We start from the raw sequence: 134,664 nt of genomic DNA, 5'->3' as shown, positions 1-134,664 counted from the left end.
GTAGTTCCCAGCATCCTCCTCCTTCCCTTTTTTAAAGATGGGCACTACATTAACCTTTTTCCAGTCGTCCGGGACTTCCCCCGATTGCTATGAGTTTTCAAAGATAATGGCCAATGGCTCTGCAATCACATCCGCCAACTCCTTTAGCACTCTCAGATGCAACGCATCTGGCCCCATGGACTTGTGCACATGCAGCTTTTCTAAATAGACTTGAACCACTTCTTTCTCCACAGGGGGCTGGTCACCTCCTCCCCATGCTGTGCTGCCCAGTGTAGTAGTCTGGGAGCTGACCTTGTTCGTGAAGACAGAGGCAAAAAAAGCACTGAGTATATTAGCTTTTTCTACATCCTCTGTCACTAGGTTGCTTCCCTCATTCACTTTCCTTGACTTTCTTCTTGTTGCTAACATACCTGAAGAGATCCTTCTTGTTACTTTTAACATCTCTTGCTAGCTGCAACTCCAGGTGTGATTTGGCCTTCCTGATTTCACTCCTGAATGCTCGAGCAATATTTTTATACTCTTCCCTGGTCATTTGTCCAATCTTCCACTTCTTGTAAGCTTCTTTTTTGTATTTAGGATCAGCAAGGATTTCACTGTTAAGCCAAGCTGGTCGCCTGCCATATTTACTATCCTTTCTACACATTGGGATGGTTTGTCCCTGTAACCTCAATAAGGATTCTGTAAAATACAGCCAGCTCTCCTGGACTCCTTTCCCCCTCATGTTATTCTCCCAGGGGATCTTGCCCATCAGTTCCCTGAGGGAGTCAAAGTCTGCTTTTCTGAAGTCCAGGGTCCGTATTCTGCTGCTTTCCTTTCTTCCTTGTGTCAGGATCCTGAACTCAACCATCTCATGGTCACTCCCAGGTTCTCCTCCACTTTTGCTTCCCCTCCTAGTTCTTCCCGGTTCGTGAGCAGCAGGTCAAGAAGAGCTCTGCCCCTAGTTGGGTCCTCCAGCACTTGCACCAGGAAATTTTCCAAAAACTTCCTGGATTGTCTGTGCACTGCTGTATTGCTCTCCCAGCAGATATCAGGGTGATTGAAGTCTCCCATAAGAACCAGGGTCTGCGATCTAGTAACTTCTGCGAGTTGCTGGAAGAAAGCCTCGTCCACCTCATCCCCCTGATCCGGTGGTCTATAGTAGACTCCCATCCTTGTTGCTCACACTTCTAAACTTAATCTCAGGTTTTTCTGCAGTTTCATACTTGAGCTCTGAGCAGTCATACTGCTCTCTTACATACAGTGCAACTCCCCCACCTTTTCTGCCCTGCCTGTCCTTCCTGAACAGCTTATATCCATCCATGACAGTACTCCAGTCATAGAATCATAGAATCATAGAATATCAGGGTTGGAAGGGACCCCAGAAGGTCATCTAGTCCAACCCCCTGCTCGAAGCAGGACCAATTCCCAGTTAAATCATCCCAACCAGGGCTTTGTCAAGCCTGACCTTAAAAACCTCTAAGGAAGGAGATTCTACCACCTCCCTAGGTAACGCATTCCAGTGTTTCACCACCCTCTTAGTGAAAAAGTTTTTCCTAATATCCAATCTAAACCTCCCCCACTGCAACTTGAGACCATTACTCCTCGTTCTGTCATCTGCTACCATTGAGAACAGTCTAGAGCCATCCTCTTTGGAACCCCCTTTCAGGTAGTTGAAAGCAGCTATCAAATCCCCCCTCATTCTTCTCTTCTGCAGGCTAAACAATCCCAGCTCCCTCAGCCTCTCCTCATAACTCATGTGTTCCAGACCCCTAATCATTTTTGTTGCCCTTCGCTGGACTATCTCCAATTTATCCACATCCTTCTTGAAGTGTGGGGCCCAAAACTGCACACAGTACTCCAGATGAGGCCTCACCAATGTCGAATAGAGGGGAACGATCACGTCCCTCGATCTGCTCGCTATGCCCCTACTTATACATCCCAAAATGCCATTGGCCTTCTTGGCAACAAGGGCACACTGCTGACTCATATCCAGCTTCTCGTCCACTGTCACCCCTAGGTCCTTTTCTGCAGAACTGCTGCCTAGCCATTCGGTCCCTAGTCTGTAGCTGTGCATTGGGTTCTTCCGTCCTAAGTGCAGGACCCTGCACTTATCCTTATTGAACCTCATCAGATTCCTTTTGGCCCAATCTTCCAATTGGTCTAGGTCCTTCTGTATCCTATCCCTCCCCTCCAGCGTATCTACCACTCCTCCCAGTTTAGTATCATCCGCAAATTTGCTGAGAGTGCAATCCACACCATCCTCCAGATCATTTATGAAGATATTGAATAAAACCGGCCCCAGGACCGACCCTTGGGGCACTCCACTTGATACCGGCTGCCAACTAGACATGGAGCCATTGATCACTACCCGTTGAGCCCGACAATTTAGCCAGCTTTCTACCCATGTGAATTGGCAGTCATGTGAGTTATCCCACCAAGTCTCTGTTATTCCAATCACATCATAATTCCTTGACTGTGCCAGGACTTCCAGTTCCCTGCTTGTTTCCCAGGCTTCATGCATTTGTGTATAGGCACTTGAGATAACCCGCTGATCGCCCCTCTTTCTCAGTATGAGGCAGGAGCCCTCCCCTCTCACGCGCTCCTGCTCGTGCTTCCTCCTGGTATCCCACTTCCCCACTTACCTGAGGGCTTTGGTCTCCTTCCCCTGGTGAACCTAGTTTAAAGCCCTCCTCACTAGGTTAGCCAGCCTGCTTGCGAAGATGCTCTTCCCTCTCTTCTTTAGGTGGAGCCCGTCTCTGCCTAGCACTCCTCCTTCCTGGAACACCATCCCATGGTCAAAGAATCCAAAGCCATTCGTTGACTTCCACGATTCGACGGTCCCTGTCCCGGCCTTTTCCTTCCACGGGGTGGATAGACGAGAACACCACTTGAGTCTCAAACTCCTTTATTCTTCTTCCTAGAGCCACGTAGTCTGCAGTGATCTGCTCAAGGTCATTCTTGGCAGTATCATTGGTGCCCACGTGGAGAAGCAGGAAGGGGTAGCAATCCGAGGGCTTGATGAGTCTCGGCAGTCTCTCCATCACATTGCGAATCTTAGCTCCTGGCAAGCAGCAGACTTCTTGGTTTTCCCGGTCGGGGCGGCAGATATATGACTCAGTTCCCCTGAGGAGAGAGTCCCCAAGCACCACCACCCGCCTCCTTCTCTTGGGAGCGGTGGTCGTGGAACCCCCAACCCTAGGACAGCGCATCTCATGCTTTCCAATTGGCAGAGTCTCCTTCTGCTCCCTTCCCTCAGACGTATCATCTGGTCCACTCTCCGCATTAGTACCTGTGGCGAGAACCTGAAGACGGTTACTTACCTATATCGGCGTTGCTGGTACATGGACGTTCCCCTTTTTTCTTCTGGAGGTCACATGATGCCAAATTTCTTCACCGTCCTCCTGTCCCCGATGTGTAGCCTGCTCTGAATCTTCAGAACCTTGTGCCTGTAGAAGCATATCCTGACGTCTGTCCAGGAAATCTTCAGTTTCTCTTATGCAACGCAGGGACGATACCTGTAGCTCCAGACCTTGAACCTTCTCTTCCAATATGGAGACCAGCTTGCACTTTGCACAGACAAAGTCGCTTCTGTCCTGTGGAAGAAAGACAAACATAGCACATCCAGTGCAGGTCACAACAGCTGAACACCCCCCATCCATATCAAGATGTAAGTCTCAGTGGGCTCTCCCCAGGCAGATCCCAGGCAAACTCCTTCTGTTAGCTGCTGTGCTGTTCACTGCTCAGCTGGTTCGCAGCTGACTGGCTTTTTATACAGTCAGGCCCACTTACGGCTCACCTGGAACAAAGCACTCCCAGTTCCCGCCCTTTTCAAACAACCAATCAAGCACACAGTCAAACTGTCCTCACAACAAACACTCAGATACAGGTTTCAGAGTAACAGCCGTGTTAGTCTGTATTCGCAAAAAGAAAAGGAGTACTTGTGGCACCTTAGAGACTAACCAATTTATTTTGAGCATGAGCTTTCGTGAGCTACAGCTCACTTCATCGGATGCATACCGTGGAAACTGCAGCAGACTTTATATACACATAGAGATCATGAAACAATACCTCCTCCCACCCCACTGTCCTGCTGGTAATAGCTTATCTAAAGTGATCATCAAGTTGGGCCATTTCCAGCACAAATCCAGGTTTTCTCACTCTCCACCCCCCCACACACAAACTCACTCTCCTGCTGGTAATAGCCCATCCAAAGTGACAACTCTCTACACAATGTGCATGATAATCAAGGTGGGCCATTTCCTGCACAAATCCAGGTTCTCTCATCCCCTCACCCCCCTCCAAAAAACACACACACACAAACTCACTATCCTGCTGGTAATAGCTCATCCAAAGTGACCACTCTCCCTACAATGTGCATGGTAATCAAGGTGGGCCATGTCCAGCACAAATCCAGGCTTTCTCACCCCCCCTACTTTTTTTCTCACCCCCCCCTTTTTTTTTCCCCGGGGACACACACGCACAAACTCACTCTCCTGCTGGCAATAGCTCATCCAAACTGACCACTCTCCAAGTTTAACCAGAACGTCTGGGGGGGGGGAGGGGTAGGAAAAAACAAGGGGAAATAGGCTACCTTGCATAATGACTTAGCCACTCCCAGTCTCTATTTAAGCCTAAATTAATAGTATCCAATTTGCAAATGAATTCCAATTCAGCAGTTTCTCGCTGGAGTCTGGATTTGAAGTTTTTTTGTTTTAAGATAGCGACCTTCATGTCTGTGATTGCGTGACAGAGAGATTGAAGTGTTCTCCGACTGGTTTATGAATGTTATAATTCTTGACATCTGATTTGTGTCCATTTATTCTTTTACGTAGAGACTGTCCAGTTTGACCAATATAAATGGCAGAGGGGCATTGCTGGCACATGATGGCATATATCACATTGGTGGATGTGCAGGTGAATGAGCCTCTGATAGTGTGGCTGATGTTATTAGGCCCTGTGATGGTGTCCCCTGAATAGATATGTGGGCACAATTGGCAATGGGCTTTGTTGCAAGGATAAGTTCCTGGGTTAGTGGTTCTGTTGTGTGGTATGTGGTTGTTGGTGAGTATTTGCTTCAGGTTGCGAGGCTGTCTGTAGGCAAGGATTGGCCTGTCTCCCAAGATTTGTGAGAGTGTTGGGCCATCCTTTAGGATAGGTTGTAGATCCTTAATAATGCGTTGGAGGGGTTGTTAGGGGGCTTATTCCTTCACCCACTTACTTCCCTGGTCCTTCTCGCATCAACAGAGAGCAACAATACCCGAAGTCCAAAGGTGCAAACAATATGATGTTTATTGGGGTGAACTTCCAGCAAGCATGATTCCTGTTTCCTTCCTTAGTATCCTCCTTCCCAGCTCTGACACCACAGAGCCTTACACCTGTGTCCCTGTTCCGATTCCTGCCCTTAGCCAAGCATGATTCCAACTTCCTTACTCCCATTCCCTGTTCCCATTTCCCCCTTTAGCAAAACATGATTCCAATTTTCTTACCCCCATTCCCTGTTCCCATCTCCCCCTTTAGCAAAACATGATTCCAATTTTCTTACCCCCATTCCCTGTTCCCATCTCACACACCCACATGCCCACCCCCACCCACACCCCGTCACTTCCTCATTGACTACAGATTATATAGTAAAACTTGAGTTCTGCTTAGCTATACCTTAACCAATCATTTTCCTGAAATTTAACTAACCAATCCTAACATATTGTAACATGATTATGTAACCAATTATATCCCACCACCTCAATTAGTTTACACCCAGCAAAATTAATTATACAGCAGACAGGAACAATCACAGAACCAGACAGAGATTATACAGACAAACAACAGCAAAGTGGGAACTATAATGACAAAACAATACAGAAGTGAGGATTTCACATCCCAGCTATTGATAAGTGAGTTCTTGCCAGACAGGATGCTATCAAACTAAGTTTCCTTTTACATTTTCTAGGCACTTCCCTTTCTCTGGAGGTGATAGGAATACAATCCTGTCCTGATAGTGCCTAACAGCCCAATAGCACCTTATTTCAATGTCACTAGTTTGGAATGTGAGGATGTGACCGTTCGCTTCCCAGCTTATGGCTGCCTCTGCTGCTTAGCCAAAGGCCTTAGCCTAAGAACAGGGCCTCAGACTGTCACAGTAAGAGAAGGCCCTTACACCAGCAGACAGTGATTTTGATTCTTTCTTTTATGCCTCTATCACTAGCCAAGTGATAAGAATACACCTAAATTCTTAGAGTATAGGCCTTTACAGACAGGCCTGAATATCTATATCCTAACAGGGGTTTTAGTTGGGGGCTGAAGGTGACGGCTAGTGGCGTTCTGTTATTTTCTTTGTTAGGCCTGTCCTGTAGTAGGTAACTTCTGGGAACTCTTCTGGCTCTATCAATCTGTTTCTTTACTTCTGCAGGTGGGTACTGTAGTTGTAAGAAAGCTTGACAGAGATCTTGTAGGTGTTTGTCTCTGTCTGAGGGGTTGGAGCAAATGCGGTTGTATCATAGAGCTTGGCTGTAGACAATGGATCGTGTGGTGCGGTCAGGGTGAAAGCTGGAGGCATGCAGGTAGGAATAGCGGTCAGTAGGTTTCCGGTATAGGGTGGTGTTTATGTGACCATTGTTTATTAGCACTGTAGTGTCCAGGAAGTGGATCTCTTGTGTGGACTGGACCAGGCTGAGGTTGATGGTGGGATGGAAGATGTTGAAATCATGGTGGAATTCCTCAAGGGCTTCTTTTCCATGGGTCCAGATGATGAGGATGTCATCAATATAGCGCAAGTAGAGTAGGGGCTTTAGGGGGCGAGAGCTGAGGAAGCGTTGTTCTAAATCAGCCATAAAAATGTTATGATACAAAAAATCAGATACAAACACTCAGATACTCAGATAGTTGAAAGCAGCTATCAAATCCCCCCTAGGTCCTTTTCTGCAGACCTGCTGCCTAGCCATTTGGTCCCTAGTCTGTAGCGGTGCATGGAATTCTTCAGTCCTAAGTGCAAGCCCCCAGCAACCTGCACTTGTTGTTATTGAACCTCATCAACCTTTTGGCCCAATCCTCTAATTTGTCTAGGTCCCTCTGTATCCTATCCCTACCCTCCAGCATATCTACCTCTCCTCCCAGTTTAGTGTCCTCTGCAAACTTGCTGAGGGTGCAATCCACACCATCCTCCAGATCATTAATGAAGATATTGAACAAGACCGACCCTTGGGGCACTCCACTTGATATCGGCTCTTTATCCACCTTATAGTCCATTCATCCAGCCCATACTTCTTTAACTTGCTGGCAAGAATACTGTGGGAGACCTTGTCAAAAGCTTTGCTAAAGTCAAGGAACAACACATCCAGTGCTTTCCTCTCATCCACAGAGCCAGTTATCTCATCATAGAAGGCAATTAGATTAGTCAGGGATGACTTGCCCTTGGTGAATCCATGCTGACTGTTCCTGATCACTTTCCTCTCCTCTAAGTGCTTTAAGAAGAGTGACTCTGTGACTGGGGTCCCAGTGGGGGGCAGCTGTGGTCACTCAATTAGGGTGACCTGCAAAGAATGGGGCAGACAATCCCCATAAAGCTGGTGGATATTCAGATGTTTAGATTTACCAAGCAAGCATAAAACAGCTTCTTTATTATCTTACTGGTTCCTTAGAAGTATTATGTCAAATACTGGGTGGGAAGTCTCTTCCGCTGGTACCATCAGGAGAGTCAAGGTGGCTGCCATGTAATTCACCACACAGTTCCCTTAAAGTGATCCAGCCTTAGGCCTCCATCCAGGTACCTAAATCAAATATGATGATTTCTGAAAAATCTTATTTCATCATATAAAAGAAAAGGTTCTACCAATCCCAAAGGATTGGACACATTACCTCCCAGGTTATTGAATATTCCAGATCTTACCCAAATACATGCTACAGCCAATTCTTATTAACTAAACTAAAATTTATTAAAAAACAAAGAGAGAGAGAGAGAGTATGGTTAAAAGATCAATATACATACAGACATGAGTTCAATTCTTAAGATTCAGATTCATAGCAGAGATGGTCAGCTTTGTAGTTGCAAAGCATTCTTTTAGAAATAGTTCATAGGTTAGAGTCCAATGACCAAATATTATATTCAGGGCATACCAGCATAAGTAGGACCTCAGTCTTCGAATCAAACTTCCCCTGATGAAGCCTAAGTAGATCTGAGATGACAGAATCAGGACCCAAGTGTCTTTTATACAATTGCATGTCCTCTTTGACAAGTTTGGAGTTCCTCTGGGAACAAAAGGTAATTAGGATGACTTTGAAGGAGGTCCATCACCCGTACTTAATTCTATAGCTAACATAAGGCAATTGGTTGTTCCTCCACCATTCACAGTACATTTCAAAGACAGATGAATACCGAGATATCCTGTGTTTACAATTCATTTAAATGCTAGGATGTTCTTTTGATCTCTGAACTATCAGAATACAGCATAGACAGGGACTGTTGATTGCATTGTCAACCCTACTCATAGATATGTAAATACCCAAACATCCCTCCACATGTCTTTTGAGGGTTATTTATTTTGCAGGATGTTTAACCCTTTCTGGCCATGCATCACAGACTCATTGAGGAGAAAGGGCTTCCATCATCATCTTTCAAGAGCCAGTTGGCAAATCTCCAGGCAGTCAGGGCTAGGGCTTTGTGTTTGTCATGGAGGTCACGGATTCTGTGACTTTCTGCAACTTCCATGACTTCTGCAATGGCCAGTGTGGCTGACCCCAGGGCCACCCAAGTAGCTGGCCCTGGAGTCAGCTGCTCAGGTGGCCCTGGGACCAGCCACACCGGCCACTGTTCTGGCGGCTGCGAGGACTGCCTGAGCAGCAGCCAATGCAGCTGACCATGGGGACCACCTGAGCAGTGGTCCCTGGGGGCGGCTGGAGCCGCTGTAGCTTGTTATCTTCCGGCTGCAGTCCCAGGGCAGCCGGAGCAACCGCTGGCAACCTCTGGGGCTCCCTCTCCAGGGCTCCCCCTCTGGCAGTAGCTGGAGCAGCTGCTGAACCCCCAGACTCCCGCTGGCAGCGGGCCCTGCAAGACTCCCCCCAGCAGCGCCTCCCCCTCTAAGAGTCAATCAGGGGTATTTATGGTATAACTCATGGACAGTTCACAGGCCATGATTTTTTGTTTGTTGCCTATGACCTGTCCATGAGTTTTACAAAAAAAAAAAACCCCCATGATTAAATTGTAGTCTTAGTCATGGCCCATAATCAACACCATCTGTTGGAAAAGATGACATTTCTCCAAGATTTAGCTGACTATAGGAGAAGATTGGCAAACTCCATCTTAATGGAGGATCAGAATGTAGCCAAGCATTCCCTTAGGGCCTTCTTCAATGCCTCAGACTCTGCTGCCAGGGTACTGGCTTCAGCTGTGACTATCAGGAGGCATGGATGGCTTTGATCCTCTTCTCTGGCTATGGAACGTCTTGTCAGTGAAAGGACTGATGATGTATTGGAAAAGCTGAAGAACACGAGATCGACAGCTCAGTCTCGAGTTGATTCCATTCACCTGAACAAGACATTCCTTCTGATACCAAAGGCAATACTACCCCCAACCTTCAACACCCTATTTTTCATCAAGTCAAAGCCCCCTGCAACCTCACAGTCATCACAAAAAGCGGTCTTTCATCAAGGCACAAAACCCAAATAGTCTGCTTCCTCATCAGTATCCTCTTCCTGGAACACCAAGCCTCAGTTTGGACGAGGCACCTGAGAGTCTAGAATCAGCCAAAAAACATCCTTTGGGGACAGGCTAGACCATTGACAACTGGAGGCAGATCACATCAGATCAATGGGTCTTAGTGGAATGGAGCTACACCATTCAATTCAAAATACTGCCTCCCTCCAAGTCCCCCCACCTGTCCTCCTTCAGGGACTACTCTGAGGCGATTCCTCTCACAGAAGTGGAGAAGTTGCTTCTGAGAGGAGCAGTCAGATACGTTCCTCCTAACCTGAAGGGTCAGTGATTTTACTTACAATATTTTTTGGTGCAAAAGAAGGCTGAGGGTGGGGTGCAGATTAATATTACATTTGAGGGAACTCCCAACAAGTACATCTGAAAATTCCAGTGCTGTATGTTAATCCTGGCATCAATAATCCCTTCAATATGGGTTATGGGCTAGTTTGCAACTCTCGAACTAAAGGATCGTACAAAGTGCAAACTGGTCTCCATATTGGAAGAGAAGGTTCAAGGTCTGGAGAAACTAGTATCAACCCTGTGTTGCATAAAAGAAACTGAAGATTTCCTGGACAGCCATCAGGATATGCTTCTACGGGCACAACATTCTGAAGATTCAGAGCAGGCTGCACAGCGGGGACAGAAGAACAGTGAAGAAATTTGGCAGCATGTGACCTCCAGAAGAAGAAAGGGGAGCGTCCATGTGCCAGCAACGCAGATACAGGTAAGCAACCATTTTCATGTCCTCTCCACAGGTACTAATGTGGAGAGTGGACCAGATGATACATCTGAGGGAAGGGAGCAGGAGACTCCGCCAACTGGAAGGCATGAGAAACACTGTCTTAGGGAAGGGAGTTCCACGACCACCGCTCCCAAGAAAAGGAGGTGGGTGGTGGTGGTTGGGGACTCCCTCTTCAGGGGGACTGAGTCACCTATCTGCCGCCCCAACCGGGAAAACCGAGAAGTCTGCTGCTTGCCAGGAGCTAGGATTCATGATGTGACGGAGAGACTGCCAAAACTCATCGAGCCCTCAGATCGCTACCCCTTCCTGCTTCTCCACATGGGCACCAATGATACTGCCAAGAATGACCTTGAGCGGATCACTGCAGACTACTTGGCTCTGGGAAAAAGGATAAAGGAGTTTGAGGCGCAAGTGGTGTTCTCATCCATCCTCCCCGTGGAAGGAAAAGGCCCGGGTAGAGACCGTCGAATTGTGGAAGTCAACGAATGGCTATGCAGGTGGTGTCGGAGAGAAGGCTTTGGATTCTTTGACCATGGGATGGTGTTCCAGGAAGGAGGAGTGCTAGGCAGAGACGGGCTCCACCTAACGAAGAGAGGGAAGAGCATCTTCGCAAGCAGGCTGGCAAACCTAGTGAGGAGGGCTTTAAACTAGGTTCACCGGAGGAAGGAGACCAAAGCCCTGAGGTAAGTGGGGAAGTGGGATACCGGGAGGACGTATGAGCAGGAGCGCGTGAGAGCGGAGGGCTCCTGCCTCATACTGAGAAAGCGGGACGATCAGTGAGTTATCTTAAGTGCCGATACACAAATGCATGAAGCCTGGGAAACAAGCTTTTCCCCTAACTTGAAGGGGAAAGGAGTCCAGGAGAGCTGGCTGTATTTCAAGGAATCCCTGTTGAGGTTACAGGGACAAACCATCCCAATGAGTCGAAAGAATAGTAAATATGGCAGGCGACCAGCTTGGCTTAATGGTGAAATCCTAGCGGATCTTAAACATAAAAAAGAAGCTTACAAGAAGTGGAAGGTTGGACATATGACCAGGGAAGAGTATAAAAATATTGCTCGGGCATGTAGGAATGATATCAGGAGGGCCAAATCGCACCTGGAGCTGCAGCTAGCCAGAGATGTCAAGAGTAACAAGAAGGGTTTCTTCAGGTATGTTGGCAACAAGAAGAAAGCCAAGGAATGTGTGGGCCCCTTACTGAATGAGGGAGGCAACCTAGTGACAGAGGATGTGGAAAAAGCTAATGTACTCAATGCTTTTTTTGCCTCTGTTTTCACTAACAAGGTCAGCTCCCAGACTGCTGCGCTGGGTATCACAAAATGGGGAAGAGATGGCCAGCCCTCTATGGAGATAGAGGTGGTTAGGGACTATTTAGAAAAGCTGGACATGCACAAGTCCATGGGGCCAGACGAGTTGCATCCGAGAGTGCTGAAGGAATTGGTGGCTGTGAGTGCAGAGCAATTGGCCATTATCTTTGAAAACTCGTGGCGAATCGGGGAAGTCCCGGATGACTGGAAAAAGGCTAATGTAGTGCCCATCTTTAAAAAAGGGAAGAAGGAGGATCCTGGCAACTACAGGCCAGTCAGCCTCACCTCAGTCCCTGGAAAAATCATGGAGCAGATCCTCAAGGAATCAATTCTGAAGCACTTGGAGGAGAGGAAAGTGATCTGGAACAGTCAGCATGGATTCACCAAGGACACGTCATGCCTGACTAATCTAATTGCCTTTTATGATGAGATAACTGGCTCTGTGGATGAGGGGAAAGCAGTGGATGCATTATACCTTGACTTTAGCAAAGCTTTTGATACTGCCTCCCACAGTATTCTTGCCAGCAAGTTAAAGAAGTATGGGCTGGATGAATGGACTATATGGTGCATAGAAAGCTGGCTAGATTGTCGGGCTCAATGAGTAGTGATCAATGGCTCTGTGTCTAGTTGGCAGCTGGTATCGAGGAGAGTGCCCCAAGTGTCGGTTCTGGGGCCGGTTTTGTTCAATATCTTCATTAATGATCTGGAGGATGGCTTGGACTGCACCCTCAGCAAGTTTGCAGATGACACTAAACTGGGAGGAGAGGTAGATACGCTGGAGGGTAGGGATAGGCTACAGAGGGCCCTAGACAAATTAGAGGATTGGGCCAAAAGAAATCTGGTGAGGTTCAACAAGGACAAGTACAGAGTCCTGCACTTAGGACAGAAGAATCCCATGTGCCGCTACAGACTAGGGACCGAATGGCTAGGCAGCAGTTCTGCAGAAAAGGACCTAGGGGTTACAGTGGACGAGAAGCTGGATATGAGTCAGCAGTGTGCCCTTGTTGCCAAGAAGGCCAATGGCATTTTGGGATGTATAAGTAGGGGCATTGCCAGCAGATCGAGTGATGTGATCGTCCCCCTCTATTCCACATTGGTGAGGCCTCATCTCGAGTACTGTGTCCAGTTTTGGGCCCCACACTACAAGAAGGATGTGGAAAAATTGGAAAGAGTCCAGGGGAGGGCAACAAAAATGATTAGGGGACTGGAACACATGACTTATGAGGAGAGGCTGAGGTAACTGGGCTTATTTAGTCTGCAGAAGAGAAGAATGAGGGTGGATTTGATAGCTGCTTTCAACTACCTGAAAGGGGATTCCAAAGAGAATGGAGCTCTACTGTTCTCAGTGATAGCAGATGACAGAACAAGGAGTAATGGTGTCAAGTTGCAGTGGGGGAGGTTTAGGTTGTATATTAGGAAAAAACTTTTTCACTAGAAGGTGTGACAGGGTTGGACCAGATGGCTATAGGAGAGTAATAGAAAGCAGATATGTTAGCCCCAGGCTAAGTAGGTCCCTTTTTCCTGAGTAAGGTAACAGGGAAGGTTCCAGAACAATCAGGAACCTTCTGGAGACAATTAAGACAGGCTGATTAGAACACCTGCAGCCAATCAAGAAGCTGGTAGAATCAATTAAGGCAGGCTAATCAGGGCACCTGGGTTTTAAAAAGGAGCTCACTTCAGTTTGTGATGTGAATGTGAGGAGCTGGGAGTAAGAGGCACTAGGAGCTGAGAGTTAGAATGCGGACTGTTGGAAGACTGAGGTGTACAAGCATTATCAGACACCAGGAGGAAGGTCCTATGGTGAAGATAAAGAAGGTGTTGGGAGGAGGCCATGGGGAAGTAGCCCAGGGAGTTGTAGCTGTCGCACAGCTGTTCCAGGAGGCACTCTAGACAGCTGCATTCCACAGGGCCCTGGGCTGGAACCCGGAGTAGAGGGCGGGCCCGGCATCCCCCCAATCCTCCCAACTCCTGGTCAGACACAGGAGTCGTCGACCTGGACTGTGAATTCAGAAAAACGGCCAAGCTGAGGTCTGCCGTGAAGCTCCAAGGTGAGCAAATCCGCCAATAAGCGCAAAACCCACCAAGGTAGAGCAGGAACTTTGTCACAGAGGGTGGTGAAGCACTGGAATGCGTTACCTAGGGAGGTGGTGGAATCTCCTTCCTTTGAGGTTTTTAAGGTCAGGCTTGACAAAGCCCTGGCTGGGATGATTTAGTTGCGGATTGGTCCTGCTTTGAGCAGGGGGTTGGACTAGATGACCTCCTGAGGTCCCTTCCAACCCTCATATTCTATAATTCTATGATTCTATGATGCTTATTTCCATATTGCAATTCCTCAACAACATCAAACTTACTGCCGTTTCATGGGGCCTGGGCACCATTTCCAGTACAAGGTGCTTCCATTTGGCCTTTCCATGGCACCCAGCGTGTTGTACAAAGTGCTCTCTTTGTAGTGGCATATCTGAGGAAGTAGGATATTTTCATTTACTCTTATTTGGATGATTGGCTACTGAAGGCAGATGGGTGCGAGAACCTGTTAAGCCACATAGCTACCATGAAGAATATAGTTTGTTCTGGATTGATAGGTATGGGGGGAAAGGAAGCAGCATTGCGCTGTACGTCAAGGATGTAAACACTTCCTCCAAGGTCTAAGAGGAAGTGAGTGACAGGCCTATTGAGAGTATCTGGTTGAGGATAAAAGGAAAAAGAATGGTAGTGATGTTATGGTTGGGATCTATTATAGACCACCAAATCAAGAAGAGGAAGTGGATGAGGCATTCTACAAGCAGGTAACAAGTTTAGCTAACACACGTGAGCTAGTATTAATGGGGGATTTTAACTTGCCTGATATCTGTTGGAAGACTAATACAGCAAAACATAATATGTCCTGCAAGTTCTTAGCATGTGTAGTGGAAAACTTTCTCATTCAGAAAGTTGAATAAACAGCTAGGGGTCATCCATTTTGGATCGGGTTTTGACCAACAGGGATGAATTATTTGCAAACCTGAAGGTGGACAGGAGCTTGGGACGAATCATAGAATCATAGAATCATAGAATATCAGGGTTGGAAGGGACACCAGAAGGTCATCTAGTCCAACCCCCTGCTCAAAGCAGGACCAATTCCCAGTTAAATCATCCCAGCCAGGGCTTTGTCAAGCCTGACCTTAAAAACCTCTAAGGAAGGAGATTCTACCACCTCCCTAGGTAACGCATTCCAGTGTTTCACCACCCTCTTAGTGAAAAAGTTTTTCCTAATATCCAATGTAAACCTCCCCCACTGCAACTTGAGACCATTACTCCTCGTTCTGTCATCTGCTACCATTGAGAACAGTCTAGAGCCATCCTCTTTGGAACCCCCTTTCAGGTAGTTGAAAGCAGCTATCAAATCCCCCCTCATTCTTCTCTTCTGCAGGCTAAACAATCCCAGCTCCCTCAGCCTCTCCTCATAACTCATGTGTTCCAGTCCCCTAATCATTTTTGTTGCCCTTCGCTGGACTCTCTCCAATTTATCCACATCCTTCTTGAAGTGTGGGGCCCAAAACTGGACACAGTACTCCAGATGAGGCCTCACCAATGTCGAATAGAGGGGAACGATCACGTCCCTCGATCTGCTCGCTATGCCCCTACTTATACATCCCAAAATGCCATTGGCCTTCTTGGCAACAAGGGCACACTGCTGACTCATATCCAGCTTCTCGTCCACTGTCACCCCTAGGTCCTTTTCCGCAGAACTGCTGCCTAGCCATTCGGTCCCTAGTCTGTAGCTGTGCATTGGGTTCTTCCGTCCTAAGTGCAGGACCCTGCACTTATCCTTATTGAACCTCATCAGATTCCTTTTGGCCCAATCTTCCAATTGGTCTAGGTCCTTCTGTATCCTATCCCTCCCCTCCAGCGTATCTACCACTCCTCCCAGTTTAGTATCATCCGCAAATTTGCTGAGAGTGCAATCCACACCATCCTCCAGATCATTTATGAAGATATTGAATAAAACCGGCCCCAGGACCGACCCTTGGGGCACTCCACTTGATACCGGCTGCCAACTAGACATGGAGCCATTGATCACTACCCGTTGAGCCCGACAATCTAGCCAGCTTTCTACCCACCTTATAGTGCATTCATCCAGCCCATACTTCCTTAACTTGCTGACAAGAATACTATGGGAGACCGTGTCAAAAGCTTTGCTAAAGTCAAGAAACAATACATCCACTGCTTTCCCTTCATCCACAGAACCAGTAATCTCATCATAAAAGGCGAAGTGATTATGGTCTGATAGAATTCAAGATCCTAAGGAAAAGAGGACAAGAGACCAGCAAAACAAAGACACTGGACTTCAGAAAGGCAGATTTCAACAAATCCTAGAAATAGTAGGTAAGGACCCAAGGAGAGGCCAATTGGGAGGAAAAGGAGTCAAAGGGGGCTGGCAGTTCCTAAAAGATGTAATGCTAGAGGCTCAACATCAAGTTATTCCAATGCAGAGGAAAGATAAGAGCCAAAGGAGATCAATGTGCCTGCACAAGATGCTTTTTGGCTATCTAAAATCCAAAAGGGTTACATACAGAGAGGTTTGTCTCCAAAGAAGTATACATGGGAATAGCACAAGCGTGTGGGGACAAAATCAGGAGAGCCAAGGCAAAGAATAATTACAGCTGGCAAGAAATATTAGAGACAAGAAGAAGGAGTTCTTAAAATATGTCAGACAAAAAAGAAAGATCAAGGATGGTGTGGATTTGCTGCTCAATGAAGAAGGTGAGCTGGTAAGGGAAGATAAGGCCGAGCTCCTCAATGCCTACTTTGCTCCAGTCTTCTCAAAAAAAATAACATGTCAGACAACTAATGAAGTTATCATAAATATAAAAGTGGAGGGGATGTAACTCAGAATAAGTAAAGACGACATCAGAAATCTTCTGACCAATTTGAATGAATTCAAGTCAGCAGGGTCTGATGCTATTCACCTGAGGGTTCTGAAGGAATTAGCTGGAGAAATCATGGAGCCACTGGCAATAATATTTGCAAACTCACGGCTAACAGGAGAGGTCCCGGAAAACTGGAGAAGGGCTAAGGTGGTGCCCATCTTTAAAAAGGAGGAACCATGGAATAATAGGCCAGTCAGCCTGACCTCGATACGTGGGAAGCTACTAGAGCAATGTACAAAACATTCGATTTGTGAATACCTGGAGGATGAAGGGGTGATCACTAGCAGCCAGCATTGCATTACTAAAGACAAATCATGCTAAACCAGCTTATTTTCCTTCTTTGATAGAATAACTGGTTTGGTAGATGAGGGGATGTGATTGACATAATGTACCTGTACTTTAGCAAAGTTTGTGACACAGCCCTACATGACATTCTAATAGGTAAGCTGGAGAAATGCGGGCTTTGCAGAACTACCGTTAAGTGGATACATAATTGGTTAAACAACTGCAAATAAAGAGTAACTATTAATGAAATGATGTCAGAATAGAAGTAGGTCTTAAGTGGGGTTCCAGAGGGATTTGTTCTGGGTCTGGTGGTGTTTAACATCTTTATTAATGACCTGGATGTAGGTATAGAGAGTATCAAATTGAGTGTGATCAAATTTTCAGATGACACAAAGCTAGGGGGATTGCAAACACTTTGGATGATAGACCTAAAATTCCAGGAGATCTTGATAAATTAAGCTATAGACAGCAAAGTGAAATTCAACAAAGACAAATGTAAAAGGTGCTACACTTAGGGAAGAAAAACCAAAGGCACAAATACAGAATGCGGGATAACAGTCTTGGTAGCAGCACTGCTAAGAAGGATCTGGGAGTTGTGATGGATTATAACCTCAAAGTGTCAACGGTGCTGTTGCTAAAAAAGCAAATGCAATTTTAGGTTGCATTAACAGAGGCACAGCATGCTAGTCACAGGAGGTGATAGTACTGCTCTGCTCGGCACTGGGTAGGTCTCAGCTGGAGAACTGTGTCCACTTTGGTCACCAGTGTATAGAAAGGATGTAGAAAAACTGGCGAGGATTCAGAGGTGAGTGACAAAGATGATCAAAGGGTTGGAAGGCAAGCCATATGAGCAAAGGCTGAAGGAACTGGGTATGTTTTGTTTCAAAAAGAAGAAATTAAGGGGTACATGATAGTGGTATTCAAATACTTGAAAGCCTGCCATAAAAAGATGGAGAAAAGTTGTTCTCTCTTGCAACAGAGGGCAGGGCAAGAGGCAAATTACAGCATAGCAGATTTAGGTTAAATCTCAGAAAAAACTTCCTAACTGTAAGAACAGCAGGACAATGGAACAAACTGCCTCCTTAAGTCAAGCAAGTGCCTTCACTGGAGGTTTTCAAAAGGAGGCTGGAGAGCCATCTTTCTGGGTTGGTTTAGATGAAACAAAGCCTGCAGCTGGGCAGGGTGTTAGACTAGATCAGTGGTTCTCAACCAGGGGTACCAGAGGTCTTCCAGGGGGGTACGTCAACTCATCTAGAGATTTGCCTAGTTTTACAATAGGCTGTAGAGCCCTCCAGTGGGACTGGGATTCCATCGGTCCTGGAGGACCCAATGCCATAATAGTGGGAGTGGGATAAAAAAATCAACAAACAATGCAGGAGTGGGTGGGAGTGGTTATTGCAGGGAGGGACAGGGGTGGGATTAAAAAAAATTATCCTCTCATGCCACAAACAACACGAACATCACAGCCAACAGCCACCACTCTCCAGCCACCAAATGACAAAGCTTACAGGTTAAAAACAGGCTCAAGTATCACACTGAAATGTAAGTATAATATTTATATTCCAATTGATTTTATTTTATAATTATATGGTAAAAATGAGAATGTAAGCAATTTTTCAGTAATAGCGCATGTTGACACACTGGTGTTTTTGTAAGCAAGTAGTTTTTAAGTGAGGCAAAACTTGGGGCACACAAGACAAATCGGCCTTTGAAAAGGGGTACAGTTGTCTGGAAAAGTTGAGAACCACTGATTTCAAGAATCAAAGTTTAGCTAACTCATTGTTAAAAGTTTATTTGGCAGCCATTTTTGCATATCAGACTCTAGTTGATGGTAGATTACTGCTTGTTCATGCTTCAGTTGAAAAGTTTCTAGCAGGTCTGTGAAATGTTCATCCTCCTATTAGAGACCCTGTCCCTTCAATTTTGTCTTAACCATGTTGGTGAAATCTCTGTTTGAACTTTTCCATGAGTGTTCATCATATTGTTTATCCTTGAAAATGGCTTTCATTATTGCCATTATGTCAGCCAGGAGAGTGAACTGAATGCACTTATGGCTGAGCCCATGGTACACCCACATCTTGAGTACTGTGTGCAGTTGGGGTCACTCCATCTCAAAAAAAGATATATTGGAATTGGAAAAGGTTCAGAAAATGGCAACAAAAAAGATTAGGGGTATGGAATGGCTTCCGTATGAGGAGAAATTAATAAGACAGGGACTTTTCATCTTGGAAAAGAGACGACTAAGGGGGGATATGATAGAGGTCTGTAAAATCATGACTGGTGTGGAGAAAGTAAATTTATTTACCCTTCTCATAACACAAGAACTGGGGGGGGGGGGTCACCAAATGAAATTAATAGGCAGCAGGTTTGAAACAAACAAAAGGAAGTATTTCTTCACACAACGCACAGTCAACCGGTGGAACTCCTTACCAGAGAATGTTGTGAAGGCCAAGACTATAACAGGGTTCAAAAAAGAACTTGACAAGTTCATGAAGGATAGGTCCATCAATGGCTGTTAGCCAGGATGAGCAGGGATGGTGTCCCTAGCCTGTTTGCCAGAAGCTGGGAATGGGTGACAGGGGAATGATCACTTGATGATTCCCTGTTCTGTTCATTCCCTCTGGGGCACCTGGCATTGGCCACTGTCAGAAGACAGGATACTGGGCTAGATGGACCTTTGGTCTGACCCAGTATGCCCTTTCCTATGAGCCACCGTTGACTTCATTTCATAAGATCAAGGTAGTTCTTAGACCTGATCCTCGCTTCTTACTTAACATGGAAATCAGACACCACCTTAATCAGTCTATTAATTTACACCCCCTTTCCCCTCCAACTGCATTAAAATAAAGGCAAATCTGTACTCTATACACTGGATGCCAGAAGGACTCTCACTTATTATTGGGACAGAACTAAGAGTTTTGTAAAATGTCTGGACTGATCATGTATTCCAAGAATAATATGGGGCATATGTTTTTCTTCCCAGAATGTTTCCCCGTGGCTCATGTATTATTTCATGCATTAGTGTTGTGCACTAACAAAAGTTCTCATGCCTGCTTCATTCAGCTCACATTCCACTACAGCTGTGGATCAGAAAATTATCTTTGCAGCACCATTCTGAATGGTTATGAGCTGTGGAAGACAGCATAACCCTAGCCCTTTGCTTTGACCATGTCCTCCTTCTCTTTGAATCCCTCTTGGCTCCCCCTTCTCTACTGCATCAAACATCAGTTGCTTGTCTCACTTTCATGGCCCTTCCAAATCAATCTGCATGCTGCCTGTCAGCTCTCATTTGCTTAGCAGGCAGTTACTGCTTGCCTCTGATCAGCCCATGATGTCAGCCTCCATCACCCACTTGTCATATTTTCAAACAACCAACTTTGTGTTCTCTCTCTCATGCTGCCCCACGTGCTTGGGGGCACATCTCGTAAACATCTGGAAAGCTCCCATGTTATCCCCCTTCAGATCCCTTTTCCAACCTTTCCTACCCTGTCCATCATGCTGAGCAGTATTGTCGCATTGTTCATTTGTACGCCGTCCATCTGTCTATCCATTTTTTCTCCCTTGTTTTAGAGTGTAAGATGCTTGGGGCAGGGACTGTCTTTTTGTACTGTATTTGTACAGCACCAAGTACAATGGGGTCCTGATCCATGACTAGCACACCTAGGGGCTACAATAATACAAATTATTATTTATTATTATTTTATTTATTATTAAGGATCAAAGTTCCTGGAGATCATCAAGTGGTTCCTTTCCATCCTCCTTGACCAACCTATTCTACTGTTGCACTCTGACTTGGCAAGAACTTTTTGGAAATGTCCCTTAAGGCACCTAAACTCCCAATTCTCCAACAGCTCATGTAAGCAGAGGTTTGATATCTCAGCTGCTCACTTGACTTAGCAGAGCCAGTTCTAGGGGCTTGAGTTATTAACATTTTGACAGCCCAACAGAAGTATGTGGCACTTTCTGGAGCAAAATCAAATGTGGTCCCTGTCCTGGGGAGTTCACAGGCTATTACTGACTAACTTAAATGTGCCCTATCAACTCCTATTGGCTTAGGCAGAGTACCATCCCAGTGCCTGACAGTTCCTGAGAGAATAGATATGGCTGATTCTGTGTCTCCCTGATGCTTTTAGTACCATGTTTTCTTCCTGGACTTTGTGTGCGCATGTAACCCTTCTGCCCATCAGAGTTGGTAGCAACAAGGGCTGGGTTCAGTATCTAGGGGTTCCATTCCAATAACACAATGCAAAACCGGCTCGAGCCCCCACCCAGTGACCTGGGACAAATATATACCACCGCCACTGGGCGCCTCCAAGAGGCAATACTTCCCCTCTCGCAAGCACGGAGTCTGAGTGTAGCAAAAAGTCTTTTAATAACAGAGATAAACAATGTGGCATTATGTTGGGGAAACACCATGAACAGGATTCATAACACAACCCATGAGCAAAAACCCGCCCCAAGCAAATTGGGGCGTGTCCTTTGCCTTGGGTTCTTGAGTCCAGCAACCCGAAATCACCCAAAGTCCCAAAAGTCCAAAGACCCAGAAGTCTCTGTCCCTGGTCAGTGCAGCCCCAGAGTTCAAAAGTTTATCTGCAGAGTTTTACCTCCCAACCTGGGTGGAGATGGGGAGGGAGGGAGGGGAAGAGGTAAGGGGCACCTTACATGATCTGAAGCTGACCGCCCCACAGCTCCATAGGGCTTCGCTCTGCTCCACCAGCCAGTCCACAAACTGCTCCACTCAGCTCTGCGTCCCACAAGCAGCTCCTGCCGTCCCATGAACTGCTCCACCAGCCAGTCCACAAGCTGCTCCTGCCGTCCCGCAAACTGCTCCACAATATATCTTCAGGCTCCCCCACTACTTAACACAACACTCAGTGATTTCAGCTCTTAGTCAGTTTTTGGCTCTTTTGTGATTTCAGCTTGTAGTAAGGGAGCCTTAGCACTGGTGCACCATCAGCCCAAAGTGAATTCAGCTCAGCAGCCTGTAACTAGACTCCTAATGGAATCAACATTAGCTCTGATATTCCACAGTGGAGAGAGGAGGAAGTGCAATTAGCATGTAAGGCCCTCACCAGGGGGTACATACCAGCAAGTATAAATACCTACCCCCAACCTCTCTCAATTCACAGAGTTTTGGAACCCATGACCCTTGCCTAGCGAGTGCTACTTAGTTGATGGCGAGTCCCTCCATCGTAACAAAAGGCCAAGTACAGTTCCAAGCACAGTTCCCATAATCAGGGTAATAACAATTTATTCTTTCTGCCCCAATGACAGAGACACTGGGGATCCCACAGCAGCCAAAGTGACGATTTGGGCAGCTATGGCCTCATTCTAGGTGGGGTGGGTGTGCCTATGCAAATGAGATCAGCCTCTGAAGTTCTTTTCCACAACTTGCCACACCTCACCACCAGATGTCAGGGTGGAGCTCATCCTGACTCTGCTTACACGCAACACTGACTTATTCCACTCAGAAGCTGTGCAGAGGGCTGGACTGCAGGAAGTGCAGTTAGCTGAAGTTAAAACAGGAACCGTCACAGCGCTCTGCAGTCTCATAGCAGCAGCCGGAAACCAGGTAGCTGGGCAGAAAGGAGCAAGCGGGACGCACCTCCTCCAAGGTAAGTACCAGCGTAGAAGTGGCATTTGTCGAAGGAAAGTTACCAAAAAATGTTGAGGCTCCATGGCCTTCAGGGATGGGAGTGGGAAATTCTTCCCTGATCAGGCCAAATTCTACTCTGCACCTCTTGGCAGTTACTTCTCAAATGCAGGCTTTGCTCTCTGGGAGCTGTTGTAATTTTTCAGGGTCCAAACAACGGATGCCCCCATCTAAATCAGGCTAACCAAGTCTCAGAACTTCACGCAAGCAGGTGTTTATACTTGTGGCTGGTCTGGGCTATAGATACATTAGGGATAATTAAAATGGGGACAAGTTAAACTCACTGTGGTGTTGCCCAGTCTCAGTGCAGGGGCCATCCTAATCCTGTGTGGTAGTACAGGCCATGGTTTGTAAAGAGACCCACTCTAGAATGGTGTGTCTGGCCAGGTCAGTATAAAGGTGGTCAAACTGTTATAACTGGTTAAAAAGATGGCCTGCTAAGCCAGTGGCTCTCAACCTTTCTAGACGACTGTACCCCTTTCAGGAGTCTGATTTGTCTTGCATACCCCTGGTTGAGAGCCACTGAGCTAAGCTGAGGCCTTGGCTAGGCTGCAAAAACAGTCATGCCAAGGAGCCCTGGGTTAGCCTAGTCATCAGTGCTTTCGTGTCCAAATGTGAGCAGTCTTGTGCAGGCCACACAGAGACCTTGTCCCTGCATTGTCAGTCTCTGATCTCTCGCTCCTCAGACTCCTGTCTCTGATTGTCCCAAGAGCCTCATGAGACAGCGACAAGCTCAGAGCAATGCGCCAGGATGGACTCTGGTTTATTCATTTGTACGTTCACCCACCCCCACCCCACCCTATTTTTAATTTAAAGTCTTTGCCGGCCAGATGTTGCCGGTTGGGGGTTAGTGGCCTCTGCCTGACTTTTCAGACACCTGGGTCCACACCTGGAGGTGAGGAAGGGGCGCCAGAAGCCAGGCCCTTCGCAAAGAGGTGGCTCAGAGCAGCTATGTGAGCTCCCAGTCCTCGGACCTCAGCCCTGAGGAGCTGTCAGCTCTGGCTGAGGGGCAGAAAAGACTGTGCAGACTCAGAAAATAATAAATGGGGGGGAGGCATCTGCTTGGGACGATCAGTCTACGTCAGAGAGTGGCACAAGATGTGGACGAGGTGAGTGAGCTGACACCGCCCCTGACAGTCCGACTGGAGCCCCTGGAAACCAGCCTTTCGCTCTCTATTGCTTGGTTTTATATAAATACTGATTCTTTTTTCAAGCAGCAGCAAGAAACGCGGGGAAGGAGTTCTGAGGTGAGACACTAGCTCTTTTAGTGGCTGATCTTAGACATCTGGGACCATGTTGTGGGGAGGTTTAGTGGTCTGAACAGTTTTGTCTCTAAATAAGGAATGTGTCTCCTTTAAATATAAGGGCAGAATTTTTTAAGTTTTACACTGAAATAGCATTCAACTTCCTCTTCCCCACTTCCTGGGCCCAGCACGTCCTCCAAGCTGGGCTTCCTGTCTTCTCAGCACATACAAACCATACAGCCGCAGACCTCCCCATACACAGGTTATAAAGCCTATCTCAGGGCTGGGGTGTGTAGTCCCTGACTGCCATCGCTAGTTGCATCTTTCTTTTTGAAACTCAAAGACAAATAAAACATATTTTGATAGAAACAAAAACAATAGCCACCAACGAATACAGGCAATTGGCAAAAGGCACAAATAGAGAAGCCATGTTAGACAAGCTGAACTCCCTGACAGATGAGACAATTATTCTGCCTGCATTTGCTGCTACTTCTGTCAGTGTGGGAGCACTGTGTATAGCAGGGGTGTCAAACTCATTCTGTGGTGATGGCTAACTTACCCTTTCAGTTAGGGTCCATGGGAAAGTGCAGAATGCGCCTCTTTAGCTAATACAGTGAACTGAGTATGAACTGAAGCTCCACCCCAGGGGTGGCCAACCTGGGGCTCCGGAGCCACGTGCGGCTCTTCAGAAGTTAATACGCGGCTCCTTGAATAGGCAGCGACTCCGGGGCTGGAGCTACAGGCGCCAACTTTCCAATGTGCCGGGGGTGCTCACTGCTCAGCCCCTGGCTCTGCCCCAGGCCCTCCCCCCCTCCACCCCTTCCTGCCCCCTCCCCTGAGCCTGCCGTGCCCTCGCTCCTCCTCCCACCCTCCACCCCCAGCCTCCTGCATGCCAGGAAACAGCTGATCAGGAGATGCAGGGAAGGACGGGGAGGTGCTGATTGGTGGGGCTGCTGGTGGGCGGGAGGCGCTGGGAGTGGGGAGCCTGGGGGGGAGCTGATGGGGGGCTGATGACGTATTACTGTGGCTCTTTGGCAATGTACACTGGTAAATTCTGACTCCTTCTCAGGCTCAGGTTGGTCACCCCTGCTCTACCATGAGGGTGAGCTGGGGGAGAGACTGGGCATTGTTTCCTGATCCTGTCACATGACAAAAGGGAGTGTCACAGGGGGCAAGACCCACCAGCCAGACATCTGGGAAATAATTCTCTTTAGTAACTCAGAGTGTCCCATCTCTGTCTGGTTGGAGATATTTGCTAATAGCAGTCGTGGCTGGGCCACATGCAACCCCATCATACCATCCCCTCCATAAATTTATCAAAGTTCAGTCTTGAAACAAATTAGATTTTTTGCCCCCACTACTCCCCTTTGAAGGCTGTTCCAAAACTTACTCCTCTGATAGTTAGAAACCTTCATCTAATCTCAGACTTAAACTTATTGACAATTTATATCCATTTGTTCTGGTGCCAACGTTGGCTCTTAACTTAAATTACTCCTCTCCCTTGCTGGTGTTTATCCCTCTGATGTATTTATAGAGAGCAATCATATTTCCTCTCACCCTCTGTTTTGTTAGGCTAAACAACCCAAACTCAAGTTTCCTTTCATAAAGTAGGTTCTCCATTCCTCTAATCATCCTAGTAGCCCTTCTGTGAATCTGTTCCAATTTTATTCATGTTTGTTTATTAATGTTCATCTTTCTTAAACATGGTTGGCCCTGCTTTGAGCAGGGGGTTGGACTAGATGACCTCCTGAGGTCTCTTCCAACCCTAATCTTCTATTATTCTGTGGGAGGCCAGAATTGCACACAGTATTCCAGATGATGTCTCACCACTGTCTTGTAAATGGTAACAATACTCCCCTAGCTTTACTGGAAATATCTCATCCAATGCATCCTAGGATTGAATTAGTCTTTCTCATGACTGCATCACATTGGTGGCACATAGCTATCCTGTGGTTGACCAATACACCCAGGTCTTTCTCCTCCTCTGTCAATTCCAACTGATGAGGCCTGAGCTTACAGCAAAAATTTCTTGTTAGTTCCTCAGTACATGACTTTCAACTATGAAATTTCACCCATTTTTATTATTCCAGATTTCAAGGTTGTTCAGATCTTTTTGTATGATATTGCAGTGGTCATCCATATTGGCAATACCTCCTAATTTTGTGTCATCTGCAAATTTTATTAGCACACATTTTATTAGTGTTTATTAGACACCATCTCTGCCCATCCTGCCTAATAGCCATTGATGGACCCATCCCCCATGAATTTATCTAATTCTTTTTTGAACCCTGTTATAGTCTTGGCCTTCACAATATCTTCTGGCAACGAATTCCACAGGTTGACTGTGCGTTGGGTGAAGAAATACTTCCTTTTGTTTGTTTAAAACCTGCTGCCTATTAATTTCGTTTGGTGACCTCTACTACTTGTGTTATGAGAAGGAGTAAATAACACTTCCTTATTTACTTTCTCCACACCAATCATGATTTTATAGATCTATATCATATCCCCCCGAGTCGTCTTTTCCAAGCTGAACAGTCCCAGTCTTATTCATCTCTCCTCATATAGAAACTGTTCCATACCCCTAATCATTTTTGTTGCCCTTGTCTGAACCTTTTCCAGTTCCAATGTATCTTTTTTGAGATGGGGCAACCACATCTGCACGCAGTATTCAAGATGTGGGCGTACCATGGATTTATATAGCGGCAACGTGATATTTTCTGTCTTATTATTTATACCTTTCTTAATGATTCCCAACATTCCGTTCACTTTTTTGATTGCCGCTATGCACTGAGTGGATATTTTCAGAGAACTATCCACAATGACTCCAAGATCTTTCTTGAGTAGTAACAGCTAATTTATACCCGATCATTTTACATGTATATTTGTGATTATGTTTTCCAATGTGCATTACTTTGCATTTATCAACATTAAATTTCATCTGCCATTTTGTTGCCCAGTCACTCAGTTTTGTGAGGTCTCTATCTATATCAAATTAGATCTTGGGGATGTATAGCAGACCCCAAACACTATTCCAGTTTCTTCCCCAAAGTGATTTTGATCTAAACAAATTCCCTTGTATCCATTCTGCAGAGGTAGCTGGAAGGTGCTTCACTTGCATGATGTGCAACCTGCTGGATCTGATTGCCTTCTATGATGAGATAACTGGCTCTGTGGATATGGGGAAAGTGGTGGACATGATATATCTTTACTTTAGCAAAGCTTTGGATATGGTCTCCCACAGTATTCTTGCCAGCAAGTTAAAAAAGCATAGATTGGATGAATGGACTATAGGGTGGATAGAAAGCTGGCTAGACTGTCGGGCTCGATGTCTAGTTGGCAGCCGGTATCGAGCAGAGTGCCCCAAGGGTTGGTCCTGGGGCAGGTTTTGTTCAACAGCTTTATTAATGATGGGATGGATTGCATCCTCAGCAAGTTCGCAAATGACACTAAGCTGTGGGGAGAGGTAGATATGCTGGAGGGATAAGGTCCAGAGAGACCTAGACAAATTGGAGGATTAGGCCAAAAGAAATCTGATGAGGTTCAACAAGGACAAGTGCAGAGTCCTGCACTTAGGATGGAAGAATCCCATGCACTGCTACAGTCTGGGGAGCGACTGGCTAAGCAGCAGTTCTGCAGAAAAGGACCTAGAGATTACAGTGGATGAGAAGCTGGATATGAGTCAGCAATGTGCCCCTGTTGCCAAGAAGGCTAATGGCATATTGGACTGCATTAGTAGGAGCATTGCTAGCAGATCGAGGGACGTGATCGTTCCCCTCTATTCGGCATTGGTGAGCCCACATCTGGAGTATTGCGTCCAGTTTTGGGCCCCCACTACAGAAAGGAAGTGGACAAATTGGAGACTGTTCAGTGGAGGGCAACGAAAATTATCGGGGCTGGGGAGCATGACTTACGAGGAGAGGCTGAGGGAACTGGGCTTGTTCAGTCTGCAGAAGAGAAGAGTGAGGGGGGATTTAATAGCAGCCTTCAACTACCTGAAGGGGGGGTTCCAAAGAGGATGGAGCTCAGCTGTTCTCAGTGATGGCAGATGACAGAACAAGGAGCAATGGTCTCAAGTTGCAGTGGGGGAGGTCTAGGTTGGATATTAGGAAACACTATTTCACTGAGAGAGTGGTGAAGCACTGGAATGGGTTACCTAGGGAAGTGATGGAATCTCCTTCCTTAGAGATTTTTAAGGCCTGGCTTGACAAAGCCCTGGCTGGGATGATTTAGTTGGTGTTGGCCCTGCTTTGAGCAGGGGGTTGGACTAGATGACCTCCTGAGGTCTTTTCTAACCCTAATCTTCTATGATTCTCTGATGGAAGAGAAGGTCTGAGGTTTGGAGATGCAGCTAGAAACTATGGTTCAGTTTAGAAGGAGATTTGAGCAGATGATGGAGGGAAGGTTGAGAAGAGGGAGAAGGAAAACTCAAGACTTGCAGATAAACGCTCGACAAGAGTACTGTGAGGGTAGACATCTGGATGAAGAAAGTGTCCCACGGAAGACTGTGACTATGAAAACAAGATAGAGGAACAGACTGGCTAGTGAAGGAGAAACAGAGCTGAGGAACAGGGTCACTGAGTTGGAAAATGAAGTGGAGAGACAGGCAGTAACAGAAGATGGAAGAGCAAGGAAGAAGAGAAGAGCACACACACACACACCCTCCCCCAACTTCTATGCAAACTCTCCTGTTTTCAGCTGTTTGCTGGCTCCTGTGCTGCTGACTGGCCAGCAGGCTGCCTTTGCAGGCTGACTGCTTGAGGAAGCCCCACCACCAATCAACGGCTCTGCTTCTCTTACAACATACTGCCCCCATCAGACTCCGAAACTGAAAACAAACTAGGAAGCAAGCAAACACTCTTTCAAGAATTCACTCACCGGCCCAAAGGAAGAGGCGCTTGAGTCCCTTATTCTCCAACAGATCTCCACTCAGACCCCCCTGTTTTCAGCTCTGTTTGCTGGCTTCCATGCTGCTGTGTTGCCTAGGGAAGTTGTTCCTCCCCAAGTCGAGGTTCAGCTGTGATCAATAGAGGGCTCTTCCAGCCAGCGGACAAAGGTGTAACACGATCCAATGGCTGGTAGCTGAAATTAGACAAATTCAGACTGGGAATAAGGCAATAATTTGTAACAGTGAGAGTGATCAACCATCGGAACAACTTACCAGGCTCATGGCGGAGTCTCTACCACTGGAAATTTCTAAATCAAAATTGGATGTTTTTCTAAAAGATCTGCTGTAGGATGTTGGGGAAACTCAATGGCCTGCATCGTATTAAATGAGTATAAATAAATGGTCAGGCTAAATGATCACAGTGGTCCCTTCTGGCCTTACAATTTATGAACCTATGAGTCTGGTCATTGTGCACTTTACATTGTGGACGGGAGGAGACTATAGGCTCGTCCCAACCCTGCCTCTAACACTGTGCTCTCACCCTGTGCAGATGTGGAAGGCAGCTGTAGGGCACAATGTGGCCGTGAAGGAAGAGTCCCAAGGAGATGACTGGGACACGGACCCTGATTTTGTGGTGAGTTTCACTCATGTTGCTGGACTGTGTCAATCATGGGTACGCAGAGCTAAGAGCTGGGACTTGAGCCCTGAATAGGTCCTAGGAGAGAGATGGGGCTGGAGAGTTCATTCTGCTCCTTGGGGATGTTTGTTGCTGGATCTACCAGCCTGGTCTAGTGGCTGGGGCACCTGGCTGAGAACTGGGTGACCTTGGGTGCTCTTCCCAGTTCTGCCATGACTTGCTGTGCATGCTTGGGCGAGTCACTTCTTCTCAGTGCCTCTGATTCCCTTCCCAGCATTTTTGTTTCATGTCTCTTTAGACTGTAAGCTTTTGGGTGCAGACTGTAAGCAGATCAGGGCCCCACAACAGGGCCCCAATCTCCACTAGCAGCTTTAGGAGCTACCCTCATACATGTAGTAACAATTGGCAGTCTCTGCTCAGCAGAGGTGTAAGACTGACATAGCAGGGGTCTGCAGTAGAACTGTTCTGGGGGCAGGACTGGAATAGTAGAGTGCTGTGGGTTGGGGTTGAGGGTCATCAGCAGAGCTGTGTGGGAGACCAGAGTTTGACTAGGAGATGCTGTGGATGGTCAGGCTTGTAGAGCATTTAAGGTACTTGTAGGCAGTAGGGTGGTGCAGTGCTGTGGGTTGATACGTTTTCCAGCCACAAAGAGCAGCCATATTCTTAGTCTGGGTGACTTTATTTTTGATTAAGGGAAACGACAAAAAACTCAAGTCAAGTAACTTGAGAGAGCGGTGTGTCTCCTCTATAATATTCTGTGTCCCAAAATCGCAACTGCCCCTGCAGAGAGTGGGTTACTAGACATGCAGAGGTGCATTCTCTCTCTCTCTTATTCACTCCATCAATGAGTTGTTTGAGTCTTTACAAAAAACAAAATCAGAGTGATCCATCTCACCTAGGACACTGGCATGCAGGAATCTCATAGCTTTAATTTCTTTGTATTTGTACATTAGCATGTGTATGTCACTGGTGCAAACCACACTGCAGGAGTAAAAATGACAAGCTGCTGATTTTTCACTCGTGGCTGCAAGTAAAGAGCAGTGTGGGAGGGTGTTCCACTTTGCAAACTGCAGATACCAGTCCTCTCCTCCTCCCACTGTGGCACAAGAAGAGACATTGCCTCACCCTTAGCTTTCTGCTGCAGTTGCTCACAATACATCCAGATGTAAGTAGGCTGCATGTGGGTTGGTATCACAAATAACCGTGAGGGTGCAGTCAGGTAACATTGCAGAGCATCCTGTGACCCTGTTGGTTGCTCACCCTGTGGCACAGTGACTCTGATGGTGCAGTACCCCATTGCTGGTGCCTCTGCAAAGTTCTGGTTCAGTGGACGAAACCTGCCTGGCATCTCTGCCAAGGATCCCACCAACTTCATGGGCAGATGTCCTAGTACAGATTACTGCCCAAACAACCTCTCTGGTGACAGATCCCTGGAGCTGGAGGCCATATGTGCTGCAGGTCTGGGGCTAGGGCAGTGTCAGAGCTAGAGCTGGTCAGGAACCAGAATTTTCAGCTCATTGGAATATCGATGTTAAAAGAAAATGGTTGCAAATAGAATGGAAAGCCAAAATTTTGAAATTTCCTGAGAAATGAAATTTTAGGGAAAAAAGAATTTGGGTTGGTGGGGTGGGGGTCAATCAAAATATTTTGTTTCTGTTTAGACTTTATTATATTTTTATTTTATAGTAAAACAAAACAATCACGTTATTATATTTAATATTTATATTGTATTTTATAATTTATAATATAAAATTCCTTAACAGAAAATTGAAATATTCCATTCCGATAAGGTCCAAACGGAACATTTTGACTTTATTGAAACATTTTGTTTTGATTCTTATGCAAAATGAAATTTAATCAGAATTGACACATTCCAGCAGAATGTGTCAATTCAACTAATCAGCATTTTCTCATGGGAAAAAGTTCAGCAGGAAACTTTTGATCACATGTAGTCCATGCGCTCATCTGCCTGGGGAAGCCACGTGTCTCCTCAGGGGGGAATTTCTAAGGGGGAGGTCTCTGAATGCAGACAGGCCTGCAGTCATACTGAAATAGTCTGAAAAGCACAAGGTGCCACCAAGCTGAAAGAAATTTTTTTGGAGACACAGCTGCTTCCTTTAGATGGAGCCTGCCCAGCTGTGGGGTAATACCTTGCTGGGGATCTCAGTCCATTGATGTGTATGGGTGTGGTAAGGTGACCCCCTGTGCCAGGATCGCAGCTTGTTAAAAGGTGCACGTGCAGTAATGGTGACCCTGTGCCATGGGTGAGTCTTGCTCCATCCATGGGTGCGTGCACAGTAATGGTGACCCTGTGCCACGGGTGGGTCTTGCTCCATCCATGGGTGCGTGCACAGTAATGATGACCCTGTGCCACGGGTGGGTCTTGCTCCATCCATGGGTGCGTGCACAGTAATGATGACCCTGTGCCACGGGTGGGTCTTGCTCCATCCATGGGTGCGTGCACAGTAATGGTGACCCTGTGCCACGGGTGAGTCTTGCTCCATCCATGGGTGCGTGCACAGTAATGGTGACCCTGTGCCACGGGTGGGTCTTGCTCCATCCATGGGTGCGTGCACAGTAATGGTGACCCTGTGCCACGGGTGGGTCTTGCTCCATCCATGGGTGCGTGCACAGTAATGGTGATCCTGTGTCATGCGTGGGTCTTGCTCCATCCATGGGTGCGTGCACAGTAATGATGACCCTGTGCCACGGGTGAGTCTTGCTCCATCCATGGGTGCGTGCACAGTAATGGTGACCCTGTGCCACGGGTGAGTCTTGCTCCATCCATGGGTGCGTGCACAGTAATGGTGACCCTGTGCCACGGGTGGGTCTTGCTCCATCCACGGGTGCGTGCACAGTAATGGTGATCCTGTGCCAGGGAGTGTCTGCCTGTTGATGGAAGAGTGCATGGTAATGATGACTCCTGTGCCTGAGGGGTCTTGGCCCATTGATGTGGGTGAGAGGTAATGGGGATCTCTGTGCTGGAGTTTTTGGCCAGTTCTAGGGGCAGGCGAGCAGGGCAGTCGCCCAGGGCACCAGCTTCTAGGGGCCACCGAAGTGCTGTGCCCTCCGCTGTTTTCAGCCCTGTCCAGTAAAACACCTGGGCCTAGTCCAGTCTGCAGGCAGCAGAGGAGCGGTTCCCTGCACCCAGCGCTGTCGTCCCCAGCAGCCCTGTGGGCTCCTCTCATGGGGCTTGGGTTTGTTTTGCAGAACGACATCTCAGAGAGGGACCAGAGATGGGGAGCCAAAACCATTGAGGGCTCCGGACGGGCTGAGCACATCAAGTAAGTCTCCCTCTTTTAGCTGTTATCCAGGCTGTCTGCTAGCACCTAGGAGCTGCCAGATCAGCTCAGTCCAGGGAGCCATTTGGTCCAGTCTCCAGAGCCAGGTGTGTCAGATGGGAGATTCCCAGGGCTGGGGAGGGGAGTCACAACCACATGCCTGTGAACAAACACCAACCTTCAAACCCTCCCAGGTGGTCCATAGCTAATTCTAGGTTCTTATTTTGGAGTGGCACTCATCCTTCCACTAGTCAGGCAGCGTAAGGGGAGGGGGAGAAAGGAAGGGGCAAGGGGGAGGAGCTCTCTACCCAGTCCCACAGCCACCACCACATAAACACACCTGTCCCCATGCAGCTGGCATGGCTTGGCCACCCTCAGCACTGCTGTATCTGTTGGTTGGGGGTGGGGGGCATATTTGGCCTTTGAGAATGTTTGGTTTAGTCCGGCCTCATTGCTCTTCCCCTCCCCCACATCCCTGCCTTAGGGTCAGACTTGGGTGTCTCCTCCCTGTTCTGCTCCTCTCTTGCTGCGGGGCCAGTTTTGGGTGCCTCCTTCCTTGGCCCCCTGACCTCCTCACTCTGCTCTTCCCCTGCCCTGGGGCCAGGGTTAGGGTTGGGTGCCTCTGGGGGGATTCCCCCCATGTGACCCAGCCCATTAGTAGGGGCCCAGTGATGCTTTCTGACCCTGCCTCTTGGACTGGATTCATCGTCCCCCTCCCCCACCAGTTTGGTGACTTGGCCTCAAAGGGGCAAGGTATGTTCTGGTGGACTGTCTCTGGTCTATCCTCAGACTCTGCTCAGATCTTGTATACTGGCCATTTGGGATGTAGGATCCAACAGATGCTGTACGGTTTGGGGCCCCAAGCTGTGTCCCATTTGAACCACTGCATGAGTAGGACCTGACGATGCATATCCCAGCTCCAGTGGCCCTGGCCCAGCCCCAGCACATCTGGCATAACTCTGTTTCCGTCTGTCTCTCTCAGAGACCAGGACATGGGCGGTCATGCCTAGTGGTTAGAGCAGGAGTTGGGGGGCAGGAATCAGTGCCAAGGGCCAGAGCTGGAGTCAGAGGCCAGAGCCAAGGGCAGGGCCAAAGTCCGAGGTCAGGAATCGGAGCCGGGTTATCTGGAGCAAGGCAAGGTGGGGCCAAGGCAGGAATAGGACTGGAACAAGGCTGGAAACAAGCAGGTGCAGGAGCTAACACAGCCATGGGCAAATGCTTTGAGCAGTCACTGAACTACTGCTGGGCTTAAGAGCAGGTCTGCTGACTCTCCCCACCGGTCAGGCAGCTGGCTACATGCCAGCTGCACATGTCAGGTTGCCCAGAGACTGACTCTGCTGCAGACCCTGATTCCTGAGGGCACCCATCCCTGCCCCCAAGGGTGCCTGCAAGGGCCTCAGGCCCCGGTTTCTCCGAGTACTTCTGGTAGAACTCACAGTAGGGTTGGGGCGTGGATGTTCTCTACCAGGTCCCAAGACCACTTGTCCGCACTGTAGCCCTCCCAGTCCACCAGGTTTTGAAGCTTTTCCCTAACTCACTGAAAGGTCAGGATTTGATGAACCAAGCATGCCGCCCGCTGCAGACCGCTATGGGTGGTGGTGGCGGGTTTGAGGGGTTTGGGTGTAGGCTCCCACTGTAGAGTGGTAGTCTAGTTTGGTGGATGGGTGGCTGAATTTTAAGGTTCTGGGTAGAGCGCCACACCTTGTTCCCCCATGGACAGATTAGGGGCAGCCTGAGGATCTTGGTCCATGTGCAGTTTGTAGGCTGCTTTGAAGGACTGCAAGGATTCCTTGAGCTCCTGGTGCACTAGATGGGAGGCTAAACACACAGTGGCTGGTACTGGGGAACTTACAGGTAAGTCTGGGCAGAAGTGGGGGTGAGAGACATAGTTCCCAAAGAACTATGGGCTCTGCTGGATCGAGGCGTGGATTGCATTATGATAGGAGGATTTGGTGTAGCACAGGAGGCAGAGGCAGTCATACTGGTCGTAACTCAGAAAACAGTGAAGAGACTGCTCCAAGATTTGACTGACTCTCTGCTTGCCCATTACACTGTGGGTGACAGGCGGATGAGGTAAGGGAGTCGATGCTAAGGAGTCTGCAGGAATTCCTGCCAGAAACAGGAGATGGTAAACCATGGTAATGAAAGACATTTTCCAGGAAGCTGTCTCCCATGTGGTAGAACAGTAAGCACAGGATGAAGCGTGCCATCTCTGTGAGGAGACTGACAGCACCCAAGATTACTGAGTGTCATGGGAGCATGGCAGCTCTACAATGCGGTCCATTGATATAGCAGACCAAGGCTGTGGGGGCATGGGCAGAGGCTGGAGGAGACCTAGAGGTTTTGATCGTGGGTTCTTAGTACAGGTGCAGAAGTCACCTACATAATCTTTGATGTAGGCCTGGCCACCAGAAGCTCCTTGAGACCAGATTCCAGGTCTTGAATTGACCAGAATGGCCTATAAGCAGTGGATCATGGCATAGCTTCAATACGTGAAGCCTAGGTTTTCCCTCTGGAACATAAATATAACTCTTGCAATAAAGGATGTCATTTTCTAAATGGAACTCGGAGTTGGGTTGGGTAGTCGCCTCGTTCAGGGTCTGGTGGATCTGGTTTGCAAACAGGTAATTGAGAAGGAGGGAGCAGATGGAAGACATCAGAGTGCTGTCAATGATCTCATTGGCAAAGTTGGACACCTTGAACACAGTGACAACAGGCTCTTTGCCAATGCGAGATATTCATCTTTGAGGCATACGAAAAGCAGACTTTGACTCCCTCAGGGAACTGATGGGCAGGATCCCCTAGGAGAATAACATGAGGGGGAAAGGAGTCCAGGAGAGCTGGCTGTATTTTAAAGAATCCTTATTGAGGTTACAGGGACAAACCATCCTGATGTGTAGAAAGAATAGTAAATATGGCAGGCGACCAGCTTGGCTTAACAGTGAAATCCTTGCTGATCTTGAACACAAAAAAGAAACTTACAAGAAGCGGAAGATTGGACAAATGACCAGGGAAGAGTATAAAAATATTGCTCAGGCATGCAGGAGTGAAATCAGGAAGGCCAAATCACACCTGGAGTTGCAGCTAGCAAGAGATGTTAAAAGTAACAAGAAGGGTTTCTTCAGATATGTTAGCAACAAGAAGAAAGTCAAGGAAAGTGTGGGCCCCTTACTGAATGAGGGAGGCAACCTAGTGACAGAGGATGTGGAAAAAGCTAATGTACTCAATGATTTTTTTGCCTCTGTCTTCACGAACAAGGTCAGCTCCCAGCCTGCTGCACTGGGCAGCACAGCATGGGGAGGAGGTGACCAGCCCTCTGTGGAGAAAGAAGTGGATCGAGACTATGTAGAAAAGCTGGATGAGCACAGGTCCATGGGGCCAGATGCGTTGCATCCGAGAGTGCTAAAGGAGTTGGCAGATGTGATTGCAGAGCCATTGGCCATTATCTTTGAAAACTCATGGGGATCGGGGGAAGTCCCGGACGACTGGAAAAAGGTTAATGTAGTGCCCATCTTTAAAAAAGGGAAGGAGGAGGATCCGGGGAGCTACAGGCCAGTCAGCCTCACCTCAGTCCCTGGAAAAATCATGGAGCAGGTCCTCAAGGAATCAATTCTGAAGCACTTAGAGGAGAGGAAAGTGATCAGGAACAGTCGGCATGGATTCACCAAGGGCAAGTCATGCCTAACTAATCTATTTGCCTTCTATGATGAGATAACTGGCTCTGTGGATGAGGGGAAAGCGGTGGACGTGTTGTTCCTTGACTTTAGTAAAGCTTTTGACATGGTCTCCCACAGTATTCTTGCCAGCAAGTTAAAGAAGTATGGGCTGGATGAATGGACTATAAGGTGGATAGAACGTTGGCTAGATAGTCGGGCTCAACGGGTAGTGATCAATGGCTCCATGTCTAGTTGGCAGCTGGTATCAAGTGGAGTGCTCCAAGGGTCGGTCCTAGGGCCGGTTTTGTTCAATATCTTCATTAATGATCTGGAGAATGGCGTGGATGCACCCTCAGCAAGTTTGCAGATGACACTAAACTGGGAGGAGTGGTAGATACGTTGGAGGGTAGGGATAGGATACAGAGGGACCTAGACAAATTAGAGGATTGAGCCAAAAGAAATCTGATGAGGTTCAACAAGGACAAGTGCAGAGTCCTGCACTTAGGACGGAAGGATCCCATGCACCGCTACAGACTAGGGACCGAATGGCTAGGCAGCAGTTCTGCAGAAAAGGATCTAGGGGTTACAGTGGACAAGAAGCTGGATATGAGTAAACAGTGTGCCCTTGTTGCCAAGAAGGCCAATGGCATTTTGGGATGTATAAGTAGGGGCATTGCCAGCAGATCGAGTGACGTGATCGTCCCCCTCTATTCCACATTGGTGAGGCCTCATCTGGAGTACTGTGTCCAGTTTTGGGCCCCACACTACAAGAAGGATGTGGAAAAATTGGAAAGAGTCCAGCGGAGGGCAACAAAAATGATTAGGGGACTGGAACACATGACTTATGAGGAGAGGCTGAGGGAACTGGGGATGTTTAGTCTGCGGAAGAGAAGAATGAGGGGGGATTTGATAGCTGCTTTCAACTACCTGAAAGGGGGTTCCAAAGAGGATGGATCTAGACTGTTCTCAGTGGTAGCAGATGACAGAACAAGGAGTAATGGTCTCAAGTTGCAGTGGGGGAGGTTTAGGTTGGATATTAGGAAAAACTTTTTCACTAGGAGGGTGGTGAAACATTGGAATGTGTTGCCTAGGGAGGTGGTGGAATCTCCTTCCTTAGAAGTTTTTAAGGTCAGGCTTGACAAAGCCCTGGCTGGGATGATTTAATTGGGGATCGGTCCTGCTTTGAGCAGGGGGTTGGACTAGATGACCTCCTGAGGTCCCTTCCAACCCTGATATTCTATGATTCTATGATTCAGTTGCCAACACGTAACTCACATATTCATGTCAAGCACATAGCATTTATGCTAGGCCCAAATGGTCAATAGCATATTACAACATATACATCCCAGTACTGGATGGCCTTGTTCCACTCAGCATCACCTGTCAAGTGTTGGAACTCCCCTGCATATTTAGCAACTGGCCGGCATCCCTGCTATAACACCAGACACGCGGCTTTGGCAGTATGCTTGCAACTCGGGTAATCAAAGATCATCGCCATAGCTCAAATGAATCGCTCAAATTGGCCCAGGAGTGGGTTTGATTTTTCCAGGAGTAGAGAGGCCCAAGTCAGGGCCTCCCCAGGAAGCAGGCTCAGAATCAATCCCACCAAGATGTGGTTAGTGGGATACGACTTTGAGTGTAGCAGAAAGAGGAGCCAACACTGATTTAGGGACACATGAAATTAGTCACAATTGCCATTGGACTTGTCAGGCAGGGGGAGCTTGGGCTCATGGGAGCAGGGGTCAGAGCTGAAGGCGATGTGGCTTGAGTTTATAGGGCTGCATTCTGCAGAGTGGCAAGTTGGGCCTGCAAGGCCTGTGGGGTCCCACTATCTTCATCAGAGAGATATAGGCCTTTTTAGGATCCATGCTTGCCGTATAGGCTCTAGTTCCCTGACGGTTTGTGGTTTTAGGGCTGCCCAACCTGTCAGAGACCAGAATGTGAATAGCCATGCCTAGTGGTTGGAGCAGAAGTCAGCAGCCAGATGCCAGAGCCAAGGGTCAGAGCTGAAGACAGAAGTCAGGAACTGGAGCAGAGGGTCAGAGCAGAGATACCTGTAGCAAAGCAAGACAGGAGCAGGGCTGGAAACAGGCAGGTGCAGGAGCTAATGCAATCGTGGCTGAATGCATTGAGCAGCTGCCAAACTACGCTGCTGCTGGGTGGAATAGCTAGTCTGCTGTCTCTTCCTACCCATCAGGAGGTGTAGCCAAACAGGCAGCCTACTACAGGCAGCTGCATTCATTAGGTTGCTCAGAGACTGGCTCCGCTGCAGGCCCTGATTCTGGACAGTCTCAGGTTTGGCCCATGTTAGTGACTACGATCCAGCCCCATGCTCATGGACCCATTCGGGGCCCCAGACCCTGGTTCATGTCTATTAGCAGCTGGCCATGCCTGCTGAATGTCAGGAAGTAAGGGTTATGCTTTGTGGAGGTGTTTGCAATGTTATAAACATAGGTCAGCTCTGGCAGCTAGGAAGGTCAGTCTCTTCGCTGTGTCTCTGACTGGGTCCTTGGCCCTACTAGTGGTATCCAGTTGGCTCACTCACAGAGGCCACTGCCTTGTGGGTAGTCGGTTGTCGTCCTTATGCCAGATTAGGTCAGCCCAGAGGTCAATTTCCCCCTGTCTCCAGCGGCAAGTGGAACCCCAGTTATCTGAGCTGGAATCCCAGAGTGTATAAGGCAACACTGCTGAGCCCACTGCTTTGCAGGCTCCGCTGGAGGCATGGGCTGCACTTGTTGGCAGTGGCTGCAGCGTCACTGTCACAACGATATAATTGATTGGCAGGTCACAGTGACAAAGTGAGTCGCTTGTGTGCATGCAAGCACAGTCAGCTGGCCTGTGGGGATGAGGCTGTGGCAAGTCTGAACTGGGATGCTAGCTAGTAGCCAGGGTTGAGGTCACTGGTACACAAGCCCTAGACAGGAAAAACAGATTCTTTGTGTTATAATGTCAGGGTTACTGCACCTTTGAGACCTGCTGTAGTCTGCTCTAGGAATGACCGTCAGATCTCAGGCCTCAAGCTATCTCCTCTCTGGTCAGACACCTGCATCCCTCTCCTTTCTGTCTGGGGCTTTAGGCTACAGCCCCCTGCTCTTTACTGCCATTGTCCTGTGGTCTGACAAACATCCAGCCCCTGCTCTCTGGTTTCTGTCCAAGGACAATGACAGTGTTTTTGCAAATGAGCAGACAGCTCTTCCTAAGCAAACACATTTATTAAAGGACAAAAGCATACAGAAAAAAACAATACAGGCATCTACACACACGCTAAACATACCAGAACTCTCCCAGCCACCCTTTTGGGCCCTGGCAGGCCAAAGTCCTTCCAACACATTAGCAAGGGTTTGGGACCCTCTTGGACAAAAGGTCCTGTCCATTTTCTAGCCCAGAAAGAAGGCACTGAGTCTGGTTAAGCTCAGCCTCTACATCCCAGAAATCTTTTCCTCCCAGCGTCATGGAAACTGGTAAAACCCATACATCCTCCTTGCCCCAGGTGGCCAAGCTTCCAGAGTAGGGTATCGGCATGCCCAGCCTTGGGATTCTGTATTTATCACCCCCTAGCAATTTCAGATTCCACAGGAACACCCAGCTCCCATGAGCCAGGAACACATAAAAATACATCACCTATATTGGTTCAAAGGGCTATGAATAGTCTATGGCTCAAACCATCTGGCCCACCTCAGTAGAAAGTCTTTTTTGAAGTTTTCATGCTTTCAATGTAAGATATGCTCTGGTCCCCATGTCAATCAATATCTGTCACACTTTGTAAGCAGCATTGTAGAAAGAAGTGATGGATGGACAGACAGACATCAACTCTGGCAGCTTTGGGTGCCAATTCGAAGAGAGCCTGTTGGGGGGGCTCTAAGCGAGCAAGAGGTGCAGGGGAGAGAAGGTCACACAGAGTGGTGGTATTTCACTAGAGCTCGGTGTAAGGGAATGGTGATAGATCCTCCCTGGCACCAGACCTCCTCTAGTTGTTTCATTACCTCTGAGACGGGCTAGTGATGTAGCTGGGAAGGGTCCTCCAACCTATGGGACTGGGCATGACAAGCAGGACCTCCTCAGCCATTATGAGACCAAGAGAGCCCAGGAGATCAGCACCATTACTTGTGAGTGACATCTCCCTGTGTGGATGGAGTTTGTGCCATCACTCCCACTCCTAGGAGGTAGCCCAGCTGCAGTGCTCTGTCTGGGAGGGGGAAGGGGAAACCACCAGGACACCTGGGCCTTATGAATAAAAGCAGCTTTAGGACTTCAGATTTGCAGAGTTCCTGGGGACAAGGCAGGTGTGACTCTGCAGTCCCTGGAACTGCAGCTGCTCCCATCGTTGGCCTTTGGCATCTACCCAGAGTGAACAGAGATGTGGCAGGTTAAATGGCTGAAAAATAGAACAGGGGCTTCTGCATTTATGTCCTGATCCCACAAGCCAGAGGTCAGTCCCCTGCCCCACACGCAGTCTCCCAAGGGCTCCTTGTACAGGGCTATGGGAGACCAGGGGAAGGTCACATATGCCTCAGCACCCGCTGCCAACGAGCCAGTTAGGTCCCCACAGACCTCGCATTTCATCCACTCTCAGCCCTCTTCCATCTCCACCCACTTGAGAGTCTGAGCCAGATGGAATGTGCCCCTAAGGGCAGGGGTGGGAGCCCTTGAAACCTAGAGCAGGGGGAACCCTTTAGGGGTGGAGGAGGTGTCATAGAATAGAATATCAGGGTTGGAAGGGACCTCAGAAGGTCATCTAGTCCAACCCCCTGCTCAAAGCAGGACCAATCCCCAACTAAATCATCCCAGCCAGGGCTTTCAAGCCTGACCTTAAAAATATCTAAGGAAGGAGATTCCACCACCTCCCTAGGTAATGCATTCCAGTGTTTCACCACCCTCCTAGTGAAATTTTTTTTCCTAATATCCAACCTAGACCTCCCCCCCTGCAACTTGAGACCATTATTCCTTGTTCTGTTGTCCGCTACTACTGAGAACAGTCTAGATCCATCCTCTTCGGAACTCCCTTTCAGGTAGTTGAAAGCAGCTATCAAATCCCCACTCATTCTTCTCTTCCATAGACTAAACAATCCCAGTTCCCTCAGCCTCTCCTCATAAGTCATGTGTTCCAGTCCCCTAATCATTTTTGTTGCACTCTGCTGGTTGTTTTCCAATTTTTCCACATCCTTCTTGTAGTGTGGGGCCCAAAACTGGACACAGTACTCCAGATGAGGCCTCACCAATGTGGAATAGAGGGGAACGATCACGTCCCTCGATCTGCTGGCAATGCCCCTACTTATACATCCCAAAATGCCATTGTTGACTCATATCAGCTTCTCGTCCACTGTAATCCCTAGGTCCTTTTCTGCAGAACTGCTGCCGAGCCATTTGGTCCCTAGTCTGTAGCGGTGCATGGGATTCTTCCATCCTAAGTGCAGGACTTCGACATTGGTAAGGCCTCATCTGGAGTACTGTGTCCAGTTTTGGGCCCCACACTTCAAGAAGGATGTGGATAAATTGGAGAGAGTCCAGCGAAGGGCAACAAAAATGATTAGGGGACTGGAACACATGAGTTATGAGGAGAGGCTGAGGGAGCTGGGATTGTTTAGCCTGCAGAAGAGAAGAATGAGGGGGGATTTGATAGCTGCTTTCAACTACCTGAAAGGGGGTTCCAAAGAGGATGGTTCTAGACTGTTCTCAATGGTAGCAGATGACAGAACGAGGAGTAATGGTCTCAAGTTGCAGTGGGGGAGGTTTAGATTGGATATTAGGAAAAACTTTTTCACTAAGAGGGTGGTGAAACACTGGAATGCGTTACCTAGGGAGGTGGTAGAATCTCCTTCCTTAGAGGTTTTTAAGGTCAGGCTTGACAAAGCCCTGGCTGGGATGATTTAACTGGGAATTGGTCCTGCTTTGAGCAGGGGGTTGGACTAGATGACCTTCTGGGGTCCCTTCCAACCCTGATATTCTATGATTCTATGACTCTGCACTTGTCCTTGTTGAACCTCATCAGATTTCTTTTGGCCCAATCCTCTAATTTGTCTAGGTCCCTCTATATCCTATCCCTACCCTCCAGCGTATCTACCTCTCCTCCCAGTTTAGTGTCATCTGCAAACTTGCTGAGGGTGCAATCCACACCATCCTCCAGATCATTTATGAAGATCTTGGACAAAACCGGCCCCAGGACCAACCCCTGGGGCACTCCACTTGATACCGGCTGCCAACTAGACATGGAGCCATTGATCACTATCCGTTGAGCCCGACAATCTAGGTGGGGTGTCTTGGGGGTCGCAGCATGGGTGGGAGTGATTCTGGCCTTGGGAGTGGTGCACACGGGGTACACTCCTGGCTGGGGATTGTGTGTGTGTGGGGTGCATGGTTTGTGTGTGAGAGAGGGATTCTGGCATACAAAAGGGGACTGATCCTGGCCTGGGGGTCACTACTAAGGCTGAACCATTTCCCTCAGACTGAGCTAACAGACACCAGTGCCCGCAGCTCTGATGGGATTTTGGTTTCTGAGGAACAGTGAGGGGTAAGTAGGCTGTTGCCATGGTGATGTCTACTTACAGGAAGAGGAAGTGGTGACTGTATTCACTGACCTGAAATCAGCCAAATAAGGGCTTCTGCAAATCACCAGCAGTGAAACTGGGGGGAGGGGACTGGGGGCATGTGCTTTTGCACCCATTCCTGTCGCCTACTCCACTTGGGCCTTGCCTTGAAGGATTCTGGGTGTTTCCTTTGGGCATGGCTCATGCTGTGACCTCTCGCTCCATGCTTAAGGAGCTGGGATTTGTGCCCTGGCACCATAGCTTTGTCCCAAATCCAGCAGCTCCTGAAGTGCACTCTCTCATGGCCCAGGGAACACCTACTCAGCATCCACCCTTCTGCAATCCTGGGCTGGACTCCGATTCCCCAGTTGGTAGAGGCCCTAATCCTGTGGCCTGTGAGGCTGTGGCTAGGCATGGACATGGCATGCCAGCCAGTTACATGCCAGCTGCCATTTCCCTCCCAAAACAGGCCCGTGGTCCTGCACAGGGGCCTGCAGGGGATGCATTGGCAGTGTCACATTTTCTGTGCTGTTTTAGTGGTGGAGGCAGCACTTCAAGAGCAAAGTCTGCAGACAGCCTGAAACAGTAGCTCTGGAAGGTGAGAACTGTCACGTTCCTGTATGAGATATGGATTGGCAACAGAGCTTGCTTGTACACCCAGATGGGTTCATCATAGAACTGGAAGGGACCTCGAGAGGTCATCTAGTCCAATCCCGTGCACTCCTGGCAGGAGTAATTATCGAGACTGGGGGTGGCCAACCTGAGCCTGAGAATGAGCCAGAATTTACCAATGTACATTGCCAAAGAGCCACAGGAATACGTCAGCAGCCCCCATCAACTCCCCGCCAGCCCTGCTCCCAGTGGCTCACAAACACCAGCAGCCCTGCCGATCGGTGCCTCCCCCTCCCTTTCTGTACGTCCCAATCAGCTGTTTTGTGGCGTGCAGGAGGCTCTGGGGGGAGGGGGAGGAGTGAGGGCACGGCAGGCTCAGGGGAGGGGGTGGGAAGAGATGGAGTGGGGGCAGTCCCAGGGGTTGAGCAGTGAGCACCCCTGGCACATTGGAAAGTTGGCACCTGTAGCTGCATCCCCAGCGTCAGTGCCTACACAAGGAGCCGCGTATTAACTTCTGAAGAGCTGCGTGTGGCTCCGGAGCCACAGGTTGGCCACCCCTGACAGGTGTTTGTCTAACCTGCACTTAAAAATCTCCACTGATGGAGATTCCACAACCTCCCTAGGCAATTTATTCCAGTGTGTAACCACCCTGATTGTTAGGAAGTTTTTCCAAATGTCCAACCTAAACCTCCCTTGCTGCAATTTAAGTCCATTGCTTCTTGTCCTATCTTCAGAAGTTAAGAACAATTTTTCTCCCTCCTCCTTGTAACAACCTTTTATGTACTTGAAAACTGTTATCATGTCCACTCTCAGTCTTCTCTTTTCCAGACTAAACAAACCAAATTTTTTCAATCTTCCCTCATAGGTCATGTTTTCTAGACCTTTAATCATTTTTGTTGCTCTTCTCTGGACTTTCTCCAATTTGTCCACAACCTTCCTGAAATGTGGTGCCCAGAACTGGACACAATACTCCAGTTGAGGCCTAATTAGAGTGGAGTAGAGCGGAAGAATTACTTCTCATGTCTTGCTTACAACACTCCTGCTAATACATCCCAGAATGATGTTTGCTTTTTTGGCAAGAGTTACATTGTTGACTCATATTTAGCTTGTGGTCCACTATGACCCCCAGATCCCTTTCCACAGTACTCCTTTCTAGGCAGGTTTCAGAGTGGTAGCCATGTTAGTCTGTATTAGCAAAAATAACGAGCAGTCCTTGTGGCAGCTTAGAGACTAACAAATTTATTTGGGCATAAGCTTTCGTGGGTTAGAACCCACTTCATCAGATGCATGGAGTGAAAATACAGGAGCAGCTATAAATACATGAAAGGATGGGCGTTGCTTTACCAAGTGTGAAGTCAGTCTAATGAGATAAATCAATTAACAGCAGGATTTATCTCGTTAGACTGACTTCACACTTGGTAAAGCAACGCCCATCCTTTCATGTATTTATAGCTGCTCCTGTATTTTCACTCCATGCATCTGATGAAGTGGGTTCTAACCCACGAAAGCTTATGCCCAAATAAATTTGTTAGTCTCTAAGCTGCCACAAGGACTCCTCGTTATTCTTCCTAGGCAGTCATAAGATCTTTTAATGCTCTGCAGGCTATGGGTGAGGTTCATTTATGTATTTTATACAAAGTGCCACCTAGTGGCCAAACAGTAAAATACAATTTAGCATTCCATTACATCTCCCTCTTTAAGTTCTACATTCCTACCATTTACATTATTACACGGTCTTTGAAGTTCAGTACAGAACACTAAGTTAAGTGTGTCTGAATCACACTGTTTTTCTAATTACTCTACCTGAAGGCATAACAGCTTGGTCTTCCATTAGTATCAACAATTGACTGGTTGGTTTGGAATCCTTGAGTCATTGTCTTCTGCACCTGCTATTTGTAGAGTTTTCTCTATTGATTGCTGTTGCTGAAGAACAAACTGTAGGAGTTGACAGTCAGTCTTGGTCACATATGATCTGGGAGTGGAATTCTTTTTTTGTTGTTTTTAAACAACGATATCTGAAATTGTCCATCCATTTTTTCCATCCAATTTGACTTGAACACAGTCACCAGTTTCTAGGCCTGGCAGCTCTCTAACTGAGTGACGTCTGCTGTAAAAGTGTTCATAAGGTTTTTTTTTTTTTAGGCTTTTATCCAGTTTGGTCACTTTCTTCATGTCTGGCCATTTTGGAAATAGGTTCTTTTCAGAACTTGGTCTGAATTGTCCTCCCATTAGGAGTTGTGCTGGACTACATCAAGTAGCTGCTATTGGTGTTGGTTTGTAACTCAGAAGGGGAAAGAATGGATCTTCCTACTGTATGATTTCTTGGCTGTCTGTGCAGCTCTCTGTCTTTCCGTTTACTTGGAGGTAACGTGGGCTGCTAGTAATATGATCAAAATCATATTTTGTTTAGAATAACGTAAATTCTGTTTCAGTGAATTGTGGTCCATTGTCTGTCACTAGCTGTTCTGGAATGCCAAAGTGAGCAAAAGTGCACCAGTTTCTCAATAAAACTATGATATGGTATGTCTGTCAAATATGTTATTTCTATACACCTGGGAAAATAGTCCATGATGACAAGGTCATGATGTCCTCTGAATATTCATAAATCTGCAGCTAGTTCTTCCAAGGCCTATCTGGTAGGGGTGTTGTTATTAAAGGTTCTTTGTGTTGTATTGGTCTATTAGTTCTGCAAGGTTCACATGCAGATACTTTATGTCCTTGCTGATGCCTGGCCACCACACTGACTGGTTGGCCCATTCATGGCATTTAGTTAATCAATGATTCCCTTCATGGACGAAGTTTAGGATTTCTCTTCTCATTTCGTTTGTAATTGCCTTTAACAATGAGTGCATTTGACTCACGTAATACGCACTGCAAAGTAGTCTCTTGTCACTTCGTTAGCGTGGTTTAGGTACTTGGGCCAGCCACCCCAATGTAACTTAGAACTTCCTGAAGTTGTGTGTCTGTTGTAGTTGCTTTTTGGAGCTGGAGTAGTCTCTTTCCTGACACTGGTCTGTATGTGTCCATAGCATCCACATACGCCTTTACGTCATCTTTGAGCTCATGGGTAGCTGTGTGTGGTGCTGGGCTCCATGATGGAATGTCTGCTAGTCCAGATTCTTCCCAGGAATATATTTAGTAATTGGATTAAATCGCATTAACCTTAGTAATAGACTCTGGCATCTCAGCTGTGCTTGATCCAGGTCTTTTCCATTGCTGAGAGTTACAAGTGGTTTGTGGTCTGCTATCAGCGTAAATGAATCTAGTCCACACAGATATCTGTTAAAGATGTAACATGCCCAAACACTTGGCAGGCACACCTTGCCAATCTGTACATATAATTTTTCTGCTTCTGTGAGTGTGCAAGAGCAAAATGCATATGGCTTCCACTCCAAGCCCTGTTGTTGCAACAATACATAGGTCGTAGTTACTTGTATCCTCACTGACCATTGTGGGTTTGTTCACATCATAGTACTTGAGAACTGGAGCTGTATAGATCATTTGAAGGCAATTTCTTGATTTACCCCTCATAGCCAAGAGGTGTTGGATTTTAATAATACATTCATAGAATCATAGAATATCAGGGTTGGACGGGACCTTAGGAGGTCATCTAGTCCAACCCCCTGCTCAAAGCAGGACCAATTCCCAGTTAAATCATCCCAGCCAGGGCTTTGTCAAGCCTGACCTTAAAAACCTCTAAGGAAGGAGATTCTACCACCTCCCTAGGTAACGCATTCCAGTGTTTCACCACCCTCTTAGTGAAAAAGTTTTTCCTAATATCCAATCTAAACCTCCCCCACTGCAACTTGAGACCATTACTCCTCGTTCTGTCATCTGCTACCATTGAGAACAGTCTAGAGCCATCCTCTTTGGAACCCCCTTTCAGGTAGTTGAAAGCAGCTATCAAATCCCCCCTCATTCTTCTCTTCTGCAGGCTAAACAATCCCAGCTCCCTCAGCCTCTCCTCATAACTCATGTGTTCCAGTCCCCTAATCATTTTTGTTGCCCTTCGCTGGACTCTCTCCAATTTATCCACATCCTTCTTGAAGTGTGGGGCCCAAAACTGGACACAGTACTCCAGATGAGGCCTCACCAATGTCGAATAGAGGGGAACGATCACGTCCCTCGATCTGCTCGCTATGCCCCTACTTATACATCCCAAAATGCCATTGGCCTTCTTGGCAACAAGGGCACACTGCTGACTCATATCCAGCTTCTCGTCCACTGTCACCCCTAGGTCCTTTTCCGCAGAACTGCTGCCTAGCCATTCGGTCCCTAGTCTGTAGCTGTGCATTGGGTTCTTCCGTCCTAAGTGCAGGACCCTGCACTTATCCTTATTGAACCTCATCAGATTCCTTTTGGCCCAATCTTCCAATTGGTCTAGGTCCTTCTGTATCCTATCCCTCCCCTCCAGCGTATCTACCACTCCTCCCAGTTTAGTATCATCCGCAAATTTGCTGAGAGTGCAATCCACACCATCCTCCAGATCATTTATGAAGATATTGAATAAAACCGGCCCCAGGACTGACCCTTGGGGCACTCCACTTGATACCGGCTGCCAACTAGACATGGAGCCATTGATCACTACCCGTTGAGCCCGACAATCTAGCCAGCTTTCTACCCACCTTATAGTGCATTCATCCAGCCCATACTTCCTTAACTTGCTGACAAGAATACTATGGGAGACCGTGTCAAAAGCTTTGCTAAAGTCAAGAAACAATACATCCACTGCTTTCCCTTCATCCACAGAACCAGTAATCTCATCATAAAAGGCGATTAGATTAGTCAGGCATGACCTTCCCTTGGTGAATCCATGCTGGCTGTTCCTGATCACTTTCCTCTCATGCAAGTGCTTCAGGATTGATTCTTTGAGGACCTGCTCCATGATTTTTCCAGGGACTGAGGTGAGGCTGACTGGCCTGTAGTTCCCAGGATCTTCCTTCTTCCCTTTTTTAAAGATTGGCACTACATTAGCCTTTTTCCAGTCATCCGGGACTTCCCCGGTTCGCCACGAGTTTTCAAAGATAATGGCCAGTGGCTCTGCAATCACAGCCGCCAATTCCTTCAGCACTCTCGGATGCAACTCGTCCGGCCCCATGGACTTGTGCACGTCCAGCTTTTCTAAATAGTCCCTAACCGCCTCTATCTCCACAGAGGGCTGGCCATCTCTTCCGCATTTTGTGATGCCCAGCGCAGCAGTCTGGGAGCTGACCTTGTTAGTGAAAACAGAGGCAAAAAAAGCATTGAGTACATTAGCTTTTTCCACATCCTCTGTCACTAGGTTGCCTCCCTCATTCAGTAAGGGGCCCACACATTCCTTGGCTTTCTTCTTGTTGCCAACATACCTGAAGAAACCCTTCTTGTTACTCTTGACATCTCTGGCTAGCTGCAGCTCCAGGTGCGATTTGGCCCTCCTGATAACATTCCTACATGCCCGAGCATGGGCTTTCTCAGGGCTAGGACAGATCCCATCTTTGTTTATTGTCTATCCTGAAAACTCAATTTGGGGTAGGCAGGAAACACATTTTTCCTTGTTTTGCTTCAGTTCACACTGACCAATTCGGCTTAGGGTGAGTGTTTTGTTGTGTTCTTCCATTGAAGATCCATATATCAGAATATCATCCATGAAACTACAACTTCAATTTGTTTTCATTAACAGTTCTGCCATCGGTCTTTGGAAAATTAAAGGTGCACTGGTAATCTTCGAAAGCAAAATCTCTCAAAGGGTCTGATTGGAGGGTTGGAGGATTGGGCCAAAAGAAATCTGATGAGGTTCAATAAGGATAAGTGCAGGGTCCTGCACTTAGGATGGAAGAATCCAATGCACCGCTACAGACTAGGGACCGAATGGCTAGGCAGCAGTTCTGCGGAAAAGGACCTAGGGGTGACAGTGGACGAGAAGCTGGATATGAGTCAGCAGTGTGCCCTTGTTGCCAAGAAGGTCAATGGCATTTTGGGATGTATAAGTAGGGGCATAGCGAGCAGATCGAGGGACGTGATTGTTCCCCTCTATTCGACATTGGTGAGGCCTCATCTGGAGTACTGTGTCCAGTTTTGGGCCCCACACTACAAGAAGGATGTGGATAAATTGGAGAGAGTCCAGCGAAGGGCAACAAAAATGATTAGGGGACTGGAACACATGAGTTATGAGGAGAGGCTGAGGGAGCTGGGATTGTTTAGCCTGCAGAAGAGAAGAATGAGGGGGGATTTGATAGCTGCTTTCAACTACCTGAAAGGGGGTTCCAAAGAGGATGGCTCTAGACTGTTCTCAATGGTAGCAGATGACAGAACGAGGAGTAATGGTCTCAAGTTGCAGTGGGGGAGGTTTAGATTGGATATTAGGAAAAACTTTTTCACTAAGAGGGTGGTGAAACACTGGAATGCATTACCTAGGGAGGTGGTAGAATCTCCTTCCTTAGAGGTTTTTAAGGTCAGGCTTGACAAAGCCCTGGCTGGGATGATTTAACTGGGAATTGGTCCTGCTTTGAGCAGGGGGTTGGACTAGATGACCTTCAGGGGTCCCTTCCAACCCTGATATTCTATGATTCTCTGATTCTATGATAAATGTAGTTTATTTCTTTGGATAAAGGAATCTGCTGGAATCTCGAGGCATCCAGCTTGCAGAATACTGTAGCTCCTTTCATTTTGGGAAGGAAGTCATCCAGTGCTGAGAGGATATATTGTTCTCTCACAGCTCCTTCACTGAGGTTTTAAGATCCAAACATATCTGTATTTTTCCATTTTGCTTTATAAATGGTACCATTGGGGCACACCATGCTGTTGGCTCAGAGATTTTCTTGATCATGCCAATCCACTTCATTCTGTTTAATTCAGTTTCCACTTTAAGGGGTAGGAATCCTATGAGGTGTATGTACACTATATGGTTCAGCAGTTTTTCTTAAAGTGATTTGTATTGGATCTCCTTTCAAAGTCCAATATGACCCAATATTCCATCAATTTCTTTCACATTTCTCACTAGGCCCATCATGGCTGCCACGCTGCAGCTGGGAAGGCTGATGGTCAGTGGTCCTTTAATCACATACACCCTGAATGCAAAGCTGTTGTCTTTGAAAGTTGTTTCTATTGTGAACTGGCCCAAGTTCAGAATATCTCCAGGGCTAGTCAGAGCTGTGTCAGGTGACTTCAGCTCTGGGAGAGGCATCTCACGAAAGCTTATGCTCTAATAAATTGGTTAGTCTCTAAGGTGCCACAAGTACTCCTTTTCTTTTTGCGAATACAGACTAACACGGCTGTTACTCTGAAACCTGAAAGTGACTGTAAGTCCCTTCTCAGATGACTGTGACATCAGCTCCTAAGTCAATAGTCTTGCCATGAATATTCAGTTTTACTCTCCAGACAGGCTCTGTGTCCTCAGAAGTGACGTATCCAAGAAAGAATAGTGCTTGATTGTCTGTAGTTTGAGTCAACTCCCTGACTTCCTTAGTGCAGGGTATTTCCTGCATTTATTACACCACGTCCCCCTGGCTGGATATGGATCAGCTCTTGGGATATGATTTTTTACACACCTTGTGCATGTAGGCTGGAATTTGTCCCTCTTAGGCTAGGAATTCTCTCTCCTTGCCACAGAGGTTTTATGATAATGACTTTTAACCTTTGCTCTATGTATAGCTATGGCTAGGATTAAAACTCTCTTAAGCTGTAGCTGCTGTGAAAGGTTTTATCTGTTATCCCCATAACCAATCTGTTCTTGATATTTTCATATTTTGCATTCCCCAAAACTGTAGATTTCAGCCAATGTATGCAGAACTCTTGTAAAACATTCTACATTTTCCCCTGGTTCTTGAATTCTCTGGTGAAAACTTGCTCTTTCATAAAAACACATTTCTCTGAGGTATAAAGTATGCTTCAAACATAACCAGAACTCTTTAATAGTCATCCTTGTGACTGTCTTCAGTAAAGTCAAAGGATTTAAAGATATGTTCTGTTTGTTTCCCCAGAGCATAAATTAAAGAAGATAACTTGTGTATCCCCAGTTTCCTTGTGAAGCTTAGCAGCAAAGCGAAATCTTGCAAAATCTTGTTTCTAGTCTGTCCATTCTGAAGGTTTGTCAAAGCTGAAGTTCTCCATGTCATTGAAGAGGGGCATGTGGATTCTTTGTTGCTTTGGTACTTCTATTTTTGTTTGTAGTTTACTCCTGATACCATGTCATGTCCCTGTGCTAGATATGGACTGGTTACAGAGCTTATACACCCTAGCTCTGTTCAGCATAAGATCCTTTAATGCTCTGCCAGGTATGGTTGAGGTTCATTTAAATAAGGTGTTTTATGCATAGTGCCACCTAGTGGCTGAACAGTATAATACAGTTTAGCATTCCATTACAAGAACTGCCCCCGTCCTACCAATAAGAAAAGGAGGACTTGTGGCACCTTAGAGACTAACCAATTTATTTGAGCATGAGCTTTCGTGAACTACAGCTCACTTCATCGGATGCATACTGTGGAAAGTGTAGAACATCTTTTTATACACACAAAGGATGAAAAAATACCTCCCCACCCCACTCTCCTGCTGGTAATAGCTTATCTAAAGTGATCACTCTCCTTACAATGTGTATGATAATCAAGGTGGGCCATTTCCAGCACAAATCCAGGGTTTAACAAGAACGTCTGGGGGGGGGGGGTAGGAAAAAACAAGGGGAAATAGATTACCTTGCATAATGACTTATCCACTCCCAGTCTCTATTCAAGCCTAACTTAATTGTATCCAATTTGCAAATGAATTCCAATTCAACAGTTTCTCGCTGGAGTCTGGATTTGAAGTTTTTTTGTTGTAATATCGCAACTTTCATGTCTGTAATCGCGTGACCAGAGAGATTGAAGTGTTCTCCGACTGCTTTATGAATGTTATAATTCTTGACATCTGATTTGTGTCCATTTATTCTTTTACGTAGAGACTGTCCAGCTTGACCAATGTACATGGCATAGGGGCATTGCTGGCACATGATGGCATATATCACATTGGTGGATGTGCAGGTGAACGAGCCTCTGATAGTGTGGCTGATGTTATTAGGCCTTGTGATGGTGTCCCCTGAATAGATATGTGGGCACAGTTGGCAACGGGCTTTGTTGCAAGGATAGGTTCCTGAATTAGTGGTTCTGTTGTGTGGTATGTGGTTGCTGGTGAGTATTTCCTTCAGGTTGGGGGGCTGTCTGTAGGCAAGCCTGGCCTGTCTCCCAAGATTTGTGAGAGTGTTGGGTCATCCTTCAGGATAGGTTGTAGATCTTTAATAATGCGTTGGAGGGGTTTTAGTTGGGGGCTGAAGGTAACGGCTAGTGGCGTTCTGTTATTTTGTTTGTTGGGCCTGTCCTGTAGCAGGTGACTTCTGGGAACTCTTCTGGCTCTATCAATCTGTTTCTTCACTTCCACAGGTGGGTATTGTAGTTGTAAGAATGCTTGATAGAGATCTTGTAGGTGTTTGTCTCTGTCTGAGGGGTTGGAGCAAATGCGGTTGTATCACAGAGCTTGGCTGTAGACGATGGATCATGTGGTGTGGTCAGGGTGAAAGCTGGAGGAATGTAGGTAGGAATAGCGGTCAGTAGGTTTCCAGTTTAGGGTGGTGGTTATGTGACCATCGTTTATTAGCACTGTAGTGTCCAGGAAGTGGATCTCTTGTGTGGACTGGACCAAACTGAGGTTGATGATGGGATGGAAATTGTTGAAATCATGGTGGAATTCCTCAAGGGCTTCTTTTCCATGGGTCCAGATGATGAAGATGTCATCAATATAGTGCAAGTAGAGTAGGGGCATTAGGGGACGAGAGCTGAGGAAGCGTTTTTCTAAGTCAGCCATAAAAATGTTGGCATACTGTGGGGCCATACGGGTACCCATAGCAGTGCCGCTGATCTGAAGGTATACATTGTCCCCAAATGTAAAATAGTTATGGGTAAGGACAAAGTCACAAAGTTCAGCCACCAGGTTAGCTGTGACATTATCAGGGATACTGTTCCTGACGGCTTGTAGTCCATCTTTGTGTGGAATGTTGGTGTAGAGGGCTTCTACATCCATAGTGGCCAGGATGGTATTTTCAGGAAGATCACCGATGGATTGGAGTTTCCTCAGGAAGTCAGTGGTGTCTTGAAGATAGCTGGGAGTGCTGGTAGCTTAGGGCCTGAGGAGGGAGTCTACATAGCCAGACAATCCTGCTGTCAGGGTGCCAATGCCTGAGATGATGGGGCGCCCAGGATTTGCAGGTTTATGGATTTTGGGTAGTAGATAGAATATCCCAGGTCGGGGTTCCAGGGGTGTGTCTGTGCGGATTTGATCTTGTGCTTTTTCAGGGAGTTTCTTGAGCAGATGGTGTAGTTTCTCTTGGTAACCCTGAGTGGGATCAGAGGGTAATGGCTTGTAGAAAGTGGTATTGGAGAGCTGCAGAGCAGCCTCTTGTTTATATTCCAACCTATTCATGATGACAACAGCACCTCCTTTGTCAGCCTTTTTGATTATGATGTCAGAGTTGTTTCTGAGGCTGTGGATGGCATTGTGTTCTGCACGGCTGAGGTTATGGGGCAAGTGATGCTGCTTTTCCACAATTTCAGCCCGTGCACGTCGGCAGAAGCACTCTATGTAGAAGTCCAGTCTGCTGTTTCGACCTTCAGGAGGAGTCCACCTAGAATCCTTCTTTTTGTAGTGTTGGTAGGGAGGTCTCTGTGGATTAGTATGTTGTTCAGAGGTATGTTGGAAATAGTCCTTGAGTCGGAGACGTCGAAAATAGGATTCTAGGTCACCACAGAACTGTATCATGTTCGTGGGGGTGGAGGGGCAGAAGGAGAGGCCCCGAGATAGGACAGCTGCTTCTGCTGGGCTGAGAGTATAGTTGGATAGGTTAACAATATTGCTGGGTGGGTTGAGGGAACCATTGCTGTGGCCTCTTGTGGCATGTAGTAGTTTAGATAGTTTAGTGTCCTTTTTCTTTTGTAGAGAAGCAAAGCGTGTGTTGTAAATGGCTTGTCTAGTTTTTGTAAAGTCCAGCCACGAGGAAGTTTGTGTGGAGGGTTGGTTTTTTATGAGAGTATCCATTTTTGAGAGCTCATTCTTAATCTTTCCCTGTTTGCGGTAAAGGATGTTGATCAGGTGGTTCCGCAGTTTCTTTGAGAGCGTGTGGCACAAGCTGTCAGCATAGTCTGTGTGGTGTGTAGATTGCAATGGATTTTTTACCTTCAGTCCTTTTGGTACGATGTCCATCTGTTTGCATTTGGAAAGGAAGATGATGTCTGTCTGTATCTGTACAAGTTTTTTCATGCAGTTGATAGATTTCCACTCCATATGGCTAAATGCAGTGCCTTGCATAATGACAGGTTTCAGAGTAACAGCCGTGTTAGTCTCTACTCGCAAAAAGAAAAGGAGTACTTGTGGCACCTTAGAGACTAACCAATTTATTTGAGCATAAGCTTTCGTGAGCTACAGCTCACTTCATCGGACGCATACTGTGGAAAGTGTAGAAGATCTTTTTATATACACACAAAGCATGAAAAAATACCTCCCCCCACCCCACTCTCCTGCTGGCAATAGCTTATCTAAAGTGACCACTCTCTTTACAGTGTGTATGATAATCAAGTTGGGCCATTTCCAGCACAAATCCAGGTTTTCTCACCCCCCCGCCCCCCTCCCACAAACCCACTCTCCTGCTGGTAATAGCCCATCTAAAGTGACCACTCTCCTTACAATGTGTATGATAATCAAGGTGGGCCATTTCCAGCACAAATCCAGGGTTTAACAAGAACGTCTGGGGGGGTGGGGGTAGGAAAAAACAAGGGGAAATAGGTTACCTTGCATAAAGACTTATCCACTCCCAGTCTCTATTCAAGCCTAAGATAATTGTATCCAATTTGCAAATGAATTCCAATTCAACAGTTTCTAACACGGCTGTTACTCTGTGTGGGTTTGTGGTGGTGTTGGGGGGTGAGAAAACCTGGATTTGTGCTGGAAATGGCCCAACTTGATTATCATACACTTTGTAAGGAGAGTGATCACTTTAGATAAGCTATTACCAGCAGGAGAGTGGGGTGCGGGGAGGTATTTTTTCATGCTTTGTGTGTATAAAAAGATCTTCTACACTTTCCACAGTATGCATCCAATGAAGTGAGCTGTAGCTCATGAAAGCTTATGCTCAAATAAATTGGTTAGTCTCTAAGGTGCCACAAGTACTCCTTTTCTTTTTGCGAATAGAGACTAAGACAGCTGTTACACTGAAACCCGTCCTACCAATGGGGTGTTAACTCTGAAACTACTTTCCTGCTGCTGACCATGGCAACAGAGTGATCAGTGAATGTGCTTACCTCACTTCCCAGAATGTCTCCTGCTCCTTCCTGGTTCCAATCCCCACTTCCCTCATAACTGGCTGCACCTAGGGTGACCAGATATCCCGATTTTATAGGGACAGTCTCGATTTTGGGATCTTTTTCTTATATAGGCTTCTATTACCTCCCAGCCCCATCCTAATTTTTCACATTTGCTGTCCGGTCACCCTAGCTGCACCAACCACCAGCTTCCCCAATTACTTCTTCAGCGCTGCCCTACATTGTCAGTGCAAAAATCTGCCACATGAAGAAAATGGAATATGTAGGGAAAGTGTAAATAATGTAATAGTGCACAAGAGGAAGGGAGCATCATGCTGAATGGACTGTTCATTTTCACATCCAAATCTCCAGAGCTTCATTACATGAGGTTGCTGCGCTGAGACTGCAGAGTTCAGATCTGCCTCACTGGGGAGCGCCCGAGCCTTGGGCACATGATGTGGCCCCTGGCTGTGAAGTGCGCTGATGGGTCTGAAGAGGCAATGCCATAGGCCTGGTCTGTGTTTCATTTGCAAAGAGTGAGGCTGGATGTAGATTATGTTGAACAATTGGATTTATTAAACCCTGTGGCTGAGTTGCTTCCAGCCTCACTTCTCACATTCCCTGTTCCACTGGTGTCCTGTTAATAACAATCCCTCCAGGGAAAATGGGCCCTCCGACTCAGGTTCCACTGATCATGATACAGGCTGCATTGCAGCGTGTTCCAGTCTGTAATGGAGAGTAACAACTGTCGGGTTGGACCAAGTCTGAGGGTTTCGTAGTGATTTGCCCTGACCCTCTCTTTCTTCCCAGCATCCACCAGCTAAGGAGCAAGGTGTCTGAGGAACATGAAGTCATCAAGAAGAAGGAGCTGGAGGCTGGGCCCAAGTCCTCTTATGGCTACGGGGGCAAATTTGGAACAGAGCAGGACCGAATGGATAAGGTAAAAGCTGCTGTGGCTTGTCTGTGCTCTGCAGAGAGTTCCCTGTCCCAGCAGTGGGGGGATGGGTCTGTCTGAGTGACTGTTCCCCGGCAGGGAAAGAGCAGGAGCAGAGATTTACAGACGTTAGAAGTGGAATAGGTCTGTGCAGTCCCACCCATCTCCCTCCCCATGGACCAGAGCAGGATTATTCCTAATGAACTGTTAGTAGAGCTTTGTCCGTCTAACTTTAAATGTCCCACATGATGGGGCCCCCAACCTTTCTCCTGATGGGTGATTCCCAGCCAAATCCATCTCCCTGACGGAATATCTCCTGATTTAATTATCATAAACATCCCGTTTCTTAAATCTGTCCAATTCCTCCTAGTTACATACCCTTCAGGGTCCCAGAATTGAACACGCTGATGCAGGTGGGCTCACAGCCCAGAGAGTTTAAGGACATAAATGACCATTAGATCATCTAGTCTGACCTGTATATCACAGGTCGTTAAATTTTACCATTACTTCTCTATTGAGCCCCATAAGTTGTGTTTGGCTAAAGCATCTCTTCAAGATAGGCGTCTGGTTTTGATTTTAAAACATCAAGAGATGGAGAAACCCTTGGTAGTTTATTCCAGTGGTTAATCTCGCTCGCTATTAATTTATGCTTTATTTCTTATTTGCACTTGTCTGGCTTCAGCTTCCAGTCACTTGTTCTTGTTCTTCTTCATTTCTCTGCTAGGTTAAAAATCCCTTTAGCGCCTGGGGTTTTCTCCCTGTGAAGGTACTTATACACTGTTATCAAGTCTTGATCTTTTGGATAAGCCAGAAAGATTGGGCTCTTTAATCATAGAATCATAGAATATCAGGGTTGGAAGGGACCTCAGGAGGTCATCTAGTCCAACCCCCTGCTCAAAGCAGGACTGATCCCCAATTAAATCATCCCAGCCAGGGCTTTGTCAAGCCTGACCTTAAAAACTTCTAAGGAAGGAGATACCACCTCCCTAGGTAACGCATTCCAGTGTTTCACCACCCTCTTAGTGAAAAAAGTTTTTCCTAACATCCAACCTAAACCTCCCCCACTGCAACTTGAGACCATTACTCCTCGTTCTGTACTCTGCTACCACTGAGAACAGTCTAGAGCCATCCTCTTTGGAACCCCCTTTCAGGTAGTTGAAAGAAGCTATCAAATTCCCCCTCCTCCCCCCGTTTAAGGTTCTGACTGTACCACATTCTCTCCAGCGCTTGAATAATTTGTGTAGCTCTTTTTCTGTACCTCCAACCAGTTTCCTCACCATTGGGAAATTAGCCCTTTTGAAGCACCAAGTGTATGTACTGCTGGGTGGGACAGTCCTCTTTTTGCCCATATCGAATGTAATCAGGTCATGAGTACTGTGTGGGAATGGCTCCGGGGATGCTGCCCTAGAGCTCAGCCAAGTGTCTGTCAGAGCAGGGCCTGGGCTCAAGCAGGGTGTGTTAGTCAGTGGGACTAAATGGCAGTGCAGTATGTTCTGTTTGTGCCTCTGCCCGTGTGTCTGTCTTGACTGCTAGACCAGAATTAAGTGGTGACTGACTCTGTCAGTGTGTCTGTCCTCTCTGTTGGATAGGAACAGTGGTGGTGCCTGCCACTATTCTTTTTGGTTTCCTAGAGTGCACTGGGCCACGAGTACATAGCTGATGTTGAGAAGCATTCCTCTCAGACAGATGCAGCTAAAGGCTTTGGGGGGAAATATGGAGTCCAGAGGGACCGAGCCGACAAGGTAGGTGGCCGCGGTGGTACAGGTTAGAGCCCTGCAGCGGGTCAGGAATCCCACAGGACCCGCTGCCATAATCGCAGGAGTGGTAAAATGTACTTTGTTGCAGGCAGGATTGGGTGGGCAAAAAAACCAAACTGAGGTAATTTGCTGGAAAACACTAAATCTCTCGTCAGTTTGTCATAAATAGAATTTCAGCAATGGAAAGGAAGTTTTTCTTTTTTAAAAAATAATAAAGGTTTCAATAATTAAATTTAACCGAGGGATAGAAAGAGATCTGATGTCTATTATAATAGGAGTTAAAGTATTTTTACATGGTTTAAGCAAGATTTGTTTTATTCTTTTAGTAGTAAAAATTGTGTCTGAATTGTGTGTGTGTGTGTGTGTGTGTGTGCGCGTGTGTGTGTAACCTTTTTTTATTTGGGAATATCTCTCTCTTGCCAGATTTGCGGGATCTAAGGTTTTTGCAGGTGGGAGTTGGATAAAAGTGCAAGAAACAATGCAGGTGGGAGTGGGGATTGTGGGGCAGAATGGGAGAAGGATTAAAAGAATAGTCCGGCTCTGGTGCAGGGCACAGTGAGAACACACAGCTGGTGCCCTGCTCTTGCCGCAGCAGTAAATTGAAGGTCTCAGCCTTTATTTTCAAGGCATGCAATGGTCTGGGCCCAGGATTTCTGCATGCTTTGTGTGCCTCGGAACCGCCACTGACAACTCACTCCTCTGGCACAACGCAATTGCCTTCTCTTCTGAAGGGTGCCAGGAACCAGGCCCTGCCTGAGCACCCTGCTCCATCTCACTGGGGAGCCCTGCTCGCGTATCGGGTGTCACACTGACACTTTTCACTAAATCCACACAGTGGTTTCCAAACTGATATTTATGGCTATCTGCAATTTTTTTCAATTATGCAAACCAGCTAATTCATTTGCATAAACTGTCACCCATGGAGCTACACAAAACTTGGCAGCTCTGCACCTAGCATGTGTCATGCTGCCCCTGTCTGGCTGGATACCTGATTTGTGCAGCGTGTGTAACTGACATCACAGAATGGGGCAGCCCTGGTCACTAAGCTCAGCCACTGACCTTTGGCAGGGGGGCAGGGGAGCAGTGGCTGTGGTGTGGGAGCAGCTGATGAGAGGGGAACACATCTGATGAAGTGAGCTGTAGCTCACGAAAGCTTATGCTCAAATAAATTAGTCTCTAAGGTGCCACAAGTCCTCCTGTTCTTTTTGCGAATACAGACTAACACGGCTGCTACTCTGAAAACTGTCATCTTGGCATCTCAGCGGAGGCTGAGCAAGGGGAAGGGCTCTGTGATGTGAAGCCCCCACCCCGGGGCAGAGCTGGTGACCTCCCAGGCAGTGCTGTGTGCGGCGTCTCTGCGCACAGGGAGCCCTGGTGCTGCCCTGACCAGCGGGCAGCCCATCGTGACCAGCTAGGGAGACTCGAATCCCCTGGTTACGTCTCAGTCAGCGCTGCTGCCCCTGACGGGGCTTCTACTGGTGTCATGGCTGCTGAGCAGGGCGGTGCCTGAGGAGACCCAAGGGCCTTACAGAGTGGTGTGGCAGTGGGCATGGGGGGTGGGGATGAAGGGGTCTTCTTGTGGAGGGCCTCAGGGCGAGGGTGCCATCCTGGGGCAGCCACGGACAGACAGGCGGAGACAGCTGTGAGTGACGCAACAAACCAGAGGTCAAGGCAGGGGCTGGTGGCACAAGGGGGGACAAGTATGGATGGGGTGGCACAAAGTGGGCAGGGCTTGATGGAGAGGGCAGAGCAAGAAGCCTACGTTTGTTAAGGTGGGCTGGCTTGAAGCCTGTGACCCCGAGGTGGAAGGGTCTCTGGTCACAAAGGCGGCTGCCCAGCTGGGAAGGCGGAGGGTGAAGGGGCCAGTCCCTGGCTCTCACTGGGAACCTCGTCCAAAGGAACCAGCTGATGCTCTTCTCCTTCCTTCTACAGTCAGCGCTTGGGTTTGAGTACAAGGGTGAGGTGGAGAAGCACTCATCCCAGAAAGGCAAGTTCAGTGGTAGTGTTCACCTCCCATGACACTCCCACCACCCCAGCTGCTATTGCTCCCCTTGCCAAGTCGTGACTCACCCCATCCTCTCTACCACTCCTTCCCTCCCCTCCCCACTGCCTCTCCCTTCCTCATTCTCCCTCACCACCTCCCCTCCCAGCCCACCCTCTGCCACAGCGCTCCCCTGTACTCTGCCAGCCCCTCACTCCCTCCCCCACCACAACCTGTTCACGCCTCCCCCCCGTTCCCCCTTCTGCTGCTCCTGGACCCCATCCTCCCTCCTCTTCCACTTCCTCCTAGCCTCATCCCTTCACCCCCACCGCTGCCCTCTCTCTCTTCTTGCATTTCTCCTGCCCCTCCCTGTGTCCACCTACCCTCTGCAGTGGATTGGAGAGCAGCAATTATCTCTGCTTGTGTGCTCTTCCCCAGATTATGCCAAGGGGTTCGGTGGCCGCTATGGGGTGGAGAAGGACAAGCTGGACAAAGCAGCCGTGGGGTTTGACTACAAGAGTCAGACAGAGAAGCACGAGTCGCAGAAAGGTCAGGCCTGTGGTGGCCATTGTTTTCGAGTGCCCAGCCTGTGTCTGGCCTTTCCCACACGAAGTGAAACATGGGCAGGAAGGGGCCAGGAGTACTTGAGGGGGCACTGCCCACAGCAGTGTAACTCTGAGAAGCCCAGCACATTTCTGGGGAGCCCCACGCTGAGACAAACCAGGACCCGCCACTTCCAGCAGGCACCGTGGCAGAATGGGCCCTGTGGAGGGGTTTGGCTGCCTCACGGGCCAGGTTAGGGTATTCCAGGCCCAGGCAGCGCAGCCGGCAGCTAATGGGGGCAGCGGGTAAGCAGGCAGGTGAGGCTGGCCTCCTTGGGGAGCGGAGGGATGGGAGGTGGCACTGAGTGATGTGGAGGGAGCGAGTTCCCTCTCTGTCAGCAAGGAAGGGCTGGAGCAGTGGTGGATAGCAGGCTGTGTCTGTGTCCCATGGCTCTGGGATTCTGGACTAGGGCCCCTGTGTGGGGAGCTCAGGACTGAATGAAGACGGAGACCAAATTCCCTCTTGCCCCAGGGACCCGACAGGGAAGCAGGTCAATGAGGGAACACCATGTGTGTGCAGTGTGAATGCCTCTCTCATCCCACAAAAGGCCGGGTGGTGGGGGGTGTCTCTCTGGAGCAGGGCTAGGCTTAGGGTGACCAGAGAGCAAGTGTGAAAAATCGGGATGGGGTTGGGGGTAATAGGCGCCTATGTAAGACAAAGCCCCAAATATCGGGACTGTTCCTATAAAATCAGGACACCTGGTCACCCTAGCTGGGCTGTTGATGAGGGAACAGTGTCTGAAGGGACAGTCCAGCCTTCAATACATCAGCCTACTCCCTACACATACCCCAGGTGAGGGACGCGGTGAGCTGGAGACGGCTTTTATTTTGCCCACTTTAACAAGGCAATGAGGAAAAAATCAGTTAGATTGGCCCACTTGAGCCCTGCTCCACCCTCCCATAAGCCCCCTGTGAGCTTCTCCATCCCCACCCCTGCCAGCATCCCATTAGCCTTACCTCAACCCCCCCCCCCACCAGCCGCTGACCCAGGGACTGGAGCTGCCTTCATTAGAGTTATGTGAGCCTGAATTAATGGACCATCTATGTTTGTCTCTCTGTTACTGTTTCCCCCCCCCCCCCCCGTGCTTTGGCTTCCCCTGTGACTGCAGACTATGCTGTGGGCTTTGGTGGAAAGTTTGGGGTGCAGAAGGACCGTCAGGACAAATGTGCCCTTGGCTGGGAGCACCAGGAAGAGTTGAAGCGTCATGAGTCCCAGACAGGTGTGTGCTGCGGCCAGTTGGGAGTTGGGGGGGGGGGGCATATTCGTTTGGGCCAAACTATGGTGAATTTGGCCCAACTAAATCTCAGGGGCTCACCGCACTGCACTGTGATACAGGTGGGGGAACGCTGAGAATTGAAACACAAAAAGCAGGGCATTGTGGGGGTTCAGACTCCTGGAGCAGTGGGGGTCAGGGAATAGGGCACGGGCAGGGCAGCAGCCGAAGAAGGGCTGGGAGGCTGGGGTACCTGGATCAATGTGTGTTGGAGGACAGAGCACGGGAAGTGCTCACCTACAGCAATGAGGAGTGGAGGTGGGGGGTGCCTGGCTCCGTAGGGGGTGGCCAATGGGAGGGCACCCAGCTCAGTAAGGGGTGGGCTATTGGGAGGGTACCCCGATCAGTGGGGGATGGGCTAGAGGGAAGGCACCTGGATTAATGCCACATTGCACAGATGTAGAATTCATTCTTGAGGAATCTATTCTGAAGAACAACCCCCAAGCCCTGGGGCTTGGACATCTCCGCAGTGGCCAACTGCCACCTTCCCAGGATGGCTGCTATTGCTGATGTGCCGCTGGCCAGTCAGTAGGTCAGGGGCAGCAAATAACCTTCATGGCGAGCACTCAGCATTGGTCCCATAGCAACAAAGATGCCATTGGAGCACCTGCTGCCATTGCGACGATTGTTCACGAACAAATGCAGACCCTGCAATAACACCCGTTAATTTTATACTTGGCATTTTAAATTCGTGCTACATTGAATGGGCATAAAGGGTCCATGGTCTGTTTTGGTTCCTGTTTGGAGAAATGTGTTACAGTCAGGATTCCAGAGCAGATACTTGGCTATGAATCTGAAATTGGCTGTGCAGAGCTATTCTGAGGTGTTGACTAAAATTCCCAGTGTCCGGCACATTCCTGTGGCACGCAGGGAGCAGACACTGAGTGGGGCACAATCAGGCAGTGATTCCAGGGACTATTTGTGGAGGCTTTTTCCAGTGTTTTCCCAGCTCCAATCAAAGCACCTCCCAGGCCTCTGGCTAAGATGAAATGACTAGGGTTCTGAAGCCCTTGCTGTGACGGGTTTCATCACAGAAACCCCCTTGGGACTGCCACCTGATGTGCCAAGACTACTTCTGCCCCTGCTTTCCCTGCCAGCTTGAGACTCGAGCACCCTGTCTTGCTGAGCCAGACACGCCCGTCTGCTCCAACACAGACCCAGGGTCGGAACAACGTGCCCCAAAGCTGCAGACTTAGCTGAAAGCAACTTAAGAAGTGTTCCTGCCTTTAACACTTAGATGCTCAACTCCCAGTGGGGTCCAAACCCTAAATAAATCAGTTTTACTCTGTATAAAGCTTATAGAGGGTAAACTCGTAAATTGTTCACCCTCTATAACACTGACATAGAGATATGCACAGCTGTTTGCCCCCCGCCCCCAGGTATTAACCCCATACACTGGGTTAATTAATAAGTAAAAAGTGATTTTATTAAATACAGAAAGTAGGATTTAAGTGGTTCCAAGTAGTAACAGACAGAACAAAGTGAATTACCAAGCAAAATAAAATAAAACACACAAGTCTAAGTCTAGTACAGTAATAAAACTGAATACAGATAAAATCTCACCCTCAGAGATGTATCAATAAGTTTCTTTCACAGACTGGATACCTTCCTAGTCTGGGCAAAATCCTTTCCCCTGGTACAGCCCTTCTTCCAGCTCAGGTGGTAGCTAGGGGATTTCTCATGATGGCTGCCTCCTTTGTTCTGTTCAACCCACTTATATATCCTTTGCATAAGGTGGGAATCCTTTGTCCCTCTGGTCTCCCACCCCTCCTTCTCAGTGGAAAAGCACCAGGTTAAAGATGGATTCCAGTTCAGGTGACATGATCACATGTCACTGTAAGATTTCATTACTCACTTGCCAGCACACAGGTATACAGGAAGACTTACAAGTAAAACAGAGCCATCTACAGTCAATTGTCCTGGTTAATGGGAGCCATTAAGATTCCAAACCACCATTAATGGCCCACACTTTGCATAACTACAGTCGGACCTCAGAGTTATATAGTTTCAGATACAAGAGTGATACATTTATACAAATAGGATGATCACACTCAGTAGATTGAAAAGGAGTACTTGTGGCACCTTAGAGACTAACCAATTTATTTGAGCATGAGCTTTATGCTCACGAAAGCTTATGCTCAAATAAATTGGTTAGTCTCTAAGGTGCCACAAGTACTCCTTTTCTTTTTGCGAATACAGACTAACACGGCTGTTACTCTGAAACCACTCAGTAGATTATAAGCTTTGTAATGATACCTTACAAGAGACATTTCGCATGAAGCATATTCCAGTTACATTATATTCACACTCATTAGCATATTTTTATAAAATCATAGAGTGCAATGTCACACCTGCCTCAGGGCACCAGACGGGGAGTCAGGAGGATGTTTCCCCCTGCTGGAGTATTGCCCATTGGGTGCTGGGTGCACGATGTGGGTTTGCTGTGTAATGGGGATTTCATGCCTTCTCCAGGAGCATCCAGCTTTGGTGCCTGACTGAGTGGGCTAGTTCTGAAGTACAAATAGATTTGTTGGGCTGCTCTGGCAGTTCTTGTTTGTTCATGGGTTGCTGGAATGGGACAAAATCCTCCCTGATGTGTTTGGGCCCAATCCTTCCCCGGCTGCATGGGGCATCTCCCAGTGAAGTCTATGGGAGCTTCCCCTGATAGCTGAGGGCAAACTGAACCCTTTGTGTGTTGTAGACTATGCCAAGGGCTTTGGAGGTCGGTACGGCGTTCAGGAGGACAGAGTGGATAAGGTAAGCCTGCTGTGGTCAGCATAGTTCGCAGTTATGCCCCCAGAACCCCCAAACCTTGCTCCTCTACAAAGGGGAGTGGCACCCGCTGCGCCTCTTCTCACGCAGCCTTTCCTCCATGCAGTTATTTAGCTCTGGTGGTGGAAGGGTAGGGCCTGGTGTGGTGAAGTGTGGTGGGAGAGAGATGGAAAGTGGGGGACCATGTGGTATTTCCATTTTAAGTCCTTTCTGAATTGCTCTCCTCTTGGGCTGAATTCTCCCATTTCACTGCGCGAGTTTGAGCAGATCCAGGTCAGTGATTTGTGAGTGAGCAGCAGATGCCCTCCCCATGACAAAAAGGTTTTTCTGAACCGCTCTGCAGTGAATGGGGCTACTGTACGAATCTGGCGGGGAAGGGCCATTCCTCTCATAAGTTCTTCATTCTGAAGGACCTCACTCACTGTGGTCCCAAAACTGCTTTGCATGCAGATTTGGTGTCATTTCCCTTCTGTCTCTCTCACACACTTTTTTATTGTTAATTATTTACATCAGAAATAAAGAATCGCAAGCCTGGGGTTACAAAGTGTCATTTCTATCCACAAGAAGGATTCTTGCACCATTTTCCATCTTCTTCATCAGTGTTTGTGTGGTCCTCGTGCTGGTCGTCTTGGCGCAGTGCACCCCACATTTGGGCCATGGCAGGGTCCGAGTTACGAGAATGGTCTGAGTGTGTTCCACTGCCCATTGGTTTGGGTCTGGCTGAGTTACAAGTCTTTTGGGATCCTGTGCTGTGCAGTCACGGTTGGTTGGGTTGGGTATTTTCTGAGTTCAGAAGGTGCAATGGTAAGGGAAGCTGCACTGAGCATGCACATGCTGGGAAATGAGCTTCAAGGTCATAGAATCATAGAATATCAGGGTTGGAAGGGACCCCAGAAGGTCATCTAGTCCAACCCCCTGCTCGAAGCAGGACCAATTCCCAGTTAAATCATCCCAGCCAGGGCTTTGTCAAGCCTGACCTTAAAAACCTCTAAGGAAGGAGATTCTACCACCTCCCTAGGTAACGCATTCCAGTGTTTCACCACCCTCTTAGTGAATAACAGTGGTCAATAACAGTGGTGACCATGTGCTAAGGCCATGGCTCTGTAGGAAATTACCTTTGTAGCTACCTGCCTCATCTCCAGTCAGAGGTGAAAGTAAGCTGGTCCAGTGTGGTACGGCGTACCGGCAAGAGCCAGTAAGCTGTGCCAGCCCGGACCAGCTTCCCCAGGCTGGCGCTTTAAAGGGCCTCGGGCTCCCCGCAGCAGCAGGAGCTGCAGGCCCTTTAAAACATCGCCTGAGCCCCGCTGCCGGAGCCCCAGGGTAGCAGCGGCAGGGCTCTGGCGGTGATTTAAAGGGCCGAGAGCTCCGCTGTGGTAGCGGTGGCTGGAGCCTGGGAGCCCCCACCCTTTAAATCTTGATTTAAAGGGCCTGGGCATTTAAAGGCCCCGTCTCTTCCGGTTGAGGCCCCGCCTCCTCCAGTCAAGGCCACAGACCCCTGCTCAGGAGTCCGGAGTACCCGTAAATCCCTTGTTCCTTTCACCCCTGTCTCCAGCCCTGCACCTGTGAACAGATGTTGTGCTGGCACAAAAGGAAATGGAATGTGGGTCCTATAGGTGCAGCGTATGCAGGGGAAAGTGTTGATTCTGGTATGATTTTACCCACAAGGATAAGCGATCTAGATTCTATTCTATGCAGGTTCTCATACTGCACGCAGACTGCAGTACTTGAGTACCTTTGCGTCATTCATTGACGGATGTGACTAAGAGTTGTCATGTGTGGTTTGTTCTTTCTCTCTCCCTCTCCCCCGGGGGAGAATTTTGTGTGCAGGGGAGTGTTTTGTTTTGGTATGGTTTTCATTGTTTGGGGGGTATTTTATGTGTATTTTGCTCTGTGCATGTTAGAGAAGGCAGGTTTCAGAAGTGTGCCTGGCACTTGGAGCAGAGCAATGGTGGTGAGATTTGGGGTGGTCCTTAGTTCCTGTGTTTGACAGTCTGGGACTGTCTTCTGAGAAAGCACGGACTCCTACAGAAATGGCCTTGCACGTGGTGTAGCCAGCTCTGCTGTGCAGAGTAGGGGACTTATTGACCATGGTCTACATCCCTGGAGTTTAGGCTCTTTTAGATATGCTGGGACTAGGCCTCCGAGCACCCTGAAGATAAGAATTGAGACCTTGAACTTGATGTGATATTCTATAGCGAGCCAGTGTCAGGAGTGGAGAGCAGGTTGGATGCTCTCATGGTAGCCTATGTTGCTGCGGAGACACATGGCAGCATTCTGTGCCAGCTGGAGTTTCCTAAATGCTGATGGCTTCATACCCAGGTATACTGCACTACTGTAGTCCAAAAAAGAGTTGACAAAGGTGTGCATAATCCAGGCCACCAGGATGGGATGAAGTCTTCTAGCCAACTAGAAATGGTTTGTTTTGTGAGAGCTCAGTGTCAGTGAGGAATCAAAGAGCCTCCTAAGCTATGCATGTCGACATTAAGTTGGACTGGACTGAGAACTGATCCTTGTGGGACTCCACAGTTGAGGACTCTGGTGGCAGAGGTGCAGTTTCCCATCACCACTCATTGGATGAATCCCTCCAGGAAGTGACCATTTTAGTGCATTTCCCTGGAACTGAGTCACCTCTCTTAGGTGAGATTGCAGGATCAGACTGGAAATAAGGTGCACACTTTTAACAGTGAGGGCAATAACCAGTGGAACAATTTACAAAGATCATGGTGGATTCTCCATCACTGACGACTTTTAAATCAAGATTGGATGTTTGTCTAAAACCCATGCTGTAAGAATTATTTCAGGGCAGGTCTCTGGCCTGTGTTCTACAGGAGGTCAGCTTAGATGATCACAATTGTCCCTTCTGGCTTTGGAATCTAGGAAATATGAATCCATGACTCTCAGGTAGACAGTACTAAATGCTGCAACAAGTTCCAGGAGGATGAGAATGGATGACTGACTGCCCTCTGTCCATTGATATCAGGAGAGTGCCATCCATGCCACTAAAATGGTTTCAGTCCCATGTCCAGGCCTTAATCCAAATGATGCCAGGTCTAGGATATTAACATCAATTAGATGATCATAGAATCATAGAATATCAGGGTTGGAAGGGACCCCAGAAGGTCATCTAGTCCAACCCCCTGCTCAAAGCAGGACCAATTCCCAGTTAAATCATCCCAGCCAGGGCTTTGTCAAGCCTGACCTTAAAAACCTCTAAGGAAGGAGATTCTACCACCTCCCTAGGTAATGCATTCCAGTGTTTCACCACCCTCTTAGTGAAAAAGTTTTTCCTAATATCCAATCTAAACCTCCCCCACTGCAACTTGAGACCATTACTCCTCGTTCTGTCATCTGCTACCATTGAGAACAGTCTAGAGCCATCCTCTTTGAAACCCCCTTTCAGGTAGTTGAAAGCAGCTATCAAATCCCCCCTCATTCTTCTCTTCTGCAGGCTAAACAATCCCAGCTCCCTCAGCCTCTCCTCATAACTCATGTGTTCCAGTCCCCTAATCATTTTTGTTGCCCTTCGCTGGACTCTCTCCAATTTATCCACATCCTTCTTGAAGTGTGGGGCCCAAAACTGGACACAGTACTCCAGATGAGGCCTCACCAATGTCGAATAGAGGTGAACGATCACGTCCCTCGATCTGCTCGCTATGCCCCTACTTATACATCCCAAAATGCCATTGGCCTTCTTGGCAACAAGGGCACACTGCTGACTCATATCCAGCTTCTCGTCCACTGTCACCCCTAGGTCCTTTTCCGCAGAACTGCTGCCTAGCCATTCAGTCCCTAGTCTGTAGTTGTGCATTGGGTTCTTCCGTCCTAAGTGCAGGACCCTGCACTTATCCTTATTGAACCTCATCAGATTTCTTTTGGCCCAATCCTCCAATTTGTCTAGGTCCTTCTGTATCCTATCCCTCCCCTCCAGCGTATCTACCACTCCTCCCAGTTTAGTATCATCCGCAAATTTGCTGAGAGTGCAATCCACACCATCCTCCAGATCATTTATGAAGATATTGAACAAAACCGGCCCCAGGACCGACCCTTGGGGCACTCCACTTGATACCGGCTGCCAACTAGACATGGAGCCATTGATCACTACCCGTTGAGCCCGACAATCTAGCCAGCTTTCTATCCACCTTATAGTGCATTCATCCAGCCCATACTTCCTTAACTTGCTGACAAGAATACTGTGGGAGACCGTGTCAAAAGCTTTGCTAAAGTCAAGAAACAATACATCCACTGCTTTCCCTTCATCCACAGAACCAGTAATCTCATCATAAAAGGCGATTAGATTAGTCAGGCATGACCTTCCCTTGGTGAATCCATGCTGGCTGTTCCTGATCACTTTTCTCTCATGCAAGTGCTTCAGGATTGATTCTTTGAGGACCTGCTCCATGATTTTTCCAGGGACTGAGGTGAGGCTGACTGGCCTGTAGTTCCCAGGATCCTCTTTCTTCCCTTTTTTAAAGATTGGCACTACATTAGCCTTTTTCCAGTCATCCGGGACTTCCCCGGTTCGCCACGAGTTTTCAAAGATAATGGCCAATGGCTCTGCAATCACAGCCGCCAATTCCTTCAGCACTCTCGGATGCAACTCGTCCGGCCCCATGGACTTGTGCACGTCCAGCTTTTCTAAATAGTCCCTAACCACCTCTATCTCCACAGAGGGCTGGCCATCTCTTCCCCATTTTGTGATGCCCAGCACAGCAGTCTGGGAGCTGACCTTGTTAGTGAAAACAGAGGCAAAAAAAGCATTGAGTACATTAGCTTTTTCCACATCCTCTGTCACTAGGTTGCCTCCCTCATTCAGTAAGGGGCCCACACATTCCTTGGCTTTCTTCTTGTTGCCAACATACCTGAAGAAACCCTTCTTGTTACTCTTGACATCTCTGGCTAGCTGCAGCTCCAGGTGCAATTTGGCCCTCCTGATAAGATCCGCTAGGATTTCACCATTAAGCCAAGCTAGTCGCCTGCCATATTTACTATTCTTTTGACTCATTGGGATGGTTTGTCCCTGTAACCTCAACAGGGATTCCTTGAAATACAGCCAGCTCTCCTGGACTCCTTTCCCCTTCAAGTTAGTCCCCCAGGGGATGCTGGCCATCTGTTCCCTGAGGGAGTCGAAGTCTGCTTTCCTGAAGTCCAGGGTCCGTATCCTGCTGCTTACCTTTCTTCCCTGAGTCAGGATCCTGAACTCAACCAACTCATGGTCACTGCCTCCCAGATTCCCATCCACTTTTGCTTCCCCCACTAATTCTACCCGGTTTGTGAGCAGCAGGTCAAGAAAAGCGCCCCCCCTAGTTGGCTCCTCTAGCACTTGCGCCAGGAAATTGTCCCCTACACTTCCCAAAAACTTCCTGGATTGTCTATGCACCGCTGTATTGCTCTCCCAGCAGATATCAGGAAAATTAAAGTCACCCATGAGAATCAGGGCATGCGATCTAGTAGCTTCTGCGAGCTGCCGGAAGAAAGCCTCATCCACCTCATCCCCCTGGTCCGGTGGTCTATAGCAGACTCCCACCACTACATCACTCTTGTTGCACACACTTCTAAACTTAATCCAGAGACACTCAGGTTTTTCTGCAGTTTCGTACCGGAGCTCTGAGCAGTCATACTGCTCCCTTACATACAGTGCTACTCCCCCACCTTTTCTGCCCTGCCTGTCCTTCCTGAACAGTTTATAACCATCCATGACAGTACTCCAGTCATGTGAGTTATCCCACCAAGTCTCTGTTATTCCGATCACGTCATAGTTCCTTGACATCACCAGGACCTCCAGTTCTCCCTGCTTGTTTCCAAGACTTTGTGCATTTGTATATAAGCACTTGAGATAACCTGTTGATCGCCCCTCATTCCCAGTATGAGGCAGGAGCCCTCCCCTCACAGACATTCCTGCCTGTGCTTCCTCCCGGTATCCCGCTTTCCCACTTACCTCAGGGCTTTGGTCTCCTTCCCCCGGTGAACCTAGTTTAAAGCCCTCCTCACTAGGTTAGCCAGCCTGCTGGCAAAGATGCTCTTCCCTCTCTTCGTAAGATGGAGCCCGTCTCTGCCCAGCACTCCTCCTTCATGGAACACCATCCCATGGTCAAAGAAACCAAAGCCTTCTCTCCGACACCACCTGCGTAGCCATTCGTTGACTTCCACGATTCGACGCTCCCTACCTAGGCCTTTTCCTTCCACGGGGAGGATGGACGAGAACACCACTTGCGCCTCCAACTCCTGAATTAGGTGTTCGCCTACCCTGTCTATGAGTTTACTCAGAAGTGGGAGGTTAGAACCAATGTGTCCAGGGTTGGCTTTTTCAGTGTCACTTGCCCTATTGTGAATTTGAAGGGAGAAGAGATGATTCCTTCTCTGAATGAGGTGCTAGCCATTTTGGTCAGGAGTGGCACCAGTCCATGACTCTCTTTCACAGGCCAGGAATAGGATTCTCTGGTCATGCCTCCTGTTTGGCATCCAGGACATCTTGCAGAGTGAATGTACTGACCTTGGAGAATGCAGGCAATCACTGGTGTGGGGGGCTGTTTGAGAAGTCTTCCCAAATGTGTGGGAATATACAGATCACTTTGTGTCAATGACCTGTCCTCCTTTGGGATTATGTTTTACCTCCTTTCGTGAGCTACAGTTTATTCTCAAATAAATTGGTTAGTCTCTAAGGTGCCACAAGTACTCCTTTTCTTTTTGCGAATACAGACTAATGCGGCTGCTACTCTGAAACTTCATTATTTACTTTCTCCACACCATCATGATTTTATAGATCTCAATCATATCCCCCCTTAGTCACCTCTTTTCCAAGATGAAAAGTCCCAGTCTTATTAATCTCTCCTCATATGGAAGCCTTTCCATACCCCTAATCATTTTTGTTGCCCTTTTCTGAACCTTTTCCAATTCCAATATATCTTTTTGAGATAGGGTGACCACATCTGCACGCAGTATTCAAGATGTGGGCGTCCCATGGATTTACAAGACGCAATCTGATATTTTCTGTCTTATTATCAGTCCCTTGCTTAATGATTCCCAACATTCTGTTCGCTTTATGACTGCTGCTGCACATTGAGTGGATGTTTTCAGAGAACTATCCACAATGACTCCAAGTTCTCTTTCTTGAGTGGTAACAGCTAATTTTTACCCCATCATTTTATATGTATAGTTGGGATTATGTTTTACCATGTGCATTACTTTGCATTTATCAAATTTGAACTTCATCTGCCATTTTGTTGCCCAGTCACCCAGTTCTGAGGGATCCTTTTGTAGCTCTTCGCAGTCTGCCTGGGACTTAACTATCTTGAGTAGTTTTTTATCATCTGCAAATTTTGCCATCTCACTGTTTACCCCTTTTTCCAGATCATTCATGAATTTGTTGAATAGGACTGGTCCCAGTACAGACTCCTGGGGGACACCACTATTTACCTCTCTCCATTCTGAAAACTGACCATTTTTTCCTACCCTTTGTTTCCTATCTTTTAACCAGTTACCGATCCATGAGAGAACGTTTCCTCTTATCCCATAAGAAATATCCCTATTCATTGACGATTCCCCATTTACAATTGTTAGGAGTGCGATCAGTTCACCAGTTTTTAATCCATTTGATAGATGTCATATTGATTTTTATGCAATGCTATTTTTTAAGCAGAATACTGTGCAGAACTAAATCTAATGCCTTACAGGAGTCTATTACATCAGCACAGTTACCTTTATCATGCAGGCAAGTACTCTCTTGAAAGAGTATCAGTTTCACAGCATGGCACAGGACATTTAAGAAGGAAGAGGGCAATACACCTGTGACTTGTCAGCTGACCCCCAACCGAGCTTAAAGGAAGGCATCTGGGCCATATAAATGGACAGAATGGTCTGAGAGTTTGTGAGGCAGAGGCTTAGGTGAAAGTTGCTGGAGTTCAGTCTGGCAAGGGCAGTTGAGAGCTGCCAGGGACCAGGGGACTGGAGGAGGCCCCCAAAGGAAGCTGTAGCTGATGCCTGGGGGAAAGCTGAAGCAGGAGAGCAGCAAGAAGGGTTTGCCAGCTGACCTTCCCAAGTCAGAGAGCCTTGGCCAGAGGGCTGGAGAGGGCTGAAGGCCACAGAGCAGCAGAGGGAGTAGACTGCTGATTTCTAAGCCACGAGCTGAAGCTAAGGGAGAGGGCTGAAGGCAAGGGAGCTGCAGAAGGACTGATGTCGCCATGCTGGAGAGCTGAAGCCGGGGGAACAGTGCATGGGCTTGCCTTCTGGGAAGAGAGGATTTGCACTCTAGCTGGAATTGCTGGGCAGTTTACCTGGCAGAAGGAAGGAGAGGACTGAAGAAGAGCCCAGGTTTGGTGGAAGATGCCACATAGGTATGTGGCGCGTTGAAAGATTAGATGTTAAGGACTATGTGCATAGAATTTTGGGGTTTTTGTTATGGTCTATCTTCCACTATGTTTTTGTAATAAACTGGTGCCAAGGAGGAGGAGAACTGAGGCAAGAAAGCTTGCATGGCATTACTGGGAATTTTGAAAGAGGGAAACTGATGTACACATGTTGGTCTGCCATGGCCTGCTGCTGGATGGTGCTTCAGATGCTACCCTGTGACAACCAGGTTGGTTTGACAAGACCTATTTTCTACAAAACCATGTTGATTAGCATTAATTGTATTTCTACCCGTTATTTCCCTATTTTCTGCTGCCCATGTCAGCATTCCATTATTGTGGCCAGGTTGCAAAGTGCAAAGAATTAGCAACAGAAATTAACAATATTAATAGTCAGTGGAAGAGCTAAGACTCTCCTCCTGGCTCCCAAGCCCCCCAGGTGTTGTCCTTACCTGTAGAGAGGGGAAACTGAGGCACAGAGTGTCTCGCCCAGCGTCACACAGCAGGCCAGTGGCAGAACTGGGAATAGAACCCAGATGGGTGTCCAGCTGGGCTGTTGTCCTGGGGACTCTGGCTCTGCTGCATCTCTTCCCTGGCATGCTGGATGTGCCATTCTCTTCCCTTTTCAGAGTGCCGCTGGCTTTAATGAGATGGAAGCTCCAACTTCCTCATATGAGAAGACCAAACCTGTGGAGGCAGGTAAGACACTCGGAAACAACCAGAGTGCCTAGCCCCGGCCCTGCAGCTGGGAAGAGCCTGTATTCCACGGCTGTTCCTACAGCCTCCGCAGCCAGAGACTCTGCACTGGGCACGTGGCTGCGGGGTTGTGCGGGTTTGGCCTGCAGGCTGGAGGGGGGAGATGATGGGGTCAGTGGGTTTGGCCTGGGGGGAGGGAGGCAGCCCATTAAGAGGGAGGGGGACCCCAGTGGGTTTGCCCTGTGGAGACAGGGGAGGCCGGTTGGGTGGCGTATCCCAGCAAGCTGGCCCAGGCTGCCTGTTCCTGAAAAGCCATTTCTCTGTGCAGCCTCCAGTGGAGCCAGAAGCCTGAAGTCACGATTCGAGAGCATGGCCAAGTCAGCTGACGAAGAGAACAGGAAGCGGGTGGAGGAGGAACGCATGAGGCGCCAGGCCCGGGAGCAGCGGGAGCGCCAGGCAGCTCAGCAGCAGCAGCAGGAGCAGGTGAGGGGCCCAGTGCCCAGCCACGGCAAGTGCTGCCCTGTCCCCCCTGGTGGGGCCAGGATCTGGGGTAGCTGTTCGCTGAAGGGGGCCCAGCAGCATTGTCCCCCTCTCTCAGGGCGGGCAGGGACTTTCCTGAGCCCCCTCAGCAAATTAGTGTTGGAGCCAGGCATCCTGATTTCCAGGCCAGTGCCTGATCTGCCTGCCTCAAGGCAGACACACACCAGGGTGACCACCCATCCCGAATTGGGCGGGACAGGCCTGAAATGTACAGTTCAAATCCCGAGCCTGGGCTGAATGTCTCCGGGACAGCATTTGTCCTGGATTCCCTGCAGCGCCACTCCACAACTGCCTGAGTCTTGGGGACAGTGCCAGCCTCTTCCTGGTTGGGGGGGCTGAGGTGGGCCAAGAGAGGTTGTGGAATCCCTGTTGTTAAAAACAGGTTGGACAAATACTTGCCAGGGATAGTCTAGGGTTTACTTGGTCCTGACTTAGCGCAGGACCCTTGAGGTCACTTCCAGTCCTACATTTCTATGATAAGAACCTCCACTACGTGACCAGATACCCCCTTTCCCTCCACAGGGGCCTCTGTGGTGTGTGCACTGGGGACTGGTCTCAGCCTTTCCCCACACCGTGGCCCTTTCTGGCACATGGATGAGGGGAGCCTTCCTGAAGGAGAAGCATTCCTGCTCAGAGGTGCTGGAACAATTTGTATAGTAGGGGTGCTGAGACCCATTGAACCCAGCTGTAAATCCTGTATATAATGGAAACCACTTCAAGCCAGGGGATGCAGCAGCACCCCTAGTTCCTGCACCTCTGCTCCTACTCTGTGGACCCTTCCTGAGGCTGATTCCTGCAGGTCCCACACGACCAATGGGTCCATTGCCATTCGGTCCCTTAGTCTCCTGAGCGGGGTTTATGGGAAATGGGACAGGCTCCAGTGGGAGGAGAATGAGGCTTGTGTGTAAACTGCCCCATCAGGAGTAGGAAAGGGAGTCACTCTGGATCCTGTGCAAAAAGACTGAATTGTGATGACGATCTCTCTCCTGAAAGGAAACCCAGGAGGATGAAGAGATGAGCCGTAACAAGCCAGGTCCCACGCCAGCTGTGGTACCCAGGAGGGTTTGCAAAGAACCAGCAATGCTGCCTAGTCCACAGGGACAGCAGGTACAGGGGGCAGCACTGGTTGAGGGCCACAGCTGCTGGGGAAAGACAGCGTGTAGGTCAGAATCAGGGGGGCAGGGGGAGGGCTGTTACTATGAAGGGAGGGCAGTGTGGGGAGGGGGTCATGGCTACTGGGCACTTTACGTTTCCCACCTTCTGCAGACCAAATCTGGAACTGGACTCAGGGGAGGGGTGAGCAGCAGCTGAGTGGGCAAAGGCCTGAAGCACAGCTGAGGGGCAGAAGAGATTTCACAGGGCAGCACGAGAGGCCTGGAACACTGGGAGAATGGTTCCAGTTCTAAGTGGCTCTGGATACTACCAGATGTTGATAATGCTGGACTGTGCCTACATCTCTGTAACAGGGCAGGGAGCTGCTGCTGCAGTGTTATATAAAGTGCATGCCAAGTCTTTCTGCACCTCAGCTTAATGCTCTGCTAAAGTACAGGCCAGAGCTGACTTTTCAGGAAGCATGCACAGAGTCAGTTCAACCTCAGGACAAGGGTGTGTAAAATCCTGGCAAGTAGATGTTAATAGCTTCCAGCAGCTTCTCTAATAAATTGGTTAGTCTCTAAGGTGCCACAAGTCCTCCTTTTCTTTTTGCGAATACAGACTAACACGGCTGCTACTCTAATACCACTCTTTATGGCCACAGAACACATTGTAAAGAGTATTTGGAATGCTATGAATAACTTTTAACCAAAAGCTGTTAGGCCACACCTATACTGGTGTGCCTCATACAGACCTCTCACTTTGTTGCTGTTATATACACTTAAATATAAGGTTCCAACATAATATCTACACTTCTGTACTTCAACACACACACACACACACTCGCCTCCAGTCTTCTCTCAGAGGTGATTTCCCAGTCTTTATGCTATAGCTGTCATATGTAGTGTGTCACCTGCACTCTGCAGAGCTTGACACCCGCACACGCTTGGTGAGACAGATCTCTGTTGCTGATCGGGTCTGATCTCTGCCCATATTGAATGTAATCAGGGCATGTTTCCTGTTACCATTTAAATGTGCTATGGTGTCACTTGTGTAGCAGCTGGAAAAGACACACAATACTGACAGCACTCGCCCCAAGTGGCCTTGCTGTAGCCGGGAAGTGTGTGTGTTGTTTTTTATCAGCATTTGGTTTAAACTGGCTCAGCCATTTTTAAACCACAGGGTTTCAGCTGGTTTGCGGTTTCCAGCGGCTCCCTTCCCTTGGGACTAGCTTACAAACAGCCGTTTTGCCAATGGTGAGATTGGCACCTGCCAGGTAAAGCTCAAGTTCTGTGGCTCTGCACAGTTCTTGGGCAGCTGCTTAAATCTGTTATTGGGATGTTTCCTTTAAAGCCCTTCCGGTGATGGGCATCATCAGTATGCAGGTAGCACGTAGCACCCCTGTCAGGGATCAGACCCCTTACTACTGAGCAATGCACAGACATATGCAGGTCAAGTCCCTGCCCCACAGTTTATACTTGACATGGGCTAGTTTCCCATTCTTCCCTCACTGCACAGCAAGAGGCAGACACGCAGGATGAGGAACAGCCCCCTGCACTGCCACCGCGGCCCTCAGACCTGGGCGAAGGCTCCAGCAAGCTGCATGAGGAGTCGCATGGGGAGGAGGCCATCTATGCCGACAGCGTGGATCTGCAAGGGGACTATGAGGAGCTGCCAGAGCCCTCAGACTATAACGATGGTGCTGACGTGGACAGAGACTATGAGGAGCTGCTGGAGCCCTCCAGGGAGCCGGAGGCCATCTGCGATGAGGGTGTCGATACGAGTGAGGACTATGAGGAGATCCCCCCAGAGAGTGCATCCAGCAGCATCAGGAACATTCCCTGCTCTGGTGAGTGACAGGGAATGAGCTCCTGGGGCATGACTCTAGGGATGCAGGTGTCTGTCTGCATTTCAGGGCCAGGCCAGGCAGGCACTGTGGTGCCATAAAAACACCAGAGAGGAACTCAGCACCATGTTGCTCTGCAGTGATTGTCCTCCCCAGACACTGTGGGGAGCCTTGCTGGGGGCAGCCTGCTTTGCTCCTCCAGTTGGGAGAAATGGTGATGGAGTGGGGGTGGGGAGTAAGCAAAGCACTGCCCTATTCTAAGTTCTGAGACTAGCGCAATTAGTCCTGGGCCAGCAATAGACTCACCTGCTCAAGAGGGGCCAGGGTGGGCTCGCCCGAGGATGGGACAATGTAGTGTGCTCTGGTGCATAGTGCTGTGTTTTGCAGGGAGTGATTTCCAGCCATGCCCCAAAGTCTCTGCTGATTTGGTTCATTTCCAGCTGCAGTTCAAAGAACTGATGTTGACCTACAAATGCTTAAGTGATTTAGAGCCTGCGCCCTCCTGGTGTGAGGCCTTCAGAGTTGATACCAGCTGGTTTTAAAGGGAGTGGCTTCCAGCAGGGCATTCTGAGGGAGAGGAGCTGAGTGGCACACGCTCCCTTGTGACTCACAGGGCATTCTGTCTGGTCTGTGGCTGAGGTTTTCATACCTGCTAGGAGTGTACAGCCAAATCCCCCTGTTAGCTTTTAACCCAGTGTCCCAGGGGCTGAGAAGGGATGATGGGGTGTGGGGTGGTTCTGTTTAGTTGCAGATGGCAAAAGATCAATTTGATACAGTGGAAGAGGCTCATTTTAACAAACCAAAATTACTAGCACCTTCCTGCCCACCTTGTCAGTTCCCAGCACCTGCAGGAGACAGTGCCCGGTGCTGGCCCTGCACCCGCACGGAAAGAAATAACTGAGAAGAGCCCTGCATCCTGCCAGCCCATGGAGCAGGTTCTGGGCACCGGGAGAGGCACCAGAGTGGAGCACATAGACACTTGCTGTGGGAGGTGGCGAACAAAGCTGCATCTCAGAGCTGAACACTGAGCACTCTGCCTGGGCCTGGGAGCCCAAGTGAAAGCGAGTCTGGCTACAGCTCTTTGGCCCTGCTGGGCTTTGTCCTAGCCTGCTTTTGGCCAAACACCTGGACCCTCTCTCTTTGGCAGCACCTAGGACTCTCCCCCTGAGCGAGTACCACACAGTGCATGGCCCAGGGCAAGACCACTACCAGTGGCTAGCTTAGCTGACTTCACGCCTAACGTGTTGGCTTTTGTGCATTGCATTGTAAGGCACTTCTCTTTCCCAGTCAGTGAGAGCTGTGTGCCTGATTACCTTGTGGTAAGTGTCAGCCAGTGCATCCATCTTGTGCCCTGGCTAAGGACCAGAGGTGCAGTGAGTGCTCTGTCTGGTCTGGCCCTTTTCATAGAATCATAGAATCATAGAATATCAGGGTTGGAAGGGACCCCAGAAGGTCATCTAGTCCAACCCCCTGCTCAAAGCAGGACCAATTCCCAGTTAAATCATCCCAGCCAGGGCTTTGTCAAGCCTGACCTTAAAAACCTCTAAGGAAGGAGATTCTACCACCTCCCTAGGTAACGCATTCCAGTGTTTCACCACCCTCTTAGTGAAAAAGTTTTTCCTAATATCCAATCTAAACCTCCCCCACTGCAACTTTTCCGCAGAGACAACAGCCACTCTGAGAAGGGATGAGACCTTTCCCCAATGATGGGGCCTGAGGCTCAGAAGGGGAAGGGAGATCACCCCTGTAAACCTGGCAGGGTCTGTGCATGGTTTGGGGCTGCCTCCTCCTGAGCTGCCCCCTGGTGTTTTCCTGCAGGAGTATCTGAGAATGTGTACGAGGCAGATGATGCTGGGATTTCTGCTGTGGCTCTGTACGATTACCAAGGAGGTGAGTCTGTCTGTTTGGCCTGGGGAGTAGAGGGAAGGAGGTGAACTGCCTGCATGGGAACGTGTGGGAGGGGGTTATCCTGGATGGCAGGTAGGGGAAGGAGAAGGGCTGAAGGTTCTGCCTGAATAACGATGCAATATTAACCTCATGCTTCAAGGCCTAAGCCAGACTCCAGCTATGAGGGTACGTTACACTTAAGGTTGCCAACCGTCAAATCACACAATCCCAAATACTCTTGCCCGGCCCTGAGGCCCCGCCCCTGCCCCTTCTCCGAGGCCCCACCCCACTCACTCCATCCCTCCTCCCTCCGTCCCTCACTCACCTTCACGGGGCTGGGGCAGGGGGTTGGGGTGTGGGCTCTGGACTGGGGCTGAGGGGTTTGGAATGTGGGAGGAGGCTCTGGGCTGAGCCTGGGGCTGGGGATAGGGGTGCAGGAGGGGATGCAGGGTGCAAGTTTTGGGAGGGAGTTTGGGTGCAGGAGTGGGCTCTGGGCAGGGGCAGGGGGTTGGGGTACAGGAAGGGATGAGGGGTGCAGGCTTCAGCCGGGCAACGCTTACTTTGGCCGGCTCCCAATCGGCAGTGCAGTGGGGCTAAGGCAGGCTCGGTGCCTGCCCTGGCCCCGCGCCGCTCCCGGAAGTGGCCGGCACGTCCCTGCAGCCCCTGGGGTGGGGGGGTCAGGGGGCTCCACGCACTGCCCGTGCCCTGAGCACCGACTCCACAGCTCCTATTGGCCAGGAACTGCAGCCAATGGGAGCTGCGGGCGCAGAGCCTGCCTTAGCCCCGCTGCACTGCTGACTGGGAGCTGCCCGAAGTAAGCAGGACCAGGGTGTTCTGCACGCTGCCCCCTCCATGCGCCGCTCCCGGAAGCGGCAAGCACATCCCTGCATTACCCCTGCCTGCAGGCACCACCCCCACAGCTCCCATTGGCTGCAGTTCCTGGCCAATGGAAGCTGTAGAGTTGGCATTCAGGGCATGGGAAGCGTGCAGAGCTCCCTGCCCCACCTCAGGGATGTGCTGGCTGCTTCTGGGAGTGGCGCAGAGCCAGGGTAGGCAGGACCCTGCCTTACCCCCACTGCGCTGCCGGACTTTTAGCGGCCTAAAGTCTCCTGGTTTGGCTTCAGTACCCTCCAGGAGATAGAGCCCGATTCCGTGAGACTCCCAGCGAAACCGGGAGGGTTGACAACACTCGTCACACTGCAATCAAAGACATGTGGCACCGAGTCTCAGAGCACAGGTCAGTTGACTCAGGTTAGCAGGGCTCAGGCGGTGGGCCTAAATATTGCAGTGTAGACATTTGGTCTGAGGCTGGAGACTGGGCTCTGAGATCCACCCCCTTTGCTCAAGGCAGAACCTATAAACTGCAATTTTTAGCCCACCAGCCCGAGCCCCGTGAGCCCGAGTCAGCTGACTTGGCCAGTGTCAAGGAGTGTGGGGGAGTCCAGGCCCTGCACCCCTCTTCCTGGGATCCACTGAGACTCTCAGCCAGCCAGTAAAACAGAAGGTTTATTGGACAACAGGAACACAGCCCCCAACAGAGCTTGTGGGTACAACCAGGACCCCTCAATCACGTCCTTCTGGGGGAGCAGGGAGCTTAGACCCCAGCCCTGGGGTTCCCTGTGTTCCTCCACCCAGCCCCAAACTGAAACTGAAACTAACCCCCCCCACACTCCCCCCCAGCCTGTCTTCACATTCCTGGGCAGAGGTGTCACCTCCCCCTCCCCCTCCCCCTCCTGGCTCAGGTGACAGGCTCTCAGGTCTCCCATCCCCAGGGCACATTCCCAGGTCAACACTCCCCCCTCCCTGCTGCGTCACATCGTCACAGCCAGCCATTGCTTTGCTGCAGGTCTTTGATTGCAGTGTAGATGTACATACCGTTAGAGACCAGAATGAGACCTAATGTGGGGGCAAAATACCCCTGCCCTGCTTCTGCCCTGTTCTTGTGCACTCCTCTGAGGCATTTGGTACCAGCCACTGACAGATCCTGATTCCAGACTAGGTGGGTTGTGGGTCTGATCCAGTCGGTCAATTCCTATGGTCCTATGCTGGGATGGGACACTGAGGAAGGGGAGGTGGGGGGAACCACTGGTGTGGGATGTAAGTGGAGAGAAGGGGAGGTCTGCCAGGATGTGGTGGTGGCCTCTGCTGTACTCCCCATTGGGGTAATTTTTGCCCCCCGCCCATCCCAAGGTGGCTTTGCCCCCAGGAACAAATTGCATTGTGCCTCATTTTCTGCTTTCATTTTTGCAGAAGGTGACGATGAAATTTCCTTTGACCCCAATGACACCATCACTCACATCGAGATAGTGGATGAGGGCTGGTGGCGGGGGTGCTGCCATGGCAGAGTTGGCCTCTTTCCAGCTAATTATGTGAAGCTACTTCAGTGAGACCTGCCATTGCCCAAACCCCTCTGGGCTGCTGCCTCTTACTGCTTCAGCGCTTTATGTGTAGCCAGGGAGCAGCTCAGCTCAGCCCAGCTTGCCAGCGTGAGAGAGAAATTAATAAGAAATGACAAATAGGATCCTGGGGGGCAGCCTGGCCCATGTGGGAATGGGGTGGGGGGTGAGTAAAGAATGGGGCATGGGGTCTTTCCCCTCTTGGAGGTGCTGATTCCAATCCAGCCCCAGGGTGGGAGCACTGGCTGCCTCAGGGGAGTGGGGAATGGGATACGGGACCTTTCCCTCTAGGTTCTCATTTAAGATCAACCCCTGACTAGTAATCACCAAAGTCTTCTGCATGTGCTAGCCTCTCTTACCTGTGTGGGGGGCTTAGCTCAGTTCTGGGTGCACCTATATCTGTGTAACAGAAACTGTCCCAGAAACTGGATGGCAGCCGTCCCAGAGGCCAAGAGCAGACTATGCCATGAGGAACAAAGTCCTTGTAACACTCTGAGAGGTTCAGCTCAGGCCAGGGTAAGGCACAACACCAAATAGGAGGGGGAGGCTTGAGCTTTTGCTGCCTGGGGGTAAACAGGACTTCAGCCTCCAGGGCGGGGAACTGGGAACCTTTTGCCTTCACTAATCGTACCAAGTTCTCCTGTGTTGAAAGTGTGACTTTGGCTGTACTATGCTGCTCCATTAAATGGGAGATGCCTGTGCAGAGGCAGACAATAAAGGAGAATCTTGCTAAAGCCTTAGACTTCCTGCCTTTTGTTCCTCTGTCCAGTGAAACTATGGCTGGATACCGCGTCCCAGTTCTCGGGTCAAGCCTTTGAAAAGGGTATTGGAAACATTAGAGAGGGTTCAGAGAAGCACGAGCCGAGGTCTGGGAAACAGGCCGTAGAGTGAGACACTAAAGGACCTTACCTAGTTAGTGTAGGTTGAGAGGTGACTTGAGCGTGAGCTAGAAGGTGATACCAGAGGGACGATTAATGGGGCAGACACAGGCAGAACAAGAGCTAATGCACAGGGGCAATGGAACATTTCTACTTGGAAAAGAAACTCTTTTTCTGTCTAGAGTGAGTGTAATTAACCACTGGGACATGGGCCCAGGGATGTAGTAAATTGTCCATCAGTTGGAGTCTTTGAATCAAGCTTGGAGTCCTCTCTGAGTTGGTCTAGTTCAACCACAAGTTTTTGGCCTGGAGACAGGAATCACTGGGTGAAATTCTCTGGTCTGCATTAGGCAGAAGTCAGACCAGATAATTGGCCTTAAATCTGTGGATCTAATATCAGGATGGTGCCGATACTATTGGGACATCTGGTCACCCTAGGGCCATGGCCCCACCTACCCCCTCCCCAGCTCCTCACTATGATTAGCATGTGTTCCTGAGCCTTATGTGTATGCAGTGTGTGTGTGTGGTGAGGGGCCACATTGTGTCCCATTGGCAAGAGCCAGGGCTAATGTGGCCCTTGGCACCAAGCCCTGAGCTCCTTACGCCCGTTGGAAGCAATGTAAAACTGAGTCAGGGCCTAAGTCTGGCCTCCTTGAGGCCTTCCACTCCTGTGCCTCATCCTTCCAACCCCTTTGGAGCCCACCCACCAACCCCAGTGACCACAGCAGATGCACCATTTCTGGGAGCCTTTATTGGGATTTATTACAGTACGTCTGCAGTATGCCCACCCTGGGGTTGGCCTGTTACATGAGAGAGATCTGGGCAACTCACACAGCTTGCCCCAAGCCTACTGCACAACAGGGTGCAGGGAATGGACTGAACTGGAGTAGGGTAGGGGTAATGTGTGTCCAATTTCTTTTTAACTATACAAGAGAAATCCAATACAAGCCCCTCTGTTAAAGAGCAAACAGACTCAGGTACCTCACACCAACCACCTCCTGGCAGCTGCTGAGCCAGACCACAATCCCGAGGCTAGGATTTGCTAACTACTACTTTAGAGCCATTTAAATACCATCAGAGTAGTAATAACCCAACCCTGGGTCTGTTTAATAACAGCTGAGCAGCTACGTAGCACAGTCTAAGCTGTAAACAAATCACAGCACATGAATGACAGCTTCAGCAACAAGCAGCAAAGCCCTTGGCTATCAGCGCTCAGTCCACTTGTGCCAGCACCTCTTAGCTGAGGGTCTCCAGGAGCTTCACAGATATGGATGACTCAAGCCCCTTGGGAGTAGCATAAGGTCCCTGTTCGTTGTTGGGCACCGAGCCAGCTAGCACAGAGCTACCAGCACTCTGTAAAGACACAGCCCACCACAGGAAGGCAATTGTGTGATTTATTTTGGAGCAGTTTCTCTGTCCCCTCTCCTCAGGAACGTCTGGGCTCTTGGAAACATTTGCTATTTATTTCTTGTGTTGTCTGCATGGTGTCCCAATCTGTCATGTTCCTGTACCAGGTACGGACGGGCTGCAGAGCTTGCATCTGTACCAGAGGCACTCCAGATCTGCTCATCATGAGCTCAGTCAATGCAGTGACAGGTTAGCTTAGAAAATATTTGATACAGGGTGTTGCATCCCATGAAGTGAGCTGTAGCTCACAAAAGCTCATGCTCAGATAAATTTGTTAGTCTCTAAGGTGCCACAAATCCGCCTTTTCTTCTTAGGTTGTCACCTAGCGGCTGAACAGTGTAATACAGTTTAATGTTTCACTACCGCTTCTCTAGAGGCTCTGGCGGACAGGGCCCAGTGATGCGGGAGCACGTCTGTTCTTCTGGGGCAGGGGAGTGCAAATACAGTCAATCAAATGGGATCTATGACAATTGTTGTAGATGCGGGGGAGGCGCCTGTAACGCAGCTGGTGCCGAGGGGCAAACCCACCCCCAGGTTACATAAACTTTCTTTCCAGGAGCAGCTACTGGGTGCACCCTGTTGGCAGCTAGCCAGGGAGGAAGTGGTGTCGGGGGAGCGCTAGGAGTTGGGAGGCCTCTCATGGAGGAAGCTTCCTAGGCTCTACTCCCCCAACCCCTCCTCCCCATTCCTCTTCCCGCCTTGGATGCCCTGCAGAGGGAAGCACCCTTCCAGCACCCATCTGCCAGGGAGAGGAGGGGAGGGAAAGGGAGTGATCGGTGATGCTGCCTCACCCTGCAAAAAGTGTGAAACGATCATGCCTGCCCTGCAATAGCCCAGCCCCTGCTGCCCAGAATACCAACATTTGAACAATTATGTTTCTAGCTTTTATGGTTGTATGGAAACCCAGTGAATGTGTTTATCCCCATCCCAAACTGCCTCCCTTGTGGCTCAGACACCCAGCTCCCACAATGTAGTTCTGCATTTTCAATACAAATCTCTGCAGTACCTTGAAATCTGAAAATTATGGAGCAGCCTAAAATAACTTGAATATTATGATAATCAATAATGTGTGTGTGTGGGAGGAGAGGGGATTTTTGCTGATTGAACTATTTCACATGACGGCTTTTATTGATCTGATGCTACTCTAGCGGCTCCTGTCTACTACATCAGTTTTGCAGAATCTAGGGGCTTTGTGCAGGACATAGGTCGAGCCATTTAGCTTCAGAGACATGGCAGAGAGCCTTGCTAACAATGGTAGCTGTGAAAGGAGTCCCTCTGCCCCATACCCTGGCTCCTTACACAGCTGCCAAGTCTAACAAGCCATTTCCCTTGGAAGTGAAGAGGAGCCATTACAGTCAGAGCAGAGCAGGAGTCACCTCCCAGCTCTCACCTCAGCCGGGACCTCACTGCCTGCCTGGGGAAGAATATTCCTTCCTCTGGCTCCCTAGAGCCTTCCTCAGGGCCCCCTTCATTTCCTGGTTGTGGAGGCTGTAGATGAGGGGGTTCAGCATGGGGTTTGATGATGCAGTACAGTGTGGAGACCAGGGTGTCCACCCCCATGGAGTAGCCTGCACTGGGGCGATTGTAGTTGAGGTTGGCCATCCCAAAGTATATGGTGACCACGATGAGGTGTGCGGCGCAGGTGGAGAAGGCCTTGCGCCTTCCTTTGTTGGAGCGGGTCCTGAGGATGGCTGCCAGGATGTAGAGGTAGGAGATGACGATGAGCAGAAATGGGCTCAGGCCCACGAAGATACTAGCCAGATGGAGTGTGACCTCATTGACATAGGTGTCACTGCAGGTGATCTTCAGCAGGGGAGGGACATCACAGAAGAGGTGGGGAAGCTGGTTGGCATCACAGAAGGATAAGCTGGAGGCCATGAAGGTGTGAATGGCTGAGTCCAGGAGACCCCAGAGCCAGGACCCCATGGCGAGTGGGAAGCACACCTTCCGGCTCATGACGTCAGTGTAGCGCAGGGGGTTGCAGATGGCTGCGTACCGGTCATAGGCCATGACGGCTAGGAGTGCACACTCGGCTCCCACGCATGACATCAGGAAGAACATCTGGACCATGCACTCGCAGTAGGAGATGGTCTCCTGCTCACACAGGAAGTTCACCAGGATCTTGGGGACTGTGACTGACGAGAAGCAAATATCCAAGCAGGATAAGTGGCTGAGGAAAAAGTACATGGGGCTGTGAAGATGGGAATCCAGCTGGATGAGGGTGAATATCATGGAATTCCCCACCAGGGTGACGAGGTAGAGCTCTAGAAACACCAGGAAGAGGAAGGCCTGGCCATGGGGCAGGCTGGAGAAGCCCAGGAAAATGAACTCTGTCACCTGTGTCTGATTCTCCTGTTCCATGGGGCCAGTAAAGTTTGGCTGTGGGGAGAGGGACAGGAAGAGAGAAGAGACTGGGAGTGAGTCAGGAATTCAGAGCTAAACCATCTTCAGCAGCACGCCTGTAATTTCACATGCAGAAGGGCTGGACACTTAGGGTATGTCTACACTGCGGTTAGACAGCTGGGGCTGGCTGCTGCCAGCTGACTTGTGTTCGCGGGGCTCGGGCTGTGGGGCTGTTTCACTGCAGTGTAGACGTCCAGGCTCAGGCTAGAACCCTGGGCTCTAGGCCCCTGTGAGCTGGGAGGGTCCCAGAGCTCAGGCTGCAGCCTGTGCAGGAAGGTCTACACAGTAATGAAACAGCCCCGCAAGCCTGAGTCAGCTGGCATGGGGTCAGCCATGGGTGTCTAACTGCAATGTAGACATACCTTGAGTCTGTCAGGAGCTTCCACCCCCACAATCCTCCTTTAGTTTTGTCCTTCCTGAGCCCTGTGTCTTACAGAATGATCAGGTTCCTAGTCAGGATCGGGACCACATTGTGCAGGGCACGTATGCAGGGAGGAGTGCATGGTAGGCCAGTGCCCTGCCTGAGCTGACAGCCCGTTAATTTGTCTAGCTTCAGCTATTCCAGCCATTGGCTCTTGATATGCCTTGGCCTGCTAGATTAAAGAGTCATCTACAGTCAAATATTTGTCCCCCATGTGGGTGCTACATTCTTTGTTCCTAAGTGCATGACCTTACATTTGGCCCTATTAAGCTTTCCCATTTACCAAGCAATCAAGATTGCTCTAGATCAGTGAAAGGGCTCAACAATCATTTGAGGGCTGGAATGAAATTGGCTTGCACTAAGGGACTCAGGAGCTTGATTTGTTTAGCTTACCAAAAACAAGGTTAAGAGCTCCCTTGATTGACATGTGTGAGCACCTTTTGTGTGGGGAAATAGCGCTAGTAAAGGGCAGCTGGCGGAGAAAGGTGTAACAAGAACCAATGGCTGGAAATTAAAGCCAGACAAATTCAAATTAAAAATAAGGCTCCAATTTTTAACAATGAGAGTGATTGACCATTGGAACAAACTGCCAAGAGACATGGTGGATTTTCCATATTTTTGTCTTCAAACCCAGGCTGGAGGCCTTTCTGGAAGATGTGCTTTATCCAAACACAAGTTGTTACATTCAATACAGGAGCAACTATGGGCTATAATCCTTTGGTCTAATTTCGGTTGCTGGGTTTAATGTGTAGGGGCTGGATATGTGTGTGGGTGGTCTGTGATATACAGGAGGTCAGACTAGATGATTTAATGACCCCTTCTGCTGTTACAGTCTACAGAGCAAATAACATGTTAGCATGCATAAGGAATGGGATAAAAACTAATGTTGAAACTGATTGTGCTGTTATGTAACTCAGTGGACCAACTCACCTGATATACTGGGTTCTGTTCTGGTCACCCTATCGTAGACAAGATATAGCAAAAACAGAGGCACTTTTTAAATGTGTGATAGAAACCCAGAAAATATCCATTTGAAGGGAGTGTTAAAAGATTGAGACTGTTTAGTTTAGAGGGGAAACAAATTAGAGGAGATATGATGATGGGCTACAAAATAATGAAAGGGAGAGAGTAGAGCGGTTGCTTCTGTTTACCCTCTCTCACAAGAGCTGATTTCTCTGTTACGTTCACAGCATACACACAGACAAGTTTAGATACAAATATAAATAATCTTGCTGAAAGGCTGCAGCATAGAATTAAAATTCAGAACAATTACACACAAGAACCAAAAATCAGACAGGAAATAAGCTGCTCCCTAAGCCAGAGAGAGACAATGCCCCACCTCTGTCTAGACTGACTGCGGCTCCCAGAAATGTCACCACAGAGCCGCTAGCCTGCAAGCAGAACCAGAAAACTCACCCACTCCAGGTTACAGCTTGCAATCCAGCACAGCCCTCAGTGCACCACGCTCAGGAGCACACAAGGCAACTGAATGCAATAGATTGAAAGCTCAGTAGGAATCAGAGAAGGATCCCACGTGTATACAGATAACGAGAGCATTCAGAACCACGTGAAATAGAGTAACACAATTACAAGGGCTGTAAAGCCTCCCACTCAGGGCAAGAGCCAGCCTCTGACTGATGGGGTTCAGAAGAACTTCCTGCTGTGCAGTTGTTGTTTCATTCTGGGTTTCTTGCCTTTTCCTCTGAACAGCTTCAAGGTTGAGATCTGTAGGGTTGAAAAGAAAGTGAACAGCTTCCCTCTCATTACCTAGAGACACTGGGAGGAACAGGCGAGGGCCATGTCTACACTAGCGAGCTTACAGTGGCACAGCTGTACCAAAGCAGCTGATCGCTCCCATAGCCGCTCTTGGCCAACGGGAGCGAGCTCTCCCGTCGACATAATTAAACCACCCCCAACGAGCGGCGGTAGCAATGTCGGTGGGAGAGCATCTCCTGCCGACATAGCGCTGTAAACTCCGGCACTTCTGTTGGTGAAACTTACATCACTGAGGGGGGTGTTTTTTCACGCCCCTGAGCAACGTAAGTTACACCGACAAAAGGGCTAGTGTAGACATAGCCTCAGTTGGAGCCTGAGCTAGTGCAGTGTGTGTGAGGATCCAGTCAGAAACCAAGGTTGTTATTACAACAGCAGCCCAGAAACAGGAGAGAAACTGCACAGAGTCCAGTTCCGTGACCGAATTAATGTTGCTGTGGAAACCATGACACTGTCTTAATTTTGTGTTAAGGTTCTTTTTACTTTTGTTTTCCCTATTTTTAAAGAAAATGCTGGAGTTACAGGACAGGCGGCCACACGGGAGGAGATTCTGGCAGAGAAGAGCAAGGTCTCTCTCCTTACTACTCGTGGGTAACGTCCCACCCCTGGCCCAGCTGTGGCGCTGGCTGCACGGTCAGAGGTTTGGCACAGCTGTCTGGTCACGTTCCTAAAGCTTCACAGGTTCACCAAGGGGCTGGGTGCTCTGGGTAGGGGAAATGCTGCCTCGGCCTAGGGCTGAACTTCTGCTCGGGGTGAATTCACCCTCTGTGCTGGAAGAGGGCAGCTGCCCTTCCCTGAGAAACCGTGAACCCTACCACTAGGGACCCTGCAGCAGCTTTGCTCCCATGGGGCTTGGACAGAGAATCGCTTTGCTCTGCAATGTTCCACTGGCACAGACATTTCCCTTCCACGCCTGTCAACGTGACTCTTCTTTGGGGAGATGCCCTACTGGACGCCAGCTCCCGCACCCCACCCCTCTTTCCCACGCACCCCAGGAATCATAGAAATGTCAGGCTGGAAGGGACTTCAAGAGGCATCAAGTCCAGCCCCCTGCACTGGGACAGGACCAAGTAACCCTAGACCATCCCTGACAGGTGTTTGTCCAACCTGGTCTTAAAACCCTCCAGTGATAGGGATTCCCCAACCTCCTTTGAAAGACTTTTTCCAGAGCTTAACCACCCTAGAGTTAGAAAGCTTTTCCTAATATCTAACCTAAATCTCCCTTGCTGCAGATTAAGCCCAGCTACAACAACACTGCATACCCACCTTAGAGTAATTTAATCTAGAATGCATTTCCCTAGTTTGCTTTTTAGAGTGTCCTTTGGGACTATGTCAAAAACCTTACTAAACCCAAGACACAGCATGTCTACTGCTTCCCCCCTCCACTAGTTCTGTAACCCCACTGAAGAAGAAAATCAGGTTGGTTTGGCATGCTGTGTTCTGGACACATCAATGCTGGCTAGTCCTTATACCACTGTTTTTTTCTAGGTGCTTTGTTCCAGTATCTTTCCACATAGTGAAGATAGGCTGGCTGGTCTATAATTCCCTGCGGCCTCTTTGTTCCCCCTTTTTGCAGATAAGTGCTATATTTGCCCGTCTTCGGGGATCTCACCTGTCCTCCATGAGTTTTCAAAGATAATTGCTAATGATCCTGACATTGTTTCAGCTACTTCCTTAAATACCGCAGGCCGAATTTCATCAGGCTCTGTGGACTTGAACACATCTAACTTAGCTAAATAATCAGTAACTCTCTGACCCTTTCTCTCCATGCAGCGGAAGCAGCAGGATCACTGGCTGACAGCCCCATGGGGAAGGGGCTGGGACTGGCTTTCAGCTCCTTCATCCCTGGGTTTCAGTGAGTGTTAGAGCCCAGAGCAGAGGCTGCAGAGCGACTTACCCAGCAGGGTGTCCTGTCGCTGGGTCCATTGCTCAGGCTGGAGCCACACGGGCATGGCGGAGAGGAGGGGGTGCAGTAGCTCTAGCTGGGCCCTTGCTGAACCGCTGCCATTGGGAGTTGGTGGGATGGCAGCTCACACTTACATCAAATGCTCTGTGAAGAGGAAAGATCATGGAAATGCCTGTGTCTCACCTGCCTGAGGAGGAACCCGTCTGCTCCCTGGGTCTGAGGCTGGGGCTGCCTGGAGGGTATGGTATTTAACCCTGGTGAGGGAGCCCGGGGGGACAGATTCTCAAAGGTGGCTCATCGCTAATGGCAGGAACAAAGCCCGGAAAAAACGCTCCTCTTCCCACTCCACCCCCATGGGGCTTCTTGGCTGTTGGTACTGGAGATAAGCTGGCTGGTTGAAACCCAGAACATGGACTTTACTGGCCCCTCCCAGCCCAGGATCACCCAACCCCAAGCCACTACTGTGTAACACCAGCCAAAGGGCTTTGCTGCACATCTTAACCCTCACACTTCACTCCACACTTGTGCACCCCCTGTAACTTAGACCCAGGATCCTGCCTTATCTACCTCACCCAAACACCCGCCCTTACACCCAGCTCCTGACCGTACTGCCCTTCAGATCCTGCTGTACCTACCCCTCCGTCATCTTCACACCCAGCTCCTGACCCTACTGCCCTTCAGATCCTGATGTACTTACCCCTCCGTCATCTTCACACCCAGCTCCTGACCCTACTGCCCTTCAGATCCTCCTGTACCTACCCCTCCGTCATCCTCACACCCAGCTCCTGACCCTACTGCCCTTCAGATCCTGCTGTACCTACCCCTCCGTCATCTTCACACCCAGCTCCTGACCCTACTGCCCTTCAGATCCTCCTGTCCTCCCCCTCCGTCATCCTCACACCCAGCTCCTGACCCTACTGCCCTTCAGATCCTGATGTACTTACCCCTCCGTCATCTTCACACCCAGCTCCTGATCCTACTGCCCTTCAGATCCTGCTGTACCTACCCCTCCGTCATCTTCACACCCAGCTCCTGACCCTACTGCCCTTCAGATCCTGATGTACTTACCCCTCCGTCATCTTCACACCCAGCTCCTGACCCTACTGCCCTTCAGATCCTCCTGTACCTACCCCTCCGTCATCCTCACACCCAGCTCCTGACCCTACTGCCCTTCAGATCCTGCTGTACCTACCCCTCCGTCATCTTCACACCCAGCTCCTGACCCTACTGCCCTTCAGATCCTGCTGTACCTACCCCTCCGTCATCTTCACACCCAGCTCCTGACCCTACTGCCCTTCAGATCCTGATGTACTTACCCCTCCGTCATCTTCACACCCAGCTCCTGACCCTACTGCCCTTCAGATCCTCCTGTCCTCCCCCTCCGTCATCCTCACACCCAGCTCCTGACCCTACTGCCCTTCAGATCCTGCTGTACCTACCCCTCCGTCATCCTCACACCCAGCTCCTGACCCTACTGCCCTTCAGATCCTGCTGTACCTACCCCTCCGTCATCCTCACACCCAGCTCCTGAGCCTACTGCCCTTCAGATCCTGCTGTACCTACCCCTCCGTCATCTTCACACCCAGCTCCTGACCCTACTGCCCTTCAGATCCTGATGTACTTACCCCTCCGTCATCTTCACACCCAGCTCCTGACCCTACTGCCCTTCAGATCCTGATGTACTTACCCCTCCGTCATCTTCACACCCAGCTCCTGACCCTACTGCCCTTCAGATCCTCCTGTACCTACCCCTCCGTCATCCTCACACCCAGCTCCTGACCCTACTGCCCTTCAGATCCTGCTGTACCTACCCCTCCGTCATCTTCACACCCAGCTCCTGACCCTACTGCCCTTCAGATCCTCCTGTCCTCCCCCTCCGTCATCCTCACACCCAGCTCCTGACCCTACTGCCCTTCAGATCCTGATGTACTTACCCCTCCGTCATCTTCACACCCAGCTCCTGATCCTACTGCCCTTCAGATCCTGCTGTACCTACCCCTCCGTCATCTTCACACCCAGCTCCTGACCCTACTGCCCTTCAGATCCTGATGTACTTACCCCTCCGTCATCTTCACACCCAGCTCCTGACCCTACTGCCCTTCAGATCCTCCTGTACCTACCCCTCCGTCATCCTCACACCCAGCTCCTGACCCTACTGCCCTTCAGATCCTGCTGTACCTACCCCTCCGTCATCTTCACACCCAGCTCCTGACCCTACTGCCCTTCAGATCCTGCTGTACCTACCCCTCCGTCATCTTCACACCCAGCTCCTGACCCTACTGCCCTTCAGATCCTGATGTACTTACCCCTCCGTCATCTTCACACCCAGCTCCTGACCCTACTGCCCTTCAGATCCTCCTGTCCTCCCCCTCCGTCATCCTCACACCCAGCTCCTGACCCTACTGCCCTTCAGATCCTGCTGTACCTACCCCTCCGTCATCCTCACACCCAGCTCCTGACCCTACTGCCCTTCAGATCCTGCTGTACCTACCCCTCCGTCATCCTCACACCCAGCTCCTGAGCCTACTGCCCTTCAGATCCTGCTGTACCTACCCCTCCGTCATCTTCACACCCAGCTCCTGACCCTACTGCCCTTCAGATCCTCCTGTCCTCCTCCTCCGTCATCCTCACACCCAGCTCCTGACCCTACTGCCCTTCAGATCCTGCTGTACCTACCCCTCCGTCATCCTCACACCCAGCTCCTGACCCTACTGCCCTTCAGATCCTCCTGTCCTCCCCCTCCGTCATCCTCACACCCAGCTCCTGACCCTACTGCCCTTCAGATCCTGCTGTACCTACCCCTCCATCATCCTCACACCCAGCTCCTGACCCTACTGCCCTTCAGATCCTGCTGTACCTACCCCTCCGTCATCCTCACACCCAGCTCCTGACCCTACTGCCCTTCAGATCCTGCTGTACCTACCCCTCCGTCATCTTCACACCCAGCTCCTGACCGTACTGCCCTTCAGATCCTGCTGTACCTACCCCTCCATCATCTTCACACCCAGCTCCTGACCGTACTGCCCTTCAGATCCTGCTGTACTCCCCCTCTGTCATCCTCACACCCAGCTCCTGACCCTACTGCCCTTCAGATCCTGCTGTACCTACCCCTCCGTCATCCTCACACCCAGCTCCTGACCCTACTGCCCTTCAGATCCTGCTGTACCTACCCCTCCGTCATCTTCACACCCAGCTCCTGACCCTACTGCCCTTCAGATCCTCCTGTCCTCCCCCTGCGTCATCTTCACACCCAGCTCCTGACCCTACTGCCCTTCAGATCCTCCTGTCCTCCCCCTCCGTCATCCTCACACCCAGCTCCTGACCCTACTGCCCTTCAGATCCTGCTGTACTCCCCCTCCGTCATCCTCACACCCAGCTCCTGACCCTACTGCCCTTCAGATCCTCCTGTCCTCCCCCTCCGTCATCCTCACACCCAGCTCCTGACCCTACTGCCCTTCAGATCCTCCTGTCCTCCCCCTCCGTCATCCTCACACCCAGCTCCTGACCCTACTGCCCTTCAGATCCTGCTGTACCTACCCCTCCGTCATCCTCACACCCAGCTCCTGACCCTACTGCCCTTCAGATCCTCCTGTCCTCCCCCTCCGTCATCCTCACACCCAGCTCCTGACCCTACGGCCCTTCAGATCCTGCTGTACCTACCCCTCCGTCATCCTCACACCCAGCTCCTGACCCTACTGCCCTTCAGATCCTGCTGTACCTACCCCTCCGTCATCCTCACACCCAGCTCCTGACCCTACTGCCCTTCAGATCCTCCTGTCCTCCCCCTCCGTCATCTTCACACCCAGCTCCTGACCCTACTGCCCTTCAGATCCTGCTGTACCTACCCCTCCGTCATCCTCACACCCAGCTCCTGACCCTACTGCCCTTCAGATCCTGCTGTACTCCCCCTCTGTCATCCTCACACCCAGCTCCTGACCCTACTGCCCTTCAGATCCTCCTGTCCTCCCCCTCCGTCATCCTCACACCCAGCTCCTGACCCTACTGCCCTTCAGATCCTGCTGTCCTCCCCCTCCGTCATCTTCACACCCAGCTCCTGACCCTACTGCCCTTCAGATCCTGCTGTACCTACCCCTCCGTCATCTTCACACCCAGCTCCTGACCCTACTGCCCTTCAGATCCTGCTGTACCTACCCCTCCGTCATCTTCACACCCAGCTCCTGACCCTACTGCCCTTCAGATCCTGCTGTACTCTCCCTCCGTCATCTTCACACCCAGCTCCTGACCCTACTGCCCTTCAGATCCTGATGTACTTACCCCTCCGTCATCTTCACACCCAGCTCCTGACCCTACTGCCCTTCAGATCCTCCTGTCCTCCCCCTGCGTCATCCTCAAACCCAGCTCCTGACCCTACTGCCCTTCAGATCCTGCTGTACTTACCCCTGCGTCGTCCTCACACTCCGCTTGTGACCCTGTGTTCATTACAATCCCCCTCTATCTGCCTTGTTCCCTTCCCCTCAGGGCTCCCATCCATGACAAGAGTTGGTATGCTTTAGGAAGAGTCCTGTTAAATGACAGCCTGGTGCCCTGCTTCGGGTGCAGGGAGCTCACCATTGACACCACTTGGTGAAATGGGAGAGGTGAGGCCTGGCGCTGGGCAGGGGTCCATTGGTCTGGGGATCGCTGTTGCCATCTGTTGCCAGGCAGGCAGCAGTGATCGAATGAGCCGGTTGTCGGTGGCGGTTTGGTGATTGTCGTTAAATACCGTTAAGGTTCGAGTCTGAAGTCAATAAAATGCTACTGACGCTGGTGGGCAATGAAGGGACAAAGGATCTGCACGACTCTGCCTGGGATCACTTGGTGGAACTGGCGTCAGGCACTGGAGCCTGAAGGGGTCTAAGAGACAGGAGGGAAAAAAGCTCTAATTTTCTGTGGGGAGAGGTGCTGAGTCAGCAGTGTGCCCTTGTTGCCAAGAAGGCCAATGGCATTTTGGGATGCATAGCCAGCAGATCGAGGGACGTGATCGTCCCCCTCTATTCGACATTGGTGAGGCCTCATCTGGAATACTGTGTCCAGTTTTGGGCCCCACACTACAAGAAGGATGTGGATAAATTGGAGAGAGTCCAGCGAAGGGCAACAAAAATGATTAGGGGTCTGGAACACACGACTTATGAGGAGAGGCTGAGGGAACTGGGATTGTTTAGTCTGCAGAAGAGAAGAATGAGGGGGGATTTGATAGCTGCTTTCAACTACCTGAGAGGTGGTTCCAAAGAGGATGGTTCTAGACTATTCTCAGTGGTAGAAGATGACAGGACAAGGAGTAATGGTCTCAAGTTGCAGTGGGGGAGGTTTAGGTTGGATATTAGGAAAATCTTTTTCACTAGGAGGGTGGTGAAACACTGGAATGAGTTACCTAGGGAGGTGGTGGAATCTCCTTCCTTTGAAGTTTTTAAGGTCAGGCTTGACAAAGCTCTGGCTGGGATGATTTAATTGGGGATTGGTCCTGCTTTGAGCAGGGGGTTGGACTAGATGACCTCCTGAGGTCCCTTCCAACCCTGATATTCTATGATTCTATGATGTGTGTGCACCCATGCCTCTCTTGTGGGGAGGGTTCTCTTATGGGTCCTTGAGTCTAGTGATCTCGCTCCCACAGAGAGCTGAGCAGTGGTAGCTCTGAGCCCAGTGCTGGGACATAGCGGTGGTGACAAGAGGGTAATGGTGCAGAGTGGTGGTGGCTTTCAGATTACAGCACACAGCTAAGGCAGCTTGGCCAAACCTGCGGAGAAAGCAGTGGCCTCTTCAAGGGATCCGTGTGTGGGACTCACTGCCCAGCACTTAAAGCTGAAATCACCTCAAAACTGCATCAGGTGGAGGAGCCTCTGGAGCAGCCCAGGCAGCACTGATTGGCCTGCATCCTTAGACTTCTCCAGCCCAAGACAACAGGCTGTGAGCTGGGGACAAGGGACATGGCTGGAATGCGCTGGCCATTCACAACTGCCAGGAGGACTGAGGCTGAGACTCTGGTTAAAGTAGGTGTGCGGGAGGCTTACCTCAGAGAATGGGTCAGTTTTTAATTGCTGGCTTTCTGCAAGCTCCTTCTACTGTCCCTCCCTTTCCTCCTAACAAAGTTCTCTGTGTTTAAACCCCCTGGACTCTGTGCTTGCAGCTGCGGAAGTGTTCCCTATCAAGGCAGGGGGGCTGGAACAATTTGTACAGTTGAGGTGCTGAGAGCCATTGAACTAAACTGTAAACCCTGGATATGCTGGAAACCACTTCAAGCCAGGGGGTGCAGCAGCATCCCTAGTTCCTGCACTTATGTATCAGGGATACCCAGGGTGAGACATAGAGTTGCCCAGGTTTTGGGTGGGGGCTGGGTCCATGTTAAGTCTTCAGAAGGAAGTCCCTGAAAATTGAGCCCAGCCCTTTTTGCTACTGACAACAGCTGGCAGCAGGGTTACATAAAAAATGAGAGAGTAGAAATCACCCAGGCCTACACTGGGTGAACTGCAGCCTCAGGGCAAGAAGACAACCTGGGGGTAGCCAAGACCAAGCCGTGCAAGTGAGTGGGTTCAGCGGGGCACGGTTGCCCTCCTTGCACATAGGGCCCTGCTGAGAGCCCATCAGACTTTACCTGGGAAGTGTGCTGAAGCTGGCGCTGTTGATGTAGAAAGCCCTCAGTGGTGCAACTCCCCGGCCCCGATCCACCTCCTTGAAACTTGTGCTAAGAGGCATTTGAGCAGCATCATTCCAGGATGTGAACTTGCTCCTTGTGACAACTGGCTCAGCCCCTCCCAACCTGTTGTGAAATGACTTCTTCACCTAAAGTCTAGCAGCTGACATGTATTGAGCAGCAGAGCAGCGTTTTCCCATCCTCTGTTTTTGAGATTTTTTTTTTTAAAAAAGCTCCTGACCTGAATCAAGACAAAATGCCCATCTTGAGAATTTTTGCAAACCAAAATTCCAAACCAAGGTTTGAGTCAATCAAAATGTTTTCTTTTGATCATTGGGAATAATTTTGTTTTGAATTTGACCATTTTTAATTTTTAACAATGTTTTTACTCTCATTTAAATTTAAAAATGTAAAGTCATTTATAACCAGAAAACCAGATTTTTTTTTGTTCCAAAAATGTCAAAATGTCCCATTTTGACAATTTAGAAACATTTTTTTCTCCAAAAATGTTTTAGTGAAGAAATTTGTTGAAAACTGGGTCTTCCCAACTAAAAGTTTCACTTTTCACAGAGCTCCCCTGGGCTGAAGATCCTGGGGCTAAGCAAACCCTGATTACAGAATGAGCCACACCTGAGAGGAATCAGGTGTTTCCTGTATAAAAGGAGCAGGATGGGGGTGGCTCAGGTGACTGCAGTTTTGCCTAGAGATGCTGTAGGGAGTAGTAAGAAGGTTGCTGTGTCAGCAGCAGGCGGAAGGCACCAGCTAAGACAGCCTCTGAAGGACGAACTCCAGGCAGGAGGTGCTGGAAAGCAAACAGATTGATCCTCAGGCTAGTTGAAACTGGGATGAAGACTGAGGGTCTGTGTTATTTTTTCATAGAATCATAGAATATCAGGGTTGGAAGGGACCTCAGGAGGTCATCTAGTCCAACCCCCTGCTCAAAGCAGGACCAATCCCCAACTAAATTAGCCCAGCCAGGGCTTTGTCAAGCCTGACCTTAAAAATATCTAAGGAAGGAGATTCCACCACCTCCCTAGGCAACGCATTCCAGTGTTTCACCACCCTCCTAGTGAAAAAGTTTTTCCTAATATCCAACCTAAACCTCCCCCACTGCAACTTGAGACCATTACTCCTTGTCCTGTCATCTTCTACCACTGAGAACAGTCTAGATCCATCCTCTTTGGAACCCCCTTTCAGGTAGTTGAAAGCAGCTATCAAATCCTCCCTCATTCTTCTCTTCCGTAGACTAAACATCCCCAGTTCCCTCAGCCTCTCCTCATAACTCATGTGTTCCAGTCCCCTAATCATTTTTGTTGCCCTCCGCTGGACTCTTTCCCATTTTTCTACATCCTTCTTGTAGTGTGGGGCCCAAAACTGGACACAGTACTCCAGATGAGGCCTCACCAATGTCGAATAGAGAGGAACGATCATGTCCCTCGATCTGCTGGCAATGCCCCTGTCAAGGTTTCTTCCCTACTCTGAATTCTAGGGCACAGATGTGGGCACCTGCAAGAAAGACCCCCTAAGCTTATTCTTACCAGCTTAGGTTTAAAAACTTCCCCAAAGTACAAACTTTGCCTTGTCTTGAACAGTATGCTGCCACCACCAAGCAATTTAAACAAAACAGGGAAGGAGACCACTTGGAGACGTCTTCCCCCCAAGCCCTACATCCCCTTTCTTGGGGAAGGCTTGATAATAATATCCTCACCCACTGGTACAGGTGAACGCAGACCCAAACCCTTGGATCTTAAGAACAATGGAAAATCGATCAAGTTCTTGTAAGAATAATTTTATTTAAAGAAAAGGTAAAAGAATCACCTCTGTAAAATCAGGATGGTAAATACTTTACAGGGTAATGAGAGTCAAAACATAGAGAATCCCTCTAGGCAAAACCTTAAGTTACAAAAAGACACAAAAACAGGAATACACAGCAAATTTTATAAGCCAAAAAACAAAAGGAAATCTAATGCATTTTCTAGCTAGATTACTTTACAGGAGTTGGAAGGCTTGCATCCTTGATCTGTTCCCGGCAAAGGTATCACACAGATAGACAGACAAAAGCCTTTTCCCCCCGCCTCCAGATTTGAAAGAATCTTGTCCCCTCATTGGTCATTTTGGGTCAGGTGCCAGCAAGATTACCTTAGCTTGTTAACCCTTTACAGGTGAATGGATTTGGCCTCTGCCCAGGAGGGATTTTATAGCACTGTATACAGAAAGGTCATTACCCTTCCCTTTATATTTATGACAGCCCCTACTTATACAGCCCAAAATGCTGTTAGCCTTCTTGGCAACAAGGGCACACTGTTGACTCATATCCAGCTTCTCGTCCACTGTAACCCCTAGGTCCTTTTCTGCAGAACTGCTGCCTAGCCATTCAGTCCCTAGTCTGTAGCGGTGCATTGGGTTCTTCCGTACTAAGTGCAGGACCCTGCACTTGTTCTTGTTGAACCTCATCAGATTTCTTTTGGCCCAGTCCTCTAATTTGTCTAGGGCCCTCTGTATCCTATCCCTATCCTCCAGCGTATCTACCTCTCCTCCCAGTTTAGCGTCGTCTGCAAATTTGCTGAGGGTGCAATCCACACCATCCTCCAGATCATTTATGAAGATATTGAACAAAACCGGCCTGAGAACCGACCCTTGGGGCACTCCACTTGATACCAGCTGCCAACTAGACATGGAGCCATTGATCACTACCCATTGAGCCCGACAATCTAGCCAGCTTTCTATCCACCTTGTAGTCCATTCATCCAGCCCATACTTCTTTAACTTGCTGGCAAGAATACTGTAGGAGACAGTGTCAAAAGCTTTGCTAAAGTCAAGGAACAACATGTCCACTGCTTTCTCCTCATCCACAGAGTCAGTTATCTCGTCATAGAAGGCAATTAGATTAGTCAGGCATGACTTGTCCTTGGTGAATCCATGCTGACTGTTCCTGATCACTTTCCTCTCCTCTAAGTGCTTCAGAATTGATTCCTTGAGGACCTGCTCCATGATTTTTCCAGGGACTGAGGTGAGGCTGACTGGCCTGTAGTTCCCAGGATCCTCCTTCTTCCCTTTTTTAAAGATGGGCACTACATTAGCCTTTTTCCAGTCATCCAGGACTTCCCCCAATTGCCATGAGTTTTCAAAGATAATGGCCAATGGCTCTGCAATCACATCCGCCAACTCCTTTAGCACTCTCGGATGTAGCGCATCCAGCCCTATGGACTTGTGCTCGTCCAGCTTTTCTAAATAGTCCCGAACCACTTCTTTCTCCACAGAGGGCTGGTCACCTCCTCCCCATGCTGTGCTGTCCAGTGCAGCCGTCTGAGAGCTGACCTTGTTCAGCTTGCTCTTGCTAGCTGCAGCTCCAGGTGTGATTTGGCCCTCCTGATTTCATTCCTACATGCCCGAGCAATATTTTTATACTCTTCCCTGGTCATCTGTCCAATCTTCCCCTTCTTGTAAGCTTCTTAAACATAAGATCCGCAAGGATTTCACTGTTAAGCCAAGCTGGTCACCTGCCATGTTTACTATTCTTTCGACACATCGGGATGGTTTGTCCCTGTAACCTCAATAGGGATTCCTTGAAATACAGCCAGCTCTCCTGGACTCCTTTCCCCCTCATGTTATTCCCCCAGGGGATCCTACCCATCAGTTGCCTGAGGGAGTTGAAGTCTGCTTTCCTGAAGTCCAGGGTCCATATTCTGCTGCTTACCTTTCTTCCCTGTGTCAGGATCCTGAACTCGACCAACTCATGGTCACTGCCTCCCAGATTCCCATCCACTTTTGCTTCCCCTACTAATTCTTCCCGGTTTGTGAGCAGGAGGTCAAGAAAAGCTCCCCCCCTAGTTGGCTCCTCCAGCACTTGCACCAGGAAATTGTCCTCTACGCTTTCCAAAAACTTTCTGGATTGTCTGTGCACCGCTGTATTGCTCTCCCAGCTGATATCAGGATGATTGAAGTCTCCCACAAAAACCAGGGCCTGCGATCTAGTATCTTCCGTTAGTTGCCGGAAGAAAGCCTCGTCCACCTCCTTCCCCTGGTCTGGTGGTCTATAGCAGACTCCCACCACGACATCACCCTTGTTGCTCACACTTCTAAACTTAATCCAGAGACACTCAGGTTTTTCCGCAGTTTCGTACTGGAGCTCTGAGCAGTCATACTGCTCCCTTACATACAGTAGTCGGGAGCTGTTCTACTATAGGCTGAGCAAATGCAGAATGGTGGTAGAATGTGCATTTGGACTTTAAAAGCACGCTGGCGCAGTTTACTGACTCGGTTAGACCTCAGCGAAACCAATATTCCCACTGTTATTACTGCTTGCTGTGTGCTCCACAATATCTGTGAGAGTAAGGGGGAGACGTTTATGGCGGGGTGGGAGGTTGAGGCAAATCGCCTGGCTGCTGATTACGCGCGGTCAGACACCAGGGCAGTTAGAAGAGGTACAGGAGGGTGCGGTGTGCATCAGAGAAGCTTTGAAAACCAGTTTCATGACTGGCCAGGCTACGGTGTGAAAGTTCTGTTTGTTTCTCCTTGATGAAAACCCCCGCCCCTTGGTTCACTCTACTTCCCTGTAAGCTAACCACCCTCCCCTCCTCCCTTCGATCACCACTTGCAGAGGCAATGAAGTCATCGTTGCTTCAAATTCATGCATTCTTTACTAATTCATCACACAAATAGGGGGATAACTGCCAAGGTAGCCCGGGTGGGGTGGGGTAGGAAGGAGTGACAAGGCCACACTGCACTTATTGAATGCCAGCTTTCTGTTGCTTGGTCAGTCCTCTGGGGTGGAGTGGTTGGGTGTCCAGAGGCCCACCGCACTATATTCTTGGGTGTCTGGGTGAGGAGGCCATGGAACTTGGGGAGGAGGGTGGTTGGTTACACGGGGACTGTAGTGGCGGTCTGTGCTCATGCTGCCTTTCCTGCACCTCAACCATATGCCGGAGCACATGAGTTTTTGATCCTCCAGCAGCCTGAGCATTGACTCCTGCCTTCTTTCAGCAAGCTGACGCCACCAATCATCTTCAACCCACCACTTATTATCTTCAACCCGCCACCTGTCCTTGCGTTCATATTGTGCTTTCCTGGACTCTGACATTGCTTGCCTCCACGCATTCTGCTGGGATCTTTCAGTGTGGGAGGACTGCATGAGCTCAGAGAACATTTTCATCGCAAGTGCATTTTTTTCACCTTCTAATCTTCGCTAACCTCTGGGATGGAGATGATCGTGTGAGCGTTGAAACATTTGCAGCTGCGGGAGGAAAAAAAAGGGATAGTAGCAGTTAGACACATTTTAGAGAACATTGGGTAGACTCTTTCAGGATGAACCTTCCTGTTAACATTACATAGCACATGTGCATTCAGTACAGGGTCACATTTTGCCTCTTATATTGAGGGTCTGCCGGTTTGGTATGAGAGATCACACATGCAGGGCCGGTGGGCAACAGAATTCGGCTTGCAGGCAGCCATGGTAAGCCACAGTCTTTTGGCTTCTTTAACCTTCATAACATGTGGGAATGGTTTCAAACAGCAGCACCCTCATTTCCCATACCAAACAGCCATTGGGTTGGCCATTTAAAATGGGCTGGCAATTTAAAAGGACGGGCTGCGATTTTCGGGTTAACGTGCAGCACAAACCCAACTAAACCCCCCCACACCACACCCAATTCTCTGGGATGATCACTTCACCCCTCCCCCTACCGCGTGGCTAACAGCGGGGAAGATTTCTGTTCAGCCACAGACAAACAGCCCAGCAGGAATGGTCACCTCTGAATATCCCCTTAATAAAATTACCCTATTTCAACCCAGTGACCATGAATAATATTACTTTCCTGAGGTTAACGCAGAGAGATAAAGAACAGATGTTGCTTGAATACCAGCAAACACTGGGACCATATGCTGCCATGCTTTGTTATGCAATGACTCCAGACTAAGGGCTACCAGCCTGGGGTGGTAAAGTGTCCTACCCTGGAGGACGGAATAATGCTGCCCTCCACAGAAACCTTTTGCAAAGGCTTTGGGAGTACATCCAGGAGAGCTTTATGGAGATGTCCCTGGAGGATATCTGCTCCATCCCCAGACATGTTAACAGACTTTTCCAGTAGCTGTACTGGCCGCAAATTAATCATTAAACACGCTTGCTTTTAAACCATGTATTATATTTACAAAGGTACACTCACCAGAGGTTCCTTCTCTGCCTGGCGGATCCGGGAGCCCGCCTTGGGTGGCTTTGGGGATACTGGCTCCAGGTCCAGGGTGAGAAACAGTTCCTGGCTCTCAGGGAAAATGGTTACTCCGCTTGCTTGCTGTATGCTATCTTCAACCTCCTTCTCCTCCTCCTCCTCCTCATCTTCTTCGTCCCCAAAATGCGCATCCCTGTTGCGTGATAATCCATTGACAGAGTCAAAGCACGGGGGTGGGGTAATGGTGGCTGCACCCCCCTAGAATGGCATGCAGCTCATCAGAGAAGCAGCATGTCTGGGGCTCTGACCCCGAGCAGCTGTTTGCCTCTCTGGTTTTTTGGTAGGCTTGCCTGAGCTCCTTAAGTTTCACGCGGCACTACTGCAGGTCCGTGTTATAGCCTCTGTCCTCATGCCCTTGGAGATTTTTTCAAATGTTTGGGCATTTCTTCTTTTGGAACAGAGTTCTGATAGCATAGATTCGTCTCCCCAAGCAGCGATCAGATCCTGTACCTCCTGTTCGGTCCATGCTGGAGCTCTTTCACGATTCAGGGACTCCATCATGGTCACCTCTACTACCCAAGATCCACAAACCTGGAAATCCTGGACCCCCCATCATCTCTGACATTGGCACTCTCTCATGAAGGACTGTCCGGATATGTGAACTCTCTACTCAGACCCTACGCCACCAGCACTCCCAGCTATCTCTGTGACACCACTGATTTCCTGAGAACTACAATGCATTGGTAATCTTCCAGAAAACACCATCCTAGCCACCATGGATGTAGAGACTCTCTACACAAACATCCCCCACACAGATGGAATACAAGCTGTCAGGAACAGTGTCCCTGATGATGCCACAGCACAACTGGTTGCTGAGCTCTGTAACTTTATCCTCACACACAATTATTTCAAATTTATATATTCCTCCAGACCAATGGCACCGCTATGGGCACCCACATGGCCCCACAATATGCCATTTTTATGGCTGACCTGGAACAGCACTTCCTCAGCTCTCGTCCACTCAGGCCCCTTCTCTACCTACGCTACATTGATGACATCTTCATCATCTGGACCCATGGGAAGGAAACCCTGGAAGAATTCCACCACAATTTCAACAGCTTCCTCCTCACCATCAGCCTCAGCCTGGACCAATTTACACAGGAGGTCCACTTCCTAGAAACCAAGGTGCAGATAAGTGACAATCACGTTAACACCACCCTATACCGAAAACCCACCGACCGCTATGCCTACCTTCATACCTCCAGCTTCCATCCCGGACACACCACACGATCCATTGTCTACAGCCAAGTGCTGAAGTAAAACCGCATTTGCTCCAACCCCTCAGACAGAGACCAACACCTACAAAATCTTCACAAAGCATTCTCAAAACTACGATACCCGCACGAGGAAATAAGGACACAGATCAACAGAGCCAGACGTGTACCCAGAAGCCTCCTGCTGCGAGACAAGCCCAATAAAGAAACCAACAGAACTCCACTGGCCATCACATACAGTCCTCAGCTAAAACCTCTCCAACACATCATCAGTGATCTACAACCCATCCTGGACAATGATCCCTCACTTTCACAGGCCTTGGGAGGCAGGCCAGTCCTCGCCCACAGACAACCCGCCAACCTGAAGCATATTCTCACCACCAACGACACACGGCACCATAGTAACTCTAACACAGGAACCAATCCATGCAACAAACCTTGATGCCAGCTCTGCCCATGTATCTACACCAGTGACACCATTACAGGACCTAACCAGATCAGCCACACCATCACCGGTTCATTCACCTGCACATCCACCAAAGTAATGTACGCCATCATGTGCCAGCAATGCCCCTCTGCTGTGTACATCGGCCAAACTGGACAGTCCCTATGTAAAAGGATAAATGGCAATATACAAAAACCTGTAGGAGAACACTTCAGTATCTCTGGACACACAATAGCAAATTTAAAGGTCGCCATCCTGCAGCAAAAAAACTTCAGGACCAGACTTCAAAGAGAAACTGCTGAACTTCAGTTCATTTGCAAATTTGACTCCATCAGCTCAGGATGAAACACAGACTGTGACTGGCCAACTACAAAAGCAGTTTCTCCTCCCTTGGTGTTCACACCTCAACTGCTAGAAGAGGGCCTCATCCTCCCTGATTGAACTAACCTCGTTGTGCCTAGCCTGATTCTTGCTTGCATATTTATACCTGCCTCTGGAAATTTCCACTACATGCATCTGATGAAGTGGCTATTCACCCATGAAAGCTTCTGCTCCAATACGTCCGTTAGTCTATAAGGTACCACAGGTCTCTTTGCCGCTTTTACAGATCCAGACTAACACAGCTACCCCTCTGATACTTGAGGTATGGCTGCAGCAGTTAAAGTATTAGATGGGCCCAGTTTTCTCTTAAGGCATTATTACACAATTGTCCATATATGATATGTTGAAAGGCAGTTGACCAGTCTATCTGTGGGTTTATATTTTTCCCTTCTGGTGCCTGGAGGGATCTCTTCACTGTGCACCGATACAGTCCAATGTCCTCATTCTGTGGGGTGCACCCCTAAACAACTTACGTTGATTTGCAAGGCAAATTTTATCTGCATTTCTCTGGTTTCCAATAACCTGAATCATATACACAGATTAACTTAATTTATCCACAATATAATAAGAGACCAAGCCATTTATGACACAAGGTACACTGCAGCACAGTATATGACAGAAGCATGACTTGGTCTTCTACTCTTCGTTAAACTAAGTTGCATTTTTTTGTTTTGAATTTCCTTCCTCCCCACATACAAATGTCCTTAGAATCATAGAATCATAGAATCTCAAAGCAGGACCAATTCCCAGTTAAATCATCCCAGCCAGGGCTTTGTCAAGCCTGACCTTAAAAACCTCTACGGAAGGAGATTCTACCACCTCCCTAGGTAACGCATTCCAGTGTTTCACCACCCTCTTAGTGAAAAAGTTTTTCCTAATATCCAATCTAAACCTCCCCCACTGCAACTTGAGACCATTACTCCTCGTTCTGTCATCTGCTACCATTGAGAACAGTCTAGAACCATCCTCTTTGGAACCCCCTTTCAGGTAGTTGAAAGCAGCTATCAAATCCCCCCTCATTCTTCTCTTCTGCAGGTTAAACAATCCAAGCTCCCTCAGCCTCTCCTCATAACTCATGTGTTCCAGTCCCCTAATCATTTTTGTTGCCCTTCGCTGGACTCTCTCCAATTTATCCACATCCTTCTTGAAGTGTGGGGCCCAAAACTGGACACAGTACTCCAGATGAGGCCTCACCAATGTCGAATAGAGGGGAACGATCACGTCCCTCGATCTGCTCGCTATGCCCCTACTTATACATCCCAAAATGCCATTGGCCTTCTTGGCAACAAGGGCACACTGCTGACTCATATCCAGCTTCTCGTCCACTGTCACCCCTAGGTCCTTTTCCGCAGAACTGCTGCCTAGCCATTCGGTCCCTAGTCTGTAGCTGTGCATTGGGTTCTTCCGTCCTAAGTGCAGGACCCTGCACTTATCCTTATTGAACCTCATCAGATTCCTTTTGGCCCAATCCTCCAATTTTGGCCCAATCCTTGGTTAGATGCTTTTAAAATCTTTTTTCCATTCCAATGCCTGGGCTTTTAGTAATAACTATTACCTTTCCTGTATTGCTTCCCTCTCTTCTTCCTTCCCTTTGTTCTGAAGGGGAAATGTAAGAGGCATGAGCCAAGGGAGATTAATCAAAAAGGTTGGAATTCTGTGAAGGCATTACAGACCCATGCAGAATTGGAAAGAAAAGCAAAGGTCTAGAAATGGGAGCAAAGAATGCCAAAGCACAGGCAACAGCAGCAAGTGTCACGGTCCTCATAAGAAGGGAGCATGGTAGATTTCTTTTCCTTACTACGTTTTGAGCAATTTACCAAGGTGCCTTTTTTTTTTAAACCAGTTAATTTTTTCAGAACCACTTGAAATGCACTTTTAAAATTCTCAGTCTGAGTTTACCAGCCTAATTTCTTTCTGTGTGCACCTGGCTGCACCTAGTCTGACAATCTCCTAGTCTTCCTTTTATTGGTTCCAGACTGAACAACTGAAGTATTAAGGTGGGCCCCTTACTGAATGAGGGAGGCAACCTAGTGACAGACGATGTGGAAAAAGCTAATGTACTCAATGCTTTTTTTGCCTCTGTCTTCACGAACAAGGTCAGCTCCCAGACTGCTGCACTGGGCAACACAGCACGGGGAGTAGGTGGCCAGCCCTCTGTGGAGAAAGAAGTGGTTCAGGATTATTTAGAAAAGCTGGATGTGCACAAGTCCATGGGGCTGGATGCATTGCATCCGAGAGCGCTAAAGGAGTTGGCGGCTGTGATTGCAGAGCCATTGGTTAAATTGTATGCTTAAATTGTACATTAGGGAGCAAAGTCCCAGGTATGGCTGGAAGAGTCCTGTGGAACCTTATAGACAGACGTATTGGAGCAGAAGCTTTCATGGGTGAATACCCACTTCGTCAGATGCATGTAGTGGAAATTTCCAGAGGCAGGTATAAAGATGCAAGCAAGAATCAGGCTAGGGAGGATGAGGCCCTCTTCTAGCAGCTGAGGTGTGAACACCAAGGGAGGAGAAACTGCTTTTGTAGTTGGCCAGTCACAGTCTTTGTTAAATCCCGAACTGATGGTGTCAAATTTGCAAATGAACTGAAGCTCAGCAGTTTCTCTTTGAAGTCTGGTCCTGAAGGTTTTTGCTGTAGAATGTCTACCTTTACATCTGCTATTGTGTATCCAGGGAGATTGAAGTGTTCTCCTACAGGTTTTTGTGTATTGCCATTCCTAATATCTGATTTGTGTCCATTTATCCTTTTACGTAGGGACTGTCCAGTCTGGCCGATGTACACAGCAGAGGGGCATTGCTGGCACATGATGGCGTACATTACTTTGGTGGACGTGCAGGTGAATGAACCGGTGATGGTGTGGCTGATCTGGTTAGGTCCTGTGATGGTGTCGCTGGTGTAGATAGAATCATAGAATATCAGGGTTGGAAGGGACCCCAGAAGGTCATCTAGTCCAACCCCCTGCTCAAAGCAGGACCAATTCCCAGTTAAATCATCCCAGCCAGGGCTTTGTCAAGCCTGACCTTAAAAACCTCTAAGGAAGGAGATTCTACCACCTCCCTAGGTAACGCATTCCAGTGTTTCACCACCCTCTTAGTGAAAAAGTTTTTCCTAATATCCAATCTAAACCTCCCCCACTGCAACTTGAGACCATTACTCCTCGTTCTGTCATCTGCTACCATTGAGAACAGTCTAGAGCCATCCTCTTTGGAACCCCCTTTCAGGTAGTTGAAAGCAGCTATCAAATCCCCCCTCATTCTTCTCTTCTGCAGGCTAAACAATCCCAGCTCCCTCAGCCTCTCCTCATAACTCATGTGTTCCAGTCCCCTAATCATTTTTGTTGCCCTTCGCTGGACTCTCTCCAATTTATCCACATCCTTCTTGAAGTGTGGGGCCCAAAACTGGACACAGTACTCCAGATGAGGCCTCACCAATGTCGAATAGAGGGGAACGATCACGTCCCTCGATCTGCTCGCTATGCCCCTACTTATACATCCCAAAATGCCATTGGCCTTCTTGGCAACAAGGGCACACTGCTGACTCATATCCAGCTTCTCGTCCACTGTCACCCCTAGGTCCTTTTCCACAGAACTGCTGCCTAGCCATTCGGTCCCTAGTCTGTAGCTGTGCATTGGGTTCTTCCGTCCTAAGTGCAGGACCCTGCACTTATCCTTATTGAACCTCATCAGATTCCTTTTGGCCCAATCTTCCAATTTGTCTAGGTCCCTCTGTATCCTATCCCTCCCCTCCAGCGTATCTACCACTCCTCCCAGTTTAGTATCATCCGCAAATTTGCTGAGAGTGCAATCCACACCATCCTCCAGATCATTTATGAAGATATTGAACAAAACCGGCCCCAGGACCGACCCTTGGGGCACTCCACTTGATACCGGCTGCCAGCTAGACATGGAGCCATTGATCACTACCCGTTGAGCCCGACAATCTAGCCAGCTTTCTACCCACCTTATAGTGCATTCATCCAGCCCATACTTCCTTAACTTGCTGACAAGAATACTATGGGAGACCGTGTCAAAAGCTTTGCTAAAGTCAAGAAACAATACATCCACTGCTTTCCCTTCATCCACAGAACCAGTAATCTCATCATAAAAGGCGATTAGATTAGTCAGGCATGACCTTCCCTTGGTGAATCCATGCTGGCTGTTCCTGATCACTTTCCTCTCATGCAAGTGCTTCAGGATTGATTCTTTGAGGACCTGCTCCATGATTTTTCCAGGGACTGAGGTGAGGCTGACTGGCCTGTAGTTCCCAGGATCTTCCTTCTTCCCTTTTTTAAAGATTGGCACTACATTAGCCTTTTTCCAGTCATCCGGGACTTCCCCGGTTCGCCACGAGTTTTCAAAGATAATGGCCAGTGGCTCTGCAATCACAGCCGCCAATTCCTTCAGCACTCTCGGATGCAACTCGTCCAGCCCCATGGACTTGTGCATGTCCAGCTTTTCTAAATAGTCCCTAACCGCCTCTATCTCCACAGAGGGCTGGCCATCTCTTCCGCATTTTGTGATGCCCAGCGCAGCAGTCTGGGAGCTGACCTTGTTAGTGAAAACAGAGGCAAAAAAAGCATTGAGTACATTAGCTTTTTCCACATCCTCTGTCACTAGGTTGCCTCCCTCATTCAGTAAGGGGCCCACACATTCCTTGGCTTTCTTCTTGTTGCCAACATACCTGAAGAAACCCTTCTTGTTACTCTTGACATCTCTGGCTAGCTGCAGCTCCAGGTGCGATTTGGCCCTCCTGATAACATTCCTACATGCCCGAGCAATATTTTTATACTCTTCCCTGGTCATATGTCCAACCTTCCACTTCTTGTAAGCTTCTTTTTTATGTTTAAGATCCGCTAGGATTTCACCATTAAGCCAAGCTGGTCGCCTGCCATATTTACTATTCTTTCGACTCATCGGGATGGTTTGTCCCTGTAACCTCAACAGGGATTCCTTGAAATACAGCCAGCTCTCCTGGACTCCTTTCCCCTTCAAGTTAGTCCCCCAGGGGATCCTGGCCATCCGTTCCCTGAGGAAGTCGAAGTCTGCTTTCCTGAAGTCCAGGGTCCGTATCCTGCTGCTTACCTTTCTACCCAGTACTCCAGATGAAGCCTCACCAACGTTGAATAGAGGGGAATGATCACGTCCCTCGATCTGCTGGCTATGCCCCTACTTATACATCCCAAAATGCCATTGGCCTTCTTGGCAACAAGGGCACACAGTGGACGAGAAGCTGGATATGAGTCAACAGTCACCCCTAGGTCCTTTTCCACAGAACTGCTGCCTAGCCATTCGGTCCCTAGTCTGTAGCGGTGCATTGGATTCTTCCGTCCTAAGTGCAGGACCCTGCACTTATCCTTGTTGAACCTCATCAGATTTCTTTTGGCCCAATCCTCCAATTTGTCTAGGTCCTTCTGTATCCTATTCCTACCTGCCACCGTATCTACCACTCCTCCTAGTTTATTATCATCCGCAAATTTGCTGAGGGTGCAATCCACGCCATCCTCCAGATCATTTTATGAAGATATTGAACAAAACCGGCCTGAGAACCGACCCTTGGGGCACTCCACTTGATACCGGCTGCCAACTAGACATGGAGCCATTGATCACTACCTGTTGAGCCCGACAATCTAGCCAACTTTCTACCCACCTTATAGTGCATTCATCCAGCCCATACTTCTTTAACTTGGTGACAAGAATACTGTGAGAGACAGTGTCAAAAGCTTTGCTAAAGTCAAGAAACAATACATCCACTGCTTTCCCTTCATCCACAGAGCCAGTTATCTCTTCATAGAAGGCGATTAGATTAGTCAGGCATGACCTTCCCTTTGTGAATCCATGCTGACTGTTCCTGATCACTTTTCTCTCATGTAAGTGCTTCAGGATAGATTCCTTAAGGACCTGCTCCATGATTTTTCAGGGGACTGAGGTGAGGCTGACTGGCCTGTAGTTCCCAGGATTCTCCTTCTTCCCTTTTTTAAAGATGGGCACTACATTAGCCTTTTTCCAGTCATCCAGGACTTCCCCCGTTCGCCACGAGTTTTCAAAGATAATGGCCAATGGCTCTGCAATCACAGCCGCCAATTCCTTTAGCACTCTCGGATGCAACGCATCCGGCCCCATGGACTTGTGCAAGTCCAGCTTTTCTAAATAGTCCCAAACCACCTCTTTCTCCACAGAGGGCTGGCCACCTACTCCCCATGCTGTGTTGCCCAGCGCAGCAGTCTGGGAGCTGACCTTGTTCGTGAAGACAGAGGCAAAAAAAGCATTGAGTACATTAGCTTTTTGTACATCCTCTGTCACTAGGTTGCCTCCCTCATTCAGTAAGGGGCCCACACTTTCCTTGGCTTTCTTCTTGTTGCCAACATACCTGAAGAAACCCTTCTTGTTACTCTTAACATCTCTTGCTAGCTGCAACTCCAGGTGTGATTTGGCCTCCCTGATTTCATTCCTGCATGCCTGAGCAATATTTTTATACTCCTCCCTCATCATTTGTCCAGTCTTCCACTTCTTGTAAGCTTCTTTTTTGTGTTTAAGATCAGCAAGGATTTCACTGTTAAGCCAGGCTGGTCGCCTGCCATATTTACTATTCTTTCTACACATCTGGATGGTTTGTCACTGTAACCTCAATAAGGCTTCTTGAAAATGCAGCCAGCTCTCCTGGACTCCTTTCCCCCTCATGTTATTCTCCCAGGGGATCCTGCCCATCAGTTCCCTGTGGGAGTCAAAGTTTGCTTTTCTGAAGTCCAGGGTCCGTATTCTGGTGCTCTCCTTTCTTCCTTGTGTCAGGATCCTGGACTCGACCGTCTCATGGTCACTGCCTCCCAGGTTCCCCTCCACTTTTGCTTCCCCTGCTAATTCTTCCCAGTTTGTGAGCAGCAGGTCAAGAGGAGCTCTGTCCCTAGTTGGCTCCTCCAGCACTTGCACCACGAAATTGTCCTCTACACTTTCCAAAAATTTCCTGGATTGTCTGTGCACTGCTGTATTGCTCTCCCAGCAGATATCAGGGTGATTGAAGTCTCCCATGAGAACCAGGGCCTACGATCTAGTAACTTCTGTTAGTTGCTGGAAGAAAGCCTCGTCCACCTCATCCCCCTGGTCCGGTGGTCTATAGCAGACTCCCGCCACCACATCACCCTTGTTGCTCACACTTCTAAACTTAATCCAGAGACACTCAGGTTTTTCTGCAGTTTCATACTTGAGCTCTGAGCAGTCATACTGCTCCCTTACATACAGTGCAACTCTCCAACCTTTTCTGCCCTGCCTGTCCTTCCTGAACAGCTTATTTCCATCCAGTACTCCAGTCATGTGAATTATCCCACCAAGTCTCTGTTATTCCAATCACATCCTAATTCCCTGACTGTGCCAGAACTTCCAGTTCTCCCTGCTTGTTTCCCAGGTTTCTTGCATTTGTGTATAGGCACTTGAGATAACACGCTGATCGTCCCGCTTTCTCAGTGTGAGACAGGAGCCCTCCCCTCTCGTGCGCTCCTGCTCGTGCTTCCTCCCAGTATCCCACGTCCCCACTTACCTCAGGGCTTTGGTCTCCTTCCCCCGGTGAATCTAGTTTAAAGCCCTCCTCACTAGGTTAGCCAGCCTGCCTGCGAAGATGCTCTTTCCTCTCTTCGTTAGGTGGAGCCCGTCTCTGCCTAGCACTCCTCCTTCTTGGAACACCGTCCCATGGTCAAAGAATCCAAAGCCTTCTCTCCGACACCACCTGCGTAGCCATTCGTTGACTTCCATGATTCGACGGTCTCTACCCGGGCCTTTTCCTCCCACAGGGAGGATGGACGAGAACACCACTTGCGCCTCAAGCTCCTTTATCCTTTAATCCTCCTTTAATCGCTGTTTCTTCTCAAGGAATAGTACCTCTGTATATCTGGTGTAGTGAGGAGTTGCTTTGAGTGGAGGCATCAAGAAAAAAGAACGTAGGACCCAACTGAGGTGAGGAGAGAGAAGCAACTCCAAATACTGGTGATACTAATCATCTGGAAGAGAAGGAAGGAGATTTAAGCCACACCTCAGGGAGGGGCTATTTAGGCAAAACCTCAACACGGATTCTACTCCTGCTGCATCTTGCAGTGATGTTATCAGGCTTGAGTGTCATGGAAACTAACATGGGGAGAGAAATTCTGGTGTATGTATCTTATTAGAATCATCCATGTTAGGAAGGAAATGCACTGCTAGACCACATATATTAGCAGGAGTGTTGTAAGCAAGAAAGGAGAAGTAATTATTCCGCTCTACTCAGTTCTGATCAAGCCTCAGCTGGAGTATTGTGTCCAGCTCTGGGCGCCACATTTCAGGAAAGATGTGGGCAAACTGGAGAAAGTCCAGAGGAGAGCAACAAAAATCTTTAAAGGTCTATAAATGTGACCTACAATGAAAGATTTAAGAAATTGGGTTTGTTTAGTCTGGAGAAGAGAAGACTGAGGGACGACATAAATCTTCAAGTACATAAAAGGCTGTTATAAAGAGGAGGGTGATAAATTGTTCTCCTTAATCACTGAGGACAGGACAAGAAGTAATGGGCTTACACTGTGGCAAAGAAGATTTAGATTAAACATTGGGAAAAACTTCCTAACTGTCAGGGTAGCTGAGCACTGGAGCAAATTACCTAGGGAGGTTGTGGAATATCCATCACTGGCAGTTTCTAAGAACAGGTTAGACAAAATACTGGGCAGGGATGGTCTATAATACTTAGTCCTGCATCAATGCAGGGGACTGGACTAGTCGACCTGTTGAGGTCCCTTCCAGTCCTACATTTCTATGATTCTATGTAATTCTGTGCTGCCTGATGGCGTCGCTGGGTGCTGGGGTACACCCAAGCTTCTCAGATACTCAGCACCGGGTGTACCTGGAGCTGTCTGTCTAGGTGGTATTCCTTCCATTGCTTTAGTATCTGACCACCTTGCTAAATCCATTAATGTATGCCTCACATGCCCCTGAAAAGTAGGTGAGTATTATCCCTGTGTTACTTTTGGGGGACTGAGGCATTGAGAGAGAAAGTGACTTGGCCTAGGCCACATAGTGAGTCAGTGGCAGAGGTGGGAATTGCACTCATGTCTTCTTAGTCTCCGACCAGGGACGTGTACCTGCACCACAAGACCAGCCTGCCTCTTGGGAGGCTTTATAGACTGGAGCACCTGGTGGGTCCTAGTAAGCGCTCGCACACGGGGCTGAAATTAAAAAATCCTTTAGTGGGGCTGGAAGAGAGGCATGGCTGCGAATACTTTTAGTCAGTTTCAATTAAGAATGAACACAGCCATTCCTAGCTCAGCCCCTAGAGCAGCCCTGTTGAGGGTCACAGGGCTAACCAGGCTCCTCAGGATGCGTGTCTAGATGTCCCTTCTAGTCTGTAGTCTGCTGGAGGCAACTAGGTGTTGGCCTGTAGGGCCTACTGGCCAGGGCTCCAACCTCTAGTCTGTCTTGTCAGGGACTCCTCCACTTTCTTTTCCTCTATTCCAGTTGTACATGAGAGTTTGCAGGCTAGGTCAGTGAGACTGGCATAGGACTGGCTCTGGCTTTTAACATGGACACTCTCTGATGCTTTTGTTGTCATTGTATTCTTATCGGTTTCTTTTTATCCAGTTAGTCATTTTACTTAACATGGCGTGAGTTCACAACAAAGCCTTTGCAGTTACTTGGTACTTGGCCAAACTTTCCCCATCCTGGTTCCCAGGATAATGGGTGAGTCCTTCCACTTCACTTCATCTGAACAAATCTTACCACTCAGAAGAGCGGATCCTGCCCAACCTATCTGGTAAAGGGATGGAGCCCTGGGTTACAGCTCTGGCCGTTAGGAAGGGACAGAACTGTTGGTGGGCTCCAATGGTAGGGGGCATGTTTGTTGCTTTATGAGCAGTTAGGAAGTGGGTATTATGAATGTAGGTCAGCTGTGTGAGCCCCACACATCTCTGGTGTCTGCTGGGGCCCTGGAGAGCAGCAGGGAGCCTCCAGGAACAGAAGGATCCCAAAGGGAGACAACTTCAGCAAAACTGGTAAATTCTGCCGACGCGGCTGTGCACAGTTCTGCATAGCTCCCACTTCTTGGTTAGAGAGCAGAGTGAAGACTACGCTCAGTGAGTGGAGCTGAATTTCAGTGGAGATTGGATCCGTGGGCTGGTACTGTGTAATCCACACACCCAGGCCTCGGGAGAAAGAAGAGTCAAACAGCAGGGAAGATAATTATTTATTATTGCAGCAGTGTGTATGGGCCCCACCAGGGACTGGGACCAACTGTGCTAGGCAGATGACAGAGACATAGATCCTGCACCCCCAGACTGCATCATCAAGGCGCAGCTAACTTATTCTAAAGAAAAGAGGTTTTGTTTAACACGAATATAAAATAAAACATTTCCCTTGGAAGTGAGGAGGAGCCATTACAGGCAGAGCAGAGCAGGAGTCACCTCCCAGCTCTCACCTCAGCCGGGACCTCACTGCCTGCCTGGGGAAGAATATTCCTTCCTCTGGCTCCCTAGAGCCTTCCTCAGGGCCACCTTCACTTCCTGGTTGCGGAGGCTGTAGATGAGGGGGTTCAGCATGGGGGTGAAGATGCAGTACAGCGTGGAGACCAGGGTGTCCACCCCCATGGAGTAGCCTGCACTGGGGCGATTATAGTTGAGGTTGGCCATCCCAAAGTATATGGTGACCACGATGAGGTGTGCGGCGCAGGTGGAGAAGGCCTTGCGCCTTCCTTTGTTGGAGCGGATCCTGAGGATGGCTGCCAGGATGTAGAGGTAGGAGATGACGATGAGCAGAAATGGGCTCAGGCCCACGAAGATACTAGCCAGATGGAGTGTGACCTCATTGACATAGGTGTCACTGCAGGCGATCTTCAGCAGGGGAGGGACATCACAGAAGAGGTGGGGAAGCTGATTGGTGCCACAGAAGGATAAGCTGGAGGCCATGAAGGTGTGTATGGCTGAGTCCAGGAGACCCCACAGCCAGGACCCCATGGCGAGTGGGAAGCACACCTTCCGGCTCATGACGTCAGTGTAGCGCAGGGGGTTGCAGATGGCTGCGTACCGGTCATAGGCCATGACGGCTAGGAGTGCACACTCGGCTCCCGCGCATGACATCAGGAAGAACATCTGGACCATGCACTCGCAGTAGGAGATGGTCTCCTGCTCACGCAGGAAGTTCACCAGGATCTTGGGGACTGTGACTGACGAGAAGCAAATATCCAAGCAGGATAAGTGGCTGAGGAAAAAGTACATGGGGCTGTGAAGATGGGAATCCAGCTGGATGAGGGTGAATATCATGGAATTCTGCACCAGGGTGACGAGGTAGATCACCAGGAACACCAGGAAGAGGAAGGCCTGGCCATGGGGAAGGCTGGAGAAGCCCAGGAAGATGAACTCTGTCACCTGTGTCTGATTCTCCTGTTTCATGGGGCCAGTAAAGTTTGTCTGTGGGGGAGAGGGACAGGAAGAGAGAAGAGACAGGGAATGAGAGTCAGGAATTCAGAGCTAAAACGCCTCCTTCCAGCAATGAGACACTGATTTCACATGCAGAAAAGATGGAAACTTAGAGCTCAAAATGCTACCTGTTGTCCCTTGTGTGTATGTAAGTCTGACTACAAGAGGTTCACACTGTGACAGGAATGGCACTTTCCTGCAGTAGCCTTGGGAGATCTTACTGTATTAAGTATATGCATCCTTGCAGGCCAGATGTCTGTAACTCCATTAGAGAAGGTGACTGCAGCCCCCCCCCAGGAACAAAGAACAGTGGGGACGATTAGGCCAATTCACTCAGGTTGTATCGCCTCCTGGAGAGGCTCACGTATATTGGTTCAATCTGGATTCTCCAGAGACCAACAAAGAAAGGACTTTTGGATGAATAGTCAGTTAAAACTCAGACTCGGTACGATCTTCCTGATCAGCAAATGGAGAGGACATTCTGACCAAGGGGGGCCCAAAACCTTTCTGGGATGGGCTGGAAGAATTTTGGCCTACAAAGGCCATGTCACACTCATGGGTGACTTCCGGTAAGCTTATTAGCATGCATATTGGAACTTTTATTGTTTTTGTTTTCTCTAATGCTTTCACATTAACAACAAATGTGCTTGCTTAAAAAGGACTGTGTGGTAACTTTTTTTTTTATAACTGGGTAATTACACTGTTCATAGTTTTTGGAGAGAAAACAAAATAAATGCTGGCCTACTTAGGTAGACTTGCTGGGGAATTCACAGTACAGACCGGGAACTGTGCAGCCTTGGAAAACCCTGGTCAGGAGGGAGAGAGAATCCTAGAGGATCAGGGTTGGAAGGGACCTCAGGAGGTCATCTAGTCCAACCCCCTGCTCAAAGCAGGACCAACCCCAACTAAATCATCCCAGCCAGGGCTTTGTCAAGCCTGACCTTAAAAACCTCTAAGGAAGGAGATTCTACCACCTCCCTAGGTAACGCATTCCAGTGTTTCATCACCCTCTTAGTGAAATAGTGTTTCCTAATATCCAACCTAGACCTCCCGCACTGCAACTTGAGACCATTACTCCTTGTTCTGTCATCTGCAACCACTGAGAGCAGCCTAGCTCCATCCTCTTTGGAACCCCTCTTCAGATAGTTGAAGGCTGCTATCAAATCCCCCCTCACTCTTCTCTTCTGCAGACTAAATAACCCCAGTTCCCTCAGCCTCTCCTCGTAAGTCATGTGCCCCAGCCCCCTCATCATTTTCGTTGCCCTCTACTGGACTCTCTTCACTTTGTCCACATCCTTTCTGTAGTGGGGGGCCCCAAAACTGGACGCAATACTCCAGCTGTGGCCTCACCAGTGCCGAATAGAAGGGAATAATCACTTCCCTCGATCTGCTGGCAGTGCTTTCACTAATGCAGTCCAATATGCCGTTAGCCTTCTTGGCAACAAGGGCACACTGCTGACTCATATCCAGCTTCTTGCCCACTGTAACCCCCCAGGTCCTTTTCTGCAGAACTTCCTCTTAGCCAGTCGGTCCCCGGCCTGTAGCGGTGCATGGGATTCTTCCTTCCTAAGTGCAGGACTCTGCACTTGTCCTTGTTGAACCTCATCAGATTTCTTTTGGCCCAAACCTCCAATTTGTCTAGGTAACTCTGGACCCTATCCCTACCTCTCCTCCCAGCTTAGTGTCTTTGCCCAAAAGAGGGTGCACCTGGGGAGCCAGAAGCATAAAGGTGTATGCCTTTCTTGACTCTTAACCTAGGCCTTTCTTGGGGGCCACCCTTAGGGAGACAGAGCATCCCCACTCTGGCCCTTGGCAACGGCTGATTTCCTGGTGGCGGGGAGTCCTTATGGGGCAGATCCTTTATCAGAGAATCATAGAAGTGTAGGACGGGAAGGGACCTCCAGTAGGTCACATAATTCAATCCTCTGCACTCATGGCAGGACTACGTAATAACTAGACCATTCCTGACTGGTGTGGAAGTATAACATTGTATAAGTATAATGTTATATAAGGGGACATGCTGGATACATTGTATATGAGAGGGCATGCCAAAACATGTTACAAAGTATCTGAGGGAGCACACGTAGGGACAGTTAGCTTTTGAATGGAGAAGCAATTAAGATAGAGCCAGCACGTCTAAGAAGCAGGCATCAGAATGGAAGGTGTGAAGGGCAATTAGTTAAGTTAACTGGAAGCTGTTAAAGGAGATTGTTAAGGGTGGCAGGTAATTGAAGATACGTGACTGGTCTCGGAATCTCGAAGGGTGGTGACTAAAATCTTTTTCTTCTTTTGTCTGTAACTTCTCTGTAACTTGTTCTCCAGCAAGCTGTATAAATTAAGAGACACAAGCCCCACTCGGGGGGCTCACTTCTAAATGTATTAGCAGAGCAGCTTTGCTAATAAAACAGAGAGGTCTGATAAATTGTGAGTCTGAGTCAAACTTTGACACTGGGATTTACCTGCGGAGGCTGTGGAATCTCCATCATTGGTGGTGGTTAAGAACAAGTTAAACAATTTTTTCCAGTTCTTTACTACCTTGACAGGAAGTTTTTCAAAATGTCCAACCTAAACCTACCTTGCTGCAGTTTAAGCCCATTGCTTCTTGTCCTGTCCTCCAAGGTTAATGAGAACAATTCTTCTCCCTCCTCCTTGTAACAACCTTTTATGTACTTGAAAACTGTTATCATGTCGCCTCTCAGTCTTCTCTTCTCCAGACTAAACAAACCCAATTTTTTCAGTCTTCCCTCCTAGCTCATGTTTTCTAGACCTTTAATAATTTTTCTTGCTCTCCTCTGAACTTTCTCCAATTTGTCCAAATCTTTCCTGAAATGTGGTGCCCAGAACTGGACACAATACTCCAGTTGAGGCTGTATCAGCGCGGCGTAGAGTGGAAGAATTACTTCTCATGTCTTGCTTACAACACTCCTGCCGATACATCTCAGAATGATGTTCACTTTTTTTTTTCAGCAATGTTACACTAACACGCATTTATCTTGCAATCCACTATGACCCCCAGATCCCTTTCTGCAGTACTCCTTCCTAGACAGTCCTTTCACATTTTGTATGTGTGCAACTGATTGTTTCTTCCTAAAAGGAGTACTTTGTGTTTGTCCTTATTGAATTTCATCCTATTTACTACAGACCATTTCTCCAGATCAATTTGAATTTTAATCCTATCCTCCAAAGCATTTCCAACCCCTCCCAGCTGGGTATCCTCCGCAAACTTTATAAGTGTACTCTCTATGCCATAATCTAAAGCTATATTTCCCTAGTTCATTTGAGATGGTCATGCAAGACGGTATCAAAAACCATATTAAAGTCAAGATATACCGCAACTACTGCTTCCCCACATCCACAAGGCTTGTTATCCTGTCAAAGAAAGCTATTAAGTTGGTTTGACATGATTTGTTTTTGACAAATCCAGGCTGACTGCTACTTATCACCTTATTATCTTTTAGGTCTTTTCAACTTGAGTACGTGATTATTTGCTCCATTATCTTTCCGGATACTGAAGTTAACTTGACTGGTCTGTAATTCCCCATGGTCTGTCTGAATGTCCCAACTGATGGGGAAGGGATGGTCGGGTCTAGTTAGAGCCATGCTGGGCACAAGCAAATGTGTGTTTTTAATATGGCTAAATGTATACAAACATTTGGGAACAAAGAATGTAGGCCATACTTAAAGGCTGGTGGACTCTATCCTGAGAAGCAGGGATAGCAAAAAAAGCTTGGGGGTTGTGGTGGATAATTAGCTGAATATTTTATCTCTGTCTTTGGCACTGTTGCAACCACTGCTGGAATTCTGTGTCCAGTTCTGGTGCCCACAATTTAAGAAGAATGTTGATTAAATTGGAGATGGTTCAGAGAAGAGCCACAAGAATGATTAAAGATTAGTAAACAAGCTTTATAGAAATAAACCCAAGGAGCTCAATCTATTTGGCTTAACAAAGAGACAGTTAAGGAGTAAGGATCATAGTCTATCAGTACCTACATGAGGAACAAATATTTAACAATGGATTCTTCAAGCTATCAGAGAAAGGCATAACATGTTCTAATGGCTAGAAGCTGAAGCTAGACAAGCTATGGATATGAGATATACATTTTAACAGTCAGGGTAACTAACCACTAGAACAACCTACCAAGCACCGCAGTGGATTTTCCATCACAGGCAATCTTTAAATCTTTTGTTAAAGATGTGCTGTAGTTCAAAAGGAACTATTTTGGGGGTTTTCTATGGCCTGTGTTATACAGGAGGTCAAGCTAGGGCCTAGATCTCATCTAGCTTTGGAATCTATGAATCTAGTATGGCAGCTCCCAGTCACCACTCATGCTCTGGGTTGTCCTTAAAGGGGCAGATTTCCCCCAAAGCTCTTTTCTGGTGCTCTGCTGGGATAGCTGGGAAAGAGCCATCCCTGAAAAACTAAATATCTGCCTATTTAGCCAACTCCTAGTGCTGGCCCTGAAAGTCCAGGACTCTCTCTGGGGGGATGGCTGAGGGGATGCAGGGGAGGGAAATGGGAGTATTTGGGGAAGATGGGGCAAGAGAGGCTCAGGGAGAGTGAGGGATGTGGGGAATGGAAGGAGGGAGGCTGGGGGGATGCAGGGGAAATGAGGGAGGGAGAAATGGGGCAGAAGCCTGAGACAGGTTCAGGGGGAGTAGAAGGGAAGCTGGGAGGGTGTCCAGGAGTAAAGGGAGGGTGAACGGGGTGCAGAGAATGGGTGGCAGAAAGGTGGCTGGGATTTGCAGGGAGAATGGGGCTGGTGGGATGCTGAGGGAGGAGGAGGAGGAGGATGGGAGCAATGGAAGGGGTGCCTGGGCATGGGGGTGGGAGTCACTGGGGGATGGGATAGGGCAGGAGAGAGACTGGGGTGCATGAGTGGAAGGGGAGAGGGTGCTGCACAAGCAACACCGCCTGCACATCTAGCAGGGCTAATCTTGGCTGGCGCCTGCCTGGAACAGCCAGGAGAAAGTTAAACAAACACCAGCATGGGGTGGGCTAAGGAAGGAAATGGGGTACAAATACAATTATAGGGTGTCATGAACAAATTGAGCCAATGTCAGATGTGGTAACTTCCATTTCTGTACACTCATTTCCATCTGCTACCTTATCTTCATGCCCATGTTCCATATTATCATCCTTATTGAAAACCTGCATATGGCCCAAAAAGTAAATGAATACTTTGCTTTGATTGTCTTTAATCTCCTTCCCATCTGCACTGCATGGCAGCACAAACTCATCCTTCCTTATTTTCTTGTTTATGTAATTAAAAAAACCTCTAATTTTAATGTTCTTGGCAAGAGCTAATTCAGCTTGACTTCTAGCAATTTTCACTTTATTCCCACATTTTCTAACCTCCAAGATGCATCTCTGCTGACCAGTCCTTTTTCCCATTCCCTATAGGCTCTCTGTGTAGTCCTAACAACTTTTTTTGAGGTGGTTATTCATCCAGCTGTGTCTGAGGCCTTTCCCTATAATTTTTGTCTCTCTTCCTTCCCCCTCCCCCCCCCCCCCCACACACCTTGCTTGGGATGCAAATATCAGATCATTTTTATATACTTGATCTTGAAGAAATTCCAAGCTTCCTCCACATTTAAGTCCTTGAGCTGTTCAGTTCAGTTGACTTCTTTAACAAGTGCCCTTAATTCTTGAACGTCTGCCCTTCTGAAATCAAAAACGTAGTTGATGACCTGGCTTTGATTATCCTTCATTTCCTATGACCGTTTCTTCTAGGGAACCCTTACTACTTAACCAACAAGAGAGGATGCAATTTCACACTTGGTTTTGATAAGTGGCAGTTTTGAAGTAAACTGTCATCTCTCACACCCAGGAATAAGTGGGTCCTTCCAGTATTAGTAGCATTTATGCTCCAGTCTATATCTGGCAAGTTAGTTTCCCATTATGACCCAATTCCTGGCAGTAATTCTCTCTCTAATAATAGAGATCTCTAGCCATATCCAAGACTGACCCTGTGGGGCAATAGCAGTTCCCTAACATTATTTTATCTTAACAGAACCTCTCTTACAATCCTGCCCCAAAGTGTTTTGTCCATTCCATCGCTTCTTACAGTTCACCACTTTGCTAAAGTACAACACTATCCCACCACCTTTACCTTTTATTCCCCTCTCTCCTAAACAGCACATACCCTTGAATCTCTGTATTCCAGTCATGAGTGCCATTCCATCGCATTTCTGTAATCCCTGTAATATCTGGTTCTATCTTCTGCACCAGTAGTTTCGGTTCCTCCATTTTATTGCCTGGACTCCTTGCGTTCATGTACTAACATTTCAGTTGTTTCCCTGGGACTTCATCCCGTTTTCTAGTCATACTAGGTATTGTCCCTTCACTAACTGTACCACCTATCTGACTACTATTCCAATCAATATTTGTACTTGCTTTCTTGCTGTCCATACTCTTAACCTTGTGGAGTTCCATTATTCCCTTACTAAATCTTCCTTTAACTGATTTTGACTCGTCTTGCATATTTAAGCCAGGCATGAAGATTTCCTGAGTCTCTCCCATCCTTCTCCCCTCATCTCCTAGTTTAAATTCCTTCTTATCCGTCATGCCAGCCTTGATTCCAGAAGGCAAATACCCCAGGTACTGAAGTGGAGCCCATCAGTTGAGAAGAGTCTTCTTTCTGTTAATGCTTCCCAATGATTGATCATCCCAAAACCTTCCTTGTCGCTCCAATCCTTGAGCCATCTATTGATCTTCATTATCTTGTCATGCCTTTTCCCTCCTTCGCTATGGACCAGAAGTATTCTGCTGAAGATCACCTGAATTTCCACTTCTTTAAACATCTTAACCATAGTCATCCTTGAGCTATGCTAGTGGGAATCTAGCAGTGTCATTTGTCCCAACATGTTGCAGAATCAGTGGATTTTTTTTCTCCAGTCCTACTGGGATAGTTTTCAACCTCACGTCCCTATCTTGCGGTATTGCTCCTAGCAGATAGCATGCTCTTCTATTCTCTGGATCTGGTCTGATGACCGGCCTGTCAATTCTTCTGAGTATGAGGTCCCCAATCACATAGACCTGTTTCTCCCTGGTGTTGGTATGAATCAATCTTATGTTCTCCCTTGTGGTCCCATTTAAATGTTCCTCATTTTTCCTTAGGCTGTGGTCCCTGGCTATGTCCATCATCTCTTCTCCTCCTCTGCAGGGACTGGCTTCCTTTCTTTTCTTCCTTGCCATGCCATCTTCTGCTTCCTCTTTTCCCAATGCAGAAAACCCTGTTATTCAACTCGATTTCACCACTACTAGCTGGTTTCTTCCCCTGCCTTGTTCGCATGGTCACATTCTTCCATGGATCTAGGAACAAGAAATGCAGGCTGTACCTACATAATGGAGGACTGTATCCTGAAAAGGATTTAGGGATCATAAAGGAATAAAACTCAATAGGAGCTCCTAGTGCTATGCTGTGGCAAAAAGAGCTAATGTGTTCCTCAGATGTACAAACAGGGGAGTAGTGAGTAGAAGTAGAGAGGTAATTTTTTACCCCCTGTGTACGGCATTAGGGAGAGCGCTATTGGAATTCTGTGTCCTGTTCTGGCATTCACATTTTTAAAAGAATGTTGAAAAATTGGAGAGCATGCGGTAAACAGCCACAAAAGTGATTTACGGGCTGGGGAAACTGCCTAATGTTGAGCTACTTAGAGTTCAGTATGCTTAGTTTATCAAGGAAGAGACTCAGAGGTGACTTGCTTACATTGTATAAATACCTTTCACAGGGAGAAAATAAAGGGCAGTTTAATCTAGCAGAGAATGGCATAACAAGAACTAGTGGCTGAAAGCTGAAACCAGACAAATTCCAATTAGAAATAAGGCAGAAATGTTTAATGGTGAAGGTGATTAACCATTGGAACAAACTCCCAAGGGAAGTGATAGATTCTCCATCTTGTGATGTCTTCAAATCAAGACTGAATGCCTTCCTGGAATATACATTTTAGCCAAACTCAAGTGATTGGGCTCAATACCGGGGTACGTGGGTTAAATTTAAGGGCCTGTGATAAACAGGAAGTCATATAACATGATCTAATGGTCCCTTCTGGGGAGACGTTACAAAGCTAAGCGATGGGGCAACTTGATGACAGATGCTATTCAGTTTACTTCCATGCTGAACTTCCCAGATGCACTTCTAGGTTCTAATTTAACTATAATCAAATTAGCAAAAAGAAATAGATATTTTGGCCAGGTCAATGCAAATATCTGCTTTGGGCAGCAGTGAAAGCAAATACAGGTTAGAGAATAGTATTAAAGATAGGTGGCATACATTATACAAACTGATGGCACACATCCCCAGGAGGTGATGCTCTGTTCTGGTCATCCTCATCTCAAAAGGAGTAAAGCAAAACTAAAGGGCTTAAGAGACTGATAGGAATGTCTGAGTCTGGAAAGACTTTCATATGAAGACAGACTGAAAGATTGGGATTACTTGGTTTAGAGGAGAGGGAACATGAGAGGGATCCAGAATGACTGGAAGGGGAATGCTCCTATTTAACTTTCCTCATAACAAGGTGGCACACAATGAAACTAAAAAGCATCCTCTATGTATCACCGTAGTTTGTTACTCCTGTTCTGTATACATTAGGTACAATGGGGCTAAATTAATGGGACTCAGTGTTTTGAATTTCCTCGCTCCTCTGTTTAAAATTCTTATTCTGGATGTTGGCTGGAGTTTTTCTACATTTAATTTCCCGGTCTCTTTTTTTCTCCCCTTCTCCCTGCCCTCCCCCCACCCCCATCCCCAGCAGAAGCCCAGCACCAGTTACAGGGCAGACAGCCGAATCGGGAGCAGAATGCCTTGAATGACAGGGTAACTCTCTTTGCTTCTCTAGAGCAAATTCCTCTCCAGCCCACCTCTGGATCCAGCTGCCCTGCCGCCGGCTTTTCAGAACTGTCTGTGCTGGCAGGCCGCTTTCCTTGAGTGTCAGAGTTACCCAGAGCGCCCAGCCCCTTTGTGAAAGGTAAATGCTGCCTAGGCCTTGGGCTGGCCCTCTGCTCGGGGTGAATTCACCCTCTGTGCTGGGAGGCAGCAGCTGCCCTTCCACATGGAGCCTCTGCCCCCAGCGTCTGCGCCTACGTGGCTGGGAATCGCTTTGCTCCACAATGTTCCATCTGCCAAGACGCTTCCCCACAGAACCTGTCAAAGTGGCTCTTCTTAGGTGCAGGCCAGTTGCGTGGCCAGGACTTGGGGAGACGCCCTTCTGGCCTCCGGACTCCAGCCCCCATGCCCTTCTCAGAGTGCTGCTAAGGGAGATGACTGGCCAGAATCCCCCCGTCCCCAACACACAGGGAGACGCCTGGCTGGAGCTGTCCTCTTCCCCACCCTCATTGCTGAGGGAGACTTTCCCCAGCATCCCAGTATTCAGTGACTCTCTGGCCCTTTCTCTCCATGCAGCGGAAGCAGCAGGATCACTGGCTGACAGCCCCATGGGGAAGGAGCTGGGACTGGCTTTCAGCTCCTTCATCCCTGAGCCCAGAGCAGAGGCTGCAGAGCGACTTACCCAGCAGGGTGTCCTGTCGCTGGGTCCATCGCTCAGGCTGGAGCCACACGGGCATGGCAGAGAGGAGGGGGTGTCAGCAGCTCAAGCTGGGCCCTTGCTGAACCTCTGCCCTCAGGAGTGAGCGGCACGGCAGCTCACGCCCACACCAAATCTCTGTGAAGAGAAAAGATCATGGAAATCCCTGGGTCTCACCTGCCTGAGGAGGAACCCGTCTGCTCCCTGGGTCTGAGGCTGGGGCTGCCTGGAGGGCATGGTATTTAACCCCGGCTGAGAGAGCCCCCAGGGACAGACTCTCAAATGCAGCTCACTGACAATGACAGGAACAGAGCCCTGTAAAAACACTCCCCTTCCCACTCCACCCCCATGGGGCTTCTCGGGTGTTGGTGCTGGATCTAAGTCCGATGGATGAAGCCCAGAATGTCAGCTTTACTGGGCCTCCCCCAGCCCCCGATCTCCCAATCCCAGGCCCCACCTCTAGGTCCCCACAGTTGAACACCAGCAAAAGGGCTTTATGGAGTGTCCAGAATCACTTTTCTGTTTTCCCAGAGTTCCTTTTAGTGCTGAAAGTGCATCCCTTGGATATACAGCCTGCCAGGTTGCAGGTCCTGTCACACTGAAGCCCCCATCCTCTCCCCCTCTCTTGCTCTTAGTCAGTAGTAGACAAACCTGAGCACCCTGCACATATCTGTCTGTGCTGCTGATAGGCAATTCTATATCCTGGGGCAGAGTGAGTGCACCCCAGGCAGCAGGGTAGCTGTGGGTGGGACAGATACGGAAGCTGGATGCTGGTGGAGCAAGTCTCACTCGCTCCAGGCAGCGGAGTTGACGAATCACTGCATCCCTAAGCCACAGTGGTGGCCAAAGCAGAGAGTTTTTCGTGCAGCTGCCCAGTCCAGAAGAGCAGTGCTGCCTGGAGCTGGGGCCAGGCTGGGGAACATGCGGTACAGTCAGAGCTGCGAGGAATTGTGAACCTACTTCTCAGAGGGCAGGCTGAGTTGGAGCTGACGGCTTCCCTGGGAACTGCATCAGGAGAGAAGAAATGCACCGTCTATACAGCTGGGTCTCCCCACTTCCATGTTCTCAGACTTGCAGTGGAGTCACTGTCCCTCATAGCTGTCTAAAGCCAGCAGAGACGATGGGCCCATTCCTGATGGGGATTCAGGAGGGCCAGCTGCCTGCCTTGCTTACGGAAGTGTGGGTTAGATGCTGACAAATGAAACCATCTCTGGATGTTACTGACCTCCTCAGTTACGGTCCTGATTTGAACCTCCCACCATTAGGGAAGCTGATTATTGAACCTGGTGCCAACCCCAGAGTCCAGCTACAAGCTTGGATTCCTGCTGCACTGGTTTCAGCGCTGAGTATGGACTGGGGACTGCATCAGTGCCAATGATCTGTTCTGTTCAGGTTTTTGCTCTGCACCCATCCTGGTGCTATCCAACTGACTTCCCCTCCAAATCTTGAGAATCATGTCCATTCTGAGGCTGTTGTGGACTTCCCTATGGGAGCCTGATGGAGTGAACAGTGGCACTTCAAACAGGTGCACTCAAACAGGAAGGCTGTGATGAAGTGGAAAATTTCTGTAATCGTTTTAGGAAGCCTACGTGTGCCTCAGTTTCCCTCTGTCCTTTGCATTGCTACCCAGTGGGGAAAACAGGGTGAAGTCTGCTCTTGGAAGCACCACAGGACATGAGGGGTAGGTGTCGCCTTGCTGCAATGAATAGTGTCATTAAGGAACTAGTTGAAACTGATGCAATTCAACAGACAGTCCAGAGGGACTGTGAAATCCCTAACAACTAGACAATCGAGCCTCAACAGCGGGAAGCTCCAGCAAGTAGGGTAGAGAGCTCAGCATGGCCCAGCCTGGAGACAAAGGACTAGCAGGTGACCTGTAGGAGATAAAGAGTGGACTTCTGGAAGAAACTGGCTGTTCTCACCTGGGATTGACTAAGAGGTCAGAGAGAGATGGAGCCTAAGATGGAATCTGCCACAGCTTGGTTGTTGGATTGCTATGGCTTGGCCAGATGGACTGTCATTTTTAATAAGAACAGCCATACTGGGTCAGACCAAAGATCCATCTAGCCCAGTATTCTGTCTTCTGACAGTGACCAATGCCAAGTGCATCAGAGGGAATGAACAGAACAGGGAAGCATCAAGTGATCCATCCCCAGTTGCCCATTCCCAGCTTCTGGCAAACAGAGACTAGGGACACCATCCCTGCCCATCCTGGCTAAGAGCCATTGATGGACCTATCCTCCATGAACTTATTTAGTTCTTTTTTGAATCCTGTTAAAGACTTGGCCTTCACAACATCCTCTGGCAAAGAGTTCCACAGGTTGACTGTGCATTGTGTGAAAAAATACTTCCTTTTGCACATCTCTTTTCCAAGCTGAAAAGTCCGAGACATATTAATCTCTCCTCACATGGAAGCTGTTACACTCCTCTAATATTTTTGTTGCCCTCTTTCTGTACCTTTTCCAATTCCAATATATCTTTTTTTAGATGGGGCGACCACATCTGCATGCAGTATTTGAGATGTGGGCATACCATGGATTTATATAGAGGCAATATGATATTCTCTGTCTTATTATCTATCCCTTTCTTAAGGATTCCCAACATTGTTAGCTTTTTTTGACTGCTGCTGCACATTGAGTGGATGTTTTCAGAGAACTATCCACAGTGACTCCAGGATCTCTTTCTTGAGTGGTAACAGCTAATTTAGACCCCATCGTTTTATATGTATAGTTGGGGATATGCTTTCCACTTTGCATTTCTCAATTTCTTTTTGCTGACACAGACTAACACAGCTACCACTCTGAAATCTGCCATTTTGTTGTCCAGTCACGCAATTTTATGAAAACAATGGGGAGTCCTTGTGGCATCTTAGAGACTAACAAATTTATTTGGGCATAAGCTTTTGTGGGCTAAAACCCACTTTATCAGATGCATGGAGTGAAAAATACAGTAAGCAGTGTATATGTATTACAGCACATGAAAAGATGGGAGTTGCCGTACCTTGTTGGGGATCACTGCTAACGAGGCCAATGAAACTAGAGGGAGGGATAGGATACAGAAGGACCTAGACCAATTGGAAGATTGGGCCAAAAGGAATCTGATGAGGTTCAATAAGGATAAGTGCAGGGTCCTGCACTTAGGACGGAAGAACCCAATGCACAGCTACAGACTAGGGACCGAATGGCTAGGCAGCAGTTCTGCAGAAAAGGACCTAGGGGTGACAGTGGACGAGAAGCTGGATATGAGTCAGCAGTGTGCCCTTGTTGCCAAGAAGGCCAATGGCATTTTGGGATGTATAAGTAGGGGCATAGCGAGCAGATCGAGGGACGTGATCGTTCCCCTCTATTCGACATTGGTGAGGCCTCATCTGGAGTACTGTGTCCAGTTTTGGGCCCCACACTTCAAGAAGGATGTGGATAAATTGGAGAGAGTCCAGCGAAGGGCAACAAAAATGATTAGGGGACTGGAACACATGAGTTATGAGGAGAGGCTGAGGGAGCTGGGATTGTTTAGCCTGCAGAAGAGAAGAATGAGGGGGGATTTGATAGCTGCTTTCAACTACCTGAAAGGGGGTTCCAAAGAGGATGGCTCTAGACTGTTCTCAATGGTAGCAGATGACAGAACGAGGAGTAATGGTCTCAAGTTGCAGTGGGGGAGGTTTCGATTGGATATTAGGAAAAACTTTTTCACTAAGAGGGTGGTGAAACACTGGAATGCGTTACCTAGGGAGGTGGTAGAATCTCCTTCCTTAGAGGTTTTTAAGGTCAGGCTTGACAAAGCCCTGGCTGGGATGATTTAACTGGGAATTGGTCCTGCTTTGAGCAGGGGGTTGGACTAGATGACCTTCTGGGGTCCCTTCCAACCCTGATATTCTATGATTCTATGATAAATCAAGGTGGCCATCGCCCATTCCCAACAGTTAACAAGAAGGTGTGAGGATCAGCAGAGGGAAAATTACTTTTTGTAGTGACCCATCCACTCCCAGTCTTTATTCAGGCCTAAATTGATGGTGTCAAGTTTGCAAATTAATTCCAGTTCTGCAGTTTCTCTTTGAAGTCTGTTTTTGAAGTTTTTTTTGTTGAAGAATTGCCACTTTTAAGTCTGTTATTGAGTGTCCAGGAAGATTGAAGTGCTCTCCGACTGGTTTTTGAATGTTACAATTCTTGATGGCTGATTTGTGTCCATTTATTCTTTTGCGTAGAGACTGTCCGGTTTGGCCAATGTACATGGCATTGGTAGATGTGCAGGTGAACGAGCCCCTGATGGTGTGGCTGATGTGGTTAGATCCTATGATGGTGTCCTTTGAATAGATTATGTGGACAGAGTTGGCAATGGGCTTTGTTGCAGGGATTGGTTCCTGGGTTAGTGTTTTTGTTGTGTGGTGTGTAGTTGCTGGTGAGTATTTGTTTCAGGTTGGTGAGTATTTGTTTCAGGCCAGTCCTCCTGTAAGCAAGGACTGGCCTGTCTCCCAAGGTCTGTGAGAGTGAGGGATCATCCTTCAGGATAAGTTGTAGATCCTTGATGATGCGCTGGAGAGGTTTTAGTTGGGGGCTGTAGGTGACGGCTAGTGGTGTTCTGTTACTTTCTTTGTTGGGCCTGTCCTGTAGTAAGTGACTTCTGGGTACTCTTCTGGCTCTGTCAGTCTGTTTCTTCTCTTCACCAGATGAGTATTGTAGCTTTAAGAATGCTTGATAGAGATCCTGTCGGTGTTTGTCTCTGTCTGAGGGATTGGAGCAAATGCGGTTGTATCTTAGAGCTTGGCTGTAGACAATGGATCGTGTGGTGTGGTCTGGATGAAAGCTGGAGGCATGTAGGTAAGTATAGCGGTCAGTAGGTTTCCGGTATAGGGTGGCGTTTATGTGACCATTGCTTATTTGAACTATAGTGTCCAGGAAATGGATCTCTTGTGTGGACTGGTCCAGGCTGAGGTTGATGGTGGGCCGAAAATTGTTGAAATCCTGGTGGAATTCCTCAAGGGCCTCCTTCCCATGGGTCCAGATGATGAAGAGGTCATCAATGTAGTGCAAGTAGAGTAGGGGCGCTAGGGGACGAGAGCTGAGGAAATGTTGTTCTAAGTCAGCCATAAAAATGTTGGCATACTGTGGGGCCATGCGGGTGCCCATAGCGGTGCGCTGACTTGAAGGTATAAATTGTCCCCAAATTTGAAATAGTTGTCAGTGAGGACAAAGTTTCGTGAGATCCCTTTGTAGCTCTTCACAGCCTGGTTTGGACTTCTGCAAATTTTGCCACCTCACTGTTTACCCCTTTTTCCAAATCATTTATGAATATGTTGAATAGTATTGGTCCCAGTACAGACCCCCTGGGAGACACCTCTTTCCACTGTGAAAACTGACCATTTATTCATACCATTTATTTCCTATCTTTTAACCAGTTCCTGATCCAGGAGAGGACCTTCCCTCTTATCCCATGACAGCTTACTTTGCTTAAGAGCCTTTGGTGGTGAGGGTCCTTGTCAAAGGCTTTCTGAAAGTCCAAGTACACTATATCCACTGGATCTCCCTTATCCACATGCTTGTCAAGCCCCTCAAAGAATTCTAGTAGATGGGTGAGGCATGATTTCCTTTTACAAAAACCATGTTGACTCATCCGCAACAAATCATGTTCATCTGCGTGTCTGTTAATTTTGTTCTTTACTATAGTGTCAATTAATTTGCCCAGTACTGAAGCCAGGCTTACTGGCCTGTAATTGCCACAATCACCTCTGGAGCCCTTTTTAAAAATTGGCATCACATTAGCTGTCCTCCAGTCATCTGGTGCAGAAGCTGATTTAAATGATAGGTTACAGACCACAGTTAGTAGTTCTGCAATTTCACATTTGAGTTCCTTCAGAACTTTGGGGTGAATATCATTATCTGGTCCTGGTGACATATTATTGTTTAATTTATCAATTTGTTCCAAAACCTCCCCCATTGACACCTGAATCTGGGACAGTTCCTCGGATTTGTCATCTAAAAGAATGGCTCAGGTTTGGGAACCTCCCTCACATCCTCAGCCGTGAACACCGTTGCAAAGAATTCATGTAGTTTCTCTACAAGGGTCTTATCATCCTTGAGTGCTCCTTTAGCAGCTCGATTGTCCAGTGGCTCCACTGGTTGTTTCAGAGGCTTCCTGCTTCTGACGTACTTAAAAAAATTTTTGCTCTTACTTTTTGAGTCTTTGTCTAGCTGTTCAACAAATTCTTTTTTGGCCTGCGTAATTATATTTTTACACTTCACTTGCCAGAATTTATGCTCCTTTCTACTTTCCTCAATAGGATTTAACTTTTAAAAGGATGCCTTTTTGCCACTCACTGCTTCTTTTACTTTGTTGTTTAGTCATGGTAGCATTATTTTTTCCGGTCATCTTACTATGTTTTTAAATTTGGGGTATATGTTTAAGTTGAGCCTCTATTGTCGTATCTCTAAAATGTTTCCATGCAGCTTGTAGTGATTTCATTTTTGTCACTGTACATTTTAATTTCCGTTTAACTAGCAAAGATGGCTACCACCTCCCACTGCTTTCAGTGAAGTTGAAGCCATGCCCACAAGCCAAATGGCTGACACTCTATGGTTCAGGAGTCTGGACAGGACTCAGGGACTGTGAGGAACAGCAGAGACCCTGTGAAAGGGGGAGTGGAGAATGTGGGGGGAGAAAGAGGCAAAAGCGACACTGATGGGTTGCAGAGGCCAGTGCTGGAAGTGGGAGACTCACAGATTCCAAGGCTAAAAGGGACCATTGTGGTGATCTAGTCTGATCTCTGGCCTGTGATACACAGGAGATCAGACTAGAACTTCCCCACAATAATTCCTAGAGCCTGGGTTAGAAAAGCATCCAGTCTGGATTGTCAAGTGATGGAGACTCCACCATGAGCCTTGGAGAATGGTTCCAATGGTTGATTACTCAGTGTAAACTTTTAGCAGTGAATTTCCAGTCTGACCCTGGGGACTGGCTGGCAGCTCGCCAGCATGGGGCTGGACTGTGGGGGAAGGCAACTCCCCTTGGAGCAGCCAGGGGAAGGCAACGTTGCAGTGTTGCCAACTTGTGAACTGAGTGTGAGTCACAGGATTTTTGGCCCTTGCAGGAGGAGCTGTTGTGATGACATATGATGAGATAACTGGTTCTGTGGATGAAGGGAAAGCAGTGGATATGTTATTCCTTGACTTTAGCAAAGATTTTGACATGGTCTCCCACGGTCTCTTGCCAGCAAGTTAAAGAAGTATGGGCTGGATGAATGCACTACAAGGTGAGTAGAAAGTTGGCTAGATTGTCGGGGTCAGTGGGTAGTGATCAATGGCTCCATGTCTAGTTGGCAGCCAGTATCTAGCGGAGTGCCCCAGGGGTCAGTCCTGGGGTCGGTTTTGTTCAAAATCTTCATTCATGATCTGGAGGATGGCGTGGATTGCACCCTCAGCAAGTTTGCGGATGATACTAAACTGGGTGGAGTGGTAGATACGCTGGAGGGGAGGGATAGGATACAGAGGGACCTAGACAAATTGGAGGATTGGGCCAAAAGAAATCTGATGAGGTTCAACAAGGACAAGTGCAGAGTCCTGCACTTAGGATGGAAGAATCCAATGCACAGCTACAGACTAGGGACCGAATGGCTTGGCAGCAGTTCTGCAGAGAAGGACCTAGGGGTGACAGTGGACGAGAAGCTGGATATGAGTCAACAGTGTGCCCTTGTTGCCAAGAAGGCCAATGGCATTTTGGGATGTATAAGTAGGGGCATAGCGAGCAGATCGAGGGACGTGATCGTTCCCCTCTATTTGACATTGGTGAGGCCTCATCTGGAGTACTGTGTCCGGTTTTGGGCCCCACACTACAAGAAGGATGTGGAAAAATTGGAGAGAGTCCAGCGAAGGGCAACAAAAATGATTAGGGGTCTGGAATACATGACTTATGAGGAGAGGCTGAGGGAACTGGGATTGTTTAGTCTACGGAAGAGAAGAATGAGGGGGGATTTGATAGCTGCTTTTAACTACCTGAAAGGTGAATCCAAAGAGGATCGATCTAGACTGTTCTCAGTGATGGCAGATGACAGAACAAGGAGTAATGGTCTCAAGTTGCAGTGGGGCAGGTCTAGGTTGGATATTAGGAAAAACTTTTTCACTAGGAGGGTGGTGAAACGCTGGAATGCGCTACCTAGGGAGGTGGTGGAATCCCCTTCCTTAGAAGTTTTTAAGGTCAGGCTTGACAAAGCCCTGGCTGGGATGATTTAGTTGGGGATTGGT

The 134,664-nt window shown here is 48.6% G+C and overlaps 3 protein-coding genes across 5 annotated transcripts; 1 reads left to right on the top strand and 2 right to left on the bottom strand.

The window, feature by feature from the left end:
* The first annotated feature begins 22,377 nt into the window (after window positions 1-22,377).
* LOC140905553 (hematopoietic lineage cell-specific protein-like) lies at window positions 22,378-82,546 on the top strand. 3 transcript variants are annotated; one of them, XM_073329074.1, is made up of 16 exons: window positions 22,378-22,523; window positions 23,779-23,808; window positions 29,241-29,324; window positions 32,538-32,611; window positions 56,504-56,633; window positions 58,259-58,369; window positions 60,317-60,371; window positions 60,804-60,914; window positions 62,077-62,187; window positions 64,943-64,998; window positions 73,985-74,054; window positions 74,380-74,534; window positions 75,585-75,698; window positions 77,202-77,532; window positions 79,348-79,419; window positions 81,667-82,546. In XM_073329074.1, the coding sequence occupies exons 3-16, from the start codon at window positions 29,241-29,243 to the stop codon at window positions 81,801-81,803; spliced, it is 1,611 nt and encodes a 536-aa protein (XP_073185175.1). In that variant the 5' UTR covers window positions 22,378-22,523; window positions 23,779-23,808; the 3' UTR covers window positions 81,804-82,546. The 3 variants fall into 3 exon arrangements, with proteins under 3 accessions (XP_073185175.1, XP_073185174.1, XP_073185176.1); XM_073329073.1 differs by lacking the exon at window positions 23,779-23,808; XM_073329075.1 differs by lacking the exons at window positions 23,779-23,808; window positions 81,667-82,546 and adding an exon at window positions 80,541-81,640.
* Window positions 82,547-85,500: 2,954 nt separating this feature from the next.
* Window positions 85,501-86,458, bottom strand: LOC140907155 (olfactory receptor 5V1-like). The gene is given in 2 exon segments (XM_073332456.1): window positions 85,501-85,614; window positions 85,616-86,458. Coding segments are annotated over 2 exon segments (957 nt in total).
* A 29,469-nt stretch (window positions 86,459-115,927) lies between these two features.
* LOC140907151 (olfactory receptor 5V1-like) lies at window positions 115,928-116,884 on the bottom strand. The gene has a single exon (XM_073332444.1). It carries the CDS (start codon window positions 116,882-116,884, stop codon window positions 115,928-115,930), a length of 957 nt encoding a protein of 318 aa, XP_073188545.1.
* Between the last annotated feature and the right edge of the window lie 17,780 nt (window positions 116,885-134,664).

This window comes from Lepidochelys kempii, chromosome 1 (assembly GCF_965140265.1).
Source record: "Lepidochelys kempii isolate rLepKem1 chromosome 1, rLepKem1.hap2, whole genome shotgun sequence".
NCBI lineage: Eukaryota > Metazoa > Chordata > Testudines > Cheloniidae > Lepidochelys > Lepidochelys kempii.
This window is presented reverse-complemented; position numbering and strand designations above follow the sequence as displayed.

Excerpts from the sequence above, each read along its gene's own strand:
- LOC140907151 (XM_073332444.1), bottom strand. The coding sequence starts at position 116,884 with ATGAAACAGGAGAATCAGACACAGGTGACAGAGTTCATCTTCCTGGGC.
- LOC140905553 (XM_073329073.1), top strand. The coding sequence starts at position 29,241 with ATGTGGAAGGCAGCTGTAGGGCACAATGTGGCCGTGAAGGAAGAGTCC. Across the intron at positions 56,634-58,258 it reads AGCAGGACCGAATGGATAAG|AGTGCACTGGGCCACGAGTA; the intron begins GTAAAAGCTGCT and ends TTGGTTTCCTAG. Across the intron at positions 75,699-77,201 it reads CTAGTCCACAGGGACAGCAG|CAAGAGGCAGACACGCAGGA; the intron begins GTACAGGGGGCA and ends CTCACTGCACAG.